At 49.7% G+C, this 141,171-nt stretch overlaps 4 protein-coding genes across 8 annotated transcripts; 2 read left to right on the top strand and 2 right to left on the bottom strand.

Annotated features, from left to right (window-relative positions):
• Positions 1-35,690: 35,690 nt before the first annotated feature.
• On the top strand, positions 35,691-45,716 carry Vtcn1 (V-set domain containing T cell activation inhibitor 1). The gene is made up of 5 exons (XM_070006439.1): positions 35,691-35,790; positions 37,572-37,919; positions 40,250-40,528; positions 41,385-41,542; positions 44,336-45,716. Exons 1-4 carry the CDS (start codon positions 35,691-35,693, stop codon positions 41,495-41,497), a joined length of 840 nt encoding a protein of 279 aa, XP_069862540.1. The 3' UTR covers positions 41,498-41,542; positions 44,336-45,716.
• Positions 45,717-54,621: 8,905 nt separating this feature from the next.
• Positions 54,622-63,065, top strand: Trim45 (tripartite motif containing 45). 4 transcript variants are annotated; one of them, XM_070006435.1, is made up of 6 exons: positions 54,622-55,212; positions 57,699-58,417; positions 59,605-59,734; positions 60,676-60,790; positions 61,940-62,066; positions 62,799-63,065. In XM_070006435.1, exons 1-6 carry the CDS (start codon positions 54,719-54,721, stop codon positions 62,945-62,947), a joined length of 1,734 nt encoding a protein of 577 aa, XP_069862536.1. In that variant the 5' UTR covers positions 54,622-54,718; the 3' UTR covers positions 62,948-63,065. The 4 variants fall into 4 exon arrangements, with proteins under 4 accessions (XP_069862536.1, XP_069862537.1, XP_069862539.1 ...); XM_070006436.1 differs by lacking the exon at positions 61,940-62,066; XM_070006438.1 differs by lacking the exons at positions 61,940-62,066; positions 62,799-63,065 and adding an exon at positions 61,173-61,926.
• A 2,677-nt stretch (positions 63,066-65,742) lies between these two features.
• On the bottom strand, positions 65,743-97,583 carry Ttf2 (transcription termination factor 2). Its single transcript, XM_070006434.1, has 23 exons — positions 97,556-97,583; positions 97,366-97,468; positions 94,854-94,940; positions 93,536-93,602; positions 91,621-92,517; positions 90,564-90,678; positions 89,645-89,803; positions 88,735-88,862; positions 84,718-84,799; positions 82,812-82,931; positions 81,978-82,128; positions 79,764-79,869; positions 77,615-77,796; positions 76,308-76,461; positions 75,975-76,066; positions 74,228-74,310; positions 73,784-73,917; positions 72,739-72,909; positions 71,537-71,595; positions 70,232-70,382; positions 69,017-69,099; positions 67,533-67,607; positions 65,743-67,018 (listed from the first exon to the last, which is right to left on the bottom strand). The coding sequence occupies exons 1-23, from the start codon at positions 97,581-97,583 to the stop codon at positions 66,874-66,876; spliced, it is 3,372 nt and encodes a 1,123-aa protein (XP_069862535.1). The 3' UTR covers positions 65,743-66,873.
• A 7,328-nt stretch (positions 97,584-104,911) lies between these two features.
• Cd101 (CD101 molecule) lies at positions 104,912-132,422 on the bottom strand. Of its 2 annotated transcripts, none has more exons than XM_070006433.1 (8): positions 132,339-132,422; positions 128,310-128,687; positions 127,099-127,485; positions 122,378-122,755; positions 121,094-121,489; positions 116,892-117,302; positions 112,192-112,590; positions 104,912-107,675 (listed from the first exon to the last, which is right to left on the bottom strand). In XM_070006433.1, the coding sequence occupies exons 1-8, from the start codon at positions 132,379-132,381 to the stop codon at positions 107,452-107,454; spliced, it is 2,616 nt and encodes an 871-aa protein (XP_069862534.1). In that variant the 5' UTR covers positions 132,382-132,422; the 3' UTR covers positions 104,912-107,451. The 2 variants fall into 2 exon arrangements, with proteins under 2 accessions (XP_069862534.1, XP_069862533.1); XM_070006432.1 differs by having other exon boundaries at positions 128,310-128,690; positions 132,339-132,410.
• Between the last annotated feature and the right edge of the window lie 8,749 nt (positions 132,423-141,171).

The raw sequence follows: 141,171 nt of genomic DNA, 5'->3' as shown, positions 1-141,171 counted from the left end.
ATCCACTGCAGCAAGTACCCTCCTACCTCCTCCAAGATGCCGCTCCATGCTTCTCCTCCTCCATCTCTGCAAGGCGCCCGCAGACAGGCATCCTGACCGTGAGGCCCCATGCCAGGGCCTTGGTTTACGGCCACTCCCTGCCCAGCCCTCTCTCCTCTGCCCGCTGTAACTTCTGCCGCCTGTGCCAGCCCAGAATTTAGTGCTGCTTTCACAGACTGTGGCCTCCAGCAGATACTCTGGCCCTGCTCCCGCCTGGCCCCAGACGTGACCCATTCCGCTCATTGTCTGTGTCCCACCCTTAGTTACCGACCAGCCAGATGCTCAGGAGTGAGTCTCTAGCTTTGGCTGGAGGCTCCTTTCCCTATGTAAGTGTTCTCCCCAGCAAACCTGAGCTGGTCTCGAGCTGTCAATTTGTTGTCCCCGGCTAAATGTGCCGAGAGGTAACTATCCTAGTTAGTCTTCACAACAATCCCGTCCAATGCTATCGTGACATCCCACTCAACAGATAAGAAAATGAAAACCTTCTTCTGTAGTGCTGGAGGTGGAAGCCCGAGCCCTGCTCACGCCAGGCATGCGCCAAGCCATGCGCCACATCATCAGCCCAGGAATATGAAAACCTAGCTGACCATTGCGTGATGAGGTAACAAAAATGGCAAAAGTAGGATTCAGATCTTGATTGTGTCACTGTGCCTTCTTAGAATGCCTTTTGGGTCATTTTCTTACAAAGTGTCTCAGAGATGACTGCCTTTAACTTTTTCTGACAAACATTCTTCCAGGGATGTCTTTCTCTTTCTAAAGATAAAAATAGATGACCCCGAGTTCCTAATATAGACAGAAGATAGATTTTTCAGCCAGGCATGGTAGTGCATAACTATAATCCTAGCACGAGGGTGGCTGTGGTCGGCCTGGACTACGTAGATCATATCCCAGCCTGGTACCAGCGGCTCACACCTGTAATGCCAGCTATTCAGGAGGCTGAGATCTGAGGATCCCAGTTTGAAGCCAGGCCAGACAGGAAAGTCTGAGAGACTTTATCTCCAATGAGCCAGCATAAAACCAGAAGTAGAGCTATGGCTCAAGTGGTAGAACACCAGCCTTGAATGAAAAAGCTAAGGGACAGTGTCCAGGCTCTGAGTTCAAGCCCTAGTACTGGCAACCTCCCCCCCATAAGAAATCAAAAAATCACATCCAGACCCCAGCTCGAGGGGTGGGTTGGGATGAAGAGAACCATAGATCAAGACGCATTGTACTCATAAACTGACATGTTGAATTGAAATCCCTTTGTACAACTATTTGAAGATAATAAAACAAAAAATAAAAAAGATTATATCTCAAAGAACTAACAAGAAAGAATGCGCAGACATCGTCTATAAAGCCTGCACATAAGCACTTGATGCTTAAAGTCATAGCAAAAGAACCAGGAGCTGTCCCGTCTGCTTTTGCCTTCTGCCTAGATTTGAAATTCCTTTGCTCCTGGATGCCTTCCCCCACAATTCACACAGTGCTCAGCAGGTGCCTCATAACCGCTCCCTGATAGAGAAGAGGTAACCTGGAAAAGGCTGACTTGCGGGTGGGGTTACTATAGATTGTCACCAAGACGGGGCGGGGTGGGGGAATGTCCACTGTGGGGTCCTATCCCAGCCAGCCATAGGGGACCCGTTATGCTCACCACCCCCTCTGGCTGCTTAGAGTTTCCTGCAGGAGCCAGGGCAGGGGTACCCTAGATTACTGGGGTAAGGACTGTCAGGAATGGGGGGGTGCAGACCTCTGCTCACCAGCGATGGGGGAGGTAGTCCTTTGCTCACCAGCGATGGGGGGGGGGGGCAGTCCTTTGCTCCTCGGGAGGGATGTGAGCATTTCAGCCGGCTTCTTTTTATAGCCTCGATCACTCATGGCAATGAAGAGTCTGCAATTAGAACTCAGCTGGCAGTGGGGTCAGGGCTGTGGCAGCACCACGTCCAGGCGGTTTGTCAGGAAACCTGAAGGCACCCTGGGAAGGGAGCTCGAGGACCGGAGCTGTTTACAAACCCTTTCCCTGCTGGCATCATACTTTAAATAAGTTCTGCTCCGGTGTCACAGACTACGCGTTTTATGCAGATCATCACATAAGAGAAAGCAGCAAGGCCTTGAGGCCTCGCTCATTGGGGCCACCTCTATATGAGAATGCCACCAAGACCCTGAACAGCAGCCCTGGCTCCAGCTCCCCATGGTGGACTTCTCTCTAAGAGAACGGGCCTTTTGAGGACTCCTCCAGATTTGAACTCCCATTTAAGCATCCCATGGCCAGTGGCCCAGTGGGCTGAGGTGGGCTGAATCATGCGTGGCTCTGCTTCCAAAACTCCTAACGTGAGAAATTGAAGAAGTTAACCACAGCACCCTTCCTTCTTCCTGAAGATTCAATCCACCGATAGGAAAACAATCTGCATAGCAATGACCGCACCCCTCCACGTGATTCCCGGGGCCCGGTGGAAAAGGGCACGGGAGCTACATCTGGAATGAAATTCAGACCCGTCCACCTCCATATCACTTAAAGGTTTGTTCTGGCTCTGAGTCACCATCAGACTCGGCAGGGTGTCCCTTTTGCTCTGGCCACTGCGACAGCTCACATTTTTCTTCTCAACCGTGGAATCAACAGGAAGTCAGCTGTCACCCAGACAGGGCTGGTGTTGGTGCTGGGACTCCATGGGGGGGGGGCGCAGGGCATGTGCCATCTCCCTGCTCTGACTCATGCATCTGAGCATGATTCTGAATCTCTACGATCCAAACAGAAAATGTACAGACGACGCGTCTTTGTCCTAAATCCCTGAGTCAAATGTTTTGAGGACTGACAGTGCGGCCGCGTGGTGCTGGAGTCCCGCTTAGATGTCACCCCAGGCTCTTGCTGTCTTGAACAAAGATTTGAGGGAAACACGTGAGTTACAAGAGAACCGCAGACTGACTGAAGGGAAAGTTAAGTAAGAGGGAAGTGGGAATGCGCGCCAAAGCCCGGATGCCCACTGGCTTGAGTTGGAGGCTCCAAGGCTCCAGCTTGGGCTGAGGGGAACCTTCCACGAAGAGCAAGGGGCGGTGAAGTAAGTTTTTTAACTGCCATACCATTCCCACAATGCATTTCTGCTATCAGGAGATTAGCGATTCGCAGAACAAAATCGTGAAGCTTAATGGCGGGGCTTTGAAGCCCCGGGTGGTACTGAGCACATGCATGTTGGGGAACTTTGCTTTGCTGAGCGAGCTCCTTGTTTTCAGCATGTGACGCTCATTTCTCTGGGCCACAGGTGATGTGCTCAGGACCTCTGGTGGTTGGGAGACAAGACGTAGATCTCAGACTGAGGCAAACTGATCAAATTACAGTGTACACACGCGGGTGTATCATAAGAAAACCCCTTTGTACAATCCATTTATGCTAAATTTTCAGAACTGCTTCTCGATATTTCCTCTTTCGTTATGCAGACACAGTGGGCATTTCCTAAACTCTTCTTTTATTGAATCAAACCTTCCCTGAAATATGGCCCAAAGCTACGTTTGTGCGAATGCATTGTCGGTACCTAACGCCCCATTTGCCAATCAATCAGGAGGAAAGATGGCAGCATGAGGTAATGTTAGGTCCTGCCTGAGGCTTTGTCCACGGTCTGGATTAGCACATTGCTTCCTGGAGCCAGTTCCAAGAAGGAAACACAAAAAGGAGGTAACCAAGCAAAAGAAATGGGCAAAAGCAGTTGGGGGATGTTTATCCTCTTGCTCAGGAGGCGGAGTTGAGGGAACCAACTCCCAGATCCCTCATTGACACACCTCTGCTCACCCAGAAGTATGGTGAACCAGAAATCCCAGGGGCCCAGGAACCTCTGAGACTGATGGCCGCAGGTGGCAGGAGCAATCGGTCCTTTGGGCAGGTGGGCTTCTTCTCAATGTGAATTCCAGTTCTCTCTTTCCTGGCAGCTTCTATATCTTCATGCTTTCTCTGTGTGATGGACATATTCTCCAGCCAGCCAACGTACCCTAGTCTCCCCACAGAAGGATGAACTGGTGACATTAGGAGATGACAACAAAGAGGAGTCTGAAGTTGGGAGCTGGAGCGAGAAGTGCTTAGACTCAGAAGACTGACACTAAGGACTATGTGGGGTTCCTGGGTGATGTGAGCAGGGAAAGCAAGCAGACAGAAGATGATAATCATTCAGATGTGACAGTCTAGCCAAGTGGGGGGGGGGTGGAGGACTGGGTTGTCTGTTTGAAATAGGATTAAAAGACTTCCTTGATATATATGTATGTATATATATGTATATATGTGTATATATATATATATATATATATATATATATATGACTCAGCCTCACTGTGCAATGAGGAGGTGAAGGAAGAAAGCAAGTGAAGGAATGAAGGCAATCTAGAACTTGAGGTTCTGTATAAGGAGGAGGGAGTGGATGGGGAAGGGCACACAAGGTGACCTTGGTAGTTGAGGGGTCGGCTAGACCTGGGCCACATGGCACACCAAGGATGTGTGAGGCTTTCTATACTGTACTATGTGGCCAGATTAATTTTTCTCTTCAACATATCAGTAAAGATAGAGGATGCACAGGTTGATGGTACTAATAATTACACATAAATCAACAAACATGAAAACTCAGGAGCAGAGCTAGCTTTCCATGCTAGTGAGTTACATTTGGAAATAGGTCAACATTGATGTATTGGGAGAAGATGCATTATTACACACAGGCAGTAAGTTATTGTGCATTGCCAGGCACTGGTGGCTCACGTCTGTTGTTCAAGCTACTCAGGAGGCTGAGTTCTGAGAATGGAGGTTCAAAGCCAGCTCAGGCAGGAAAGTCCATAAGACTCTTACCTCCAGTGAACTACCAGAAAACCAGCAGTAGAGATGTGTCTCAAGGATACAGCAGCAGCCAAATTACAGCTCAAGGCCCTGATTTCAAGCCCCTGTAACAGCAAAAAGGAAGAAAAAAATTAAAAGTCCATGAGCTAAACAAACATCATGGAGGAAAGTTCAGTGTGTGTGTTTTGTTTCAACTGGCCTGGCACTGTGACCCTCTTATTTGCAGTTTCCTGAACAGGAGTGTTACAGGAGCAAATTACCATGCTGGACTTATTTCTTTAGGTGAAGAGTCTTGCTACATTTTTGTGGGGGCTGGCCTCAAACCATGCTCCTCCTGAGGCCTTGGGATGATGGTTGTGAGCCACCTTGTGGGTTGTGGGTTTATGACAAGAATGTCGCTCCTGCTGGCCCAGGTCAAGGAAACCCACTGGGCAAACTTCCCGGCAGCGGCAGCGTGAAGATGGTGGGAAGACAGGAAGGACACAGGATGTGGGGGGGGGGGATGGGGTAGAGTCAAGTGACTGTGGCTCTTCGTGGACCCCACTGTCCCCCCGTCCCTGAGGCGGCTGCTGGGAGGCCTCTCAGCCTTGATGGGGTAATGGCTGCCGTACGTTTTCTGCGTCACTACGTCCCTTTCTGTACGTTCTGCCGGAAGAACATGGGATGCCGGCGATGGAGTCCCCACTTGGTCTCATTTCACACAGGTCAGTCAGCGCTTGTTCTAGGATAGTGACCACCCTTCCAGCGTAAAGGGCTCTGCCACCTTGAACTTGAGCAATCCCACTCTATCTGCCAGTGCTCACTTAGCCTGTGCCCCTGGCAGGACTTGTGTGTGTGTGTGTGTGTGTGTGTGTGTGTGTGTGTGTGTGTGTGTGTGTGTGTGTGTGTGTGTGTGTGTGTGTGTGTGTGTGTGTGTGTGAAAGTTAATGCACACACAGAATATACAGAAACAAAATGAATGTGCATGAGTATAGAGTTAACTATTCGTGAAACAAACCCCTGTGTCAAGACAGAGCACCTCTGACACTTAAAAAAATCCCCTCCGTACCTGAACCCCACCTTCCCCCTCTTGGTTTTTGTCCTTGTATTTCTTCTTCAGTCTTCTTTATCATTTTAGTCCCCAAAAGCTAGTGTTTAAATATAAATTACATCATACTGTCCCTGTCAATGCTGTTGGACTCTCTTCATTTGTCAGTGTGTCTTTTAAGATTCATTTTCTGTTTGGATCCCAGAACTGCAAATAATAACTCATTTTTATGCATCATACAGCTTACCTTCCCCCTATTTCTCATAGTATGAAAATAAAACACTGTGGGCGGGGGGGGGGTGCCTCTGTGTGTGTGTGTGTGTGTGTGTGTGTGTGTGTGTGTGTGTGTGTGTATGCTGGCACTGGGGCTTGAATTCAGGGCCTTGTGCTGTCCCTCAGCTTTTTTATTTTTTTTTGCAAAAGTATGGTGCTTTGCCACTTGAGCCACATCTCTACTTCCTGCATTTTTTGCTGTTTAGTTGGACATTGTTCTGCCCGGAGCTAGCTTCAAACCGCAATCCATAGCTCTCAGCATCCTGAGCAGCTAGGATGACAGGCGTGAGCCACCACACCCAGCTTTCACCCACTTCTTGGGTACAGTTTTTGTGGACTGGGACATGTGTGTGTGGAGATTGGCCTCTGGATCTGTGACCAGCATTTTGCCCTGGCCCTGAACTCTACACTGCTCTGAGGATTCCTTTTGGTTGACCAGAAGAGGGAAGCAGAGGACCTGGGATGGCTCCTTGGGAACAAATCTAGGATGAGGCAGAAGGAATTCTGGCTGCCTGGCTGGAGAGGTGGGGGTATACGCGGGGTTAGGAGGCGGGGGGGGGGGGGGCGGTCTTCTGACCAGGCAAACGCCGTGGCTTCAGAACCTGAGGTCCCATGGCTGGAAGCCCTCCTGTCCTGCCACCTGCTGTCCAGGCAGGCCACGGAGAAGGGGTTTCCAGGAGATCTACATGGGAGGGCCTGATGGAGACCTCAGGAAGCGGCCCCCACGGCCCCCAAAGGTCAGACCACCAGGCCACAGCTCCCAAGAGCAGGGCAGGGACTCCTCCCGCAGGCCTAATTGAACCTTCCATCTCCAGGGACACTGCTCAGGAGACTCTGGGCAAGGAGCTCCTGGCCAGCTGCCAGAGAACGGTGTCCCCAGTTTGGGGTGACCATGTATTTCCAGGAGATAACATTGGGCTTGGGACAAAAGATTAGAAAACAAATCTTGTGCTGCCCTTGTTCTTGGAGCCCTCAAAGACATCAGATTCAGAGACCGAGACAGGCAACCACATGTGTTTTCTCACAATGTCTCCAACACTGCACTAAGGTGGGGCTGGAGGTAACCACTGAAGTTTTGTTTGTGCCAGTCCTAGGGCTTAAACTCAGGGCCTGGGCGCTGTCCCTGAGCCTGTGCACTCAAGGCCAGCTCTCTGCCACTTTGAGCTACAACACCCCTTCCTGTTTCCTGGTAGTTAATTAGAGATAAGAGATTCACAGAATTGAAGATAAAAGTCTCACAGACTTTCCTGCCCAGGCAGCTTTGAACTGTGATCCTCAGATCTCAGCTAGGATGACAGGCATGAGCCACCAGTGCCCAGACATTCTGCTTTACTTTTATTAAAGGTGATCAATAAAGATTTATTGCACAAATGCATGAAACATGTTCTTATCTCAATATTGTAAAAGTAAACTCTGTAATTTTTATCTATTTTGAATGACTGAGAGTTTACCCTCTATCTTAAAGCAAATGGTGTATTTTCTTGTTTAATTTTCAGTTTTATTACTTTATGACATGATAAAATGACTCATGAATTTTATGTTTTGAAACTTATTGCGTTTGTTGCAGATATTTAGTTGTATTTGGGTTCTAATTTTTTTTTTTTTTTTTTTGGTAAATGTTCCACAAAAACTTGAAGGGATGGGGCTGGGAAGGTGGCTCAGCGGTAGAGTGCTTGCCTTGCATGCATGAGGCCCTGGGTTCGATTCCTCAGCACCACATAAGCAAGAAAAAAGCTGGAAGTGGCGCTGTGACTCAAGTGGTAGAGCTCTAGCCTTGAGCTGAAGAGCTGAGGGACAACACCCAGGCCCAGAGTTCAGACCCCACGACCAGACCCCCCAAAAAAAAGAAAACTTAAAGGGATGGGATATTTCCTCTTTCTAGTGAAAAAAAATCTATGGCTTAGACTTTTCAATATTTTCTATCATCTTCCTTTCTTTGTGATGTCAACGGCTGAGCTATGTCGATTTAAAAGTCTTCCACAGATGGTGAGGTTCAGGTATCTTTCTTCGGTTATTATCAGGCATCTTTCTTTGTTATTGTCATAGAAAGGTTCCAGCTGGTAGATATTCATTGTAGACTATAGCTTTGTTCTGTATAAAATGTTTTTCTTTGACCCATTGACAGCGTTCTGCCAAGAATTCTGTCTGAAAAGAGCCAGCCCAGCTTTCTCTGTGCATGCTCAGAGACAGTGGTAACCTTTGACCTGGAGCTGGGCTAGTTCCGGGCTCCCCTCTGGAGGTGCAGAGCAGCAGAAAATGCCCCCCAGAGGCGCCTGGGTTCCCAGGGAGTTACCGCACTGGGGGTATCAAAGCCTTTCTCCTCTTGTAGGAGAAAAAGGGGAGCTTACATTAGTGTGCCCCGGAAGTGCTCAAACAAGGACTTGATCAGAACCGGAAATCATGGAACTGTTGGCAGCTTAGACAGGCCCCACAGCGTCGAGACACCAAGAATTTCTCCGAAGCGGCTGCCTTAGGGGCTCACCTGTGCTGCACAACTGACCCCTTGGAGCAGATGCTCCTGCTGCAGGCTATGGTTGAGACAGCCTGAGAGGGGCCTCAGTATCCCTACAGGGAAGGGTGAGGGAGAGGTGAGGTACAGGAAGGCTGTGGCGCCCTGCCTCAGTTGGGTTGGCAGTGGGGTTTGAGGCATCTGTGAAAGGTCTGTGTGGCAACTTGACTGGACTAGGGGATTCCCAGATAGCTGGTGAGGACACTATTTCTGGGTGTCTGTGAAGATGTTCCTGGAAGAGAATGGGGTTTGAGTCAATAGACCCAGGAATCCAAATCCCTGGGAGTGCTGTCATCTAATCCACCGAGAGCCTGCCCTGAACAAAAGGAGCAGCAGAGGCCTAGATTGGCCCTCTCCACACTTGAGCCAGGACATCTACTTCCTGTCCTTGGACATAAGGATGTCTGGTTCTTCCATCTTCAGATTGCACTGGGAGTTACATTCCCATACCACCAGCTCTCCCATACACACCATCACACCATCACCACAGACACATCTTGGTCCTTGGACCTTTGGGCATGCCCTGGGTCACTAGGAACAAAAAAGCCTCTGAAACTGTGAGCCACATAAACCTTTGCTGCTTCAAGCTGGTTTTCTCTGGCATTTTGTCATAGCAGTGGAAATCCCACTAATGCATTCCCTTGGTTTACACAGTTGGTGTTAAGCAAAATAACTTCTAATATATCTCTCTTTAAAACTCCTTTAAAAGAGAGCTATTTTGCTAGGTGTTGGGTGCTCATGCCTAAGATCTAAAAACAGAGGTTCGAAGCCAGCATAGGCAGTAAAGTTCATGAGATACTTATCCCCAATTAACCACCAAAAAGCCAGTAGTGGAGGTATGACTCAAGCAGTAGAGTCCTAGTAGCTCAGGATCCACGCCCAAGCCCTAGGTTCAAGCCCTAGGACTGGCTCTGTGGCCTCTTGTGGAGACCTGTTTGTCTCCGCTGCTGTTGAACTCACTAAAGAAATGTGCTCTCGGCCCTTTGGCAAGAGGAAGCAAATTTGGCTGTACTTCCACCAGAGCACCAATGATGTCCCTCCCTCCGGAGCTCCCTGGTCTTCTTGATTGGTTTTTCATTTCTTTCCATCCCTGCTGAGAATTCAAGTACCACCCCAACAGCACACTTGTTGGACAGCATTCCAGAATTTTCTCCCACATTTCACCCCTGGGCCTAATCTCCATCTCCGTCCCACGTGCCAGCAGGCCTGACTGGCTGAGGAAGAGCAGAGCTGCCTTGGGTCACAGGCTACATTCTTGGATCTGACCATCAGAGCTGTTCCTGGAAGGGTGTCTGTTGTCTTCGGTCCAAACGATGCAGGCCTCTCAGGGCTGGGCGGACAGCGGGGCGGGGGCCTGGCCACTCCCACAGCTGAGCACTGTGAGCAGCTGGCAGGACCTGTGCCTCTTCCCCTACCCAGCCCACAGAGGAAGGCCGCAGGGAACTCACCTGGACCCTGACTATCCATCAGGGGCCACGGAGCCAGCAGGGACCCTGGTCCAGAAACTAGCTAAGTGGAGATGCACGCTGGCTTTGTGTCAGATCATTTTCTGGGTGGCACTATGAGTGAGGACATTCAAGGCTTCATGGTTCTGTGCTTTGTTACAGCAGTTCTAAGGCTTGAACTCAGGGCCTGGGGTGCTGTCCCTGAGCTCTTCTGCTTACAGCTGACACTCTACTACTGGAATCCCAGCTCCACTTCCTGCTTTTGAGGGGTTAATAGAACATAAGGACCTCATTGACTTTTCTGCCCAGGCTGGCTGGAGACAGATCTCAACCCCCTGAGTAGATTACAGGAATGAGCCACCATTCCCAGCTCTAAGACTTGTGTAGGTTAAATCTGATTCCACAAGAGAGAACCTTCTAGAGGTGGATAGTGTGGGGGAGGGCAGGAGAAGAGCAGGTAAGTAGCAAAGAACTCTGGCTGGTTCCGATTCCTAGCAGCTGGAGCCTATTTGCCCTGTCCAGGGAGATCAGCTGGCTCAGGTCACCACAGCCAATTTGAATGCCAGAACTTTCTTTTATATTAGCTCCCCTGCCAGGTCAAGAATTGACTCTTAATTAGAAACTGTAGTGAGAACTACCGAATGTATTCTTTGCTAAAGCAAATGCCTCAGGCCAAACAAGATATTGAGGACTTGGGGAGAGAGAGAGTCAGCATCATTTGATCTTGCCACTGGAGCTCACAGGAAAGGGGTGTCTGCTGCTTTCACACTCCTTTAAAGTGCAAACTTTACCAACGCAAAACTTGTCAGTTTAGCCAATCATGAAAATACATAGACATCAGATGGCTCTACATGAAACGAACGTAACAGACCAGATGATGAAACTGAAGTGTTCACCCCAACCTAGGAGTCTCATGTGTCAGTCCCAGCCACTCACCCCCACAGGCCAATGAAGAGACAGGAAGGGTGTCTGTGAAGATTTGTTAGCCGGCAGCCACAGAAAGATGGCACTCAGCGCTTCTTCAGCGATTTTCAACTGTCTCCAAGGTACTGATGTGTGTCTTAAGTTAAATACAGAGAAGTGGGGGGCAGGGGGGCAGGACACGAGGTCTGGCTAAAGACTAAATCTTTCCGGTCACAGGCATGCCCGGGCTGTTATCTCAGTTTTGTCTCCCGAGGGTTCTGGAGGACTGTGATCCTGTCATCACACGGGGGAGGGGGAGGGTTAGGGGAGGAGATGGGGGGGACACGTGAGCCAGCTAGTCCCTGGTGCAGATGGTTTCAGCTTTTGCTACAAGATGATAAGAAGATGGCTCCACTCCGCTTTGCTCCCAAGATGCTTAGCTGCTTTCTGGAGGTATAGCAAGGTTGGACAGGACGCAGGTGCAAAGCCGAGGGTCTGGGGCCTCCACCCTGCTTTTAGTGAATTCATGCATCCAGCAAAAGCAGCTCTGACATGGCCTCTCACAACCAGGCCAGCACCCAAGCGGAGACCCCTATACTCCCTGTTTCCTGTTGCAACTCCTGCTACATCCTGGCCTCATCTCCCAGCATGCATGTGTGTGTGTGTGTGTGTGTGCACATGCGTGTGCATGCGTGCATGCGTGTGTGTGTGTGTGTGCATGCACGTGTCCCCAATTGTCTTTCCTCTTTAGCAACACGGAGCGTGCAGTTGACCTTCAGCCACTTGTCTGCGACCTTGCGCTTGCGCCTGTCTTCCCGGGATCTCCCCCAGTGGGGGAGGTTTGGGAATAGATGAAGAACCAGTGGAGGCTCTTTGAGGTATAATGGTGAAGACCACTTCAGATTGGGCCTACTGGTTTGACTTCCTAGAGCGTGGCAGCTCTCGTGGGGCAGGCTCATGCGGGCACAAGCTCCTAGAGCAAGGCTGCAGTCTTACTTGTGCGTGCCCACCCCATTGTAGTGCAGATTCGGTTTGGTGGCTGGGCGGGGCTTCCCTGTCTCCCTGGCGGCAGTGATGTTGCTGGCATGGATGTACATCTCGAATGACCCTACACTAGTGTTTTCCCAGTGTGCTGCTGCCAAGACCAGCAGCACTGGGGAACTTACACAGCATGCAAATGTTAGCCCCCTGGAAATCAGAAACTCCGGATATGCAGTCTGTGTTTTTAACAAATCTTCCAGGGGGATTCTGAGATAAGCTGGAGTTACCACCTGTTGTGATGGTGTGTCACCCACCACAAAAGAGAGACTGACTCCTAGCCTTCGGCTTGTGACTATGACTTGATTTGAAAGTGGGATTATCTATCTATCTATCTATTTATTTATTTATTTATTTGTCAGTCATCTGGTCTGAACTCTGCCTGGGCGCTGTCCCTCACCTCTTCAGCTCAAACTAGCACTCTACTGCTTGAGCCACAGTGCCACTTTTGGCTTTTTCTGCTTATGTGGTGCTGAGGAATCAAACCTAGGGCTTCATGCATGCGAGGCAAGCGCTCTACCACTAAGCCACCTTCCCAGCCCTGAAAGTAAGATTTGAAGGCTTTGTAAAGTTAAGACGAAGCCATGCCATGTGCCGGTGGCTGATGCCACCAATAGAATAGAATAGAATAGAAAAGTGGAATGGAATAGAGCAGAACAGGAGAAGACAAGAGAAGGAACAGAATTGAAGGAAATAGAGTGATAGAATGGAAGACGGCTGGACATGCCGGGTGGTGTGCATGAGCGACGAGTAACTGACTGCAGCCACTGCCTTCCTCTCTCACCAGACGAGAGCCGCAGGGGCCTGAGGAACTCTGCCATGACCTGCTGCCTTTGCCTTTTCCAGAAGCCTGGTCTGGCAGCCTGTGAGATCATCTCTGGGCCAACACCTGGGGACTTGGAAATCTAGGCAAGAATTCTGCCATCTTGAAACAGGTCAGCCTCAAGGGGCTGATGGGCCCTGGCTTTCACAAAGGGTAAAGAAGTAGGCCGAACTCCTTCCATGGAAGAGCCAGAGTGAAGGCAGGCAGGGTATCTGGTACCTCATAAAAGCGATATATAGAGTCGGCTCTGCCAACTCCCAGGTTAGCAGGGTAGACGGAGCTGGGATTGAACACGGGGCCTTGTGCGTGCTACACACATGGTCTATAGCACAGCTATACTTCCGGACTATAGATACTTTGATTTCACCGGGCACTGGCGGCCTGGCCTATCATCCTAGATACTCAAGAGACTGAGATCTCTGGATCACGGTTTGAAGCTAGCCTGGGCAGGAAAGTACATGAAGCTCTCATGTCCAATTAACCATCAAAAACGCTGGGGTTGAAGCAGGGCTCAAGCGGTAGAGTGCCAGTGTTGAGTGTAAAAAGCTGAACAAGAGCACAGACTCTGAGTTCAAGCCTCAGTATTGGCACAAATTAAAGAAAGGAATGTTACTTATATCTTTCTGCAACATGCTTTGTGCTTAAGACTCCAGCCTATTGGCTCATACAGAGCTAAGTTCAAATTCAGTTTCTTCTAACTTTACAAACACCTGTGTTGTGTTGTTGTTGTTATGGTGGTGGTGGTGGTGGTGGTAGTGGTGGTGGTGGTGGTGGTGGTGGTGGTGGTGGTGGTGGTGGTGGTGTGTGTGTGTGTGTGTGTGTGTGTGTGTGTGTGTGTTGGTAATGGGGCTTGGATGAGCACTGTCCCTTAGCTGTTTTGCTCAAGGTTAGTGCTCTACCACTTGAGTCAAACCTCCACTACTGGCTTTTTGAGATGAGAGTCTCACAGACTTTCCTGCCCAGGCTGGCTTCAAACTGAGATTCTCAGATCTCAGCCTCTTGAGTAGCTAGGGTTTCAGGCCTGAGCTACAAGGACCCAACTAATGGGTCATTTTCTTATGACCCTGTGGGAGCTTTCAAAATATTAAGGATGTTAAACATTTTCTATGAAATACGTTGCAAACAATTTGCTCCCAATTTGCCATTCTCTTTTGACTTTGTGCTTTTAGTTCTGCCAAGAAAAAGATTATTAATGGAATTTAATTTTAAGCCTCTTTTTAAATGCCATCTAGATTTTGCAGAAACTTTCCTTTTAGGACCTATTTTTTTAATCTAATATTTGACTCATTTGGAATGGATCCTGGTATAACGCATGAGGAACGAGTCCAAGTCTATTTTATTTTCTTTCTAAGTGGGCCCAAACTTGTCCCAGAACAATTTATTGAAGAGTGTATCATTTTCCCCAATGTATCACATGCCAAACCCTGTATATATATCTGAGTCTACTTCTAACTTCTCCATTGCGCTCTATGGATCTGTCACCAGCAGCAAATTGTAAACTGTGTAAATCCCTGAGTTCTAGCAGTCAGAGAGAGAGAGAGAGAGAGAAATTGAAAGATGACACTGAATCACACATGCTCTACGGGGACAGCACAGTTCCCACATGAGCATGAAAAGTAGGGCACAAAGGGAGGTCAGATGCCCCACACATCCTCAAGGCTGGAATCAAATACACCAAGGACAGCCAGCGACTGGTAGATCACTGTAATCGCCTATAATCCTAGCTAAATCAGGAGGCTTGAGATCTGAGGATCATGGCCTGAAGCCATGGGCAGGAAAGTCTATGAGTCTCTTTTTTTTTTTTTTTTTTTTTTGGGTCCGGTCGTGGGGCTTGAACTCTGGGCCTGGGCGCTGTCCCTCAGCTCTTCAGCTCAAGGCTAGCACTCTACCACTTGAGCCACAGCGCCACTTCCGGCTTTTTTCTTTTTGCTTATGTGGTGCTGAGGAATCGGACCCAGGGCCTCAGGCATGCAAGGCAAGCGCTCTACCACTGAGCCACCTTCCCAGCCCTATGAGTTCTCTTATCTCCAATTAACCAGCAAAAAGTTGGGAGTGGATCTGTGGCTCAAGTAGTAGAGAGCCAGCCTTGAGTGAGAAAGCTAAGAGAGAAGGCTCTGAGTTCAAGCCTGAATTGCAGGAGGAAGAGGAGGAGGAGGAGAAGGAGGAAGAGCAGGAGGAAGGGAGGAAGAGGAGGGGGAGGACGAGGAGGGGGAGAAAGAGGAGGGGGAGGAAGATAGTTCTGTGTCTGTACCACACTCTTCCTATGGCCCTGCCGATCCTACCCCAGCCCTTTGGCTCAGGAGTATCTGACGGAGGATACAGCCAATCCAAGCTCTTCTTAGGAATGTCTGAACTTGACACAAAAAGGGAATCAAGTAGTTCTTGGTGAGGTGACACCACAACGTGAACTCCGAACTCCTCCGGGCCTGGCTCCCGCCTGTGAGAGATAGCCAAGCTGTGCTAATCCTGAACACACCAAGATGATGAAGAATCACGTAGCCATGTTGAGAAATGGATTACAGACACAGCAACATCATCAATCATACATACTAGATAGTTCCATTTTTATAAAACTCCTGAGCACGCACTAACTTAGAGTAATGAAAATACATGAGGCTGAGAGCTAGTGGCTCACACCTGCCATCCTAGCTACTCAGGAGGCTGAGATCTGAGGACCCCAGTTCGAAGCCAGCCTGGACAGACAAATCCAGGAGACTCTTATCTTCAATGAACCAGCAAAAAGCCAGATGTGGAGGTATGGCTCAAGTGGTAGAACACCAGCCTTGAGAAAAAAGCCACACAAAAGCACAATGTCCTGAGACCAGTACTGGAATGAAAGATGGAGAGGGGTGGGGGAGAGGGGGAAAACAGGGGGGAGATCTTCAATTTGATTTTTGTTTGTTTTTTTGTCAGTTGTGGGGCTTGAACTTAGGGCCTGGGCGCTGTCCCTCAGCTCTTCAGCTCAAGGCTAGCGCTCTACTTGAGCCACAGCTCCACTTCTGGTCTTTTCTGCTTAGGAATCGAACCCAGGGCTTCATACATATAAGGCAAGCACTCTACCACTGAGCCAACTTCCCAGCCCTCCAATTTGATTTCTTAACCCAAAGTTGAGTTCTCAGAGTAATACATTTATTGTTTAGCCCAAGTTTGTGACCTTTGCAGACAGAATACTAGGACCAGTCCCCACTGTACCAAGGAAAATCTCAAGGACTTCAAGCTTTGGCTCCAATTCTTGTCTCTCACACTCAGGTTATCATCAGATAAAAAAATCAACTCCACTTCTAACATTTCTCTGTGGTCACATTTGCTCTTTTCGGCCCAGATCTGCTGAGACCAGGCTCTTGATTTCTTTCCCCTGCACTACAGGATTGAGCTCAGGGCCTCATGCCTACTAAGCAGGTGTTCGACCACCTAAGTTACTCTACTCCGTCCATGTTCCCCAGCCCTGATGCTTTTAATTTATTTTTCAGACAGGGTCTCATGCTTTTGCCCAGGCTGCCCTCCAACACCCGCCCCCCCGTGGCCTGGGCAGGGGCCCACTCCCAGCCAGGAGGTCAGGACAGACCCTCAGTGTTGTCCTCCCAGGGACACAGACGGCAGATGGCCGTAGCCAACTTCTTCTGTAATGAAGGATCCTACCCAAGTGCCACCTTTTCTAGTGCTCTGTGGGTCTCCCAGCTAAATGAACTGCTCCTTCCACTGGGCTCTGGGCTCTCTCCATCCTCTCTACCGTGATTCATGCAAGATAGTAAACTTTTGAAAGAACATCTCTGTGGTCTTTTATTCTCTGATTTATAAAGTTGTCCAAAGGGGCTTCAATAGGACAGCTCTTGCTGCTTTAGAATCAGAACTGGCTGAATGAGCAGCTCTGCCGCTGCATGTAGAACCCCCGGGATGTGTTCAGAGTGTTTGCAGCACACGGGATTTATGACAAAGATGAAACTGAGGTGATTTCATTGTGTGGGTAGGCAAAATGAGGGCACCAAATCACATCATCTCCAGTGGCTCCAACCCTGAGTCTTTATAGTTTCTAAGCAGGTGAATTGTAGGACAAGTATATTTGTTTTGTTATGTTTGTTGCTTTGCACAGAAAAATAGAACACAATAGCAACACATTTCAGAAAGCAAAACCTTGAAAATTATGGCTGTTTTATTATATCTTATCATACTGTGGTATTATTTTTCTCATTTTCTAAGATTTGCTACTGATGTGTCCACTTGTGACTTTATGTGTACTCGTAGGCAGAGCACACATTTGCACACTCAAGAGGACCCGTTCCAGCCACAGCAAGACTGTCCAGTGTGAGGGTGTTTAAAATATTCAAGTCCACTGGACAGATGGTGGCTCATACCTGTAATCCCAGCTACTCAGGAGGCTGAAATCTAGAGACTTGTGGTCCATAGCTAGGCAGAAAAGTTCAGAAAACTCCACCTTTAAAATAACCAGTCAAAACACAGGCTAGAGGAGTGACTCATGAGATAGAGCACCAGCAGAGCAAGCAAGCTGAGGAAGTGCTAGGCCCTGAGTTCCAACTCCCAAACTGAAAAAAATAAATCAGATTCAAAATTATATTTGTTCAAACCATTGGGTTACATGTTTAGGTCCAGACTAAAACCTCAGAGCCTGTCTAACCCTAAAGATAAAGGATCATTCATTTTGTTATATTTATATATTCGGTCTCATGTATTAACATAATTTTTTTCTTTGGAAAAAAAATCTAAAGGGCTGGGCACCAGAGGCTCACGCCTATAGCCCTATAACTCAGGAGGCTGAGATCTGAGCTAGAAGTCAGCCCAGGCCAGAGACATCAAACAGACTCTTTTTTTGGTTGTTGGGGTTTGAACTCTGGGCCTGGGCACTGTCCCTCAGCTCTTCAGCTCAAGGCTAGCTCTCTACCACTTAAGCCACAGCACCACTTCTGGTTTTCTGGTGTTTTACTGGAGATAGGAGTCTCACGGCCTTTTTGCCTGGTCTGGCTTTGAACCATGATCCTCAGATCTCAGCCTCCTGAGTAGCTAGGATGACAGGCGTGAGCCACCAGCGCCTGGCTAGCTAACAATATTAATATTAATATTCAATATTAACCAGCAAAAAGTTGTGAAAATGGAGCTGTGACGCAAGTGGTAGAGTGCCAGGCCCCAAGTTCAAGCCCTGGTACTGACTCAAAAACAAACCCAAATAACAACAGCAAAGATTTGTTTCCGCCGTGCCACTGTGGGGTCTGTCATCAGCAATGGGCGCAGACATGACAGGGAGCTCGTAGTCAGGGATCAAGGGAGGTGCCCCCAGCCACACACAGTACACCCAGATTTTACATCTGCCTTAAAGAAGGGAAAACCTCACCAGCGCGTCCGTCCACACCCACAGCCTGAGTGCTTGTAGTGGACAGCCCGTCTTGGCATGCAGTTAGCATCTGACCCCGTGATCCCGACGGACGGCTCCAAGGTGTTTTTGTTCTGTTATAATTAGCAAAGCGTTCTATGTTCCTTGATGACAAGAAATTTGTTTTTGAAATTCATTACAACGTCTGAACTGATCGTTGTTACACATGGGTTGGGCACTTGGCTGCTGGTGTTTTGATTTTAGCTGAAATGAATGAACTAAACTTTCTTTTCTTTTTTAAAATAATATCTTGTGGGCTTCTTTTTTAACAACTGGAAGAGGGAAAAGAAAGAAAAAAAAACAGGATGATGAAGTGTATTTGGAACCAAACATGAACTCCATCATTCATCCAACGAACATGTATGGAGTACCAACTGTGCGGCTGATCGCTTTGCCACCCAGGGTAATGAATAAATCAGTCTTCCCACACTCACGGGACTGATGGCTTTGAGGAAACAAGGCAGGTAAGTAAATACTCCATTCAAATGAATCAAATAAAAGCCTTAGGAGAGGTGAGAGCTCTTTGGACATCCAGGTGAGAGGACCAAATTCAACAGAGACAAGAGAAGTTTCCAGAGAAATTGGTGCAAGGCCTGTCTGTCTTCTGATCGTTGTGGGAAAGCCAGGATCTGGGCAATGGTGGAGGCCCTCAGAGGGAAGGCCCTGTGGTTTGAGAAAGAAGTGGCTGCGGCCTGACCTGGGAGCTGCTGCAGTTCCACAAAGTGGGCAGGACCGGCTCAGGCCCTGGGCAGGGCCTCGACATGACTGTGAAGTCACCATTTGATCCTGCAGACAGCACAGCAGGTGAGGAGCACAGAGATCTGGGAGATGCGAGGAGATCAGAATTATCCAGCCCTGGGACATCTTTGAACATGCGGAGTAGAAACACAGACTTGGAAATCAGTTTAAAAATAATCATTGTTAACACCAAAGAATAGTGGTTGGCAGGCTTGTCGGCTAGCAGTCCCCTGAGGGCATGTTTCGATGTGGGTTTCGGGGTCCCTGCGTGGAAAGCATGCTCTGTCAGGTTCCGTGATGGACCTGTGCTGGGTTTTGTTTCTTTTCCCACAGATCTTCCTGCCTCAGCTTCCAGAGTTCTGGGATTATAGACATGCATCACCACACCGGACCAGCAATCTGAGCAGATTAAGTAGTACCAAAATACGGTGGCCCACTGGTCACACTTTGTGAAGCCTTGTTGTGGAAAGAGAGGTTCCTACGAGGGTACAGAAAAGTGGGAAGATGAGGAGCGTCTGTGTCCCGGAGCCCCTATTTTGAACCATGATTAGCTCTGCACACCAAGGCCTTGCCCCATTGGAGCCTGCATTTTACTATAAAACTATGTACACAGTTGAAAAACACATACTATGTGGAAGCGGGCAGTTTTGGTTACGTGTGTCTGTGTGTATGAGTGTATAGGTACAGGGGCTTGAACTCAGGGCCTCAAGCTCTCACTTGGCTTTTTCTCTCAGAACTAGCACGCTACCAGTAGAGCCACACTTCCACTCCAGCTTTTTGCTGATTAATTGGAAACAAGAGTCTGACACAATGTTTTCTGCCTAGTCTGGCTTTGAACCTCAGGATCCTCAGCTCTCAGCCTCCTAGTATTACAAGTTAGCTGTAGTTGTAGCCAGCCCTATGGCTACAATATTGATTTTAATAGTGCGCTGGGAAAAGGCTAGAGCAATGAGGTGGAGGGAAGAGGAGAATGCAGAAGGGAGGTATGAGGAGAGGAGAGGCCCTGGGATCTGACAGGCAGAAGGAGGAAACTGAGTGGAGGAAGGTCTGGAGGACCAGAGCTCTGGGTAGGCCCGAGCAGGGGGGGAGCTGCAGGGAAGGTGGGAAGCAGGCAGACAGCAGGGTGGAAGAAGGCCTCTTGTGCCGATGCTGGTAGAATGGGGAGCCTTGTTCTATATGCTTCAGCTTCTGCACCATAAGCTACATCGAGACTCTATCAGCCAGGGCCCGGGCGGCCGGCCCGCGGGCCTGCTATGTGCTAAAATCACTGCATTCCATAACCTACATGGCCGCGGCATTTTTGGCAATCTTGCAAAAGTATCACAAGAGTTTTTTCTTTTTTCTTTTTTTTTAAATTAAATTGCTTCAACAAAGCTTTACTTAATGAGTCGTGGGACAAAATGTTGAATTAACACCAAGAAGTTCCTCATGGCGTGGAACAAGGGGGAGGTGCTTCTCGGTAACTGGGATTGCCAGTCCAAGGTGTCTGCAGCACTCCTGGGAGGCCCTTTTGTCTGAGTCAGCACACATAAGCCAATGCCAGAAAGGGCTGACTTTGCCAGGAGACCAAATCAGTGAGAGAAAATCAGAAAGAGCCACACAAGGCCTTGCTTGCTTGCTAAGGAGCTTAGAGTCTGGCTGGGGAGGTGAGAAATGGAAACACCGGAACATGATAAATGCAGAGTGAAACCAGGTACTGGCAGCTCATGCTGATAGTCCTAGTTACTCAGGAGGCTGAGATCTGAAGACTGAGGTTCAAAGCCAGCGCCTGGGCAGAAAAGTCTGTGAGACTGATACCTCCAAGGAACCAGGAGGAAAAAAAGCCAGAAGTGGAGGGCTTAAGTGGTAGAACACCAGCCTTGACAGAAAAAGTGAAAATGTGTAAGGCCCTGAGTTCAAGCCCTAGTTCCAGCTTGCATGCGCCCACGCGCGTGGGCACGCATGCACACACACACACACACACACACACACACACAAATGGACTATAAGAAAGATAAAATAGTATAAACAATGAAATTAGGAGGGCTGAAGGGTAAAGAAATCATGCACAGGGCTGGGAATGTGGCTTAGTGGTAGAGTGCTAGCTTAACATGCATGAAGCCCTGGGTTCAATTCCTCAGTACCACATACACAGAAAAAGCTAGAAGTGGCACTGTAGCCTTGAGCACAGCGAGAGGCTCAGGGACAGTGCTCAGGCCCTGAGTTCAAGCTCCAGGACTGGCAAAAAAAAAAAAAAAGCAAGCAAGCAGACACTACATGGTTGGCAGGAGGCAGAGATGCTACCAAGTGGTCCCTTGAGCTCCGGGCATGTACATTAAGATAGGTAGTATGATGCTCACAGCGCTTACATCCTGCACAGGCAGGATGCTTAGGAGGGGAAAATCGGGCGTCCAAGAATGGCATAGGCAAGGCAGGAATCCAACTGAGAAGAGCATAGCCCGTAAGTTTAGATCTTATGCTGTCAGGAGTGAGAAGCCACAGGGGCTCCTGAGCTGAGGAGTGAGTGGCATGTTGATGGCTGTGTTTGTGGAAAAGGAATCCAACCAGGAATTGTTGATTGGCTGCAAAGGAAGATTAGAGAGCAACCTGAATGAGCAAGACCGGAAAGCGTTCACGCGAGACTGTAGGGACAGCAAGTACATAACAGAAGGAGGCGAGCTTCGTCGATAAATGTGGGAGGCTGAGGTGCAGCACTTTCCTGGGGAGAGTTCATCCCCAGTGCCACAAAAACAGCCAGCCACTCAACCAACCAATTAACTAACAAGTAAGTTGGGTTTTCTTTGGTTTCAGGTGTACCTATTCTTGTTTTGACTTAACGCAATTCTCCCTTATGTTCTTCAGACACTGCTCTGCTAGACATCAGTATATTATTTAATTGATTTGTTTGCTTATTATTGATTTATTTTTGAGTATATGCCAGTCAGTACTGAGACTTGAACTTACAACCTTGTACTCTCGCTTCACTTTTTCTTTTCAAGGCTGGTGCTCTACTACTTGAGCCATGGCTCCACTTCTGGCTTTTTGCTAGTTAATTGGCAATGAGTCTCATGGACTTTTCTAACCGGCCTGGCTTGAAACTGTGATCCTCAGATCTCAGAGCCTCCTGCGTGGCTAGGATGACAGGTGTGAGCCACCAGTGCCCGGCTTGCATGTAACTTGTGCATCGTCTGTCCCCTCAATAGACTGACTGCCCTGGGAGAGTGCCCAGCTTTGCTCCCCACTCCACCTCCAGGACCTGGACTAGAACCGTGTACATAGAAGACACTCGCTGCAGACACGGTTCTCTGGGAGGCGGCCTGTGGACGGAACTTGGTGCACATGACCCTCTTGGGACAGAATCAGCTATCAAAAGGAAGAGAAGGAAAGGAGACCAGGCAGGGGGAGTCGGCAGCCTAGGGACACATCTGATGGAGACCCACCAAGCCACCACAGCTGTGATCACAGCCGGGATTGTACAGTGACAGGTCTAGGCTGAACAGGGACAGGTGCGGGTCTTTGGAAACAGTTCATCAGTTGCCTGAGGAGGGGGCAGGACCTGGAAGAACGGCTGGCTGTAGGCAATTGTCCTTCCAGTAGCATGCCAGATGTGATGCCTCTTTCGAGAGGCATAAAACGGATCCCAAATCACCTTATAGAGGAGACACTGAGGGATAGTACAGTGAAAGGGTTTCTTCCGGGTCACACAGAACACCACGTGAGAGGTTGGAACCTAGCAATGCACACACAGCCCCCCCCCCGTCCCCCAGAGCCCCCCTTGCATCCCAGGTCATGGTTCTCTCTGTGTCTGTTTTCCTCTCTTCCTTTAATTAATAGCAATGAGAGCCCCCAGCACCAGGTTTGCTGGGTCACACGGCATGGCTCATCTAATTAGAGTCACTCTGAAAAGGAACTACAGTCGTGGCTGAGCTCACTGGAATCTGTTTTGTGTTTTCCTGTGACTCCTGAACAGCCGGTGAGCTGAGAAATCAACCCCGCACCTCATTGTTGAGGTAAGGGAATGATTTACAAGGTCCTGCCCAAAGTCAACCAGCCTAGGCTCTGGGGGAATAAAGAACCTAACTCCAAGGGTGTAATTTAAGAGAGTGACAAATACAATCGTCACTTGAAACCGAGGTTTCAGATTGAGGTTCCAACCCGCCATCCAGTTTTCCCACCAGTTAATTTAATTTGTTTGTCTAACCTAAATCAAACCGAAGAGCAACTTCCTGATAGGCTTCAAAAACAGCCTTTCCCCACCCCACTGCTAAAAGCGATTGTGGCATTTCCTGAGGCCCGGGTCCCTTCGACGGCTCAATGGCCACCTCGGACTTCGGAACGTGTGGGTGTCCTTGGTTTGGAAGGGAACAGGATGAGGACTGTTTACCACCATGTGGGACTAGCCTGGACTCAGAGCTGTGACAGAGACTGCCCTTGTTAGAAGTTAGGCCTGAAACAGACAAGCCAGCCCTCACAGCAAAGCTCCTGAGACTCTTTTTTTTTTTTTTTTGTCAGTTGTGGGGCTTGAACTGGGCCTGGGCCCTGTCTCAGTCCTTCAGCTCAAGGCAAGTACTCTACCACTTGAGCCACAGCATCACTTCCAATTTTCTGGTGGTTCACTGGAGATAAGAATCTTACGGACTTTCCTGCCCTGGCTGGCTTTGAACCATGATCCTCAGATCTCAGCCTCCTGAGTAGCTAGGATTATAGGAGTGAGCCACTGGTGCCTGGCCCTGAGACTCTTATCGCCAATGAACCAACCAAAAGCTGGAAGTGGAGCTGTAAATTAAGTGGTAGAGCACCAGCCTTGACAGCAAACACATACAGGGAATGTGCACTGCCCTGCTTCATCCGCAAAGCAACCGTGCTCACTTGGGTAGCTCCAAGCCAGGAGGAGACGCTGCCCGGCAGTGACTCAAAGGTGGGATAGAGTCCAAACTCGGTCACCACCGTGGCACAGCTGCATTGGAAAAGTGTGACTGGATGTGACCTGCTTTGTGCTTTCCCCTTGCAAGTGCAAGGGCTCTAGAGGAGCGCAGGGGTCCTGTGGGGAGAGGCCCCTCCTGCCCTTGCCCCCTCCTAGCCCAGGAGCCTCTGCTCCAGCCTGGGCACTGCTGCAAGATGCTGGCTCTCCTGCCCCTTTCCTCCCCTAGGTCAGGTCTGAGCTCGGGAGTGTGGTGATTGAAAGCAGACTCCACAGGACCAGGTCCCTGGGGTGGACCTGGATAATGATGGCCTTTGTGAGAAGCTCAGATCCCAGAATGTGCTAGAGGATGAGATGTTAGATAGCAGCGTTTGTGTGCGCTTTGGCTTGGGGGAAGGGAGAGTCTGGGCCATGGGCAGCTCATGGAGAAAGGCACGAGAAGAAGCAAACATAGTGTCTGGGGATATTTGACCTTAAGGGAATGCCTCCACTGCCCCTGCCCACCCAGGAGAGACTCTCTAGGATTCCCAACATGCATCCAGAGAATCTGGGGCACCCTCCCCCCAGCACCTGGAACCCCAGAGCTGTCGGGGAGAGACAGCAGGAATGCAGCCCGCTGCTGGGCCTCCCCCACCAGATAGCATCTTTCTGAGGACACATTCACATTCCACTGGAAGCCTCCACTCCCAATAACTGGCCACGAGCCCCCAGAATGTCTCCCACAGGGTCTCCAGTGGAGCTAGAGATAGAGAGATGGCAGGTGCTGTTTTCTGCTTCTGGGATCCTTGGAGGAAGGACAGGAGAGCACAGGTGTCCACTAGGCCAGGCCCCTGTAAGGCTGAGACACAGTAGCAGATGTTGGGGTCCCTGGATCCGAGGGCTGCTCCACCAGTCAGGGTTGAGGTCCTCCAAGGGGCATGCATACATTCAGAATGAAGAGAGGTCGGGGACGGGCCCACAGAGGGAAGGGCAGGGAAGATGAGCTGGGCACCGCGCAGGAGTGGGGAGGGCCACGGAGGGCAGTGTGGACAGAGGACAGAGTCTCTGGAGGACTGGAGACTCATACGTGTGCACATGCACACATACTGCACATACTTGCTTCCCATCAACTTTCTCTGTTACTTAACACATGTGACCACTCAGACTTTGGAGTCAGAGCCAGAGTGATGTCTGCTTTTCCAGCAGTGGCAGAACGCCTCTCAGCCCCACTCAGGAGGAGTGCAGAGGCTGCCCCTGGGTGTGATCTCTCTCTCTCTCTCTCTCTCTCTCTCTCTCTCTCTCTCTCTCTCTCTCACACACACACACACACACACACACACACACACATGGCTGGGAGCGATGTATGATCAAAGGATCTGGCAGCATTTCTGCGCCTTTGGTCAGAGTACATAGGAAAGAGGAGGATGGCTGTTGGTTGGACCAGGGAAGGCTGCATCTTCACTGTGCGTCAGAGGATCTGGGCACTGCTCTTCCTGATTCTGGGGAAGGAAGGCCCATGAACCCCCTCTCAAACAACCAGCCCACCCAGGGACAGACGCCTTGAAGAAAGGCAGACCCTTTCCCTCAAGCCACCCAGGGGCTGTGGGGCTATAAGTCTCTTTCCACTGATACTGATCTCTGTTCTGCTGTCCTTCCCCCTCTAGCCAGACTCTATGGTGGCCTCAAGTCTGAAGATTGCCATTCCAAGCCAGCCTGAGCAGGAAAGTCTGTGTGGCTCTGATCTCCAATTAAACATCAAAAAACCCAAGAGTGGAGCTGTGGCTCAAGTAGCAGAGTGCTGGTATTGAGCAAAATCAATAAGGGGCAGCACCCAGACACCAAGTTCAAGCCCGCGCACACCAAAAAGTGTCCCGGAGTGCAGTGCTGGGCTGCTGTGGGGCCTGGCATGCCTGCCTATGACGTCACCCAGCTGCTGTGCACATTCCCGCCCAAGCAGGGAGGAAACCAGGCCAAGAGCCAGCCTGGTCCTGAGCACGCATTCTGTGCGCATGAGATCTGAACGCAGGGGAAACATCCCAGGTCTTCCTGTGGCTAGTTCGCTTTTGACAGGGAGGGACAGCTGTCTGCCAGGTGCTCCAGTGGTTCTCTGGAATTAAAAAAAATGGGGGGGGGCAGGTACCAGTGTAAGCCTATCTACTCGGGAGGCTGAGATCTGAGGCTCCTGGTTCCAAGTCAGCCTAGGCAGAGTCCATGAGGCTCCTTTCTCCAGTTAACCAGCAAAAAAGCCAAAAGAGGAGCTGTGGCTTAAATGGTAGAGCACCAGCCTTGGGCAAAAAAAAACTAAGCATGAACTAAGTATGAAGCACTGGGTTCAAGCCCCAGTACCAGTACAAAAGGAGGAGGTGGAGGAGGAGGAGAAAGAGGAAGGAAGGAAGGAAGGAAGGAAGGAAGGAAGGAAGGAAGGAAGGAAGGAAGGAAGAAGGAAGGAAGGAAGAAAGAAAAGAAAGGAGGGAGGGACGGAGGGAGGGAGGGGGAAAGGGAAGGGGAAGGGGGAGGGGGAGGGGGAGGGAACCCCTGCAAGGTGGACATGCAGGCCCTTTCCCAGTCTCCTTGGAATGAAACCAGAAGAGCCGTTGTCCTGGGCCCATGGCTCCAGTCGAGTGACACCTTGGTATTCCCATCACTGCTCCCCTCCTGGCCTCTTGGGGGGCTGCCCTCAGGGGTCACCCTGCCTCTGTCTGGGTGACAGGAAGGATGGGATTCCCAGCCTCAGCCTCAAGGCACCACCTTTCCAGACCTTTCTCCTTGTGAGATGCAATCTCCTTCCTTCTCCATCCTCAGGAGAGAAAGTCCTGGGATGCAGAGGCCGTGTGGGGTGGGGGCTGGGAATCTCCCCCTCCCCCACGTCCCCTCCCCCTTCTCTCCCACAGGCAGTTCTGCGCGGGGCAGTTTCCTCATACCTGAGCCTGCTCCTTGCAGGCGCCCCGCCCACTGGGCTATTTCAGACCAGCACTCCTGGGCTGCCGTGAGTCTGGGCACCCAGCAGGGCCGCACCTGCTCCTCACCGCAGCCCGCCTCTCCCATCAGCATGGCGTCCGCTGGGCAGATCATCGTCTGGAGGTACTGTGCTCTCCTTTTACCCTCACAGGTTTAGAGCGATGGATGAAGTCTTTTGGGGGTGCTGTCTCGTAGCCCCCCCATACCCAGCATGGGCTCAAGAGCACAATTGGATTCCACACTGCACCCCACTTCTCTGGGCACCTCCTCCGGATTAGGGAGTGGTGGGGTTGGTGGCGGGTCACAGGGGCGGCCACCTGCCGGGGAAACTAGGACACCTCAGGGTGGTCTACAGGGTGGGTGTCTGGCAATGTGTGGGGTGCAGGGGACTCTTCTAGGCAGCCCTCAGAATGGAGGGATGACTTTTTTTGTTGTTATTGCCAGTCATGGGGCTTGAACTCTGGGCCTAGGCACTGTCCCTCAGCTCTTCAGCTCAAGGCGAGCGGTCTACCACGTGAGCCACAGCGCCACTTCCAGTTTTCTGGCTTTGAACCAGGATCTCAGTCTCCTGAGTAGCTGGGATTACAGGCATGAGCCACCAGATCTGGGCTTGACTTTTCTCTATGAGTGATATTTCTGTGTGTTACTGAGCGATTCATGCCAGCACTCCTCCCCTGCTCCTCCCTCCCCTGCTCCCCCCCCTGCTCCCCTTCCCATGCTCCTGCTGTAGGATGAGGGTCCCTCGTTTCCTGGGAGCTTTGTGGAGAGAAAGCCTGGCAGCCGCTGCTGTTTCCCCAGAAACAGAAAAGAAGCTATCCCCTCTTCTGCCTTCCACTTCCCTGACAACTATCTTCTACTTGATTTCCCCTTGGGGCGTTATTTACCTTTCTGGAAAGAAGGAGATTGGAACATGAAGGGACTTCACTCTTTTTTTTTCCCCCTGAAATTGTTGGTGATTGGATACCAGGCACAACTCACTCTGGCCTTCAGAGTGACAGACAGAGAGAGACAGAGAGACAGTGCCGTCTATGTAATCCTCAGCGCCCTCCGGTTCAGCAGCACCCCAGAGAAATGAAGTCATTCACTCAAGGCCTCAGGGCTCTGGGGAAAGGGCAGGGCAGCAAGATGTACTCACCTGACACCCCAAGCTCTCCACCTCAGGCTGCGCTTGTCTGTACTACGACCACCCCAGATCCCTGGCCCCACTCCTCTAGCGTAGGTCTCCCGGATAGGAGACACGGAACAAGCGGGCCTGTGTGCCATGGACAGGCGTGTGGGCTTTCTAATAACACACCACAACCTGCCTGACTGGCTTCACTATAGAGTTAGCAAGAGGTGGGTGTGCACCCTGGTCCCAGTCCACAGGCCTCTCTTGTTGCCTTGTTGCCGCTGGGGAGCTCTTTGGTAGTTGCAAAGGCAGGGACGGGGGGGGGGGGCAGCGCAGATCTTTCTGCACATAAGCTGACTTTGGGAAAAGAGACCATGAGCAGCCTTGGTGGGAAGACATGGGGGGCGGGGGTTGAGGGCAGGGGGCAGGGCTTGGAAACCTTCAGGGTCTCTGCTGGCCCTGACAGCACGCCTTTCACTGCTATAATTCATTGACTCCATAATAGAACCTCTTACCCCGGCTGTCAGGACCACAGAGTTATGGCAGAGCTCATGAGAAACACCTGCTATCCTCTGAAGACCCGCAGAGCCGGGCTACGCCTGTCATCCCAGCTACTCAGGAAGCTGAGATCTGAGGATCATGGTTCAAAACCTGCCCTGGTAGGAAAGACTGTGAGAGTCTTATCTCTACTGAACCAGCAAAAACTTGGAAGTGGAAGTGTGGCTCAAGTGGTAGAGTAACAGCCTTGAATGAAAGTGCCCAGGCCTCAAGTTCAAGCCCCAGTAGCAGAAGAAAACTGAAAAGTGAGTGGAGCTTAATCCAAGTTCACAAAACTCTTGGCAGTCTATTCAGTAGCTGTAACATAGTATGTTGATGTAACTAGTGTTTTGTACTATTTCTTTCCCACTGATAAATACATAGTTCTGAAACACTGAGATTCAGGGTGCTTTAGAGGCCTTGCTGAGAAAGCTAATTATCATTGATAAATAGCATTTCAATGTGTGAATCCTATTCAAAACTTCAAAAAAAACTCCAGAAAGGAGCCATGGGGCATGGGGGGGGGGCTGGGAGCCATGGGGCACGGGGTGGGGGGGAGAGGTCTGGGAGGGGCTTGTGGTGTAGATGGGCTATGTAGGTACACTTGAGGTCTCAAGTCATGACATACAGATGGATGATGGATGAGCTGATGGATGGTAGATTATATAGATGGATGGATGATAGATAATAGATGATAGATGATGGATGGATGGATGATGGATGGTAGATTATATAGATGGATAGATGATGAATGGATTATAGATGGATGATAGATGACTGATGATGGATGGATGGAGAATGCATAGATAAGATGGATGATGGGTAGGTGGAAGATGGATGGAAAATGGATGGATAGATGAGGGATGATGGGTAGATAGAGAATGAATAGATGGACAGATGGATGGGGGGATGAGGGTTGATGGGTAGATAAGAGAACAGATGGACAGATGGACAGATGGACAGATGGTTCTTGGCTGGTGTTATTGAGAATATTCTTCTCTCTGGAGAGGATGAGGAAAAGGTTCCTGGGATTTCCCTAGAGGACATACATTTTTATAGACTCAAAGATCTTTCTTTGTTAGTATAAAATAGTAATAATAATATCACTTGAGACTACTGGAAAGACAAAACCTAGGGTCACCCATGGTTTTGCCATTATTGTGACTATTTCCTTTTTATGAACCTTTTCAAACCCAGCAACCTGCAGATAATTTTTAAATAGTTATGAATGCAGTGGTTACCCTTTATAATCTACCGTTACCACAGAATCTCTATGTAGTACAATTTTAATGTAATTTTACACTTAAAAAAAAAACCAAACCTTCGCTCTGCTGGGTGCTAGTCACAGTTGCCCAGGCCCTGAGTTCAAGCCCCACAATGGACAGAAATAAAAATAAAAATCTTCTGCTTGGTGCAGCTGTGGTGCTGTCCCTCTCATAGGTCATGCACGCTTGAGTGCCCTCATCTCCCTGGACTTGCCGCGTGGGGCCAGCCCAAGGAACCCAGCCCAAGGGTGCCACCTGGTGGGATTCCCCCGCTGCCCACTGGAGGTCTTCCCCTTGCTGGCAGCCCAGTACCTGGGTGGACAGGAGGGCGTGGTGAGGGCTGAGGGTGCGGACATTGTAACCGGGTCAGAGCTGCCGGGCTCTATGACATTGCCAATATTCAACTGTGTGTTTTGGGTTGTGTTGTTTTGAGGCGGGATCTCACTACACAGCCCAGGCTGGCCTCCAGCTCATGTGTCTCTTGTCTCAGCCTGGAACTACAAGGGTGCTGGAATTACAAGGGTGGCCGCTGGGCTCCCTGCTCAATTGATTATGACCTGCAAGATATGGTCAATTCAAATGGTCCCATCTGGTGTGTCTGTACACATGTATGTGTACATAATATATATAATACTATGTATGTGTATTACATGTATATACATATGTATATTACATGGGACCACTTGAAATTACCATGTTTGATTTGAGGGTTATATACTTTATATTATATGTAATATATTAATTCTGAATATTAGCACACCAAAGTCATTGAAAAGTTCTATGTAGACAAAGAAATCTATTTGGCTGTAATTGACCTTATATCAAGAAACTGTAATCCTTTAAAAACAATGCTTATTGCTGGGTGCCAGTGGCTCATGCCTGACACCCTAGCTACCAGGAGGCTGAGATCTGAGGATCGCAGTTTGAAGCCCGCTGGGGCAGGGAAGTCTGGGAGACTCTTATCCCCAATAAACCACTCAGAACAAGCTGGAAGTGGCGCTGTGGCTCAAGTGGAAGAGCTCTAGCCTTGAGCGAAAGAAGCTCACAGATAGCACCCAGGCCCCAAGGCTGGCAAAAGATAAAGTAATGATAATAATACTTATTAAAATACATCTGGACACCTGAGGGCTTAGGATAATTGGAAAATAATAGAAGCCATGCGGGGGGGGGGGGTGTGTGGAGGTGTCCAGCATTGGGATGACACAGGTGTGTCGGCCAAGCAGGTGTGTGGAGGCAGAGGGTGGATGTAGGTCCCGTCCAGGGGTGGCCATTTTTCTTCCTGCCCAAAGGTTTCTTGTTTCCCAGACTTTCCCCGCTAGCGTTGTTCTTTTGTATTTACGTGATGTTTGGTAAGTGGCACGTGTCCTTTCCGCTCTGGGGATGTGGGAGGGAGGACATTATTGGCTCACTCATTGTCACTGCATACTCAGCAAACACGGAACCGCTTCCCTGAGCTCTTGTTATTATGGATTGCTTCCCCTACTCAGGATGCTGCGGTGGCCCTGGGTTCTGATCACTCGTGTGGAGGACCCACAGAAGACAGTGTCGGCCGCCAGGCAGACACAAGGACATACCTAGCCAGAACTTGAGTGTATGTTTCTGCAGCCAGATGGCCAGACATCCGAGGAAAGGAAGGGGGTAGATTCAGAGTACGGTGAGACAGGAGCCTGGACAGGACTAAGTCAGTGCTTCTAGAACATTCTTTTCCTTGCTCTTCCTTCCTCTCATTGTCATCATTGCACTAGAGATGGAACTCAGAGGCTGTGTTCGCTGGGCTGCAGCTCTGCCACGGAGCCCCGGCCCAGCCCGCGACGCTGCCCACATGTGCATTTGCATTTGGTTGCTAATGGGAATTTTTGTGAAGTGCAAACAAAGTATCATTTAAGGAGATACAACCTGAAGTAGAGACACACGGAGTACTGTGTTGGTTGATCGCCAAGTCTGAACCCCTGGTGAAGGTGTAAACCTCGCTGCTAAGTATTCACACAGCACCTCGTCACCATCCTAATGGATGTGAAGTCTTAGTGTGGGCACTGTGATTTCTAAAGTCCCAAACCTCACTGGACATCACATCTCTCATTTCCTGTCAGCACCTGGAAGACAGCAGTACCATTGTTTTTTGGCTTCCTGGGTTCCCTTGGAAAGTACACCATCTTTTGCATTGCCCTTCCTTTCTCAGAGACTCGTCTCCTCCCATGTTTAGGATCTTCATGGTCTTTCTTGTTTCACTGAGAAGTGAAGATAGATAGATAGATAGATAGATAGATAGATAGATAGATAGATAGATAGATAGATAGATAGATAGATAGAGATAGATAGATAGATAGATAGATAGATATAGATAGATAGATGACAGACACAGATTTTTTTTTCCTGATTCATTGAGCTTCCTCAATCTCATCAGTACTGGGAAAGATTGTCTTTTTTTTTTTTTATGTCTTGGAATTTTTTCTCCTTCTCTGCACTGTCCTAAGCTTCTTTTGCTCAAGGCTAGCACTCTACCACTTGAACCACAGCACTTGTGGCTTTTTCTATGTATGTGATACTGAGGAATGGAACCCAGGGCCTCATGCATGCTAGGCAAGCACTCTGCCACTGAGCCACATTCCCAGCTTATTTTTTATTTCTACATGTCCGTTCAGTTCTTCTTCACGTCCATCTGGTCAGCTTTGTAATCTGTTGTTCCATATTTGGGCTATCCATTTCCAGATTGATTTATTTGGATGAAAAAGGCTTATTTTATACTCTATCTAAAGTTTCTGCATCTGAAGTCTTTCTGTTTCCAAATCTGTCCATAATTTATATCAACTCCCTCTCATAGTAGTGTTTTCCTTGTTGATTTTGTATGTATGTGTGTGTATGTGTGTGTGTGTGTGTGTGTGTGTACATATACCAGTCCTGGTACTTGAACTCAGGGCTTGGGCACTGTCTCTGAGCTTTTTTGCTCAAGTTTAGCACTTTACCACTTGAGCCATGCTCCACTTCTGCTTTTTGGTGGTTAATTGGAAATAAAGACTCTCATGGACTTTCATGCCCCAGCTAGCTTCTAATAGTGATCCCCAGATCTCAGCCTCCTGATTAACTGGGATTATAAGCATGAGCCACCATCCTGGCTTGATATTTTTATGAATTTTTATTTGGGGGATTTTTATCACCTGAGGTTCTTTGAAGTCTGGGCCAAACAGTACATTTCCTCAGCAAATATTTGCTCTTGCTTCTGTTAAGCATTGGAACCTCACCAACAGGGAACCATTTGAAGTTATTTCTTGGTTTAGGGTTGTATGGGACTAGTGGCATTGTGGATGCGTGCCTAACACTTGCATAATTGTCACCTATATATACATAGTCTCTGGGAAGGGTTTTTGTTTTGTTTTCTCGGTCATGGGCTTGACCTGGGCACTGTCCCTGAGCTTTTTTGCTCAAGGCTAGCACTCTACCACTTTGAGCCACAGTGCCATTTCTGGTTTTCTGGTGGTTTGTTGAAGATAAGAGTCTCATGGATTTTCATGCCTGGGCTAGATTTGAACCTCAATCCTCAGATCTCAGCCTCCTGAGTAGTAGGGTTGCAGGCTCTGTGCCTCATTGGGCCACACCTTGTGTGTCTGAGCATGTCCCAGGAGGGCCAGCAAAAGCCTAAAGGTGCTTGTTGTTTTATTAAACACAATGGGGTCAGTTATACCGCTGAAGGAATCTTCTGGAACTCTCTTTTTTCTCTGCAGTGAGAATAAAGAGCAACAGGAAATACAGGTCTGAGTGGGACGGGGCAGGGAAGGGAGACCCGGGTGTCCTGGCCTGGCCTGGCCTTGTTCCTGCTAGTGCATTGTCCCCAAGTCAGGAGAAGAAGGAGCCTGCTTCGTGGCTCCCACACAGTGATAAATAGTAGATTTTCCATGAAAAGGGATGGTTGTGCTGCCAACTCAAATACTGTTAAAGCACAGGTATCTGTTTATCAGTGTTCTGGAATTTTCCACCTCATCTTCCCCCCATCAGTATTCCTCCTGAATCAGTCTTCAATGAAAGGTACCTGCTAAGAAGATAGTTTTTTGTTGTTGTTGTTTTCAATCTGTGTAACATGGTACATAGTTCTTCCTGTGGCAGTAACTGTATAAACCTCAGCTGATTCGTAGCCTGAGACAGAGAACACATTGGGTTTCTGTAAAATGCAACAGGATAATTAAGACAGTCAGCTGCCCCGTGGCTCATACCTGTCATCTTAGCACCTCAGGTGGCTGAGATCTGAGGATCACAGTTCAAAGCCAGACCGGACGGACGAGTCTGTAAGTGTCCTCAATTCACCAGTTAAAAAAAAAAAATCAGAAGTTGAGCTGTGGGCCAAGTGGTAGCGTACCAGCCTTGAGCAAAGAAGCTGAGAGAGGGTTCCCAGGCTGAGTTCAAGCCTCAGTATGTGGGCCCTGGAGCTGCTCTCTGACCCACCTGTCAGTGAGAGCCTCGCGGGGCCAGCACTGCATGTCCACACCCCAGCGCCCCGCTGCTGCCCCCAGTACCCCTGTACCCCGAGATCTGCAAGAACACTGAGAGGGAAAGGGGTCAGAGACTGAGCAGAAGCCCTGGGTTAGTTTTGGGGCTTTGTTTTGTTGCCAGTACTAAGGTTTGAACTCAGGGCCTGGGTGCTGTGCCTCAGCTTTTTTACTCATGGCTGGTGCTTTACCACTTGAGCCACAGCAACACAGACTCACAGACTTTTTTTTTTTCTGGCGGGGCTGACTTCTAACCATGATTCTCAGATTGCAGCCTCCCAAGTAGCTGGGATTACAGGTGTGAGCCACGAGTACTGGAACAGAGGTCCTGCTTTTAAGAGCCGCCAGTGCTGCTCCAAGGTCTGACCTCGGGAAATGGGGACCTGTGGCTGAAGGCCTGTGGAAGGGAGGAGAACTTCTTCCCCAGCTGGTCCCCTCCCGTGAGCCCCTCTTGGAGCAGAGGGAGGGAGCACAATGCACTCTACAGGACCCAGAGTAAAATGCCGCACACTCCCCTGCTCTCTGTGCCTTTCCTTTGTCTGGACTGTCCTGTGGTGGCCTGTTGTGTGGGTTTGTTTTCAGCGGTGTGAGATCTGAGACCACAGCCGCCCCAGGGCCCGCTTCCCACAATACCCTCTTTGACGCCCCCCTCCCCTGCCTCTGGCTCCTTCCTCCCAGCCTCAGCTAGGGAGGATAGAAGGGACCCTGGGAGTACTGCCAGGAGGAGCTGGGAGAGGTTGAGGATGGATTTTAACCTCAGCTCTGCTGTGTGCTTCAGGGAGATGAATTCTTGTGTCATTTCTTCATCTAGAAAAGGAAGCCAGTGGATGGGGTTACCTGTCTTTGTGTGGGTACGTGACAGACGCTGTAAGGCTGCTCAGAACAGCGGGTCTGCCGTGCAACCCACATGTACATGGGGAAATGTTAAGCTCTACTCTTTCCCATTTGTTAGTCCATTCATTAGAAACCGTTGGGAGATGGATGCTAGTGGCTCACGCCTATAATCCCAGCTACTCGGGAGGTTGAGGGCTAAGGATCACAGCTTGGAGCCCATCCCAGGCAGGAAAGTCTATAGACTCTTTATCTCCAAATAATCACTAAAAAGCTGGAAATGGAGCTGTGGTTCAAGTGGTAGAGCACTAGCCTTGAGCAAAAAAAAAATAAATAAAGCTCAGGAACAGCGCCCAGACCTTGAGTTCAAGCCCCAGGACTGGTGGAAAAAAATTAAAAAGACAACAAATGGCAGCCAAGGGTAGGCCGTAGTCCTCAGGGTGGGCCTCGAGATGCAGGGGAGCTAGCAGCATCCCGTCCCCGGGCACCTGTCTTCTCAGGTCTGGAAATCAGGAAGAAAGACAGCAGTGGGATAAAGGCTCACCCACCCATCCCAGGGCCAGAGCGTGGGGCCCCTTCCTATGTCTTCGAAGCTGCTCCTGTGGAAGAAAGGCTGATGTGCTCTGTGTAGTACATCTTACCCAGGACTGCCGTGGCTGGGCCCCGTGGAATGATGAGGTCACTTCCTGTCTCTGTCTCTTTCTACAGCATCATCAACGCCATCATCATCCTGGCTGGGGCGATCGCACTCATCATTGGCTTTGGTATTTCAGGTATGGGAGTTCTGCCTTGGCAACAATCCCTTCCCTTTGCTGTGAACACACCAATCACATCTGCCACCCAGGGCTTACACCTGCCATCCTGGCTACTCAGAAGGCTGAGATCTGAGGATCACGGTTCAAAGCCAGCCTCAGACAGACAAATCCAAGAGACTCGTATCTGTAATTAACCAATAACACTCTCTCTCTCTCTCTCTCTCTCTCTCTCTAAGTGGAGGTGTGGCTCAAGTGGTAGAATGACAGCCTAGAGTAGAAAAAAGAATTAGGGACAGCATCCATTCCCTGACTTCAAGCCCCAGTACAGGTACACACACACACACACACACACACACACACACACACACACACACACACACACACACTCTCTCTCTCTCTCTCTCACACACATTTGCACACTTAATTTTATTGATTTTTATGGGTGCAAAGCAATGGCTACGTGCTCCTTGGCTTGTATTCTCTTCTATTTGATGGGAAGGGGGATTTCATCAACATTACATATCTTTATCGACCACATCATTAATACAGCCTTAGATGCCTAAAACCTGCCTGTGGCAACTTCAAACTTCACATCAGCAACTTCTCTAGGAGAGATTTCTGTATATTCCCACCCGTGGCTCAAAGCCTACACGTTTGAATTAACTCAGCTTACACAAGTACCAGCTTAGTCGCGTCATGGTTTTATTTCCTCCATGAAATGATGCTAAGTAATTTTTCAAATCACCTTGAACGGCGCTTTAAAAAGCACAATGTTAACCTCGCTCTAACATAGTTGGTCCATCTTTTATTGAGGAACTTTTTGGTGAGGGGTAAATTCAGGCTAAGCTGGCTGGCACTCTGCCACTTGAGTCACACCTCTAGTTTGGGGGTTTGCTGACTAACTGGAGAAAAGAGTCTCATAGACTTTTCTGCCCACGTTGACTTTGAACCACAAACCTCACATCTCAGCCTCCTGAGTAGCTAGAATTACAGCCATGAGATACTGCCACCTGGATTCTTCGTGTGTTTTTGTGACCTTTATTCAGTGGCTCATATTTCCCCCCAAATTTTAGATGTGGTAGCTTTGCCCATCATTTCTTAATAGCAGTGAGTTGGTTGTCTCCAATGCTTCTGTGTGTGTGTGTGTGTGTGTGTGTGTGTGTGTGTGTGTGTGTGTGTGTATGTGTGTGAGTCATGGAGCTTGAACTCTGGGCCTGCGTGCTGTCCCTCAGCTCTTCAGCTCAAGGTGAGCGCTCTACCACTTGAGCCACAGCACCACTTCCAGTTTTCTGAGTGGTTCATTGGAGATAAGAGTCTCACAGACTTTTCTACCTGGACTGGTTTTGAACTTTGATCCTCAGATCTCAGCCTCCTGAGTAGCTAGGATGACAGGCGTGAGCCATTGGTGCCCAGAAACACTGCTTTTTTTTGTGTGCTGGTGCTAGGACTTAAATTGAGGGTCAGGATAATCTTGGTTAGCTTTTTCACTCAGGGCTGGTACTCTACCAGTTGAGTCACAGCACAACTTTTAGCTTTTTGGTAGTTAATTGGAGATAAGAGTCTTACAGACTTATCTGCCCATCCTCAGATCTCAGCCTCCTGAGTAACTTAACATTAAAGGTAGGAGTCATGAGTGCCAAAACATTTAAAGGATTCTGTTTTCAAAATGCTTTTACGTGCCCTATTTCTAGTCGACCACAGAAGTCCATGTGGCCTTAGTGGATATGGGGCGTGGCCACCGGCGCCCAGCATTGCCCTGCATTGACCCAGTGACCCTTGCTGTACTCTCTCACCCCCAGGGCGACACTCCATCACGGTGACCACGTTTACGTCAGCAGGCAACCTGGGAGAGGACAGCATCCTGAGCTGCACGTTTGAACCTGACATCAAGCTCAATGGCATCATCATCCAGTGGCAGAAGGAGGGCACAGCAGGCTCCGTCCACGAGTTCCGCGGTGGCCGGGACGACCTCTCGCAGCAGCACGAGGCATTCCGAGGCCGCACGGCACTGTTCTCCGATCAGGTCATTGTCGGTAACGCCTCTCTAAGGCTCAAAAGCGTGCAGCTGACAGACGCTGGGACTTACCAGTGTCTCATCGTCACCTCCAAAGGCAAGGGGAGCGCACACCTGGAGTACAAGACTGGAGGTGAGCCCATTCTGGAGCGGGTGTAAGCCCCCATGAAATGCCTGTGCCAGTTCCACCTCAGTTCTGCCAGCAGCCACCTCCACTCCAACCCCACTGCAACAGGACGACTTCCCACCCCCAGCTAGACACCTCTCCCTCGCTCTAACCATGTCCCTGAGAGGCTGCACCATCTCTTCGGGTTCAGAGGAGGCAAAGATGGCCTCTCAGGTCATCATGAAACCATTACAGCTCAGCCTGCAGTGGCTGCGGACGAGTGACAGCTGACAACAGCCCCGCCAGTGCTAATAAGAGAAGCGTGGTGGTGCATACCTAGAAACACTTGGGAGTGGAGGCAGGAAGACCGTGAGTTCAAGGCTAGCCTGGGCTATGTACTGAGACCCTGCCTCCAAAAACAACAGGGAATGGAGGCTGGGGGGTGGGGGAAAGAGGTAGCACCTATGCCTGGAATCTGGCCTGCGAGATCTCTGTGCCCACATCTGCAACGCGGTCTCCAGACACTCACGAGCCTGGAATCTATTTTAGAGAGGAATTCTATATGCAGTATAGAAATGTCACCGATACTATAGAAAGAAAAAATTCAGAAATTAACATACAGACTCAGAGGGAAGCACAGAGACAGCGCTGTCTCATGAGGACTCTTTCCTCTCTTACTGACCAAGTCTGACACAGCTTCTCTGAAGGTGTCAAGGCACTGCAGTGGACGCAGCGAAGAATGCAGAGAGGAGTGAAAAGGCAAAGCAGTTTTCCCTGCTGGGACAGACTTTAGAGCGTTAAAGGGCAAGGCAGCTGGGTGCTGGAGGCTCATACCTCTCATCCTAGCTACTCAGGAGGCTGAGATCTGAGGATCGAGGTTCAAAGCCAGCCCAGGCAGGAATGTCCATGAGACTCTTACCTCCATTAAACCACTCAGAAAACCAGAAGCGGTGCTGTGGCTCAAGTGGTATAGCGCTCACCTTGATCTGAAGAGCTGAGGGACAGCGTTCAGGCTCAGAGTTCAAGCCCCACGACCAACAGAAAAAAAAAAGAGGGGGCAGGACAGACAGGGGGGAGAGTGTCCAATGCCCCAGGGGAACAGGAGAGGTCCTGAGCAAGCTCTTCCAGATGGGCAAGGCCGCGCTGGCCAATCCACACCCAGATGGTGATGTGAGAGGTGCCTTGAAGGATGGGCAGGGAGTGCTGCACAGGTTCTCAGGAGCGCATCACAGCACATACGAGGAAGGATTGAGGCACAGATCCAGAGCCATACCTGGGCAAACACCGAGGTTCTGGTAAAATCACCTTCTGAGCCTCAGTTCCTTTAATTTAAGATGAGAGCCAGGCATCCGGGGCTCACGCCTGTAATCCAAACCACTCAGGAGGCTGAGATCTGAGGATCATGGTTCAAAGCCAGCTTTGACAGAAATATTCACATCACTAGCTACAACTAACCAGCAAAAAGCTGGACAGGAGGCATGGCTCAAGGAGTATAGCACTAGTCATGAGCCAGAAAGCTGAGTCAGAGCACAAGGCCCTGAGTTTAAGCCCCAATAACGGTGGAAAAGAAAGATAGGGATTTATGTGATCGTGTCAAGTGGCTACCAGAGACCAGTGGAGGAAGCTTCCAGCAATAAGGCTGAAACAAAGCAATGAAATAATCCAGTATTGAATTATGATGCAAAGTATAAAATAAGTGTGCAAATAATAAATCAGAGGAAAAAAAAACAAATCTCCCTTACAAATACATTCCAAGTAAATTGTCCTAAAGACCAGGTTCATTTGTAATCTCTGGACAACTTGGACTGAAGAAATCACCTGCTTTTTTCAACAATGTACTTAGAATTTAGATCCTTAGAACTGGTGATATTGGCCAAAAGCTTGTGATGTCCAGCAACACAAGGAGAAAGTCGTTATTTGTGTCTACAATACAGCACACCCCATGGGAAAGAGCCCTGTGTGTGGCTGAGGCACTTCGGTGTTAGAAATAACCCTTGGCGCTGGGCACCAGTGGCTCACGTCTATAATCCCAGCTACTCAGGAGGCTAAGATCTGAGGACTGAGGTTTGAAGCCAGCCTGGACGGGAAAGTGTGTGAGACTCTTATCTCCAATTAGCCAACAAAAAGCCAGGAGTGGAAGTGGTAGGTGCTCTACCAGCTTTGAACATAAAAGCTAAAGGACAGTGCCCAAGCCCTGAAGTAAAGAGAAAGAGAGTATGAGAAAGAGAGAGAACGAGAGAGAGAGAGAGGGGGGGAAGGGAGGGAGAACCCTTTCTGTTTCTAAGACCTAGCACTTCAAAGCTATGCTGTCTGACCTGTGTGACCTTGACATTTGCCCTTCCGACCTTGGCCCCCAGCCTTCAGCATGCCAGAGATGAACGTGGACTTCAACGCCAGCTCCGAGAGCCTGCGCTGTGAGGCCCCCAGGTGGCTCCCCCGGCCCACGGTGGCCTGGACATCCCAGGTGGACCAGGGGGCCGACTTTTCCCAAGTGTCCAACACCAGCTTCGAGCTGAACTCGGAGAATGTGACCCTGAAGGTGGTGTCGGTGCTCTACAATGCCACAGTCAACCACACCTACTCCTGCGTCATCGAGAACGACATTGCCAAGGCCACAGGGGATATCAAAGTGACAGGTGTGCTTCCTGGTGGGGCGGGCGCTGTGGGACCGGGGCCTGGTGTGGGCCTGGCAAGCTCTCTCCCACAGAGCTACGCCTGCACGCCTCCACCTGCTCTCTGTGTGGGCTCATGGGGGAAAAATAGTACAATGAAAGCCTAATGTCTTACATATATATTGTGTGCCAGGGCACAGATCCGCTCATCTTAGTCCTCCAGTGTTCTTGATCACAACTTCAGCCACAGCTGTGTTCACAGTGTGCACAGCATGGAGGTTAGGGCAGTCTTAGGAGAGCTGTGCTTAGGGCCTCAGGGCACTGTGTTGTAACTCGGTACTGCTTTGTTGCAGTCATACGTAGGATGATCATCTAACCTCTTTGCTCCTTCTAGCAGGGAACTGTAGCCTGAGTTCTTCCAAACCCACTCTGCCCTGCCCTGCCCTGCCCTGCCCTGCCCTGCCCTGCCCTGCCCTGCCCTGCCCTGAGAAGGCTCTGAATGGGAAGGTGAAAGGCCTAGCCTCTGACTTGCTCTGAATAATCCCTACTGAGACTTCCCAACAATCTCACTGATCCTGGGCAAGGGAAGCCTGGCCTTGCCTCCTGCACGCTGGCTGATAACTGGGCAAGAAGGCCTTGTCCCACTGTTTCCTCAAGGACTGAGGAAGCGGAGCTGTGGCTCAGGTGGTAGAGATCCAGCCTGGAATGAGAAAGCCAAGGGAGACTGTGGGGCCCAGAGGTCAACCCCGTTCCGAGCTCATAGAGACAAAACCGGCTGTATGAGGAAGCACCTGCTGTGTTTGTCCTCACCGGCTGGCCACGTGACACGGACACAGGGCACCTCCCAGGAGACCCTAGAGCGTCTTTTTCTCCTTTCCAGACTCAGAGATCAAGCGGCAGAGTCGACTGCAGCTGCTGAACTCCAAGGCCTCCCCAGGCGCAGCTGCCTTCTGTCCCCTCGGCTGGACGCTCCTCCCTCTGATGCTCAAATAATCGGTCCTGGCCTCACCAGCATGTGAAACGTGACTTATTCAACAGGTGAGATGGATCCCCAGGGGTCTGGTAGATTGCACGGCCAGCAGGCATCATTTGTGTTGGTGATGGACAGAGGAGAGAGCTCATCCAAGGATTTAGAGTCCTGGTGTGGACCCACACCTCTCTTTGCCTATACTACGTCATTAATGAAGGCAAAGTTTTCTTTTTTTTTTTTCTTTTCTTTTTTTTTGGGGTCTGGTCGTGGGGCCTGAACTCTGGACCTGGGCGCTGTCCCTCAGCTCTTCAGCTCAAGGCTAGCGCTCTACCACTTGAGCCACAGCGCCACTTCTGGCTTTTTTTCTTTTTGCTTATGTGGTGCTGGGGAATCGAACCCAGGGCCTCAGGCATGCAAGGCAAGCGCTCTACCACTGAGCCACCTTCCCAGCCCCGGCAAAGTTTTCTTATTCCAGGGTAAGAGGTGTTTGGCTTTGATGAATGACCCTGGATTCCTCTGTGATGGACAAAGCACAGAACCACTCACGCGCGTGGGGCCTCGGGAGGTTGAGGTTTCTGGCTCAGAGAGTGGGATGGTGCTGCAGCACGCCCCTCCACCTTCCCCCAAATCACCCTTGCTCACCTCTCAGTTCTTGGGTGGATGGCTGTTAGGATGTTTCCTCCTCCCTCCGTCATCTCCTGCATGTGACCTTTGTGGGAAGCCCAGCTCCTGGAGCTCTGGGCCACACAGCACCTGATTCGGAGTCATGGGCAGCACGCCCCAGGCTCACAGCCCTGGCCCGGCTGCATCTCCCTTCCTCCACGTGCGTCCCCAGCGCTCTCAGATCTGCCTTGTGCCAGGCTGGCCGTGCAGCGTGAGCCTGGCCATGTGGGAGGCAGACGTCTGCAGGAGGTCACTGGGTGGAGAAGAAAAACGCAGTGAGACCCAAGCTGCAAGGGGTGGTTCGTGTCTGTAATCCCAGTCGTTTGGGAGGCAGAAGGAAGGACTGCTGTCCAAGACTGGCCTGAGGCAAAAACGAAGACCCCCCGCAGGATAAATAAGGAAAGCAAAGGGGACTGGGGGAAGCTGCACCCACAGGCGTCCAGCAAGCACCGGTCCCAGGGTTTGAACCGCGCAGTACCACCACATGATGAACCATGGTTCCTGGTATTTGCTCTCCTCTTGCTTGCTCGCTTGCTCTCTCCTGCTCTCCCCCTCTGTTTGAAGTGACCGGAAACAAGGGACCAGAACAAAAGCATATTCAAACACTCTTTCCCAGCATTTCTTCCCTCTGGACCCTGGACTGGCGGTGTGGGCACTGCTGCATCAGGATGGACGCCTTGGCTGTGCCCCGGCGTCCGGGCATCTCCTCCCATGAGCTCCCTGTGTGCTCCTCTCCACTATTAGCCTTGTCTCTCACCCTCTGCCCCTCCCTAGAGGTCTGCCCTACTCCAGGGCAATTCTCAACCTTGGCTTCCTTCCCCACCTTGAGGACGAGGCTTCCTGGCTGAGCTCCCACCCCACCCCCATTTCACGAGGCCCCCACAGCCTCCTGGCTTTCATGCATTTTCCATCTTATACTCCTTGTCTAGATCACTAGGCCCTCCGGTTCAAAGCTAGCCCAGGCCAAGGTTGGTGAGCCTGCTTCCTTTCCTCCTTCCTCTTCCTCTGCAAGCACTGTGGTCCTACACCAGGGAGACCACCAGGAACTCGCTGGCTCCGCCTCCCGTCCTCCACGGTGGGCCTTGGGAGACTCCCCCAGCAAGGCTGCAAGAGCTCTCACTCCTTTCCTTCTATCCCTTTACCATGGTAGTTTTCTTGAGTGCTTGTTTGGAGGTTCTAGCAGGGGAGCGCAGCTACTCGTATACCCTTGACGGAAGACCGGTCCTCCTCTATCGGGGATGGTCGTCCTCTTCGACCGAGCGCGCAGCTTCGGGAGGGACACACATGGAGCGGTGAGGGAGGAAGGGGACACTGCCTAGCCAGCCAGATCAGCCGAATCAACCCTGGAGATCAATGGGGTGACAGATGTCGCAGCCAGATCGCCCTCACATCCGTGGTCGTTTTCTTTTACTCTGATAGCACTAGGGCTTGAACTCAGGGCCTCTAGTTCACTTGGTTGGTGCTCTACTACTTGAGTCATGCCTCCAATCTGGCTTTTTAATCAGTTATTTTGGAGATGGAGTCTCTGGGACTTTACTTTCTAGGCTAGCTTCACACTTCAGATATCAGCCTCTGAGGAACCAAGTGCTCAACAGCAGTGTGGGGTTTTTGTTATTAGTTTTGGTGTGTGTGTGTGTGTGTGTGTGTGTGTGTGTGTGTGTGTGTGTGTGTGTGTGTGTCTGTGTCTGTGTGTCTGTGTGTGTAGAGCAGTACTGGAGCTTCAGCTCAAGGTCTGGGCACTGTCTCTGAGTTTTTCTGCTCAAGGCTGGAGCTCTACCACTTTGAGCCACAGCCACTTGCAGTTTTCTGATGGTTCACTGGAGATAAAAGTCTTACGGACTCTCCTTCCTAGTCTGGCTTTGAATCATAGTCCTCAGATTTTAGCCTCCTGAGTAGCTAGGATTAAGTAAAAGGACAGGCCAGCTACCTCTGGGGGTAACATTTCCAGTCACACAATCCCTGGCTGAGAACCCCAGGAAACGGTGCACTCCGTGTCCCTTGGGGTCTCTTCCGAGACATCACTGGATGGCATCCTTTAAGATGAGAAGATATCTTAAGATGAGCCCCCTCTCTCACACCCAGGGACCATGTGGAAATCCATTTTTACCAAGCAGTATGCTCACATTGGCAGAGACACTTGGTTTTCAGTACACCATGGCTGAATGGCTGTAATACTGTCTTCTTGCTGTATTTTCTAGAATCCCAGAGATCTACAGACCTATTTTGCCACATTACGACCTAGTTTTATATGTCTGGGGAGAAATGAATCATGTCTAGAAGTCTGGAGAGAGGAAGAAGACACAAGAATCCAACCAAAGCAACCCACACAAGACTTCAATAGGAACAAGACACAGGGTGGAAGCTGGGAGGAAAGTTCAGTGCTAAGTAAAACGCCCATGGAGATGGCTGCCTAGGAGAGACAAATCTCACGTCAGAGGGTCCTGCCTTTATCCACAAACTCAGGGGAGGGAGGGGCCTGGGTGCTGTGGAAGGTCCGAGGCCGCCAGCAGCTGCCACTGCCCTGCTCAGAGGGGCCATGTTTGCCTGAAGACAAAGATGACCGCTGCGGCTCCTGACGGACAGCGCCAGCCATGGGAGAAATCATCCCCATTTCAGCCTCCACAAAGTAGTCGTCGAGTAGCACTGATTTTCTAAATGATCGGAGCATCTTCTTGTTTTTGAGCAAATGCCATTTTTCTTCTCAGATGACAACGACCGTGTGTGTGTGTGTGTGTGTGTGTGTGTGTGTGTGTACTGGAGCTTGAACCCAGAGCCTGAACACTCGTCCTGGAGCTCTACCATGTGAGCCAGACCTCCACTTGCAGCTTTTCAGTGGCTCACTGGACTTGGCAGCCACAGGTGGCACTGTGGGCCCAGGTGGGTGGAGCTCAGGGAGGCTGCTCACTGCCCTCTTGCGCATGTGCCCACAGCTCCTCCCCACTGCATGGAATTCTCCAGCCCTGGATGTCAGCTGTGCCAAGTGCAAGAAACTGATGCGGCGTTGATAGGTCTGGGAACGAACCGATCTGCTTGCTTCCTAGAAACGGGCCTCGGCTTCTGTCTCTTTGACTCCTGCCTGGGCACAGAGTAGGTAAAACAGGGTGATATCTTTCAATGAACAGAATGGACAAGCCATATGGAAATATCAGGCTGGGATTATGTTCAGCAACTTGTGCCTCAAAATTCCTCTCCCTTGTTCTCACCCAGAAGCTCAACAAGCGCCCCAAATTCTGTCTCAAACTCTGTTACTCTGAATGTTAGGTCTCAGGACCCTGCCACTCTGAAACTGAAATTCAGGTACCAAATATGTTCCTTGAAACGCAGAGACTTCTAGAGATCAAAGCTTGTGCATGCTGGGCAAGCCCTCCAACGCTGAGCTGTACCCTGGACCTCACAGAGACTTCTGGAAGAAAGTGGGTAATGACCCTGTGGAGCAAAGAAGCTGGGATGGAAGTAAGTTCACTTCCAGCCCTCTCCACACTTCCCGTCGGTGACCATTGCCTGCCTAGCACCATCGTTCCTGCCACACCCCATTACATTGCATTGTAGAAAACCTGAATTTTAGAGTTCTAACCATTCAAGAGGATGATTAAATATTCATTTCCTAAACTCTTGTCTTCTTTGTCTGTCAAAGTAAGTGGAAGGGAAGCTAGATTAAAAACCATAGAACTGCTGAGTGCTGGTGGCTCACGCCTGTCATCCTAGCTACTCAGGAGGCTGAGATCTGAGGATCATGGTTCAAAGCCAGCCTGGGCAGCAAAGTCCGTGAGACTCTTGTCTCTAATTAACCATCAGAAAACTGGAGGTGGAGCTGTGGCTCAAGTGGCAGAGCGCTTACCTTGAGCTGAAGAACTGAAGGACAACGCCCAGGCCCAGAGTTTATGACGCACAACCGACCAAGAAAAAAAAAAAAAAGGTACTATTAAGCACGTAAGTTGAACAGATCAAAAGAATAGCAAGGAGCTAGTTAACAGGGAAGATATAAACAACTTTGCTTTTTTGTTTCATTCCATCTGATAGAACAGATGAAGGAGAAATGAACAGTTTGGATACAACAGAAAAACTTCTCCAAGTAGTTACCAGTTAAGGTAACTGGTACAGGCCCCTGGAGGACTGGCAGAACACAACAGCTCAGCAGGTAGATGCTATAGAGAGAACTGAATGGGCTAATGGCCTCCCCAAACCACGGGCTACCACTTTAAATGTTACAAAAGACAGCAGAGCATGGAAAGATGAAAGATAAAAGCTGCGGGCCCAGCTCCAAAGAAGGGCAACTTGTGATTGAACAAAATCACCGAAAACTAGGTTTGCTTTGGGTTACAGGGACATTCCAAGCCTTTCTGTCCTGGGCCTCTCAGAAAAGCAGCTGGTGTTTTTTTTGTTGTTGTTCTCAGTAAAACTCACTAAAAGTCCTGAGGACCTCGGTGCTCAATCAAAAGGACAGATGCACTTAAATCTAGGGCCACAAAGTGAAAGCATGATTGTAGCTTAAACTGGTTGTGTATGGCTCACACCTGCAATCCTAGCTACTCGGGGGCTGAGATCTGAGGATCAGTCTGACAGCTAGAGCAGGAAAATCTGCGAGACTCTTATTTCCAATTAGCTGGAAATGGAGCCATGGCTGAAGTGGTAGAACACCAGCTTTGAGTGAAAAGGCTAAAGGACATGAGTTCGAGCCCCAGTCCTATCACACAAACACACACACATTCTCTTCTAAGTCTACCTCCCTAACAAGGACATGACCACTTTCACAGCCTTTCCTTTGGGTAAATATATAGAACTGTGCACTTAAATTTACTAAGTTCAAAAACATACCTAGCCCCACTTGATTTTACTTAATTCTGCTCATTTCATTTGAGAATTTACCAATCTGGAGTATATCATTCATTAGACATTAGTTCCTATTGGTGAAAGGTAAAGTTGAAGCCTGGACTATAACTAGATAATTTCATAAAGGGGTCAAATTTCATTAGAAGCTGTACATTTAAAACTTGCTTGGCCTTAGGTGTATGTGTGAGGGGGTTTGCTGAGCATCTAGGAAACAGAAGAGAAACTCTTACTTTAAAAGCACATTTGGGCTTATAGTAACAACCTCCTTAGAACGGGGTGATATGGATATGGTTGGGGTGATATGGTTGTAGTATCTTCCCCTTCCCCCACAAAGCCCAGATTCTACATGGTTGGCCCCAATCCTCAGCTCTCCGAGGAGGTGAACCTCCAGGAAGCGTGGCCTGGTGGAAGGAAGGCAGGCCATTGGCCCCACCCCTTTACCATGTTTTGCTGTCTGGCTGTCGCACACTCCTGCAGGACATACTGTGCCACCACAGGCCAAAGTGACACAGCCAAGTGGCCATGAGGCAAAAGAAATCTTTCCTCCTCATCACAGTAAAGGAGAGCTGGCCAGCACGTGGGTATAACGCTCCCGCTCCACAGAGCTTTCTGTGCGAAACAAAGTGATTTGTATTATAAACTTCACAACAACAACAAAAAAAGAAGATTCAAAGGTCAGGACGACTATGGATGTCGCTCATGTGTCTGTCACTCAGCTCCAAAATCCTGGAGAACAAATCCCACAGCGCCATGTTCCTTTCCCACGCCCTGTGGCCCCCCTCCCCCCAGCCTCCCAGCTCCAGCATGCTGTCACACAGGAGAAACCACAGAAAACCCCAGGACACCCACCATGCATCTCACGAGGGCAATGATAAAGAACCGGGAGCTATTTTTCATATCTTATAAAAGTTTAATCTGAAATACTGTCGGCAGCAGTAAAACTTGACAAGCCAAATAAAACTGTTTCCTTTTTAGTCGTACTGTTCTTTTCAATGGAGTTATCTAAATTATAGAACACAATTGTGTGTTGCCATAGAAAACTAGTTCTTGCTTTATACAAAAAATAATGAGAAAGGCGCTGTGGTGGCCGCAGGGGACAAAGAGAAGACGAAGCCGCCATCCTGGTGGCCTCCGGAGGACTGGGCCGCCCAGCGACGACAGCCAGGTGCACTGCGCCAGCCCGCAGCTGTGCCGCACAGACAGCAATGAAGCTGACAACAGTAAAGGGCCGTGTGCTGTCTCCGTCCGCCTATCTCCCTAGCTCTCTACCACAGGGGACAATGGCACTAAAAACACCCAGGAGTTATCTAGGAAGAGGCTGTGCAAGGAGAAAGCGGGAGGCTAGAGAAAGTCTGCCCAAATGCACAACAAACACCAAGGGCTGGGGGGCGGGGGAAGGGAGGGGACAGACACTGTGCTTGCAGCTGGGCCGAGGTAAAGCTGGGGTTCGAGGGCAGAGTTAGAGCATGGAGAAGGAAGGCGGATGGCATTGGACCCCAACTGTAATGCAGAAATGTTCACATCTACATACCCTTCATCAAGATGGCATCTACCCACGCGCGCCACGCCACAGCCAGGGGAGGGAGAGACAGACAACACGGATTTGCAAATTGTTAACAATTGGAGGGTAATGGATATTTTTTTTAACACTGCCAACTGCTCATTCTCTCCTTACCTGTGTCTTCTACATTTTTATTCTGCGTATCTTACAAAATCAAAACAGTAAGGGGTTACATACAGCATACATACATACACACATATGTGACTATATATACATGCACACATCCATGTTTTATGCAGAGAGAACAAAAATTTCTTTTCACATTCAAAGAACCAATTTTTGCCCATCCAGAGAAAAGATTGTTCCCACAGAGAATGTGTGAGATAAACACATCTACACAAAAGAGTAATAAATCAAATTATAATGGAATAAACGATTCCAATTAGGTTTTAGAAACAATGTTACTATATTAGCCACTCATTGTAAGATACAATCCTAAGTGATCTAACAAAAAAAGTTTTTAACTCTTAATGCTCTGTCTCAGCTCTCTCCAGAAAACCTTTCTGTTGTACTGTGGTAATCAACCACCGGGCACCGGTTACTGGGCACATGTCTATGTGCCCTGGGGAAGCCAGGACCAGGGCAGACACCAAATTAGTCCTCCATCACCTTGGTCTTAAAGTCCCCCTGGGAGGTGGGGCTAGGGAAGCAGAGGAAACAAAGCCAGCTGGCGAGTCCTTAGGAAGAATGCCCTTAGTAGGGGCAGGTGTTAGAATGGAAGGGTTGTTTTGAAGATAAATTCTTCTGATAATACTGTTTTGCCAAGATCTAGAGTGGAACTGCCCCATGGAGACTCACGGTGAGTCATTCCTATCACTTTAAAAGGTAACAGGAAGAGTGGGAACAATGAATGGATCTGTGTGTGCTGGTAGAGAATTAGGCCTAGGAGCATCTCTGAGCTTTTCGGCCCAAGATTAGCACTCTACCTACTACTCTGGCTACAGCTCCACTTCTGGCTTTTTTTTTTTTTTAGTGGCTAATCGGAGAGAAGTCTCAGGGACTTTCCTGCCTGGGCTGGCTCCAAACTTCAGTCCTCAGATCTCAGCCTCCTTAGCAGCTAGGATTACAAGTGTGAGCCTCCAGTGCCCTGCTCCAAATATTTTCTTGATGAGATGCTAATATGGAATGTTGGGAGAATAGATGAGCCTCATCACACCAGAACTTCCTGAAAACACCAAGTGCTGCTCATCAATAAAAGGAGAAAGTGCTTTCAGGTCCCACGCACTGTAAATAATAGGATTTTATTAAAAATCCACCGCAGATGTAAACGCTACCTTGAAAATAGGCACTTGAAACAACTGCTGTCAATCTAGAAATATGTAAGTAGGCGTTGCCTTGGTGGGTAAGAAGATTTCTATTTCCTTGAGATGTTATACAGCCTGGCCGGTATACAGCCTTCCTCAAGCCATGATGTATCACAGCCTACCCACACACGAAAGGCTGTCACCAAGGTGTGGTGCACTTTTGCTCAGAACATCAGCTGCCATTTGAATTAGAAAATGCATTAAGTTACACTGCCATTTTAAATTTATCTTGTTCAGGTTTTATCACTCTGACAAATGAGAAACAAAAGGCTTTTGTTTGCTAACCATTTTTAAAAAAAACTCTTCCAAAAGAGAATGGGTGGGGGAGGTAACCCAATGCTGGTGGCTCACAGCTGTAATCCTAGCCACTCAATAGTTCAAAGCCAGTCTGGGCAGAAAAGTCGGTGAGACTGATTTCCAATTTGTGACCTCCCCTCCCACCCCCCCAAAAAAGAACAACTATGGCTCAACTGGTAGAGCATCAGTCTTTAGCGGAAAAAGCAAGAGCTTGGGGCCCTTGGTTCAAGCCCGAATACTGGTAATGTTAGAAAAATAAAGTAGCAAATGGTAACCCCTCTCTACATCACCCTATTAACAAAAACAAGAGTGCTTCCGAGTTTTCATCATAAATACCCTATCTACACTCTCATGGCATTTATCACAAAATACCACTTATAACTTACCATTCTTAGATCTCACATTTAGGATCAGCTCAGAATGCAGTGACTTTCTCATTACAAACAAAATGCTTAGATAGCAGGCCCTGAATCGTGGAGCCTAGGCAAGCCCTTTTCTATCTGATTTGGTACAAGACTTTTTTTTTTTTTAAAGCAACCCTTGTCCAAACTCCTCAGTATATCTTGTTTTATTACACCTACTTCCTCTAGATGGCACTAAAGATTGTGTTTTAGCAATCAGGCCTTGCTGGTGAAGAGCAAAAAAGATTTCTTCGAAATAAGCTATACATTTCTCTGGTTCTTTGTCCTGTCAGGACCAGAAAGGAAACCATGGGGTGCCGGTGGCTCATGTCTGTAATTCTAGCTACTCAAGTGGCTGAGATGCAGAGGCCAGCCTGAGCAGAAAAGTTTGTTGGGCAAAAAGCCAGGCTCAAGAGGCATAGCTCAAGTGGTAGAATACCAGTCTGAGTTCAATCCCTGGTACCACCACACACAAAAAAGATGTCTCATTCATTTATGCACTCACTGCTTCAGATACCATGCCCTGAATTAGTGATGCAAATAAGACAGGTTCCCCTAACATTACGAGCTCCCAGTGTGGGAGGGGAGGCTGTAGCGAGAACTGAACCAGATACGAAGACAGAAAGTTGAAACCTGGAATGCCAGTCACTAGTGAGTCCCGGCCCCAGAGGGACACTTCAGACTTTGTGAACTGATGGACAGAGAAGCTGATGTCTGATCTCTGAAGAAATGAAGCTGGCTGGGCTGCAAGGGTAGGGCTGTGCTTCTTTAACATGTGTGGGGTTTTGTCCTGGGCCTCTCCCCTTCTCCCCGGCCCATGCTGCCCCTAGCAACCCGCCCTGTAGCTGTCGCTGGGCTGAGCAGACAAGCCCCCACCCGAGCTCCCCGGGCTCCTCGCTTGCTGCTTTCTCCCCGCTCATCCGCGTGGACTGGCCTTCCCTTTCGAGTCTAGGCAGTGGAACCACCTTCTTCCTCAGGGACACCTCCACGTGGCCGGCCACACCTCCACGTGAGCCAGGGACACCCAATCCCGCTCTTTGCTCCGCTTCACATCCCTGCAGCAGTTTCCCACAGGCCAGGGCCTGTGTAGTTTATGCTGTGTGTGGTTAATGGTGCGGTCCCCACTGGAGGACAGGCTCCAGGAGAGCTGGGACACTTACAATGTGGTGTGCCTGGCACGCCATATGTCCATGTTTCCGTGGAACACCACGGAACCTGCAGTGAAGACAGCTGAGGACTCATTGCAGGTTTAGACGGATCAATGACTGTACTGAAGAGTGAGCCAGGCAGCCTGGACTTTGGAAACAGCACCATGGGGTTAGAAAGAACAGATTCAAAACATGGACCCCATGAGTCCATAGGAGCCCCAGCTCCCATGTAACAAGAAGACTGGCATGTTAACATTCCTTACTTCAACTACTGCTCCACAGTGGTATTTGAGAAGAAGAGGAAGAGCATTAAAGAAACAATAAGTAAAAGAGAGCCAAGAACCCTGGGAAGAAACAGTGTTGCAGAGAAGAGGGAAGGACAGAGGACGAGAGGTGGAAGGAAATCAGGAAGCCAACCAAGGGAAAGAGCCAGCTTCAAGAAGGAGCTTGAGCTGGGCACAGGTGGCTCACACTTGTCATCCTAGCTACTCAGGAGGCTGAGATCTGAGGCTTGCAGTTCAAAGTCAGCCCAGCAGTGAACCCCAATGAACCACCAGAAACCTGGAAATGGCGCAGTGGCTCAAGTGGTAGAGCACTCACCTTGAGCACAAAGAGGCTCAGGGACAGTGCCCAGGCCCTGAGTTCAAGTCCCAGAAACATCAAAGAAAAAAAAAAGGGGAACTTGTGTCAAAAGCGATCATAGATTCACTTACACAAGAAAGAATAGGGATGTGGCTCAGGTGGTAGAGCCATGAATTCAAACACCAGTGCTGCACAAATGGAACCAATCCAAGCCAAAGCCAAAGGAATGAACAAAACTGAGCAGGAGCACCCTCCCTACCCAGCTTTCTTGCCATCGATGTTGGATCAAACGCGGTTTCAGAGGAGTAGAGACAGCACGAGTCAGGAAGAATCCCCAGGGTGAACATGGAGGAAACCAAGAACAGACGAGCCCAGAATCTTGGTGACTAGGAGACTGCCTGAGCTAACACACGTGTACTTAACATGCATTTCCTAACCGGAGAAGCTGGACTTGCGGCCATGGGCAGTGAGATCCTGCAGGAGGGAGGGCTGGCCTGGGGTCGGGGCTGGGAGCAGAGGCCGGCCAACTGGCCGCCTCAGAGTCCCCCCAGCCCAGCAGAAGGCCAATTTGCCCCGGTCAGAGTGTGTGTGGATAGCGGAGCACTTAGGAAAGCACCCCTGTGTGGATGGAGAAGCACCTAAGAAAGCACCCGTTTGTGGACGGGAGGAACACCTAGGAAAGCACCCCTGTGTGGAGTAGCACTTAGGAAAGCAGCCCTGTGTGTGGATGGAGGAGCACCTAGCAAAGCACTCTGTATGTGGATGGGAGGAGCACCTAGGAAAGCACCTGTGTGTGGCTGGAACACCTAGGAAAGCACCCCTGTGTAGATGGAGAAACACTTAGGAAAGCACCCCTGTGTGGATAGAGGAGCACCTAGGAAAGGACCTCTCTGTGTGTACGGGCAGAGCACCTAGGAAAGCACCTCTCTGTGTGTACGGGCAGAGCACCTAGGAAAGCACTCTGTGTGTGGACAGAGGAGCACCTAGGAAAGCACTCTGTGTGGATGGGAGGAGCACTTAGGAAAGGACCTCTGTGTGTGGATGGAGGCGCACCTCGGAAAGCACATGTGTGTGGACGGAGGAGCACCTAGGAAAGCACCTCGCAGCATGCGGCTCAGAGCCAGGTGTCAGCCCCCGCCCCCCCCCCCCCCCCAGGCGGAAGGCCTAACCAGAACTGACAGCCTGCCAACCTAGAGAGGCCCAGAGCCCAGCCCGCTGGGTGAGCAGTGCTCTGCTCCTGAGCGCCGAGGCCCGTGCCCGCGCGCGCATGCGCCAGCCCGCCAGGCCCGGCACCCCGCAGTCGGGCTCCCTGCAGCCGGCGCTCGCCCGCTGCCGTCACGCCTTCGGCTTTTTGGTGGCTAGCTGGAGCCGAGGCTCACGGACTTTCCTGCCCAGGCTGGTTTCGAGCCGCGATCCTCGGCTCTCAGCCTCCCGGGCGGCGAGGACGGCAGCCACCGCCCGGGCGCCCAGGGTCCGGTCGCGGCCGGGCCGTCCCCCGCGGCGCCATTGTGACCGGCCGCGGTCCGCCTCCCGGGCGCAGCCCGCGGGGTCCCGTGACGCGCGGTGAACCCCGAGCCCTCACTCCCGCCGTGCCTTGCCCTCTCCGCCCCCCCCGGGGGGCCTCCGATTCCACACCTCGGCCCACCGGCCTCCGAAACTCCCCAGACGCCCACGGACCGCGGGAGCCCAGTGACCGCCGGCCAGGCCCCGGCTCCGAGCGCGGCGGCGGCCTCGCCGCCTACAACTCCCAGCATGCTCCGGGCCACGCCTCGGGACTGACGGCTCCATTCGCCAATAGGAGAGCCCGGCCAGAGTCCGTGGGGCAACTGGAGGGCGCGAAGGTGGCCGTCCCGGCGGCACCTCAGCGCGGCCTTTCCTGTAGGAGAGAAAGAGTCAGTCTTCGTAAAATGGTGACCTGACTACACTAAGTCGCTCAGTCCAAGCCTTACTTTTTTCGCCCTTGGGTTTCGCCTTTGGCCTTCAGCTTGGTCCCCACTGCGCGGGAGGGGGACTGGCGAGGAGGTGGAACTTCTCCAAATCTTACTGGGTGGTGGTGGTGGTGTCCCGGAGAGGGCGGGAAGGGCCGCCCCTGGAAGGCGATTGGTCGGCCCGGAGCCAGCCTGGGCTGTGATTGGCGCGAGCAGTCGGGCCTGGGCCGCCACGCCGGGAGGCCGTGCGCCACCCCCCCCGCCCGCCTACCGCGGGAGAGTGCGGCGCTTGTCGCGTGTGCGGGGCCGGCTGCGGGCCGGAGCGGGCGCAGGGGGGCGGGTGGCGGGCCAGCCGCAGCTCGAGGCCTGGCAGCCGAGTCGGGAAGGACGGGGACGCGCCCGGTTATGGGCTGCGCAGGCGAGGGCGGGGCGCGACGTCGGATCCCCGGTAGATCTGCGGGCGGGTCCTCGGGGCCGCCCTCCCCCGCTTCGCGCGCGCCGCTCCGCTGCGCCCCGGGAGAAGAGCCCCCATGGTCCCCGCTCTCCGGGGCGCTCTCCGGGCCGGGCCGGACCCCCGCGAGCCCGCCCTGGCGCCCCTGTCCCCGCCCCCCCGGGGGCCCACGCCGGTGGACGCGGCCAAGACGCACTGCCCGTCGTGCCTGGGGCTGTTCCGGATGCCGCGGCTGCTGCCGTGCCTGCACACGGTGTGCACCGCGTGTCTGGAGAAACTGGAGCCCTTCTCGGTCGGGGACGCGGACGCCGGCTCGGACGGCCTGGCGCCGCTGCCGCTCGGGCCGCGCGTCGGCATCCTCTGCCCGGTGTGCGAGGCGCAGGTGGACCTGCCGGCCGGCGGCGTGCAGGCCCTCACCATCGACCACCTGGCCCTGAGCGACGTCCTGCTGGAGAGCCGCAGCGGGGACGACCCGGGCCCGGCGGCCTGCGACCTGTGCGGCGCCGCGGGCGCGGACAAGCGGTGCCAGACCTGCGGGGTCAGCCTCTGCCCCTTCTGCTGCCAGGCCCACCGGTAACCACGGGGCCCCGCCTCCGGGTCCGAGCGGGGAGGAGGGCGGCAGGAGAGGGTTCCGAACAGGGGGAGGGAACGGCTCACGCACCTGTCATCTCATCCCAGCCTCCCAAGAGGCCCAGATCTGAAGATCGTGATCCAAACCCCGGGCTGGGAAAGCTGCGGAGGTCTCACCTCCTCCCATCGGCCACCAAAAAGCCAGAAACAGAGCTGTGGCTCACGTGGTAGAGCCTTGAGCGAAAAGCTCAGGGTCAGGGCCCAGTCCCCGGATTCAAAGCCCAGGCAGGACCAGCCACCAGCACAAAGAAAGAAAAGGAAGGAAGGAAGGAAGGATACCAAGAGCTAAAGAACAGGACTGGGAAGGTGGCTCAGTGATACAGTGCTCGCCGCTCATGCATGAGGCCCTGGGTTCGATTCCTCAGCACCACATAAGCAGAAAAAAAGCCGGAAGTGGCACTGTGGCTCAAGTGATAGAGCACTAGCCTTGAGCTGAAGAGCTGAGGGACAGCACCCATGCCCAGTGTTCAAGCCCCACAACCAACAACAAAAAAGAGCTAAAGAAAAAGAGCTAAAGAACAATATTCAAGGAATTTCCCTGAATAACAACCTGATAGAATAGTAATAATAGAATAGTAATAATAGCAGTAAAGATTTGCATAGTCTATTCATGTGCTGGTACGGGGGTTTGAACTCTGGGCCTGCGTGCTGTTTCTTAGCTTTTTCTTGGCTTTTTCACTCAAGGTTAGTATTCTACCACTCTATGTCCAGCTTTTTGCTGGTAAATTGGAGTTAAGAGTCAGCCCAGGCTGACTCTGAACCGTGATCCTAAGATCTCAGCCTCCTGAGTAGCTACAGTTACAGGTACAAGCCACCTGTACCCAGCCTTCACGTGGTTTTTTCAACTTGCAGCTTCCTTCCATCACTTGGTTGGTAAACAATTGTAGTGGGTAGTGGAGAAACAGGAAGATGAAGCATCGCAGAGACCCTGCCCTTGGCCTTGTTTGATCCTGCTTGCAACCCTTACAGGAAGGCACCCACTCTCTTTGTCTTGGGGAGACTGAGGCTCAGAAATTTGAAATCTGCCAAGGAGCCACAACTGGTGAGAAGTGAATCAGTCTAGATGTTCTACTCTGATCTGTGCTCTTTGCGGTTACACATGGTGCTGTCTCGGTGTAGGTGCCAGCTTGATTGGCAGAGGCTCTGCCTTGGCTGTGTGCCTTACAGCTGGTGAATGGAGGGACTGCAGATACTAATTGCAGTGTAGATGTTGACAGTTTTTGGTCAGATGGATCACTCTTGTCCCTTCTTCCCACCACACTCTAGAACTTCAGTATATAAAATCACCAAGGTTTTAGGATTAATCCAGAATAGTTTTTCCATCCTGGCTTGCATTTGTCATCTGGCCTCACCAACAGGCCAAGCCTCTCGTTTTCACTCTATTTTTAACTTGTGTGATGGTTGCTAAGACTGCCAAACAGCTGTTTTCTCAGGAGCCTCTTTTCTGGTGCCAGGAGAGGTCCTAAGGTTGAGCTGACAGATTGGCTCAGGGAACTCTAGATAGCCCTGGTGGCTTCGTGGGGATTTCCTTGAGTCTTTACAAGAAAAGAATGACAGCGGAGCTCTGCTTGAGCATTGATTTCATGTTCAAGTTATGCTGACCACACTTGGAAAGTCCGGCTGCTGATGGAGTGGTGTAGATGCTGGTAGAGGGACTGCTTTAATAAAATCTTAGGGAAGAGGGGCGGGGGGCACACACGACACTTTTCCCAGGCAGGCTACCTGCTTCAGTTGGTGCTCGGTCAGCTGTGGTTTGTATCGCTTGGTTTGTTTGCATCAGGCTCTCAGCTAGGTTTGGGATGCGGGCTGTGCTATGCCACTCCCCCCCCCATCTAAATGTGGCCAAATAACTCTTGGGGACAGTTTCAGGGTGTGTATGTATACACACACGTGTGTTTGCTGGCCCTGGGCCTTGAACTCAGGGCCCCATCCTCTTGCTTGGCTTTCTTTATCCTACTTGAACCATGGCTCTACTTCTGCTTTTTTTGGTGGTTAACTGCAGATAAGAGTTTGCGGGCTTTACCCCCTGCCTCTGCTGGCCTCGAACCTCAATCCTCAGATCACAGCCTCCAGCCACCACCCTGGGCAGCGTTACAACCCGAGCCGAACCCCGGTCCACCTCGAACCTCGGCCCACCTCTGAACCCCGGCCCACCTCCGAACCCCGACCCACCTCTGAACCCGAACCACCTCGAACCCCGGCCCACCTCTGAAACCCGAACCACCTCGAACCCCGGCCCACCTCTGAACCCCGAACCACCTCGAACCCCGGCCCACCTCGAATTCCGGCCCACCTTAGGACCAGGCCCGCCTCCGTTGGGCAGGTGTTGTCCCAGGGGCCCGGGAGGCCCGCAGCCGAGGCTCAGGCCTGGCGCGCGGGCCCGGCCCCGTCTCCGGCCCCCCTGACGTCCTGCTCGGGTTGCTTCGCAGGCGGCAGAAGCGGACCGCTGACCACACCGTGGTGGACCTGGACGCGCGCGCGGGGAAGCCCGAGCCCTGCCCCACGCACCCGGCCGAGGAGCTGCGGCTGTTCTGCGAGCTGTGCGAGCGGCCAGTGTGCGGCACGTGCGCGGCCGGGGAGCACCTGGGCCATCCGTGCGAGGACGCGGGCCGCGCGGCACAGCGCCACGGGGAGGTGCTGCGCGCGCTGCTGCGGGGCGCGCGCCCGCGCCTGCGCGCCCTGGACGAGGCGCTGGCGCGCGTGCGCGGCCGGGACGCGGCACTGCGCGAGCGCGTGCGCGCCGTGGCCGCCGACGTGCGCGCCTCCGCCGAGGGCCACATCGCCGCGGTGGAGGAGCACCGGGATCAGCTGCTGCGGCAGCTGGCGGCCCTGAGCACCCGCCGTGAGCGCGCGCTGCGCATGCAGGGCACGCAGTTGGAGCGGTTGCGCGCGGACGTGCGCGCGGGCGTGGACTTCGCCGAGCACCTGCTGGCGCGCGGCTCAGACCTGGCCGTGCTGGTCTCCCAGGGCGTGGTAGTGGCGCGGCTGCGCGCGCTGAGCCAGGCCGGCCGCGGCACGCGCCCCGCCGGGCACCCCCACATCCGCTTCTGCCCCCAGGAGGCGGCCGGCCAGTGCCGCGGCTTCCCGGTCTATGGCGCCCTGGACACCCAGGAGGTCGACCCGGCCCGGTGCACCCTGCAGGGAGAAGGTACGGGGCGCGGGCGGCCCGTGGAGGACGCGCCGAGGCGCACACCTGCAACCCCAGCCCGCCCGGCCTCCAAACGCCGTGCGGGGGCCAGAAGGGGCTCAGTGCTGAGTGCTCACCTGGCACGCAGGAAGCCCCGGGTTCGAGTCTTCAGTGCCACACACAAAAAGCTGGAAGTGGCGCTGTGGCTCAAGTGGCAGAGCACCAGCCTTGAGCTGAGGGGCAGCGCCCAGGCCCTGGGTTCAAGCCCCAGGACTGGCACAAACCAAACACAAACCCACTGACGCCTGTGGGGCTCCCCACGGCCTCCCCGCCCGCCTGCCTGGTCCGTGCAGTTGGTGTCCAGTGTCTGGGCGCGGTCCGGCCCCGCCCACCTCAGGACAGGCCTGCCAACCACCACCAACCACACAGCCCTGCTGGGGGCCAGGCCGGCGCTGCCGACCCCTCCTGCTCCCGGAAGGAGGCGCACCCGGCTCTGGGCTCCTCTAATCCGTGCCCGGCCCCTTCACAGGAGCCTTCTCGCCCCGTCTGTCTGTTTTTATTTTTGTGTGTGTACAGGTCCTGGGGTCTGCACTCGGGGCTTGGCCACTGTCCTTAGCTTTTTCCAGCGAAGTGGGTGCTCTACCCTCTGAGCCACACCTCTACTTCCGGCTTTTTGCTGGTTGGTTGGAGATGAGAGTCTCACAGCTTTTCCTGCCTCACACCTCTGTCCTCAGATCCCAGCCTCCCCAGTGCGGGCAGGAGCCACCTGCTCCTGGTTTATTGAAGGGGAAGAAATTCCTCTGTCCCCAGACAGGGCCATCCCTGGGTCATAGTGCCAGCATGTAAGGCCCTGCACCAGGGTGAGGGCCTCCAAGTCCAGAGGGTCACACAGCACAGGCCCAGCCCAGCGGGTCCACCACACCCCTGCCCCGGCTCTGATCATCGAGGTCAATGCTGCATATTTCCTGAGATTCTCTAGGGTGGAAGTTAAGGTCCAGACCCCTGTGATCACAGAGTGGCCAGGTTGGCCCCAGAGCTCTGCACAGGCTGACGTGGGGAAAGGAGAGAACAGGAAGGGCGCTGATAGCTGTAATAAGCAGGAAGCACAGCCTCTGGTTTGAAGCGGGAAGGCAAGAGGGAGTCCATGTTGGGGGTATTGTTTTGGCGGCTCGCCCTAGCTGTGGTGCTGCTGGGTTTGTCACCCGCAGATCTGCACAGAGCTCGGGAGAAGCAGACGGCCTCTTTCACCCTGCTCTGCAAGGATGCGGCAGGAGAGAGCCTGAGCAGAGGAGGGGACCACATCAGTGTCGCCGTTGTCCCTAAAGACAAGAAAGACAGGTGTGTAGGACACACACGGCCGGGACATAGAGAACTCAAGGGTCTTTGGGTTCTTGAGCACAACTCAGTGGTCGTCTTCTTGGAGTTCATTTTCCCTCTCCAAGAGGTGATGAAAAAATGTGATTTCTCATGGTTGAATCAAATGATCAGATCCAAGTTTGTTTTTGTGCCAGTACTGGGGCTTGAACTCAGGGCTTCAAGCTCTTGCTTAGCTTTTTCACTCAAGGCTGGCTCTCTACCACTTGACCCACATCTCCACTTCCATTTATTTGCTGGTTTATTTGACATGAGATTATGTCCATAAGATATTTGTTTTTCCAGGCTACCTTTGAACCTCAATTCTCAGATCTCAGCCTCTTGAATAGCTTGGAACGCAGGCACATAGCACTGGTGCCTACATCCAAATGTGTTGTATGTGTTTCAGTCCTTTATGCAATTCTCTTTCAAAGATGTACCTTGTCTAATTGATTAAATTCATTCCAGGATTTGGCATGGACTGAAAAATCTTCCATGTTAAATGGATTGGTACCTTTCCTGAGTTTTGCCAGGAGCAGGTTTATAGTTCTGTTTCTTTGGAGTTGATGTGCTGACAGGAATATGAGTTCAACAGGGGACTGAGGAGTAATCCCATACACCGGCAGCTGAAACCGGAGCCAGCCCAGGCAGAGAAGTCTGTGAGACTCTTATTTCCCATTAACCACCAAAAAGCTGGAAGTGGATGTGTGGCTCAAGTGGTAGAGCACCAGCCTCGATCAAAAAGCGAGTACTGGCATGCACACACACACACACACACACACACACACACACACACACACACACACACACACACACACACACACACACACACACACACACACACACACACAATATTGAGCAGAATAGACTTTTCAGTCTAGAATAGGCAGCTGAGAGAGGATTTTTTTTCACCTTTTTTCCTTTAGTCCAGTCAGAACAGTGGTCCAGGATAACAAGGACGGGACATACAACGTGTCCTATACCCCCAAGGAACCCGGCATCTACACCGTGTGGGTTTGCGTGGAAGAACAGCATGTGCAGGTCAGTGTGGCCCAGGGCCCGCACCGAGGGCCTCCACCATCTTCTGATCAGCTCCACGGAAAGTGGAGCGAGTTCTCTTCTTTCTTCCCTGTAGAAATAGCCCAAATTCTGCTTTTCTCTCTCTTGTGCTGGTCCTAGGCCTTGAACTCAAGGCCTCACACTCTCACTGAGCTTTTTCAGCTCAAAGCTGGCACTCTATCACTTGAGCCACAGCTCCACTTCCAGCTTTTTGCTGGTTAGAGATAGGAGTCCCATGGAGTTTTCTGCCCAGGCTAGCTCTGAACCTTGATCTCAGATCTCAGCCTCCTGAGTAGCTAGGGTTACAGATGTGAGCTACTAGCACCCAGCGATCTTGCTATTCTGTCCTGTGTTCACCTCTTAGTGACTTGATGGAACTCTTAATTTGGAGAAGATGACTTGGCCCTTAGGGCTGTCCACCTGCAGACAAGCACACTTGGGGAACACAGTGTTGCTGAGAAGTCCCAGCCTTGTTCAGATTGAGACTGGGGCATAATTGGCAGAGTGAGGCCCCTTCCTCTCCATGGACGGCCATTTATCTGCCTGTATGTCTCCATTTCACTTGTATGCATCTATATTATCATGGTTATGGCACCGTCTCCACACCTCCTGAAGGAAAAAATAGAATTTAACATCAGGAAGGCTTCTAAGTAGGCTTTCTGCGCTTTCTCTGACTGCATGGCTCTCAAGCAGGGAGAGGCAAATTGCACTTAGTAAATCTTTTTGGCAGTTGGGAGAATTGCTGATTGGAGAATCACTAGCCGCAGCCACTTCACCTTTCTCCCTTGTGTCTTCCCAGGGAGGACAGGGGAGTGGGTAAAGGTGCGCTGTCCAGGGTGGAGGCTGAGAGGCAGGAGGCTTGGCCTGTCGGTGGCGCAGAGGCACGAGGCTGATGGCTGGATGAAGGACTGCAGGCCACACACCCTGGTGGGTGTAGCCTGAGATTCCTCAGGAATTGCTTAGGTGACTCAGGCACCTGAGAGCATGGGTGAAGAGCAGGAGTGGGTGCAGTGTAGACTTCTACCCCACACAAGGCTGACGGTGGGAGGCTTCTGCTCTGGCTAAATGGCTTAGCTTGGCTCAGCTGTTGGTTCACAATGCTGTCCTGTGCTTTTGCTGTCCACTCGGCAGGGCTCGCCCTTCACTGTGACAGTGAAGAAGAGGCACCACGCACACTCGGGTGTCTTTCACTGCTGTACCTTCTGCTCCAGTGGTGGCCAGAAAGCCGTGCGCTGTGCCTGTGGGGGCACCATGCCAGGTAAGGGGCACGGCTTCCCAGCAAGGCAGCGTCGTGTCGGGTAACCACACAGCCACTCAGGAGCGTGCTTAGGGACTGTGTGTGTGTGTGTGTGTAAGTGTAAGTGTAAACAGGGAAATGTGGGGCCCGCATCAACCTCTTTGTTCAGCATGGAGGTGAAAGGCTTCCAGATTGTGAGTTCTTAGGTTTTGACAGTTCACCAGCTGTAAACTGCACGTCTCCCTGGGGATTCTGGCTCAGTCTACATGGTCCGTGCAGTTAAAGAAATTCCAAATGAGTCAGGTTACAGGTGCACACCGGTAACCCTAGCTACTCAGGAGGCTGAAATCTGAGGATCACAGTTCAAAGCCAAACCTGGCAGGAAAGTTTGAGACTCTTATCTCCATGTAACCACTGAAAGGCGAAAGGTGGAGCTGTGGCTCAAGTAGTAAAGCACCATCTTTGAGTATAAAGCTAAGAGATAACACCTAGGCTCTCAGTTCATGCCCCACGACCAGCACATACCAAAGAAAGAGCAGTTCCCAGTGTGGCAGAGTCAGGAGTGGACGGCAGAACCAGGCACAGGACCAGGCACCTTGAGGTTGGCTTTGGTTTTTCCTGAGCCTTGTGGCTCATTAGGCTTTCTCTAGGGGTTTTCCCTGGCTGGGTTGGAGGAGGGCTCCAGTGCCAGGACAGCCCTTGGGCTCTGTTCCCAGGGTTGTTTTTCCTTCCCATCCTCTTTGTGCCGTGCAGGTGGGTACCTGGGCTGCGGTCACGGACACAAGGGCCATCCGGGCCGTCCCCACTGGTCCTGCTGTGGAAAGTTTGCAGAGAAGTCGGAGTGCACATACGTGGTGGGGCCGGGCACCCCGGGGAACCTGCTGAGGACCGTCGCACTCTGATGATGCCAGTGCCTCCCCCATACCCATAAAGCTTCCACCAGTGGATGTCAGATTTTCCCAAAGCCTGAGAAATACCAAAGAAATGATGGAATTAATTAAAACAGTGCCTTCAAGCGCCTGCTCCGAGTCTCCCTTATACTTGCACCATGGAGCCAGGTCTGTTTCTCTTATAGGTAGATTGGTGATGATCGTACTTTACCACGGAGCGCCTTTCTGTGTGGCACACGGATGGCAGTACTTATGCCAGTGGAATCTGGAGGTCACAGGAGATGATCAGTTTCTTCCTTTCCAGTGCATTACCACCTGTACGTTCTGCTCTGTATTTTCACATCATTACTCGGCAGCAGTTTGACATGTGCCAGCTTCTAGACCTTTCCCACGCAGGATGGTTCTGGGCACACAGGACTTCACATGAAGATCTGACTGATAGAATTTTTAGTTCGGCCCTACTTAAGTGTCTGTTTTCCTAGAACTCCCTCCTTCTAAAGACCAGCATATCTCACTTAACCAAAGTCCACTTGGGAAAAACTCTGCCTCCTCTCAGACTTGGGTAAATTACACGCACCTAGGGGTGAGTTTGGGGTTTTCCATTTACCTCACACTTCTGGGGATTTTATTTATTTTTGCTATGAAGAAGCCTGTTGGATTTCATCACCCATTCCCATGGGTCTTTGTGAGTCAGATGGCAGAATGGTGGATAAAAAGTTTACCATTTATTTCAGTTGGAAAAAGTTCCAGTTAATTGGTCAATTTACCAGAGATGAAATTATATTGTAATAGAAAATTCCTCCACTCATGTTGCTCTGACACTTAAGCCACACCTTCAGTAACAGCCTTTTGTGGGTTAATTGTAAACAAATTTCATACACTTTCTTGCCTGAGCTGACTTTGAACTTCAATCCTGTCTCCAGTGTAGCTAGGATTACTACAGATGTGAGCCAGGACAGACAATTTCCCTGAGAAATCTGTGATGGGTGTGATGGGGTAAGGCGTGGCTCTCAAGCATTCTAATGGAAACAGTTCTGTTACAAACACTTGACGTTGGTGGCGGGGGCAGTGGTGGGGGCTCTTGGCCTGGCCTAGTAATGGACTCTTCACCCAGCTTAACCCAGCTGCTCCACCGGCAGAAAGGCCTGGAGAGGGCATGGTGCACAGGGCCCAGGACTACAGGGAAGGATTTGGGAACCATCACAGCGTGAGGAAGTGATTCAGAAATCATCTGTGGGCTGGACGCTGTGGCACCAACATGGTACAGTATGGAGATGAAGCTCTGCTGCATCACAGGTAAGGAAGTAAATCTCAGGCTAAATCTAATCTAATCCCCTGGGGTGGTGCAACAGGATAAACACCTGGGCTGCCACGGGAAATAAACATCCATCTACTCTCATCTCTTAAATGCACTCATCACTGAGTTTTACTCGAGAGATGGATCCCTGGGTGTTAGTTTGGCTCAAAGAGATGGTATGCATCCTTTGATTATTTCTTAAATTTAAAACATTTTTAAATAAAATGAACTTGGATTAGACAGCACTATGCCATTAACACTAATTCAGAATGAGACCTCCCAGTCTGGGGACTAGAACCTAAGAATGCGTGTCACATGTACTGTCAGGGCCTGGTTGGGCAGTTCCAACTTTTCCTACGTCCACAACACATCAAGAGCATCTCTACTGTAGACACTGGCTAAGGAATAATTAGGTGGCTTTGACAGGACAGTTAGTCTGAATACGTCCAGAGAAACGTTTATCTTACAGATTAATCAGATTATAAATTGTAATGCCCACTCCCTTTTCCACACAAGACAGGAAGTCTGACCCCCCCCAGGACCATGACTCTGTGACCTCTAAGCACCTTCTTGAGTGGCATTACTGATCACCAGGTCAAACAAGTGATTGCAAACAAGTACACACCAGTAAATCCCCAGTGGGGTACAGACAGGTGCTAACCCCACACCTCCGAAGAGCTGAGAGGCCCCAGGGGTAACAGCCAGTCCTGTGGCAGATGCTGGGCTGCTAAGTCTTCACTGTCCTGAGCCATTCCTTCTCAAATGATATGGCTTTTATAACTTCATAAAGGTAATTTTACCATCTTTATCTCTGGTTTTCAGGGCCTTATTGTAGCAGCTAAGGTCCAAAAGCAATGCTTCCCTTACAAACGAGGATAGCCAAAGGGGATTTTTTTTGGAAAAAGTCACCCAGACTTGGGGCTGGTTGAGGTTCCAGAACAAAAGGCTCCTCACTGCGCTGCATGGTCCTCACCCTTGCCCAGCTCACGAGGTACGCTTCTTTCTAGGGAGAACTATGTTTTGTTTTGTTTTCCTAGTAGAAATGAACAAGGCTTGGGGAATCATTGCTGAGGGAAGAGGAAGTTTGAAGTTTTCTAAAGAATCAAAGGCTCCAGTGTTCATGTTAGTCAGGAATCTGCCATAGAAATGACCCCAGAAATCCGTGGCTCAACAATAATTTCTTGGTCACAGCGTAGCCCAGTGCCTGCGAATGGAGTATGGAAGGAGGTGCACAGGGCTCTGTGTGCTCACTCAGGGTGAGGGCCCAAAGCACGTTAGGAACCCCCAACCTAGTGGGCTCACCATTCTTAGGTCTCCCCTCAGTAAAGCACAGGGGAAGAAAGTTTGAAGATGGCAACCTAGAAATGCCTTCCCACTTTTGTCCATGTTCCCTGGACAAGGCAGTGCCCTGTGCCCTGTCCAGCTGTGGGAAAGACTGGAAGTGGAGTCCCTGGGCAGCCAGAAGCAAGAGAAACAGAAATGGTGAGCATTTAGTGTTATGTTTGCTGTGGTCAGATACATTTATTACATTGTGCCAATGATAATAACACAACTGCTGATGATATGAACACTAAATGACAATAGTCCTAAATGCTAAAATAACCAAAAATTACACAAGCAAGCCGGGCGCCAGTGGCTCACACCTGTCAGCTACTCAGGAGGCTGAGATCTGAGGATCTCGGTTCAAAGCCAGCCCAGGCAGGAAAGTCTGTGAGACTCTAATCTCCAGTTAACCACTAGAAAACCAGAAGTGGCACTGTGGCTCAAGTGGTAGAGCACTCGTCTTGAGCTGAAGAGCTGAGTGACAAAGCCCAGGCCCAGAGTTAAAGCCGTTTGACCGACCAAAAAAAAAAAAATTACAGAAGCATTACATATACAAAGAAAACACGATATGCTCAGAACACTGCAGGCAAATAAAAGTAATAAAATGGAATAACACAATCTCCCCGATACCAAGTGATCCATGAAATGAAATGATGAAATATCTGGGGACTACCCACACTAAGCAGTGGCGCACAGCACCAGGGTGTGCTCAGCAGCTCCTTAACCCGAGGTTGAGAAGCAATGCCAGGTGGAGGGGTGATGGGGCAGCAGGGAGGGGTCTGCTCTGCTCAGTCTAGAAACGCCAATGGGGCAAGCCTCAGTGAGATGGGATTTACCCAGGTTCCACAGGGTGGTAATGCTTCCTCTGCCTCCCAGGTACTGCAACTACAGGTGTGCACCACCACATCCAGCAACACGGGGCCTTTTAAGCTTTATTGAAATAAGTACACTTCCAACAGAGTTGCCTTCCAAAACCAAGTAACTCCAAAGCTTTGTGTGCTGGTCATGGGCTTGGACTTGGACTGGCGCTATCCCTTACCTTTTGTGCTCACGGTAGACACTGTACCATATGAGCCACACCTCCACTTCCAGCTTTTTGGTGGCTAACTGGAGATAAGAGTCTCACAGATTTTTCTGTTGGAGTTGGCTTCGAAGCATTTTTTAAACCTGAAATCATTGCAGTCTCGGCCACTCATTAAAGAAGCTGACTAACTGAAACATGGGGGAACACTGCGCCCGTCCTCAGTTCTGGCGACAGGGTTCTCTGCCACTCCCAGATCCCAACACAAAACAGCAGTGGCCCTATTCTACAGATAGGTTAGATGCCAAAAAGGACTTTGAGGTCGGCCAGGGTGAGCTTGGTGACGGACTCTGCAGACCCAGAGAGAACCTGCTTGGCCAAATCTTTCTTCTTTTCTTGGAGCGCCAAGATCTTTTCTTCCACTGTTCCAGCACAAACAAATCTAAACATAAGCAAGCCATCAGAACATGCACAGCAGCCCACTTCATAACATACCCAAACCACCACTATGCTGCTGGGCTTCTGTGTTTGTGTCTCTAAACTTGGTTACCAACAGGAGCAGGGAAATATACACAGCCTTTATACCCACGTAAAGTGATGTGTCTCAGGCTCAACTTTTACTTCATCCTAAAGCAAGGGTGTCTGAGAGAGCCTCAATTAAGCAAAGGATATCCTATCCCAAAGTAGCACTGAGCGAGGGACCAGTGGCTCATGCTGGTTACCCTAGCTCCTGAGGAGGAGGCCTGGGAACTGTAATTTGAAGCCAGTTACAGAAGTCCAGGAAACTTATCTCCAGTGGAAATGGAGCTGTGGTGGAGTGCCAGCCTTGTGTAAAAAAAACCTAAGGGACAGCACTCAGGCCCTGAGTTGGTGCCCATTTACTGGTATAAAACAAATCAGAAATCACCAAAGGTTTTTACAAGAGTAGACTCTGGGAAGGCCAGTGGCCTGGTTACCTGTGGATGACAACATCCTTTTGCTGTCCCACTCGGTAAATCCGGTCACAAGCTTGATCTTCCAGCGACGGATTCCTGTTAGAGAGGTGCAGCTCAGAGATACACCCCAGACCAGGTGTCAAGCTAAGGACCACAGGCCAAATCTAGCCTACAGCCTTCATATGTTTACTTCTGCTAAAAATGGCTGTTCTATTTTCAAGGGGGTTAAGAAAGCCCAACAAAGCACAAAGGATATGCAACAGAGAAACCATTTAGCCTGAAAAATATGGATTCTTTCCAGAAGTCTGTCACCCTATTCTAGGCTCTATGGCCTAAGGAAAGCTGCTGTCAGATACCCCCTGACTCTATTGAGACCGGGCCAGGCAGCTATGATAATGCAGCTCCACCATTAACGCCTATGGAGGGGAGGGGAGGGGAGATCAACAGTCCTAGCCAGCCTGGATCACTTCCCAGTGTCAGAATGCAGCCCTCCGGGTTTCACTCCTGCTTGCCAATGTAATCACCGGCTAACATTCTCAAATATTTAGCTGCTTGGCCTTAGTCCTCCATGAGTCAACCGCGGAGGAAAGCCTTGTACTTCTTTCTTTGCGGACTTTCACGACCAAGTCCAAATTCCTGTCTTATTGAACCTCTTTAGAATCTCAGATAACAATTTGCTATCTGAGGCAAACAAATCTCCAACAAGGCCCGAGTCCGGGTATGGTCCCCTGGCCCCCACAGCGCACAGCTGAGCACACGATTCCGAAGGCAGAGCATGGGGGTCCGTTTCCACCAGGACAGGCCACCCGGAGGACTAAACCAGCCCAGCCAGCCCAGTGCCCATCACACCCCTGGAAACAGAAACCGTCTTTGGATTTCACCAGTAACATTCATTACCCAGAAGGCACTGCCGAGCCAGCACTGGTAGCACACATATTTCTAGCATGGCTATGCACTCTTCTGCCATCTCAAGAGGGGATCTAGGATGGAGACCTCCCTGAGCTGCTCTCTACAGCTCCGCCTGGGACAGGTGAGCCTGCCAGCTCTCAGCACTGGGAGAGAGCTCTGCCCCTACTTTCTACCTTACATGGTCAGGAGCGAAAACAAATGTTTCCAGGGCTGAGGGGGTGGGGGAGGGCATTGGGGGTGGCTTCCTGCTCTGTTTCACATTCAGCTGGCTCTATACCGCCCACCTACTTGTGTTTTTTTACTAGTTATTTTGGAGGTGGAGTCTTCTCTGCCTAGCTGGTTCAAACCTCAGTCCTATAATTACAGGTGTGAGCTACAGGTGCTCTGTGTGTGAATAAACTATGTTAAGGAGACCTCTAGAACCCATGTAGGAACTGAGGAACGTTGCCTGCACTCCCACCTGTTCACAGCTGGCACCTGTGGACACATACGTACAGACACACTGTGCTCCACATCAGAGATCAGGCCCCACTGGGCCACCAACCCCCCTTCTCCCTGTGACACTGACATAACAGGAGGGAGATCCAGATCATTACCAGTGCATGTCCAGAAGAAAAAGATGGTTTCCTCCAGTCAGGTTTAGACCAACACCTCCAGCCAAGAGAGAGATCAGCATAACCTTCCAAAGGAAACACACCAGGGAGTTGATTCAGGGGATGCAGGTTGGATCTTTGGGGTCCCCAAAAGGTCCACATGGTAATGGCTTGGTCCCTCTCATAGTGCTATTCATGGGTGGTGGAACCTTCCATGAGGTCTTTAGGACATGGGAGGAGGAGTAAGCGGAAGGAGACCCTGGCCTTTGGCCCTTTCCTCGGGCTCTTTCTCACTTTCCAGCCATGAACTGTGCTCTGCTGCACACTTGCCACAGGCCCCAAAGCAACAGGGCCAATGGGTGATGGATGAGCTCTTAACAGCAGGAGTCCGAACATGCTCTTCCTCCTCTGCATAAGTAGACTATTGCAGATACTTGTTTCAGTGATAGAAAGATGGTAACAATAACTCAGGTTCAAGCCCAAGACCAAAACATGAGCCACAGGTCCAGATCAGATACCCTACTATGACGTACTAGAACCTTCAGAGGCTACCTCCTGCCTCAGCTTGGCAACCTCCCCTCCTCCCTATGAATCTCAAAACACTGAAATATACGGGTACTGTAACTTAGAGCCCAGTTAACATTCTATAATTCAATTATCTTAATTCTATCCATCCCGCCCCTCCAGTGCTGCAGTAACTTTCCTACCACCAGCCACTAGCCAACTAAAGCTTCCTATTCTTCTTGTCTACAACCTGATGCATTCTCTTCCATGCTTGCCCACAGCAAAGACCTGCCTCCCTGACAAATGTTCCCAATCGTAGCCAACCGTCTGAATCTCTTTCTAGGTTAGTCCTCATATCTTACTCTCTTTAGAGAACTTGTGCCCGCTGACAAGTCAATGTCTAATAAGCTCTAAAGATCTCGAGATTGAAGGTATGAATATTTTAAAGTTATGTTGCTCTATTATCTCTAGAACAACAAGAATAATTTCATGCTGCTGATGTTTTTCTTTTCAGTTCCAGTGCTCAAACTTAAGGGCCTCACACTCAGCTTTTTGCCTATGGCTGGTGCTCTACCTCTTAAGCCATTCCTCCTGCCCAACTTTTTGCTGATTAATTAGAGGTGGAGTCTCTCCTGGCTTTGAACCATAGTTCTCCAGCTCTCTGCTATCTAAGTAGCTGAGAGCCTGGCCAAGAGGCGGCAGCACCCGCCGTACCTGGGGCCTTCTGGAGTGGTTAAAGGCCTCCACCAGGTCCATCCTCTGTTTGGGGTTGACAGAGCCGTCGATGGTGGCATGCGTCAGTCCGCGCTTCTTCAGGTGCAAGGCTACCACTTTCAGCATACTGGTCCACTGCGAGACGATGACGCTGGGAAGGACAAAGTTCAAAGCAGTAAGCAGGCTCACCTGCATACTTCGTGTCTCTGTTAACCTTCAGCTTACTGACAAAAGCCTTCGTTGACCTTGGGGGAAGGCACCACACAGTCACGTGCAGAGGCTGGAGCTCTGGGGGCCAGCACTGGGAAATGCTGCCCACCCCAGGGGTGGAGGGAGGCCCTTGGGGATGGGGGACTCCATCTCTTCCCCAGCACCCTCTGCTTCTAGGCTCGACATGGGAGTACATGTATTGCATTGCCTTCTACCACCCTCACCAAAGGCCTAGGCCAACATCATCTCCCAATCTCAGACCTGACTCTCCAAACTCAGGAGCCAGCTAAAGCCTGTCTGTGCTTCTGAAGTAGTGACGTGAACCTAATGCAGGCACACATTTAAGGTCACACAGTGGGCCTGAACTCAGGACCTCCACCTCTCAAGACTGGTGCTCTACCACTTGAGCCACACCTCCACTTCCAGCTTTCGGCTGGTTCATTTGAGATAAAGTCTCCTGGATGTCTGTCTGAAGTGGCTTTGAACCTCAGCCTCTTGAGTAACTAGGACTACAGAAATGTGTCACTGGCCTTGTGCTAATAAACAAAGTCAGAAAACATGGTGGCTAGACTCAAGTAACAACTCCAGCCTATTTTTCCTTGGGGGCTTAGTGTTCATGCAAGGTTCTATGGTCCTGCTTTAAAGGAACACATCCTGTGACAGCAGCCCAACAACCAGCCCGAGGGCTCCCACAGAGAACTAAAAATTCACTCAAGTATTTCCTAATATATAAATGTAAATACCCCCCCCCCACACACAAGCATAACAAATGACAAAACACTGTCTCCCCTTGTCTCCAGCTCAAGGAGACCACCAGCAGCTCTGTGTTAGCTCTGTTTGATGCTTCCTCCTCGGCTTCTCTGATTTTAGAGACTGTTTCACATGCCCAGCTCATTGTGCCTCTCTAGGCATATCTTTTCAGTGAGTGCCAGGAATATGTCAGTTAGAAATCATAGAGGATTTGTTCTATGACCTCAGTACGTAGTGCAGAGCCTGGCTCAAGGTTCTTGACAGAAAAACTCCTTTATGACAATCAGCAGCAAACCTTCTTGTGTAATTCTAACCAAAACTTGGATAAGGAAGTAACACTCTTACCTCTTCTGAGTCCCTGAATTTCCTTGGATTGCCTCCAGTTCTGCCAGCAGCGATGACACCTGGAAAAGAGTTGCACTGGTGGTGTGGCTTCCACCACTGGCTTTCCTCCATTGCCTCTCCCTGCATGACTGCAGTCTCCTCCTGCCGGCCTCTGGGCTCCTGCCTGGATCTGTCCTTATGCCATTCTCCCCTCTATAGCCAGAAGGCTTCCCTGAAATGCAAGCTGGATGGGGCCCCATCCTGACTTCCCCACTAAGGACTAGGCCCAAGGCACTTCAAGTGACCCGCGCACTCACGCTGTTGTAGCTCTCGCTGACTTACCCAGGCTCAGTTCTTAGTGCGCCATGTTTAAATGACACTTCAGTCACACTAGAATTCTTGCCCAAATGAGCCTCCCCTTTATGTATTCTGTTCTCTTGGCCTTAAACACCATTCCCTGTCAGCCTAATATGACTTTTCGGCAGTTCTCCCCAAGCCCAAAAAGTATGAGTTGGGTAATGACTGCCAACAGACCCACAATTGCTCGTAGGGCCCATGTCTCTATCTCACAGTCCTAATCTGGAAATAGGTGCGCCTCATGACACCTCGTCACTGCTTACTGATCCTGTCCTCCCAGGACTGAGATGCTCTAGGTGAAGGCAGCACATGTCTGGCTCATTTCTGTTCTTCTAGCCCCTAGGACATTATTTACCACCAGGTACTATCCTAAGAGTCTTCAGAAGATAATAGGGGAGCTATATGCACTTTGACTGGTCTAATTTCACTGGAGAAGACCTGTCCAGCTTCCATGCAGGCTCTCCAGGCATTTACCCAGAGGCCCTAGGGCCCACTCACTGCAAACAGGCAGTTAGACATGTGGGCAAGCCTCTGGAGCAGAACTGCCTTCATTCTTCTGACCTCTCAGAAGACCCTAGAAAGCTGGGCACTGGTGGCTCATTCTTGTAATCCTAGATACTCTGAGGCTGAGATCACAGTATGAAGCTAGCTGGGGCAGGAAAGTCTATGAGACTCTTATCTCCAATGAACTGCAAAAAGCTGGAAGTAGAGCTGTGGCTCAAGTGGTAGAGTGTTAGTTTTGAGCAAATAAGGCCAAAGGACAATACCTAGGACCTGAGTTTCAGGCCCAGTATCAGCAGTATCTCTCCCCCCCACCAAAAAACTCCAAGTTCTCTTAGTAGAGAAGAGAGGAGGGATGGAAGCACCTTGGTGCTCTCTCGCGTGTCTTCAAAGAGCTCCCCCTTGAAGTGTGCGCCATTGAGGGACACGGTGGGAGCTGAGTCAGAGTCTCGGAGCTCAGACAAGGTGAGAGCGCCAAGCTGCTCTTCCAGGGACAGAACAAGGCCTTCACTCTTCAGCTCTGTTGGATCCAGGGCCTAGAACAGGAAGAAGGGGTTAAGCAGGGAAGGCAGCAAGGCATATATTACTTGTGGATAAGGTTTCTTGATTCAGGAAACAATGCTTTGAAATTTATCTTTCCTAACTCTTCAGAAAACCTTACTCAAGAAGCAGAGGTGTGGCTCAAGTGGTAGACTGCCAGCCTTGAGTCAAAAAGCCAAGCAAAAGCAAGACAGTTTGAATTTAAGCCCCAGTACAGGCACGTGCACATGTGCACACGTGCTCACACATGCACAAATGCATGCATGGAGACACACACACACACACACACACACACACACACACACACACACACACACACACACACACACGAGACCCATGTAAAGTGTGATCTTGAAAGTTTCTAATCAGATCAAAGATAAATGATTTTTTTTCAGACTTGCCAGGCAGATGACGCATTTTTCCCAGCTAGAATAATTCAGGTAAGTGAGGGACTACATCACCACAGCCTGAGGCAGCACGTGCTCCTAGAGTTTAGATGGGCTTTTACCCAATATAAAAGCAATGCTGCAATTTGTTTTAGCCACTTGAATTTTCCTATCAAACCTAAAAGCCTCAATTCTGAACAATGCTAGCAAAATCAGCATTATTCTAGCATTATTCTGAAACAGCAAAGCCTTCACAAGTGAGGTCCTTTTTAACCAAGTACCATTTTCCATTCCTAAACAATCCAATACTCTGTAATAAAAACGTACTCTCTCCAATGCCACAGGATCATCAAGATTAACATAACCTGAACTGACCCAAATAAGTTGTCTCTTCCCTGTCCCACCTCGAAGGGAACCAGAACTGACCCCAAGCCCGGAGGTGATAGCCAGAGATGAGGCCCACCCAGCCATAGCTGCTTCTCACCGACTTCAGTAAGGAAAGATGGCAGCAGCACTGGCGGAGTCTCAGCAGCTGGGAGAGGATGTGCACAGTACTGGGGGTCCCGGAGCTAGCAGTCGAGTGGTGCCCAGGCCCATGGGAGCCAAACTCCTGAGCCACTGCCAAGAGAGAAGATGAACCCAGGAGATGGTGGTTTAGAAAAGACATCTGGAGGAGGAACTAAATCCTATTTGGTCTGCAATCCGGCAATTTAGGAATAATGCATATCTGTAACATTTAAAAGCCAAATGACTCTTCTTCGTGAGTAAAGCAAATTTCCTAAGCAATGTCAGGAAGCGGAAGTTGCCAGGTCTTATGTATGTGATGAAAGCACCTGGCTCTGGTGGGAAGGCCTTGGCCTCACTCTGCTCCCTCAAGGGATGGAGCCCCACTTTTGCTGGTGGACACACCTGGAGCGCCCTGGCTCACCTCGAAGGAATGGGTTATTGGGGTTCCTTTCAGGTAGGCTGCCTCTGTTCTCTTGTCTCTTCAGATAGGACTGCAGCGCTGACCTGTCTCAAATCAAACAGAAAATGCCCACATGCCATCACTAAACAGAACAGGCTGGCGAGGGTCACTGCTGAACCGTGCTTAGAATGCGCAGGGCAGATGCAGTCCTGGGCATCAGCAAAGATGCCATGCTTGCAGCAAACATCCGTCAAAAGTAGTAATTAATCAAAAACACAGGAAAAAAAATCTCACCAGGTTACTGGTGGCTCACACCTGTAATCCTAGTGACTCATAAGGCTGATCTCTAAGGATTATGGTTTCAAGCCAGCCAAGGCAGACAAATTCAAAAGAGTCTTGTCTCCATTTAACCAGCAAAACAAAAAGCCGGAAGTGGAGATGTGGCACAAGTGGTCAAACAGCAAGCAGCTTTGAGTAAAAACGCTAAGTAAGCCAGGCACTGGTGGCTCATGCCTGTAATCCTAGCTGAGATCTGAGGATTGCAGTTCAAAGCCAGTTCAGGCAGAAAAGTCCCTGTGAGACTCTTATCTCCAATTAACTCCCAGAAAAACAGAAGTGGTGCTGTGGCTCAAGTGGTAAGAATGCTAGCCTTGAGCACAAAGAGGCTCCTGGACAGCAACCAAACTCTGAGTTCAAGCCCCACAACTGACCAGAAGAAAAGCTAAGCAATAACATGAGGCTCAGAATTGAAGCCCCAGTACTAGAATACATATGCCCACACAAGCATGCACACACATGTACACACACATCTCCACTACATGTTGATTAGCATACATTGGCAGGACAAAGGGTTCACTGTGGTTATTCCACAGATCTGTAGAACAAGTTCACCTCCTTTATATTCCCTCCCCACTCCCCTTTTCAGTAAATGTTCGGCTTCAATATGATCTCTTTGTGTGTGCATGTATGCATACCCCCTCATCTGCCCTCTTCCATTTTTACAAGAACCAGCTAGCGTGTGAGGTGTATGAGCGCTGCAGCGCAGTGAGAGGGAGTCTGGAATCCAGGGAAGGGAAATAGGCAAGAGTGTAAAGAACCAACACCATGAAGGATGATTACAACACCAGCTTTTGTTTCATTTTCCAATTCAGGTGACATGCTAGCTGACAGGCTAATAGTCAAAGAGATATGTTTTCCTAATGGACTCTCAAGAGGACAGACAGATCCCCATACCCTAAATTTAGTTTTCCTTTTTTGGCAATGCTGGGGTTTGAACTCAGGGCTGTGTTCTAGGCAAGTGCTACATCACCCAAGCCATTTTTGCTTTAGCTATTTTCTAGGTAGTTCTTGCTTTTTCTTGTCCAAGCTAGCCTAGACTTTAGCTGAAATGGCAAATGCGCACCACACCCAGCTTTCTTCACTGAGATGGGGTCTTGAAAACGTTTGCTTGGATTGACCTCAAACCAGGATCCTCCTAGTCTCTGCTTTTAAGTAACTAGGACTGCAGGTATGCGCCATGGCACCCAGCCCCTCCATACCCTTTGTTTCCTATGAAAGGAAGGCAGTGAAGAATAGGCTCAAAACTCGCCTTCAATGTACATCAGGCAGAGGTGAGGTAGGGAAGAGAGGGGAAAAGGGAGATTAAAAGGGAACAGAGGCAAGTGACGCATCTACGCCATCAGCACAGTTAAGGAAATGCGGCCCTGCTCTCACTCCCAAGCAGACAGGAATGAGACAACGCAATTTCAGAAGGAACGTCCTCTCATACCGGGATCTTGCAAAAAAGACATTGTACACGGTCTGTTCATCTTCAGAAAGCTTTAGCTGGTGCAGCTGAAACTCCCGCTGGGGAAGCATCACCTGGAAGAGAAAGAGGAAGATGGTGTGAGCTGAGTGCCACAGAGCAAATTGCCAGGAAGTCTGGCCCACCCTGGAAAGCAGCGCCAGTGTGGCTGAGACTGGAGAGCCAAGACAGCTGTCTGGGGCCTCCCTGGGCGGAACTGGGGGGCTCAGGCCGTAAATCCTGGCAAGTAGTTAGCCCCCCCCCCCCCCCCCGGACCTCCTTCCCTGGCCTCAGCAGAGATGGTGTAAATGTAATTACCAAGGGTTTACCCATGGCATCCAGCTGGTCTTTCGTTCTCCTCAGCAGGAGGCTCCTGGTTAGGATGCTCAACCGTTCTCCTCCCTTCTTAGATCCATTGTCCACCTGACTTTTCCACACACTGAACTCATCAAATGGAGAGCAGCGCAGAAATCTTTTTTTTTTTTTTTAAAGTGGTGAGGAGGGGAAACAAAGTAGGGGAAGGACAAACATGAGAGAATGGGGTCAGTGTGCACAGTAAAACATCAGAAACAGATCATCACAATTCGGGTTACACTTTCATTGTGCCATTTTAAACAGTATTCATAGAAAAATCTCAGCTAGGCAGATCAAAAGATCCAGATCAATAATGAAAAACACTGTAGAAATGTGAACAACATCTTAACAGTATCTACAGGGTCACAACAGGACAGAGAAGAATAGCTAGAAATTATTCCTAAAGTTTCAAAGGCAATCAAAGAAATTCCATAGCCTCTTATGATCTGCCTTAACAAAGTATTTACTTACTTTTGTGTAGGTCTTTGGATTTGAACTCAGACCTTGTGCTCTCTTGGCTTTTTCATTATATATCTCCAGTTAAGGGGCTTAGCACTCTACCACTTGAGCCACAGCGTCACTTCTAGCCTTTTCTCTTTCTGTGGTACTGAGGAATCAAACCCAGGGTCTCATGCATGCTAGGCAAGCAGTCTACCACTAAGCTACATTCCCAGCCCAGAAGTTAAGTATTTTAAACTTAGCATTGTAGCCGGATGCTGGTGGCTCACGCCTGTAATCATAGCTACTCAGGAGGCTGAGATCTGAGGATCGAGGTTCAAAGCCAGCCCGGGCAGGAAATTCTGTGAGACTCTTATGTCCAATAAACCACTAGAAAACTGGGAGTAGCACTGTGGCTCAAGCGATAGAGCACTTGCTTTGAGCTGAAGAGCACAGGGACAGAGTTCAAGCCCCACGACCGATCCCCCCCCCCAAAAAAAAATCAAGTCAGCATTCTTTCCTGTTTGCCTCAAATAACATTTGTAAGGCTGACCCTAGTCTGTGTTTAAGGCAGAAATAACCCTAACCCAAACCATTTACCATACTGAAGACACCTTTTGCTTCCCCTGATTCAACATGCCTTACCGTTTTGCATATGCAAGGGCTGGATGTAACCACAGCCAGCCAATCAGTAATTCTTGATCATATGTATTCATTCTTTAGCCCTTAAAGGTTGCACAGTGGCTATCTGCTACAGAACAGATAATGTGGCACACGCTGGAGGCCACTGAGAGACAAGCACTGACGAAGACTGGAGGCCGGCGGTCACTCACTTGAGCAGCGAGTACATATCCAGCAGGTTATTCTGAATGGGGGTGCCGGTAACGGCCCAGCGGGCCTGGGCTTGAAGCTTGCACACGGCAATGGATGCCTGCACTCGGGGGTTCTTCACACTGTGAGCCTCATCCAGTATGACCCTGGCCCACATCACCTGGAACAGAGGCGCTGGAACACCCTGGAAGGAGCAAGGGTGAGAGGAACATGGAATGCTGGGGGCTAGGAGAGGAAGGAGGGGAAAGGGAGAAGTGAGGAGGAGCCCTCTCCCGTGCCCCACTCTCCTCCCAGTCACTGGGGATGCACTCTAATCCCTAGGTGGCTTGGACAATCTCAGTAAACTCAGTTACAAGCCAGGGGAGCCTGAGCCGTTCAAATGCCTAGGTCCCTTCAGTCTGTCCCAGAGCTAAAGATGCCCAAAAATGTTTTCTAATTTGAAGGTCTGGGTGTTTCTCTTGATGCCAGTACTGGGACTTAGACTCGGGGTCTTGTGCTTTTGCTCAGCTCTTTTGCTCAAGGCTGGTGCTCTACCATTTGAGCCACAGCACCATTTTTGGATTTTTGCCTGGTTCATTGATGATTAGAGTCCCTTGGATTAGTCTGCCTAGTTTGGCTTTGAACCACAATCCTCAGGTCTCAAGCCTCCTGAGTAGCTAGGCTTACAGGTGTTGAGACACAGGTCCTTGGCCTTAACTTGTGTGGAGCACATGGGCAGCAAAGATGGCGCTGGGAGAGAGTAGAGTGGGCAGAGACCAATTGATCTTCCGATCAGTGCCTAACCAGCCCGTGAAGGCTCAGGTGCATGATAGGGTGTGACCTTGACAGTGATTGGTTCCTCTTCCTCCCTTGCCATGCCACCCGCCCTTTTTGTCTTTAAAAGGGGCTGCTCTCTGTTTTCTACCTGCTGGATTTGGCTCCCCGCTGTGTCTGATTGTCTCCTGGGCTGAGGGAGGCTGGGGAACGGGTGAGCGCCGCACTTACCTTTCCTCGGACCCCGTCCGTCTTTCGTGGGACGGACGAAGACCCAACAAACTTGAATTTTATTCTTTCAACCACATTTCAGCAATGGCTCTAAACGAGGATTTCTCCGGGTATTAAATCTTTACTAAAAAATCTACTTTAAAGTGTAAGGTACTAAACCAGATGCAAAGGGCAGTTCCAACTCAAGGAATTCAGATTCCAGCTGGAAGCTAAAGGTGAAGACCATACTGCACATATACAGGTCACAGGAGATAACATGGGACAGGAACAGTAGGGCTGAGCCATGAGCACCTGCCACACCAGTCCTGAGGCAGCAGCGTAGCCACACAGGAGACCCGGCCTCACAGCCTACACACAAGGCTACGCCATTGGTGAGCACTGGGCAGCAGGAGGCACTCAGCCAGATGGTGGCAACTGAGTGGGTCCTGCCTCAAGGATTCCTGAAGCAGGTGGAAACAGACAGCCTGAGGAGAGGATTGGAGCACAGTGCTGCATTCAAGGGGCAGAGTAGGACAGGGCGTGGCAGCCTGAGTTCAGGGGAGGGGTGAGGAGGGACATCTCGGGTAGGCCAAGGTCACAGAGTGCCAACATGTCATGTAAAGGAATTTGGGATTTTTCCTGAAAGCAGTGGAGAGCACGGGAGGCTGGTTATCTGTAAGACAGCAGGCTGCCCAGGGGGTGCAACAGCATTCTAGAGAGTCCCCAATTCAGAAACCTTTGAATATCCTATAAAGTCATATACTCTTAGTAAAGATCAGTTCTCACACTAGGCACTGGTGGCTCACAACCATAATACTAACTACTCAGGAGGCTGAGATCTGAGGACTGTGATTCACAAACAGCCAGGCAGGAAAGTCTGGAGCTCTTATCTCCAATTAGCCACCAAATAGTCAGAAGTGGAGCTGCGACTCAAGTGGTAGAGCACCAGCCTTGGGCAGAAAGTTTAAGGGACAGTGCCCAACCCTTGAGTTCAAACCCCAGTACCAGAATATACATATATACATACATATATACATATACATACATAAGCAAATAAGTAAATAATGAAAACAAGTAAGCAAGTAAATAAATAGCCAGACACAATACCAAGTATCAACACTGAAGCTGTGGATACCCCATCAGGTGCCACGTGGCCCCACCCCCACATCCCGGCCTCCCGAGCCTCACCTGCACACTGAGGGCCGCACCTAGGACCTCCCCCTCCTGCTTCTCTTCCGGAATCTCCTTGGCTAGGAGACTGTACGTAGTTATCACGATGTCATATGTAGACAGGCTGTAGAGACAAGACACAAAGAGAACAGTACATGATCCGTCTGTGGACAAGAGAGGCAGACCTGAGTGGGCTAAAAGAACAGAGAGCAGAACAGACTAATTTGGGTCTTTCTCCCCTGCCCCTACACCTCGCCCCCTCCCCCACATCTACACACAAGTCTGGAGAAGCAAATTTTACTACTTGGCCTTTTCTACCTCTTAGCTCTGATTGTTTCACTCTAGCTAAAAAAGCCTCCTCTCCTTTTCCAGTGAGCCACAGAGGTGAAACTGTAGCTGGGGTCATGTTAAGCCTGGTGAGAACTGGCCAGGACAGAAAGCAAGGCAGGGCTGGGAACTGATTTCAATGACGACTCAGGATGGACGATGCCAAAATCCCAGAAAAGAAGAGGAAACCCTCCCAGCGCAGCCCCCTCACAGCGAAGGTGCAGTCTCCCCTCTCCTCCACTCTGTAATGGACTGTGAAGACCCAGCAATCAGATCACACGCTCAAAGTTTTGAGTTCACCTTGCCAACACCATGCAGAGATTCCCATTAGAGGCACAAATCTTATTCCATTGAAGCTTACCGATGACCACATGGACCCATGTGACATGCCTTCTGCAGAGGCAGCGATGGCTACATGCTGCCCTAGCATCCCTCATGGAAGGCAGAATGGAGAACCAGTCCAGAGCCAGCTTCACGCAAGGGGACAACCAAATGAGAGCCACCTTATTCTAAGGAAAGACTCCGAACAAAGGCACCTTACAGCACTCTGCCAAAGGCCATGTGCCAGCTGGTGCTGCCGATACCCTGTGCCTGTCAAAGCGAGGGCTGGCACAAGCCTCAGCTCAGCAGTCTGGCAGCGTACTCCTGAGAGACCACTGCCCAGTTCTTTCTGAGATTAAACATCCAATATAAAGGTTGGAGAAACTTCTTAGAAGTAGAAACAACTTTGCTCCTATCTTTCATTAGAGCAGCAAGTATTTATCTCAGAGTATTATGTCATAATTAGAAGATATTTCTTTGAAACCAAACCAAATATTCCTTTGAAACCGGAACAGCTAAGCCACCGAGAGCTTGTCTAGCAAGGACAAAGCCCTGGATCCAAACTGCAGTGCTGCCAACAACCCCTCCAAAACCTTGATAACATAGGTAAAACTAAGATTAGCAGCTGGGGTGCCTACCCTTCCTTCCTAGTACCCCTTAAAGAATTTGAAGTTAGGTCTCAACATCTGACACTTCTTTTTCTTTTCTCTTTTTTTCTTTTTTTTGTTGGTCATGGGGTTTGAACTCTGGGCCTGAGTGCTATCCCTCAGTTCTTCAGCTCAAGGTTAGCACTCTACCACTTGAGCCACAGTGCCACTTCTGTTTTTCTGGTGGTTTATTGGCGATAAGAGTCTTACAGCCTTGCCTGCCTGGCCTGGCTTTGAACTGCAATCCTTAGATCTCAGCCTCCTGACTAGTGAGGATTACAGGTATGAGCCACCAGTGCTTGTCTTCTCTATTGTTTTCTTTTGTCTCTTTCCCCCACCCCCTCTCGCTTTTCTCTTCTCTGTTTGTGTCTTGAATTTTTTTATTTGCAGTTTTGGGAATCAAACTTGGGGCCTTGTACATGCTAGGCAAGGGCTCTTCCACTGAGCTATGCCTCCAGCCAGACTCAAGTTTAAAAGTTCTTGGATGGTTTATATATGAAAAACAGAGTCACGAGTATACATAAAAACACAGCCTACAGAATCTAAACATTTGATTTAATCATGAACTCTGCAAGACTGAGATGGTTCCATTTCCATTTACAGAAGGAACAGAACAAGAGTTCTAGAACCAGAACTTCAGCAACCAAGGGATTCTGTGACATTTCCTCATTTACCAGGGTATGCTGCTGCCATCTGGTGGATGACGCTTGGCACTGCAGCTATTGTTGGTGACCCTTACAAGGACATAGCAAGGTTACCACCACTGGATCTCCAGATTTCTCAGGAGAGGCAAAGGTTTGGTGAATGGGAGCAAAATTCCATCTGCCCTTGGTCTGCACACACCACCAGTGGTGACTAAGTGCAGAGCTGGGAAACAAGAGGGTCCCCAGGACTAGGCCAAGCCGCTGGGCCCTCCGATGGCTGTGTGCATACTTACACTTTGGCGTGTCGATTCCGGTTCGGCCCATGGTAAAGATAGACTCTCAGTCGGCTACTGTTCACCCGTTTCTCTACCTCGCTTCTCCAGTGATGGATCAGGGAAGCTGGACAGACAATCAGTGTTCCATGGGAAGTGAAGCTGGCAGAGTCTGGGAAAAGAAAACCAGGAATCAGCCACAGCTGCTTCTCTCCACTGGCTTTGCACCTTCTGTCAATCCTTCTTCTACACAGAACTGACAGCAGAACGGGAGATGGAAGAAATGATCTTTTAAACCAAAACACTTCACCATTTTCTCCTATAAGAGGGCAAGGCAGCAGCTTGAGCTACAAGTGAAAATCCCTCAAAAAGAAAAAGAACCAGGCACCAGTGGCTCATGCCTATAATTCCAGCTACTTAGGAGGCTGAGATCTGATCACAGTTCAAAGCTAGCCAAAGCAAAAAGTCCATGAGACTCTTCTCTCCAGTTAGCCAGCAAAAGGCCAGAAGTGGAGCTATGGCTCAAGCAGTGGAGCATCAGCCAGCCTTGAGTGAAATAGCTAAGGGACAGCACTCCAAGTTCAAGTTCCAGTATTGGTACAAAAAAAAGAATTACTATGAGTAATCTAAGTCTTCTAAAGCCCTGGCTCTCTCCTTAATTTTCTTCTGTCACAGATTAAAGCTAAGTTTATAATAAAAGGAAACACAGTCACTATAACAACACATACAGCCTCAGAGAAGACACCATAGGAAAGCGCTCCAGTACTGCTTGTCTAGAATAGGATCCTCTGTATTGAGATGCATCGTCTGGGGGCTTGGAGTCTGTAGAAAGTGGCACTAGACACTTGTATATACCGTCTTTGGAGAGACACGTCAAAGCCACCTTTTTGTCCTTTTCTTTCTTCTTTTCTTGATTCTTCTGGGTGAGAATGAGTGCAATCATGGTCAGGGTTTTCCCTAAACCCATATCATCAGCTGCAAAATGAAGCATATTAAATGAGTGAATGGCTGAGTAAAACAATCAACATATAGGCAAGAGAAGCCGCCCAAGGCAGGCAGTGACCCACCTGCTTCAGTGCCATCTACCAACTATGCTTGCTGACCTAAATGGGTTCTCATTTTCCTTGTTAAAAATGAACTCTTGCAGGTGCTGGTGGCTCACACCTGTAATCCTAGCAATTCAGGAGGCTGAACTGTGAGGCTCACAGTTTCAGAGGCAATCTGGGCAGGGAAGTCTATGAGACTCTTACCTCCAGTTACCCACCAGAAAACTGGACGTGGAGCTGTGGCTTAAAGTGGCATAGCACCACTGGCAAAAAGAGCAAAAGAGCTCAGGGACAGTGTCCAGGACCTGAGTTCAAGCCCTAAAACAAAAAAAAAAAGAGAGAGAACTCTTGCCATTTATATGGAGACAGATCAGGGAGCAGACACGCAAGGCTGGCCTGTAATCCCAGTGAGTTCTAGGACAGCCTAAGCAGAAATGTCCATGACACTCCATCTCCAAAATTCCCAGCAAAACTGAGGGCTAAAGGCATGCTTCAAGTGATAAAAAGTGCCAGTCAAGCAAAAGCCAACTGAGGCCTTGAGTTCAAGCCTCAACAAAATCAATAATAATCGGGATCATACTTGAGTTCCATGTGAATGGACTGATATCTATTCCAGTTTGACATGCTGCCTAGACTTTGCATAAAAAAAAGACCCACAGAGGCACCCTGCCTCAGACTTCACTGGCGCTTGCCATACTGCAGGAGCATTAACAATCCTCCATGCATAACTGACACTTCCTGGGCACCTGTCATATGCCAGTCAGTAGCTTATCTAATTTATTCCTCATATTCTATCCATCCTATTTCCTCATCTTATAACCGATACTGACCCTTGGTTATCAACCTTTATCTTCATCCAAAATAATCATCCGACAGAGCTGAAGTAAGATGACAGTGCAGCTGTGCTTCAAATCCTGACTCTGCAGGAAGAGCAAACACAGCAGGCCTGCATGCTAACATGTGAGAAGCATGCTCACGGGGCTGCCCCAGGACTGCTGTCCAGAGACGCAGATTTAGCCAGGCTCTCAGCTCCAGAACCAAGGAGGACTACTCACTGCCTCAACCATTGGTGCAAACAGCACAGTCTATGTTGCACACCTGCTCTGCCTCTAGGAGCAGGCAGGTGCTCACCCTCCTAGGAGAGAACTGCCATAGCTGGCATGATGGACACCTGGGCATCAAACCTCTAATGACTCACTGAAACATTCTACAACTCCCTGGTGGGAACGAAGCGTGATCTGTGCAATCCCAGGACAGAGGACTGTTTTCCTCTGCATGCCTTTTCCCTTTTGCCGACCTTGATCTTCATCCATCTGCTGTTAGTCCTACTGAGAATCACTGAGCCTGGGTCAGCCACATCTGAGTTGGGGTGGCACTGCTCTCCCCCAGTGCTTGCAGCAAAGAAGCCAGGGCCAGTTTGTGACGTGGCCACATAGCCAGAGCTCCTGGAATGTGGGCTCCAGCCAGCCACTCAGCATCTGCCAGGAATTCTGGAAGCCATTGAGTAAAACCCTCTGCCTCACCAGCCAGACTCAGCTAGCCCTCTTTTGCTACAGCTGCGTACTCATGAGCAAGAGGCAACACATTTCTACTGTTTAGCATCCTCATCTGCAAAATGGGGGAATCATAGCACCTGCACCACCAAAGCAATTCAGTACAGATACCACCATGCCTAAGCCTCCAATCATGGTTGGCTGTGACAATACCATGCTTACCCAGAATCCCTCCTCGTGGCTTCTGCCGTTCCCGCCATAGTAGCCAGGCCAATGCCTGCTTCTGGTGCAGTAACAAAGGTACCTGACAAAGGAAATGGCCAGAGGGTACATGTAAATTGTAGAGAGCTGCGAGAGGCCGCACCTGGAAGATGGTGCCAGCTTCCGCCCTCCGCCTTCTCGATGGCGAGTGCTCTCGTGGTAAACAACTCCTGATATGGCTAAGGCAAAGAATCTGGCTTGCTTCCGCGCACCTGAACCTAATGGTGGTTCCCACGTGGCGTATCAGGGTTGGCTACCCAGCGGGTACTTAAGGCTGTGGGGAATTCTCCCCGGGGTTGGGGTCACAAGATTAACAAAAGGTCCTGAATAAACGGCAGAGAGAAGAGTCCGGTGTCGCGTCTCCTTGCTGGTCGAGGCGGTAGCGACACGTGGCGGCCCGTACGGGAACTCAGCCATAACCCCAACGAGGACTCAGAACTCTCTGCGGTCAGGGTGGTGCACCGGTAAGTCCCCAGGTAAAAGGGGAATCCGCAACAAAAGCGGGGGTAAGTCCCCAGGTAAAAGGGGAATCCGCCACAAGAGCGGGGAGTAAGTTCCCAGGTAAAAGGGGAATCCGCCACAAGAGCGGGGAGTAAGTTCCCAGGTAAAAGGGGAATCCGCCACAAGAGCGGGGGGGGGGGGGGGGGGGGGATTTTTGCTCTTCTCGGTAGATAAAGAGAGAGTGAGAACCCGGGGCTAGTCAATAGAGTAGCCAAAAGTGAAAGTAAAAGTTTGTTTACCAGCTTTAAATGTTTAAAACATGGGCGCTTCTTTTTCGCACCCAATTTTTTTGGCTCTCAATGAGCTACTGCACTCAAAAAAGTTAAAAATAAAAAAGAGTACTTTAGAGAGATTTTTGAATGAATGTGACACCGTTGCCCCATGGTTCGCTGTCTCTGGAAGCCTCACGGTGGCCTCTTGGGAGAAACTAGGGAGGGACCTAGATTTTGCCTCTGAACAAGGAACGCTTAAGAGCGGAGTGAGACCAATATGGAAACTGATAAGAGGCTGTCTCGAGGACCAGCGTTGCAGTGAGGCAGTAGAGAATGGTCAGGCCGCTTTAGAAATGCTGCAGGAAGAAAGATCAGAAAGGGCAGACAGCGAAAAGGAGGAGAGCAGGGGGGGGTTATACCCCGATTTTGCTGAACTAGAGACCTCTGAGTCTACAGACTTAGAGGAACTACAATCACTCATAGAACAAATAGAAAAAACAAAGATAAGAAAGAAGAGGAAAGGGAAGGAGAGAGAGGACCCAGATAAAGACGAATGCACACCCTCTGTGCACCGCCCCACACCTTCGGCCCCTCCGCTCTATGCGGAGGACCCTGGAAGTGGCAGCCCCGGCTGTTCTTTCAGCCCAGGCGTGTGGAAAGCGGTCAGAACCGAGTTACATCTAGCCTGTCCAATATTTCAGGATCCACAGGGACAGCGGTATCATGAACTCTTAGATTTTAAGGTGATAAAATCTTTAGCTGAGTCTGTGCGGACATACGGAATCACAGCCTCCTTTACTGTAGCCCAGGTGGAGGCCCTAAACAGACATTGCATGACACCTGGTGATTGGAGTGGGCTCGCACGAGCTTGTTTGAGCCCAGGTCAGTATTTAGATTGGAAGGCCTTTTTGATTGAATTTGCTAGTGAAGAGGCTGCGGCCAATCAGGCTGGGGGAAACCCAGCTTGGGACAGAGATATGCTGCTTGGACAGGGGAGATTCGCCAATCAGCAGATAGGCTACCCGGTCCAAGTTTATGAACAAATCAATAAAATTGGCATAAAGGCATGGAAGGCCTTACCAAATAAAGGCGAGGTGAGTGGCAATCTCACCAAAATCCTGCAGGGCTCTACGGAGCCGTTTTCGGACTTTGTTGCTCGTATGGTCGAGGCCGCTGGCAGAATTTTTGGTGACCCAGACGCAGCCATGCCATTAATTAAACAGCTTGTTTACGAGCAGTGCACTAAGGAATGCAGAGCCGCCATAACCCCATATAAGAACAGGGGACTAGAAGCATGGATGAAAGTTTGCAGAGAGCTGGGCGGACCACTAACTAATGCTGGATTAGCTGCTGCTGTGGTGCAATTAACCCAGAAGAATGGGGGCTGGGAAAGTGGCTCAGTGGTAGAGTGCTTGCTTTGCATGCCTGAGGCCCTGGGTTCAATTCCTCAGTACCACATAAGCAAAATGAAAAAAGCCGGACGTGACACTGTGACTCAAGTGGTAGAGTGCTGGCCTTGAGCTGAAGAGCTGAGGGACAGCGCCCAGGCCCAGAGTTCAGGCCCAGGAAAAAACCTATTTAAAAAACGCTGCAAATTTGTCTAAACAGTTGTCTAGTTATCTTTTAGGTAATTGAACTGGGGAGTTCGACAGCCTGATGGAACAGCTCAGGGTTGCCATCGTCATGGTGAACTCGACCCGAGTGGATGCCGGATTGGCGGAGGGGTTATCTTCATGGATCTCCGCTGCTATGATTCATCTCAAGGAGGGGGCGGGTTTGGGAGCCCTGATAGGCCTCCTGGTGTTAGCCTCCTTGGTATGTCTGTGGTGCATTTGCCAAATTAGAGGTTCTCAGCGTCGCAGTGCAGCCATGATTATCCAAGCCTTTACAGTCATTGGAGCAGGTCAGTCCCCCTAAGCGTGGCTTGCCACCCTAAAACAATGAACACAGATTGCAAAGCCAAAGTACTGCAGTCGAGAGGCATGAGTTTTGCCCTCGAGGAGAGCATGTTTGATTGCACACGGGTTCGATTCGCCTTTTCCCGTCCTTGTGAAAAACGAATCAATGGACAGGCTGAGTCATCCCTAGAGAAGGCGCCCTCTGGGAGAAGGCTTGTATGCAGTCCTTGCAATTGCACAACAGGGATCAGACCTCTGTTCTCATCTGTGTTCTTTAAACAAAAAAGGGGGAACTGTAGAGAGCTGCGAGAGGCCGCACCTGGAAGATGGTGTCAGCTTCCGCCCTCCGCCTTCTCGATGGCGAGTGCTCTCGTGGTAAACAACTCCTGATATGGCTAAGGCAAAGAATCTGGCTTGCTTCCGCGCACCTGAACCTAATGGTGGTTCCCACGTGGCGTATCAGGGTTGGCTACCCAGCGGGTACTTAAGGCTGTGGGGAATTCTCCCCGGGGTTGGGGTCACAAGATTAACAAAAGGTCCTGAATAAACGGCAGAGAGAAGAGTCCGGTGTCGCGTCTCCTTGCTGGTCGAGGCGGTAGCGACAGTAAATCCCCACAGAGAGGATAACCAGGTCCTAACTTCAGCTTTTATATTTGGAGTCCCTACCCCCACCTACACACAGACACACAGACACACGAGACCTGGTTTGTCTACCTCATTAACTTGTCAGTTTCTGCTGCTGCACTAGCCAGTCTGTCGGCTTTTCCTAACTTGTCTCTTAAATCTGACTCTTCTCTAACCAGCAACCCATGGATGGTCAGGCATTTCAGGTTTTTAACAGGACATTCCTAGAACTTTTGTTTTTTGTACCAGTACTGGGGCTTGAATGCAGGGTCTGGGTGCTACCCCTTAAATTTTTTCGCTCAAGGCTGGTACTCTGCCCCTTGAAGCACAGCTCCCCTTCTGGCTTTTTGCTGACACTCTTGTCCAGCTGGCTTTGAAATGGGACCCTCAGATCTCAGCCTCCTGAGTAGCTAGGATTACAGGCACAAGCCACTGACAACTGACTTGCAATTTCTTTTAAGCACAAGCAGTGAGATAACAATAATTATTGTGCTGTGTCCCTAGAATTCCTTCCGTGCTTCCTGTGCAGTTGGCACTGCAAGGCCACTGACCCCCTCTCACAGGGCCGTACGCCACTTAAGCACTGTCACCCAACGAATGCCCTACAGAAAAACTCCTCTGCATCCAAAGCATGGACTCAACCACAACAAATGCAAATTCATAACTCTGACTTGTCACAAAGATTTTGCTACTGGACACCAGTAGGACTTACCGGTAACCCTTAGCTATCTTCCCTAGCTTACCTTCAAGCCAGGTGGGTCTTCTGCTACTGCTGTCTCCCCAGGACAAGACTCCAATGAGCGATGCAGTTCATCAATGGCTTCACTTGTGATTTTCCACATGGAGTGAAGGCAATCTTGGTTTGTACGTCCTGCACACAAACAAGAATTACCCAGAGGCACCGCACTACTGCCATGCCAAAGGTCATTATTTGCCCAGTGCTAGGTCTGTACTCACTAAAAATTCTGGTCTTCTAAGCCAGGTGCTGGTGGCTCATGCCTGTAATCCTAACTACTCAGGAGGCTGAGATCTGAGGACCGTAGTTTGAAGCCAGCCCAAACAGGAAAGTCCATGAAACGCTAATCTCCAAATAACCATTAGAAAATAAGAAGTATAGCTATGGCTCAAAGTGGTAGAGGGCTAGCCTTTGAGCAAAAGAGCTCAGGGACATTGCTGAGGCCCTGAGTTCAAGCCCCACACCAAAAACAAAATAACAGCAAAAATTCTGGTCTCCAGGTTGTCCTGGCCTTTCGGGCCCTCTCTCTATCCCAGGCGGCCTGGCTCTCCACATCTTGTGACATTTTGGAGGCCACAATAGAAAAATTCTCCAGCCTGGGTTGGCATCTCCTAACCCCAGCCACACCTTTCCCACACCCAAGCACGCCAAACAAATGGTGTACCAAATAACAATTACAATGTGGAACACAATGATAGCATGATGAAAAGCCCTAAATTCAAGCCCTAGTATGGGATAAAAAAAAGAAAACAAGAAAACAAGCTTTACTAAGGCAGGAACCCACGATCCGGAATAGATGTACAACTTTCAATTCAAGATTGGCCTTTCCCACCCTCCTCATGGGCACAAAGACATCTGCTAGGTCTCAACTGACTTGGGGCAGCCCTTCACCGCAAGGCTGGGCCCTAGGATCCTACCTCCAGCGGTCACCTGGCAGGCTGCCTTCAGTCCTAGAGAGCCCACAGGCTGGGCGTCAGGCCACCGAAGGGGCTGGGGAGGCACCAGGTGGAGGGGCTTAGTAGTTTTGGTGAAGTTACTCTGCTGTGGTGATTGAGAGCTGCTGTTCTCATGAATTCCTGCTGGAGAAACAGAAGCAGAACGCATTGGAGAAAAGCGAGTGAGGAAGTGTATGTGTGGTGTGTGGTGTGTGGTGTGAGGTCATGGGTCAAGGGCATGTTCATCCTCAAAAGCTGAGAAAGGCCTCCTAGGGAACAGAGGTCTTAGACCTAAAGAGGTTAGTCTACAGGGGCAAGTTTTTTTGTTTTTTGTTTTATTTTTTGTCAGTGCTGGGACTTAAACTCAGGGCCCGGCCACTGTCCCTGAGCTTCTTTTTGCTCAAGGCTAGTACTCTACCACTTGAGCCACAGAACCACTTCCAGCTTCTTCTGAGTATGTGGTACAGGGCTTCATGCGTGCTAGGCAAGCACTCCACCACTAAGAACATTCCCAGCCAGCAAGAACATTACAAGTCATAGGGATAATCTAGAAATGTTCACAAGCAGGGGCTGGGAAGGTGGCTCAGTGGCAGAGCGCTTGCCTTGCATGCCTGAGGCCCTGGGTACCACCTAAGCACCTCAGCACCACCTAAGCAAAAAGAAAAAAGCCGGAAGTGGCACTGTGGCTCCAGTGGTAGAGCGCTAGCCTTGAGCTGAAGAGCTGAGGGACAGCGCCCAGGCCCAGAGTTCAGGCCCCACGACCGTACCCCCCCCCCAAAAAAAAAGAAATGTTCACAAGCAGAAGACTGAATGGAAAGGTGAACCAATCAACACATTCTTCATCAGAATGCCTCTAGTCAGAACCTGAAAACCCCAGGTTCCTGGGCTTCACCCTTTTTACCTTGCTCTGGAGAGAGGGCAAGAGCACCAAGGGACTCCTCTAGCACCTGGATTTGCTTGAGCAACTTCTCCCCCTTGTCTGGAAGAGCCTGGATATTCACTGATGCCAGTAAGCTCTGGAAAAAAGATCCCACCAAACGAATTCCTCGTTTGCAATTTAAGTAACTTAAACATGCTCAGTTTCGGTGACACACACCTGTAATCTCAGCTACTCAAGAGGCTGAGATCTAGGATTGTGGCTCAAAGCCAGTCCTGACAGACAAATCTTGAGCTGTGGGGCTGGGAAGGTGGCTCAGTGGTAGAGTGCTTGCCTTGTATGCATGAGGCCCTGGGTTCAATTCCTTAGCACCACATAAGCAAAAAGAAAAAAGCCGGAAGTAGTGCTGTGGCTCAAGTGGTAGAGCACTAGCCTTGAGCTGAAGAGCTGAGGGACAGTGCCCAGGCCCAGAGTTCAGGCCCACGACTGGACCCAAAAAAAAAAAAAAATCTTGAGCTGTGGCTCAAGTGGTAGAGTACCAGCTTTGAGTAAAAAAGCTAAGGACAAACTCTAGGGCCAGAGTTCAAGCCCAAGTACTAGCATAAAAGAATGAGAAAAAAAAAAAACTAACATAGTCTAACATACCAAATTTCTGAAGTTATGGCCATTTAATTGTATGTGTAAAAGCCAGGACTTTTTTTTTTTACCCTTTAAATCAGCTGAAAATCATCCTGAAAATATAACCATAAAAAAAAACACAAAGTCAGGCACCAGTGGCTCACACCTGTAATCCTAGCTACTCAGGAGGCTGAGATCCGAGGATCGCAGTTAAGCCAGCCTGAGCAGGAAAGGCTGTGAAACTCCCATCTCCAATAAACCACCAGAAAACCAGAAGTGGCTGTGGCCCAAGTGGTAGAGCACTCGCCTTGAGCTAAAGAGCTGAGACAGCAACCAGGCTAAGTTCAAGCACAACCAATTAAAAAAAAAAAAAAAAAAAGACACTGAGCACAGGGCTGTAAACCTTCTGCACTTGCTCCCCTGGGGCCCACAGGCAGCAGTGGGCGCTCATCTCAGCAGTTACCTTCTTCTGCTTCAGTTGGGTGGCCAGGTGCGCACCCTTGGCGGTGGAGGCTGAGGGCTGCGCCTTACTGGAGAGTGCTGTGGCTCTAGATTCTTCTCTTTGTCCCCTTTGACCAGGGAGCGGAAGCGTCTCCTCCTCCTCTGAGTGGTTGGTCAAGTCAAAGAGAAGAGGGCTCCCTGGCTTGGAGGAAGCAGCTTCCTCCTCCTCACTATCTTCGCTGCTAGAGGCAGCTTGGTGTGCCCCTCCCTGGGCATGCCTGGTGGGAGCAGGCCCATGGGCCTCTGAAGACCCCCGAGGGAGCCCTTCTTTCCCAAAGGTCTTTGTGCCTGGGCTCTGCTCTGCCTTTGTTTCCTTTACCCCCCAGTTCTTAAGCTGCTCCTGCCCATGGTGCCCCCCTTTATGGGGCTGGTTTTCTGGGTTCCAATGAGGGTAAGATGGGGTTTCCTTTTCTCTCGGAGGCTCTACTCTGTTTAGGGCATCCTGGTTCTCTTGGTGTGACTCCTCCCCAGGGGCAGCGCGTGGTCCCCGTGCCTTGTTCCCACGGCGCTGCCAGGATGTACCGCCTCCATCTCCCGTCGCCTCGGTGCTCTCATTCTGCGACACCTCAACTCCAGATTGTGTCCTCTTTGCCCCCAAGTCAGATGCTAGGCCTTTCTCCATCCAGCGGTAACACTCCGGCTTCTGTTCTGGGCGGTCCACCAGCTGCCTTCCCTTTTCCTTTGGCTTCTGGTCAGCCATCTTTTCCATACCTTCCCCAGCAATTATGTGTTTGAAGAGAGCTGGTTTCTTATTCTTGTCCAACACCTTGAATGGGTTTCTCTGCTGGCCAGAGGGGTGAGAGGTCTCATTCGCAGGCTGACTCTTACTGGTGACAGGGGGATCTTCCGAATTAGGATCCTAAGGGAATGAAAATGAGTAATCATAATATATAATTTTGTAGCCTTCCTATCTGGAAGGAAGACACACACAATACAAGTAGCTCCAGGATTTCTACACTTTCTTGGTATAGCTCCTACATCTGAGAAAGTTTAGAAGCCAAACACAAAGAGTAAGTTTCCTAACTTTTTTTTTGCCAGTACTGGGGCTTGAACTCACGGCTTTACTCCCTCACTTGGCTTTTCTGCTTAAGGCTGGTGATCTACCACCACAGCTCCCATCCTATTCCCCACATCCTGGCCATATGCAGGACGTCTCCTGGCCCTACCATTACTGGGCCTTATCAATTACACTTAGCATATACCCTTGACAAGTACATATTGATCTGTAAAACCATGGGGAAATTAGCAAAATCTCATTTTTTTCTTACATTTAAGACCTTAAAAAGTACTTAAATACAACAGAAGGCAAATAATAAAAACACATTTTTTAATTTAAAAAATTTTTGGTATGTTGGAGATTCAACTCAGGCCTATATATGCTGGACAAGCAGTCTGCCACTGAGCTCTAGTGCTAGAACATTAAATACTGAATTCAATAAATGGTCCTTTGAATTAATAGTCCCACTTGAGTCCATCTGCTTAAAGAAAACTCTTTCAGACACAGTTTGAAGACCAACCAGTTTACCGGGCTTCAAGGTCTTTCCCATTAAAGCCACATATTAAATGTGTAATAAAGTCAGGCCACAGGCTTGTCTAGCTCTACCCCTTGAGCCAGGTGCCACACCTTTTAGTTACTTTTATAGATGGGGTCTCTTACTTTTGCCGCAACCGGACTCAGCCTGAGACCCTACTTATGCCTCCAGTATACCTCGGACAGTAACTGAACAACTGTGTCTGACTGTTGTCCAGCCTGTGCTGGAATGAATCACAATCAGATCTCTTGAGCACCAAGAATGACAGGCATCCATGCCATGCCATCCAGTGCTCAGCCTCAAGTCTTAACATAGTAGACTTGAAAACAGACAAAGAATCCCTACCTTCCATGGAACATTACCACACCAGCGTTTCCCCTCTGCCTTACTTCTAGCACATCTGAAGAACAACCTAATGAAATATAAAGTACAAATAACTGAGGCAACAAAAATCCATTAAAACAAGAAATGAGTTTATTTTTAATCCAAGAACACATCTGTAACTAACTGACCCTGGCTTTGAGAGGTCACTTGAAACCAATCACTCTTAGTATAGATAAAAAAAAAAAATTACAGCACATTGGGACTTGAATTCCACACCTTGTATCTGTCAGACAGGCAACTCTTTCAATTGAGCCATGCCCCATAATTCTATAGAAGAATGGTTTTAAGGTCTAAGAAGTGAAGCAAAGATGACATGGTAACACACTATGCACAGGTTTATTCTTTTTACTCTGTAAAGAGCAAATAAAGCAAAAACATCATCAGCAACAGCTGCTAAAATCAGAAAAATGACCAGACAGGATATCACATTACTGCCTAAAAATGAACCTGAACCTGGCCCAACTTCAAGATCCATTCTAGAAGTTTTCCCAGGGAAAAACGCAAAAGAACAAGGAAAACTAGAACATGGGGAGAATAATAGGTAGAATTTTAACACTGGAAAAGACTACAATAGGAACAACCTGATCCCGTCAGCAAGTAATTCACAATATATTCTCTTTATTCCCAGCTATCCTTGTCTGTTGTCCATACTTATTAAATAGCGGTGAATAAAATAGAACCAACTGATTTTTTTTAATTACATAAAAGGATTCCTAAAACTTTAAATCAGTTAAATAGGAACTTTTAAAACTTTTAAGCGGGTAATGTACTCAATCAAAAAATATTTTTTAAAAAGCTGCTGGGTTTCAGTGCCTCTCATCTACAATCCTAGCTACTCACAAAGTTGATACCCAGAGGATCTAGCCTGCCTGAGTAAAAATGTTCAGAAGACTTTATCTCCAAATAGCAAAAAGCCTGCTGAAAGCATGGCTCAATTTGTCATATAAGAAGGGAAGTTGTAATTTACTGAAGACTTAGCATACATTTAGATTTTTTTTTCACTCATTTTCTTATAAGAATTAAAAGTTGGCAAGTCATGAGATAGCTACCAGAGTCAGACAGGGGTGATCACTGACCTATCCATCCAGAACTTAAATAGGTTAGACTTCTCAGACAATCCAGTTGCTCAGCAATGGTTAGGGAGTGACAGTCCGGACAATACTCAATACGTATAAAAATACAATTCGTTTTTTAATAATGACTTTAAACTTATCCAACTGCAACTCTCTTAGGAAAAACAGGGGAAGCATTCACCTACATGTTTCTTTTACACACTTACCTGTGTTCTTTCTTACCCTGGGGTAGAAATAAACCCTGAAGTTCTACCACAGAGTCCTCATGCAATAAACAATGGGAAACAGGAATGCTAGAGAAAAAGAAAATGAAAACATTTCAGTAGATAAGGAACAGAAGTTGACACCCATAAATCAAATCTTGTACACATACTGTACTGTGAGGAATGTGGTCTGAGCCTCCACCTTTTCCCACTTCCGCAAAATAAAGCATGAGCAAGTGTGTGTGTGTGTACTCCCACCAATACTAGGGCTCACACACTAGCTTGCCTTCTTTGCTCAGGACTGGATCCCAGCTTTCAGGCTGTAAAACCTAAACACTCACACCTGACCGACCCTAGCATCTCTTTACCCTTTCCATCACACAGGCCCAGCAAGGGGGCAGGAGGCCTGAGTCCCCAGATTCTGAGGGGTGGGGGGGATCAGGAGTTCAGGGTTTCAGGGATTCCAGAGGGTCTGAGACAGGGGTTCTGGGGTTCTGAGGCGGGGGTTCCAGGGTTCTGAGGTGGGGTCCCGGGGTTCTGAGGTGGGGTCCTGGGGTTCTAAGGGGGAGTCTGGGTGTTCTGAGGCAGGGTTCTGAGGAGGGGTCCGGGGTTTCTGAGGGGGGTTCGGGGTTCTGATGCGGGGTTCTGAGAGGGGGTCTGGGTGTTCTGAGGCAAGGGTCAGGGATTCTAAGGCGGGGGTAGGGGATTCTGAGGCGGGGTTCTCAAGGGGGGGGTCCGGGGTTCTGAGGGGGGGTCCCTGGGGTTCTGATGCAGGGGTCCGGGGTTCTGAGGAGAGTCCAGGGTTCTGAGGGAGGGGTCCGGGTGTGTTCTGAAGTGGGGTCCGGGGTTCTGAGGTGGGGTTCTGAGGGGGGTCCGGGGTTCTGAGGTGGGGCCCGGGGTTCTGAGGTAGGGTCCAGGGTTCTGAGGCGGGGTCTGGGATTCTGAGGTGGGGTGTGGGGTTCTGAGGTGGGGTCCAGGGGTTCTGATGTGGGGTTCTGGGGTTCTGAGGCGGGGGTCCAGGGTTCAGAGGTGGGGTCCGGGCTTCTGAAGGGGGTTCTGAAGGGCTTCTCCAGGGGTTCTGATGTGGGGCTCTGAGGGGGGTCCAAGGGTTCTGAGGCGGGGGTCCAGGGTTCAGAGGTGGGGTCCCGGGTTCTGAGGGGGGTCCAGGTGTTCTGATGCAGGGTTCTGAGGGGGAGGTCCAGGGGTTCTGATGCAGGGTCCCTGGGGTTCTGATGCAGGGGTCCGGGGTCCTGAGGGGAAGTCCGCGGGTTCTGAGGGGGGGTCCCTCGGATTCTGATGAGGGAGTCCGGGGTTCTGAGGGGGGCCCAGGAGTTCTGAAGGGAGGTCTGGGGGGTCTGAGGCGGGGTTCTGAGGGGAGGTCCGGGGTTCTGAGGTGGGGGTCCCTGGGGTTCTGAGGCAGGGGTTCTGAGGGGATGTGTGGGGGTTCTGAGGGGATGTGCGGGGGTTCTGAGGGGGGAGTCCGGGGTTCTGAGGCGGGGGTTCCTGTCCCTGGGGTTCTGAGGCAGGAGTCCAATGATCTGAGGGGGAGTGCGGGGGTTCTGAGTAGAGGTGGGGGGGGAGTCTGAGGTGGGATTCTGAGGTAGGTCCGGGGGCTCTGAGGGGAGCCCGGGGGTTCTGAGGGGGGTGGGGTCCCTGGGGTTCTGATGGGGGGGTCGGGGGTTCTGAGGGGGGGCCTGGGGGTTCTGAGAGGGGGGTCCGGGGGTTCTAAGGTGGGGGTCCCTGGGGTTCTGAGGCGGGGGTTCCTGTCCCTGGGGTTCTGAGGCGGGGGTCCGGGGTTCTGAGGGAGGGTCCCTGGGTTCTGATGCGGGGGTTCGGGGGTTCTGAGGGGGGTCCAGGGTTCTGATGCAGAGGGGTGGGGTCCAGGGTTGACAGGGGGCCGGGTTTTCTGAGACGGGGGTCTAGGGTTCTGAGGCGAGGATCTGGGGGGTTCTGAGGGGGGTCTGGAGCTCTGAGGGGGATCCGGGGGCTCTGAGGGGGTTCGGGGCTCTGAGGGGGGTCCGGGGTTCTGAGGGGGGATCCGGGGCTCTGAGGGGGGTCCGGGGTTCTGAGGGGTGTCTGGAGCTCTGAGGGGGGTCGGGGGGGTCTGAGGGGGGTCCGGGGTTCTGAGGCGGGGATCCGGGGGTTCTGAAGGGGGTCCGGGGTTCTGAGGGGGGTCCGGGGTTCTGAGGGGGGATCCGGGGTTCTGAGGCGGGGATCCGGGGGTTCTGAAGGGGGTCCGGGGTTCTGAGGGGGGTCCGGGGGTTCTGAAGGGGGTCCGGGGCTCTGAGGGGGGTCCGGGGTTCTGAGGGGGGTCCGGGGTTCTGAGGGGGGTCCGGGGTTCTGAGGGGGGTCCGGGGTTCTGAGGGGGGGTCCGGGGTTCTGAGGGGGTCCGGGGCTCTGAGGCGGGGATCCGGGGCTCTGAGGCGGGGATCCGGGGATTCTGAGGGGCGTCCGGGCTCTGAGGGGGGGTCTGGGGTCCCGGCGCGCCGGCCCGGAACTCCACCCGCAAACTTACTCTGTGGGCCGGACGAAGCCGCAGGTGTCCGTCCGGCACACGTAGAAGCTCTTCCCTCGATTCGGGCCATCGCGGACGCCGGTCTTCAAGAAGCAGGAGGTCCCTGAGGAGACAAGAGGGTCACCAGAGCGGCGCCCCGCCAGCCCCGCCAGCCCCACCGGCCCCGGGGCCCCGGAGCCTCCGGCCTCACCATGCGCCGGACACCGGACAGCGTCCATGACACCCGGCTCCGCTCCTGTAGGAAGCCCCGCCCCCGCCTGCGCTCTTCCCCTCACCCCGCCCCTCTCCGTGCTGGAGCCAATCACCACCCAGCCCTTGAAGTCTCACCCCGCCCTACAATTCTCCGCCCCTAGCCTTACCCCGCCTCCGTCGATTATCAGCTAATCAGAGGCGAGATTCATTCATCTTCAACCAATCATAGCGGCTCTTAGGCTTCATAGGCGCGAAATCAAACTTGGGGTAAGGGGGTGTGGCGGCCTGCCGCCTGGGCCGGCTCCTCGCGGGAACCGGGCCGGACCCGCAGATCTCGGGAGCGGCGGGTGGGAGGCCCTGGGCTGGTTGGCCAGGTCAGCTCCTGAGATCGACAACTCCAAAACGGCGCCGGTGGCTGAGGCTGAGACCTGAGATCAGGGTGTGAAGCCAGCCCAGGCAGGAAAGTCCGCGAGACTCTTATCTCCAGTTAACCAGCAAAAATCAGGAAGTGTGGCTCAAGTGGTAGAGCCCCAGGCTGCTGCAAAAACTCAAGGGCAGCGTCCAGGCCCTGACCTCAAGCCCTAATTCTCTCTCTCTCTCTCTCTCTCTCTCTCTCTCTCTCTCACACACACACACACACACACACACACACACACACATACACACACACACAAACACACACACTCTCTCTCACACACGAGCCAGGCCCTCCAGCCAGGCTTTTTTTCTAGGTTATTTTAGAGTTGGGCTGGCTTTGAACGATCCTCTGGATCTTGGTTTCCTGAGAAGCTAGGATTCCAGGTGAGAGCCACAGGGCCTGACTGTATCTTGTGTTTTTGGTCTGGGACCTGCCCTGGAATGAACATCTCCCCCCCCCATCTTTTGGATATAATGGTCCCCCAAGTTCACCCAAGGATCTGTCCAGAGTGGACCATCTGTCCAGACGGATGCTGGGTCTCCTTTCCAGCCTCAGCACCTCTGTCCTGAGCACCTGATGTCTAAACCCTCTTCTTGAGAAGCCATGGATAACGTATCTTTCTTTTAGTGAAGGCTAATTTTGCTTTTCTCTGTATCGTCAAACTTTCTGTGCTGGCAGACTCTCCCAGTTTTAAAAATGAAAGATGAGGTTGGAGGAAATGAAAATGTATGTGAGGTTGTCATCGGTTCCGTCAGTGAACCAAAAGGGAGGATTTGTTGATGGAGAGGGGCTTCGTATGCCAGACATGGAGGACCATATGTCTCAGACATACGGAGTGACACATGTACTTGTAGGGACGGGACAGGAGGACTGTGATGACTGGGGAATCTGGGCTGTGATGAACACAAATGTTACAGGGGCCCAGAGAGTGGAGACAAACCTGAGGTATCATTTGTTAATTAAACAATACTTGTTAAATAGCATTGTGTGTTCCCAAATGTGGAGAAGATGTTCTAGGAGGCAATAAATGAATAATTTCCTTTATTGACACTTGAAGTATAAAACAACTGTTCTTATCACAGGAAATTTACTGAATAGAGGAGGGTGAAACCTTAAATGGCCAATATAAAATAGCAAATGTCAAGATGAATAGAAGGCTGGAAAAAGATGTGACTGGAATTCCCAAGTAGAATGAATATCGACGGCACTTCTTATCTGAAATACATAGAGACACACTAACATAAGACAAAGACAAAGATAAATAGGTGGACTGTTTCTCTCTCTGTGTGTGTGTGTGTTAGTACTGAGCTTTGAACTCAAGGCTTTGCACTCTTGCTTAGCTTCTTCCTTCAAGGCTGATGTTCTACCATTTGAACCACAGCTCCATTTCTGGCTTTTTGCTGGTTAATTGGAGATAAGAGTTGTAAGGTCCATTCCTGGATGGCGAACAGACCTCGCCCAGTACCTGTGTTACCTAGCCAACTGGGACACCTGGAAGAGGTCACATCTGCATCTGCTGAGGTCACATCTTAATCTGATGTGGCCACACCTTTCTCCCACCTGGTCCCACCTCTTACCTGGTCCCACTTCCCTTTACCTGGACACACCTTTCCCTGTCCCTACCCTATATAAGGCATAACCCAGAGCCAGACACTCTCTTTTGCCAGCTGCGTGGAGTGCCAATCTTGCCTGGTCCCAGCAGGTCTACTGAATAAACCTACCCCTTACCTGAATACCACATGCGTGGTGCTGTTCTTAATTGGCTACCTCTTTTTAAAAACCTAACAAGAGTCTCATAGATTTTACTACTCAGGGTTGGCTTTGAACCATGATCCTTAAGATCTTAGATTCCAGCTGGGCGCCGGTGGCTCACGCCTGTAATCCTAGCTACTCAGGAGGCTGAGATCTGAGGATCGTGGTTCAAAGCCTGCCCGGGCAGGAAAGTCCATGAAACTCTTATCTCCAATAAACCACCAGAAAACCGGAAGTGTAGCTCAAGTGGTAGAGCGCTAGCCTTGAGCTGAAGAGCTGAGGGACAGCACTTAGGCCCAGAGTTCAAGGCCCACGACCGACAAAAAAAAAAAAAAAGAAAAGAAAAGAAAAAAAAGATCTTAGATTCCTTAGTAGTGAGGATTACAAGTATGAGCCACTGGCACCAAGCTAAGTGGGAGTATTTTCATTATTCCCAGATTGTAATTCTTGCAACATAGAGATCTTTGTGTATGTGATTAATAGATGCTATATGGAAAGGTATAGATTATAAATATCTGATTTGTAGGAAAATGAACACGATAATTATTGTTTTGCATAATACCAATTTGAAACAAATAAGACAAAATCAAGTCCTTAAGTAGACATTAATGAAAAGGTTTTTTCCTCTGCAAGTACCAAGCCTCGGGTCTCACATCCTGTCTTCTTCCGGCATGTGATCTGATGAGGGCTTTGACAGATATTATTGTATTCTGTGTTCACAACCACCCTGGCACTGGGTATGCTTGCACGCGCATTTTAAAGATGAAGGCATTGGACTGAAATGGAGAGCACTTACAGAACTGGCTGGGGGCCACACTCCTCATTGACTCACCCACCTCTCCTACAACGCTGAAAACCAGTTCTGTCCTGGCTCAGAGTCCCAAAGCTGATGCCAACAGATCAGACACTGGAGCCATGCCTTGAGACTCCCCATCCAACTCTCGCTACGACAGTGTTTTTGTAAAGCATCACTTATTCAGTGATTCATTCAGATGCGTAACTTCCATATCACCAAGTGTTTAGTGTTTGTGGTGGTATGCTGATATGCTCCAGAAATCCAAGACTAGAGACAGATACAATTTTGTAGATGCAATTCTCTAAATGTCCACGAGAGGACAGCGTATTTACATAAAATCCACACAGAAGGCCCATCCTCTTCTTCCATTCTTTGTGCTTCAAGATGTGTAATGGTAATTCAATTTTACTTCATTTTGTGTCTTTCAAATACATGACTATTTTACACCTCCCCTTTTACACAGACACTGTCTGGATGATAAGAATGAAAAACCAATCTGACAAGTGAAGGGGTGAGGGAGGGCAGATGGGAAGGGATGGGAAGGGGAAACAAAGGAGGAGACAACAATGCTTGATAAGAAATGCACTCATTATCTTGCCCATGTCATTGTAATCCCTCTATATGGTATTTTCACACACACAAAAAAAAATCTGACAAGTCAAGAGGCTTGACACATTTGTGTGTGTGTGTGTGTGTGTGTGTGTGTGTGTGTGTGTGTGTATTTGGGCTTGAATTCAGGGCCTCAGGATCTTGCTCCGCTTTCTAGCTTATGGCTGGAGCTCTACCACTTGAACCACGACTCCAGTCTGTCTTTTTGCTTGTTAAATGGAGATAAGAGTCTCAGATTATCTGCCCAGGCTAGCTTTGAATCATGATTCTCAGATCTCTGCCTCCCAAGTAGCTAGGATGAAAAATATGAGCCGAGTATGCCTGGCTCTTTATACACCTCCTCCAAATGACAGGAGACAGAGGTTGTCACTGTGCCCTCTGCTTTGCATGGAGCTTGCTGTCTCTCCCAGGGTCTCGCTGCAGGCCTGCTTCTGCCAGTTACCTTCCCCAGCCGGGCAGTTCTATCCAAGCTACCCACACAGCGGAGTCCAGTACCAGAGCCCCTTGAGGAGCGAGGAAAGGGTGGTTTTCCTCTTTGCGGTTGATGGGCTTTGATTTCTGCTTTCTCTCTCCCTCTTAGGTGTTAATGACTTTCATTGCTAATCTCCCATTCTTGTTTTGTCCCCGGCATATTTTCACCGCTAACCTGCAGCCCTGAGGTGGTGGAGACAGACACCACCAGGGCCTTTTGTGTTTGCACCAGAACACCACACCCACGTTGGAGAAACCCCTTTCACCCAAGAGAGGCACCATTCCTACCATTTCCATAATTGCGTATTTGGGACAGAGGAGCCTGAGCACGGCTAAGTGACAGGTAAGAAATTTTCCTCAGTTCGTTCCACTGGTTTTGCTTTTAGATTGTACGTGCCACCCATGCATGTGTGTGTGTGTGTGTGTATGTGCATGTGCACACATGTGCACACACACACACATGTGCTCACAATAAAAAATAGCAACCCTATAGCACTCAAAGATCTTACACCGTCCAGAACACACCATAAGACATAAAGAATGCACATCTGCGGTCAGTACAAACTGGGTTTGCTTGGTTTAGCTCGCTAGTTATTGTTGTCAGTTCTGTTGTGGTCAATACACAACTTACAGCATGCATTTGTGATGTTGCATCCCTACTGTTGTGATGTTTGGTTTTAGTGCCATTGCTGGAACTTGAAGCTCAGGCCCAGGGCCCTGTCGCTTAGCTTTTACCTTCAAGGCTGGCGCTCTACACTTGAGCCACTTCAGGCTTTTTTTTTTTTCTGGTTAACTGGAGATAAGAGTCTCATAGACTTTTCTGCCCAGACCGGCTTTGAACTGCAACCCTCAGGTCTCGGCCTCCTGAGTAGCTAAGTTTACAAGAGTGAGCCAGCAGTGCCAGGCTTTTTTTCTGGCCTTTAAAGATGGGGCTTTGCAGAGATAATGAGTTTCAACAAGGTCATGAGGGCAAGGACTTCATGAGGGTGTTAACGCCCTCAAAAGAAAGATGCCAGACAGTTCACCTTCCACCTCCAGAGCTGAGAGAAACTCCGGTGGCCACCGCCACCCAGCCTAGGGCATTTGTGATGGCTGACTGAGCAGACCAGAACCAACTCCCAAGCTAATTATTTGCCCTCCTCCATAACATTTGTTTTCCAAATGTGCCTGTTGCACTTCAATCTATGTGTAAATTGAATTAGCTAATTAATACAGGTAGAAAGTCTCTCAGTAAGGAGTCCCCAGTGATTCTGTTTCTGGTTCATTTCCATATACGTGAGTGTATATCTCTAAGTGTATATATATATATATATATATATATATATATATATATATATATATACCTATCTCTCTCTATATGTATATATATATATATATATATATATATATGTCTTCATTTAGGACTAGGCTGAAATTTCTCTATCTTCTCATTTAACTGCAAAACACATGATTTTATCCAAATGTTCCTCTGTCTACACTGCTTCTATATCTTGATTATTCCTGAAACCTTCCACTTTCCTTAAATTAGTCTCTAGGGCTGAGAACCCAAACAGTGACCTCATTTTGTGTTCGAGAAAGAATTAGGACCAGCATGTTAAGAATTAGTAAGTAAGTCAGGTGCTGGTGACTCATGCCTATAATCCTAGCTACTCAGGAGGCTAGGGGGAGAAAATTAAAAAATAAAATGCAGTTGGTCTGGCTTCCTTTTTAGAAGTAGAAAGGACTTGATAAGGATAATGTATATTTGTGTTTACATACACATACACACAGTGCTGATACTGGAGCTTGAATCCAGAGCCTGGCATGCTATCTAATCCTTAGGTTTTTTGCTATGAGTTGAACCACAGCTCCACCTCTGGCTTTTTGCTGGTTCATTGGAGGTAAGAGCCTCACAGACTTTTCTACCTGGTCTGGCTTTGAACCTAGATCCTCAAATCTCAGCCTCCTGAGTAGCTGGGAGTACCAGTGTGAGCCCAGAGCCTGACCACATGATGCATATGTAACACTGCTTGGGACCCTTCCTCAGTAAAGCAAGGGATTCCAGTGTGCATGTGTAGATGTGTATGGATGGGAGCAGTGGCTGCTGAGCAGAGCTGGGAACTCTTATTCAATATGGAAGCCGAGTCCACCTCCAGAGCTCTGCCATGTCACGCTGTGTGTTGCTTCAGATCTGCACTCTCACACACCGTCATCTCTTGTCGGTCGTGGGGCTGAGAGGCATTTGGGCCGCCCTTGAGGGATGCAGGCCGGTGTGCTGTCAGCATCTCTCTGCCGGGCTGGCGGCACCCTGGGTGTGGAGAGCAGAAGGGCTTCTCCGCTTCCTGCTGCCAGCAGGGTGGCATGAACAGCCGGCGTCAGACAGACCATTAAGCCATACAGAGATTCCCCGAAGACATCCCTGAGGACTTGTGGCATCTGCCTGGGCGATGGGAGATAGCACCACACACTCTCGTGTGGCTCTTTAAAGGCCTCTGTAAGGCAGCACAGAGCAGCCATTCAATCACCCCGCCCAGGGTGGATGGGCCTCTGCAGGTACGGGGCGAGGCTGTGGTGCTCACTCCTGTCTGCTTTTCAGAGCAGGCCGGCACTTAGCGCTGTCACGCCGGATGCACCTGTCACTGTGTAAATCCCACAGCCCCGCACTTCTTTGCTCCTGATGATCACAGGGGACGGAATCCTGTCCTCACAAATGTGTTAATTACCTTGCTCTTGCCTTCCATCCTACGTCTAATCTGAGCGCCTTGAAATAGAAATGCGTGCTCCGGTAGTTCCAGTCCTCATTGTTCCCCGAGGATGCAGCCTCAGCCCAATTGTTTTTCCTGTCCTCTCTACCTGTTCAGATCCTAAAGCACCAGGCACAGGATCCCCGGTGAATAATTGGGTCTGTGCACACACCACCATGACCCATGATGCACTTTCACAAGGAGCTCTGTCACTGTGGATCCCCGTGAGAGCGTGCTATCCATCCACGATGACTCCACATTGTGTTCCTCAGATCTCAGCCCTCTGAGTAGCTAGGATTACAGGTGTGAACCATTGTGCCCAGCTAAATTGTGAGAGATTATCAGGCTACATGTCCATTGCATTCATCTCCTACCATAAGCCACCCACTCCTAGACGTGTCTCAAAAGGTAAAGAACAATAAAAGGAACCCTCTGCCTCCCCTATCTCGGTGGCAGAGAGAAGGTTCTTGATTCAATGGAGTGGAATGCTACCAGGATGCTGAGCTCCTATTCTAGCAGGAGCCTGGACAGAAATGGAGGAGTTGGCTGAGTGTAGACTAATCATGACAGCCCAAGCTTATTTATTAACACAATTGGATTAATAACAGATTCAGATATCATAGGCCAAAACAACTTCCTTGAGAACGTAACTCATGGCCAAGATGGGCAGATATTAATCATTAGGAAGGGGTAGGAGCTGGAAGTTTCCCCCCATTAGGGTCAGAGAAGAAGCACTTTAGCTTCTGCAGGTCAGATGATCTCTTTGGCAGCCTCTCAATTCTGCCATTTCACTGGAGAAGCAGCCAGATGTGGAGCGTATGGGATGGAGAGGGAGCAAATCTCAATCATTTGAATTGAATGAACTGGTGTCAAGGTGCCCTGGACCCTTGGGCCGGGGTTTGCCCTGGGATAAAGGCTGCCCAGGTGCCAGCAAGGCTTTTGACCAGAGAGGAGAGTGAAGCTGTGTGTGTGTGTGTATGTGAGTGTGTGTGTGTGTGTGTGTGTGTGTGTGAGTGATTGGGCAGTGATAGCGATGCCGTCCTAGGACTTTTAGACGGTAGTGAATGCTGAACTGGAGAAGAGTTTCACATCAAATGTCTGCTGCATGGGATCAAAGCAAACTTGATTCTCCATGTTCAAAAGTGAAAAGAAGAAAAAAGAAAGAAAGAGAGAGAGAGTGAGAGAGAGAGAGAGAGAAGAGAGGAAGGAAGGAAGGAAGGAAGGAAGGAAGGAAGGAAGGAAGGAAGGAAGGCAGGAAGGAAGGAAGTGAGTTTGGCATCTCAGTTGCCTGAAAACTAATGAGGAGACAGATGGCACAAGGTTACTTGTAAGGAAATCGAATGTGCTAGGTGGTCCTTCTGTGTCCACTCCAGCTTGAGTGGGTCACCATAGAGCCCCTGCTTGGCAGGGGGAGGAGAAGGGAGGCAGGGAGGCCAAAGCTCAAGGCTGATCTATGATTCTCTGTCTCTTCTCTCTTTGTTTTCAAAAGTCCCAATTATAATGCAGGTTTCCGGAAGTTGGTGGGAGGGACATCGTACTTTCTAAGAAGTCTTAATTGCAGCTTGTTCTCAAATAAAGAACAAGCGCCCTTACCTGGGAGAGAAGTCAATGTGTTGACATGTATATGAAAATATTTGGACTATTTCAAATGAGACTATAAAGAAAGACGGATTTAAGGAGCCAGTAGGTCTACAAGCAAGCATGCTCATAACCACCGATAATCTGCTTTCAAAGGCACCAAGGAGCTAATTATATTTGGAGAGGACTATGTGCCTGGTAAAAATAATTGAAAATAAATTGCTCTCCTTGGAAATGCAAATTACAGAGTGCTAAAGCAACTCTGTTGGTCACATCAACCCGAAATAGATATGCTTTCTCACCTCAGTTAGTTGGCATTGATTGATGCCCCATTCTGGCTGTGATGGGGCCTGGAGCAGCTTTGCCAACAGAGGTACAGGGGCTCCAGGCAGAGGGAGGGCACTTGCTGAAAGGCTCCGGAGATGAGGCCCCACCCTTGGAATTTTCTAGGCTGACCAGAAGGGACCCTTGAGTCCGCTGAAGGGTCACTGGGTTGCACGCCACCCAGGCCATCAGTCCAAAGAGAACGAGGCACTGATGGCTCTTGTGGTGGAGGGAAGGAGAGACGAGAGGCCTCAGAGGGGAAGCTGGAGCTTTGTTTGTGGCAGGAAACATAAGAGGATGTCCTCTCCACAATACCTAAATAAGTCTTTTGTGTGTGCAGATATGGGGGCTTGAACCCAAGGCTTCAAACTCTTGCTTAGCTTTTTTTTTCTTGCTCAAGATTGGCACTCTCCCACTTGAACCACAGTTCTGTTGCTGGCATTTTTGCTAGTTCACTGGAGACAAGAGTCTCATAGACTTGACTGTCCCAGCCAGCCTCAAACTGCAATCCTCAGATCTCAGCCTCCTAAGCAGCTAGGATGACAGGCATGAGCCCCCAGTGCTTGGCAACCTTGATAAGTCTCAGTGCACAAAACCAAACCAAACTCCTGCAAAAATGTTTTATGCGTGTATTGCATGTGTGTGTGTGTGTGTATATATATATATATATATATATATATATATTTTTTTTTTTTTTTTTTACTCAAAGAAGTAACATTGCTTAGACATCTTCTCTTAAGCTCTCAATGGATAAGGGAAGAAAACTGGATTTCCAGCTGGAAAGCGGGTACATCCTGCCAGGGTAGGCAGGTCCAAGTTGAGCAAGCTAGAAGGTGATTCCATTGACCCTAAAGACAGTAAGTAGGCTCTTCCTCAAGCCTCTAAGCTGAAGAAGAAAGATGGGGGGGCAGTGTGGGGTGTTTCGGGGGGGGGTGTCCCAAGGGGGCATGTGGGCACCTGAGGCCATGAAAGGCAGACCCCTCTCTCCCTCTGGGTGGGGTCCCTGTTGCTGCAGGGGGCTGGGGGATGTAACACACGAAGAATTGCTTAGCAGGGCCTAGTCCCATCCAAGGGCCCCGCTACATGCCCTCAGCTCCCTGGGGAGCATGTCCACAGCCACAGTCAGTGAAGAGCAGAAGTGGGATCCGTTCTCACCCTGGCCAGTCCACCCCCAAAGGCCCACCATACTCCTTCCAGGCAGTTGCGGGGCCTTGGCTCAGGTCTCAGTGGCCGTCCTGGTCCTCAGCAGGGCAGCTGTCCACCCCTCCCGGGCCCACAAGCACAGCTTTGGCTTTCTGTGTGCCGGGGCGCAGCCTGGAGCGTTTCCTGGCCTGGCTGAGCATGCAGAGGAGGGAAAGGAGCAGAAGGACGAGCAATACCAACGGGCAGACCACCAGAAAGTGGACCAACAGTGGCTGTGAGCAGATTCTGGAAGGGAATGTCAACTCTGCAACCAAAAGGTGAAAAAATAGAATCATCAGAGTGGCTTCCCCGGCCTGTCAATCACCCCCCCCCGCCCCCCTGCCACGTGCTGTTCTGGGCAAATAGATGGGAAATCACATGGCCACTTGGCACAGGCTGCTCCCCACTCCCACCCCGCCCCACAGGAGATCCCAGGACAGAGGCAGACCAGGGCCCGCCCTCCTGCCACCAACACACACTCCCCCACTCCCCTTCCCAGCCATTCCCCACCAATGACCTACATAAAACCGCCAACCCCCAAGCAAAACAAAACCAAAGAAGAAACCTTGCCTTTAATCTTCTCCCCTTAGAGCCGCTATCTATAATTCAGCCCTCCTTCTCCACTGCGTGGCGGCTGCTGAATTTTTAACAGAGCTATTCCCACAGCTGCTGCTGGCGCACACAGCACACACACAGCCCTCACACACACAACCTGCACACATACACACACACACTGCCACGATTCTCAGCCTCACCCTCCCTTGCCCCCCAGCCCTGTCGCCCCTAAGCCAGTCACAAATCCCCCAGACACCCTCCCCTTGCCTGAGTGCCTGTCCTGACCTTCTGGGCTGTTACCTCCCTCTCTTATTCCTCTAAGCCACCCAGGCCATCCTGACCACCCTGTGCCCAGTCCTGCCTCCCTTTCCTGGGACACAGCGCACCTGGCTCCCTTTTCAAAGCCCTCCCGTCATGCGGGCCTTTCCTTCCCTTTTAGCCTCTTTTGTTTGACTAGAAGTGGTTAAGGATGCCTGATGGTGTCATGTGTTTCCCAATAACTTCTGTGGATCTGAATCAAATCGCCTGGCTTGTAACCCCAAGGCTGAAGACTCCATATAGAAGCATGTGGACGCCTCTGACCCTTGGTAGCTGGGCCCTCTGGGAAGAACAATCCTCCCACAGATGTGGGGAGTGTGCACAGCTGCCCATTTGGCCAGGGAAGCAGAGAGGACAGGACTGTAAACATCATAGGTCCCCAGGGCTGCTGGTCAAAGGACCACATTTACAAACCCTTGAAGCAGAAAGGCAGACACTTAAAGAAGATATTAGCAGGGCTGGGATGTAACTCAGTGGCCAAGCACTCCTCTAGGGAAAAAAAAAAAAGAGAGAGAGAGAGAGACAAAAAAAAATACAGCTAGGAAGTGGTGCTGTGGCTCAAGTGGTAGATGGCTTGCCTTGAGCTGAAGAGCTCAGGGATAGCACCCAGACCCAGAGTTCAAGTCCCATAACCAACCAAAAAAAAAAAAAGCCATATTAAAAAAAATGCAGCTAAACAAGAGAAACTAGCAAATAAATGTGGCCTGCATTTACCTAGAACAAATGTTCTAATGACTAGATAAAAATGCTATTTTAAGGTGGGTACCATGGCTCATGCCTATAATCCTAGCTACTCAAGAGGCTGTGATCTGAGGTGAGGATCATGGTACAAAGCCAGCCGGGACAGGAAAGTCTGTGAGACTCTTATTTCCAGTTAACCAGCAAAAAGCTAGAAGTAGAGGTGTGGCTTAAGTGACAGAGTACTAGCCTTAAGTGGAAAAAGTTAAGCTAGAGTGCCCAAGCCCTGAATTCAAGCCCCAGTACCTGCAATAAAACCAAAAGAAATGAAATAAAACAGAATAATAAAATTAAAATAAAAATCTTCCCCCTGAGGGTCTTTCCTGACCCTAGATCATGGCCCTGAGCACTGACAAGGAGCCCAGGTGTGGTTTCCTCCAGACTCCTTGAAGCTTTTTAGTGACTGGAAACCACACTGGCCATAGCCCAGGTTTCTGGGCTTTTTCAGTGATGGAGGACATAAAGACTACTCAATTTTTAATGTTGCCTTTGTGGAATTCATCTTAAAAATCTTACACCTGTCTTACAAGGATTCTACAGGGAGCAGCAATATAGATACAGAGCCAGGATCAAGGGTCTCCGAGGAGCTGTGCCTTCTAGTCCCAGAATCGGTGCTTTTAGTAAGTAGCTATTTATTCCTCTGAAAAAAAAAGTCTGCCAGCTTTGCAGAGCCTAGGAACTCCAGGGGAAAACACGTGCGGAATGTGCTCAGGGTGTGGGACTTCCTATAGTTGTTGGAATGAAAGGCTGGCAAGATAATATGTTCTGTCTGAACACTTAGGAGAAAAAAAATAGTTGACCAATAGACAAGGGAAGAGGACGGTGGAGCCCTGGGGAAGAAATCAGAGATGGTGTTGGCTTCCTGCCTACAAGGCTGGCTGTCCTGTCTCCCGGGGAATGCAGTGTCCTCAAAAGCACTCCTGCCCCAAGATGGGAGTCACTAGCACTAGCTGAGGTCTTGGCTGGCCTGTCCCTGAGGTCAGCTTAGCTTCTTCCTCCCCATCCCATGAGCTTCCCCACAAAGAGAATGATCTGAGTGAGTGCCTGCACTGGTGGCTCACTCTACAATCCCAGCTGAGATCCAAGGATCACAGTTCAAAGCCATCTGGGCAAGAAAGTCTATGAGACTCTTATTTCCAACTAATCAGCAAAAAAAGCCAGGAGTGACTCAAGTGGTAGAGTACCAGCCTTGAGCATAAAAATAAAAAATAAATAAGGCACAGTGCCCAGACCCTGACTGAGTTCAAGCTTCAGTCCCGGCACAAATTAAAAACTAAACAAATGAATGTGAATCATCTGGGAGATGTTGTAGACAGCCATCAATCAGCGGGAAGACTTACTAGTGTAGCTAAAGAAGTTTTGTTTTTATTGTAAAACTTCTAATAATCCCTACACATGCCAGGCTGTGCCACCCGGGAATGGCTTTTAGTAACGGGCAAGGGCCTGCACGTAAGTTCTCCAGGGCACCTTCCCTCCATTCTTGATGTCTTCAAGGTACAATGGGAAGAGGAACCAATGACCATGGCCATGGTGTGACTCTTAAGCATCGCCCAATGGTCCATATATTACAAATATGGTCCCTGGCCAGACGCGGTAGCTCACACCTGTCATCCTAGCTACTCATCCTAGCTGAGATCTGAGGATTGTGGTTTGAAGCCAGCCTGGGCAGGAAAGTCTGTGAGACTCTTATCTCTAACGAACCACCAAAACATTGGAAGTGGTGCTCAAAGTGGTAGAGTGCTAGCCTGAGCCAAAGAGCTCAAGGACAGTGCCCAGGCCCTGAGTTCAAGCCCAAGACTTAAAAAAAAAAAAAAAAAAGGTCCCCAGGCAATTCATCTTTGAAGAAACGGGGCCTCATAGGAGGACTTGAAGTCATTGGGGACATGATCCAAAAGGTGACAGTAGGACCCCAGTCTCTTCCTCTGTCTCCTGCTTCCATGATGGTGCCCCACCACACATTGCATCAGGTCCTGTGTGGAGGGCCTGGCCAGGGACTAAAAGCTCTGAAGTTATCCGTCGCAAGAAATCTTTTTTCTCTAGGCATTGAGTGCCTTGGGCAGATGTTGCGGTATGGAAATGTTCTAACATGACTCTCACAACCAAAGTCCCGGTCGTGGTGTGGTGGTGTGTGTGTGTGTGTGTGTGTGTGTGTGTGTGTGTGTGTGTGTGTGTGTGTGTGTGTGTGTGTGTGTGTGTGTTGAATACATAGAGGTAAAAAGTAAGCACTTGATATTTGGGAAAGGTGATTGGGATTTGTTGTTGTTGTTATTTTTTGTGATGGTTGTCTTGCTTTTTCTGCCTGATTCAGTTGGTACTTAGCAGTAGCTGACTTTGGTTCAATCAGGTTAAAATGCAAAGTGGTGCTCTCATTTCCCCTGCATTCCGAGGTTGGGGGATCAGCCAAGAGGAAAAGCAAAGCATCTGCCTTACCTTTTCATCCATTATTTGAATGTTTAAAGACATACAATGTGGACAACTCCTTGATTTTTGGGGGGGGGCGGGGAGCAGAGCATGTTAGATGAGAAAACCTCATGTAAACTTTGTTCAAATGAATTAGTACAGAAAGAAGTAATAATGCTCTTCTCTTCCCCTCTCCTATTTTTTTTTGGGGGGGGCCGGTAGTGGGGACTGAACTCTGGGCCTGGGCGCTGTCCCTCAGCTCTTCAGCTCAAGGTTAGCGCTCTACCACTTGAGCCACAGCTCCACTTCCGGCTTTTTTCTTTCTGCTTATGTGGTGCTGAGGAATCGAACCCAGGGCCTCAGGCATGCAAGGCAAGCGCTCTACCACTGAGCCACCTTCCCAGCCCTCCTATTTTTTTTAATGCCAGTATTGGGACTTGAACTCAGGGCCTTGCACTGTTGCTGAACTTTTTTGCACAAGACTGGCAGTCTACCACTTGAGCTATACCTCTACTTCTGGCATTTTGTTCTTTAACTGGAGCTAGGAGTCTCTGGGATATGTTGTCTAGCCTGGCTTTGAACACCTGTGATCCTCAGATCTCAGCCTCCTGAGTGGCCAGGATGATAGGTGTGAGCCACTGGCATCCAACGAATCAGGTCATCATTAATGAATCAAAGACTTATGCTAATGATGGAGAAGGGCGTAGCTTTGTCAGCAGGTGTGCTGACTCTGCGTGTGGTGGTCATGGGTGGCACAGGGCCCCAGTTACCTGCAGGCAGCACCCTGAGCTCCATGTGCTGGGAGCCGTCAGAGGCCTGGCTGACCCACTTGCCCGGGGAGCCATGGAGCCGCCACTCGGCCACGACGCACCAGTATAGGCCTGCATCCTCCATCTGCACGGGCCGCAGCTTCAGGACGAAGTCGGTGGGGGTGACGCGGAGGCCGAGTATGCGTGCCCCACGCCCAGCTGCGTCCTTGCCTGGCTCCTGCAGGCCGTCATACTGCAGACTCAGCAGCTGCACCGGGCCACCAGGGCCGCCCCGGTACCAGGTCACCGAGTACAGGGAGCCCATGGTGCCCAGGGCCTGCAGTCCGCAGGGGATGTCCACCTCTTCGTGCTCCGTGGCGTTTCCTGTCCAGTGGGCTTTAGAGACCCTCACCCGACTTCCTGGAAGATGGAAGAGAGAGGAGGCGACGTGACGGACTGAACGTTTTGAGACAACGGTGATGTCACCATGCCTGGCCTGTCATCCCAGCTACTCAGGAGGCTGAGGTCTGAGGATCCAGGTTCAAAGCCAGCCTGGACAGGAAAGCCTGTGATTCTTATCCCCGATTGACTATCCAAAAGGCAGAAGAAGTAGATCTGTGGCTCAAGAGGTAGAGTGCTAGCCTTGAGCAAAAATCCTCAGGGTTTAGTGCCCAGACCCTGAGCTCAAGCCTCAGGACCGGGGGAAGAGGGAATGTTATATCACCAGCCAAGGGAACCATCTAAATGAGTGGATTAGGCCAGACTTTAAATTGATTTTGACCTCTATATACTCCTCCCTCCCTCCACTAATCAGCAGGTGAATGAATACTTGGAACAAATATGCAGAGTAGTTATTTTAAAAAGGAAGGGAAAAAATCATATTGTGCGCCACATTTTCAACCCTACTACAACTATATTCATCTATTTTAAAAATAAGCTCTGTCTGATCTTGAACTGTTGTTACTCTCTCCCGTCCTTCCTGGAGAAGCTTATAAAATATTAGTTTACATGAAGCCATCTGTTTCCTTCCTCATCTCCAGTGACGCTGCTTGCACTGTAGTCTAGCTCATGATCTCACCACTGCGACTGGCCAAGGCCCATATCAAGACAACCCAGGGTTCATGTGTCTTCTCCAGGGTTTTGTGACTGATGTCTATTTTCTTCTCAAAATTCTTTCTGCTTTTGACCTCACAGAGAATCCCCCATTCTGCACTGACCAGCCCATCTCAGCATCTTTTCCTGGAGCCTTTCCTTTTATCCCTTGCCTGAACTGGGGTGGGCATCTGACAACCCCCACCGCACAAAAACTTGCAGTGAAGTTTGTTCAGCACCCTCAATATTTCAGAAGACCCTGAGTAGTGGTAAACACTCTCTCATTAAGAGATGTCATTATTTGGTTAGTTTTTCATGGCTTTGGGGAAAAAAATCATAATAACCCGAATAAAACCATTCAAGGGAGCAATGACTTATTTTGGTTCATGGTTTCAGACCCTGTGACGCTATAATGCTAGGGTGCTGCAGGCCTGGAAACCAGCATCATGTGATGGCACCCAGGCTGCCAGCTCGTGCAGTGACCACACTCCTGGACCCCAAGAGCCTGCTCTGCTGAACACAGTGAAATCCGCGCCACTGAACCCACGTCTTCCTCAGCCTTGTGCGAACAGCACCCAGCCACGCTCTTCTCAAGGAGACATCTTCTAAATGTGCTTACTCTTTACCTCCTTCAGTCTTTATTAAAGGGCGGGGCCTAGCCAATTCCCAGGATGCCCTCATGGTACCTTTTGTTCTTTCCTGGTGCCAGGGATTTGGCTTCTTCTTCATGGAGGTGATCTCTTTCTAATATCTTTTTTTTTTTTTGTTGGTCATGGGGCTTGAACTCTGGGCCTGGGCACTGTCCCTCAGCTCTTCAGCTCGAAGTAAGAGCTCTACCACTTAAGCCACAGCGCCACTTCCAGTTTTCTCATGGTTCATTGGAGATAGGAGTCTCACAGACTTTCCTGCCCGTCCTAGCTTTGAACCACGATCCTCAGATCTCAGCCTCCTGAGTAGCTAGGATGACAGGTATGAGCCACCAGGGTCTGGCTCTAATATCTTTGATACTTCCCTGTCACCAACTTTACTAGACAGATTGGACAGACTGCAGGCTTTTTATCTTTCTGCTCTGATTTTTGTTCCCAGTTCTCACTGTAAATCTGGTAAGGAGTGGCCTCAACAACCATGCCCCAAAAGCCACGTCACAGACGGAAACCTTCGTTCACTGTCTTGACAGTTCCTTTCTTGGACTAATTATTCATCTGAAATGAAGCCTCACTCGAAGCCTCAGGGCATGGACAAAATGTAGACCAATTAGTTTGCCAGAATGTAAGCTACATGGCCTGTAGCCCAACAGAGCCCTTGTTCTCATCTGAAATCTCATGCACACAGTCTGCATTCCTGTCAGGATTCTGGTCTTCTGAGCTCTCACTGAAGCCGCTGTTAAGCTCTGCCTGCGGCATTCTTGGGCTTCACTAGTCTGCTTTGCCACACATGCAAATCCTTCCCACAAGCTGGTTTCAAAGGCTCAAGAGCCACTTGGGCAGGCTTGGGCTCCGCAGTGATCCCACTGCTCTGGTACCAATTGTCTGCATTCACTTTGGTGCTGCTGTGGTGGCAAATACCGGAGAGAAAGTTTAAAGAAGGAAAGATCAATTTTGTCTCATGGTCTCAGAAGAAGTTTCTGTCTCATGGTTTAGACCGGAAGCAAGGCAGAATATCATGGCCGATGGAGTGTGTGGCAGAGGCTGCAACCTCTTGGAAACTAGGATGGGGAGGAGGGGGAGAAATGAGAGAGAGAGAGAAAGAGAGAGAGAGAGAGAGAGAGAGAGAGAGAGAGAGAGAGAGAGAGAGAGAGAGAGAGAGAGAGAGAGAGCGCTGCATTTCCTTGGGCCTCTAGCCTGTTGGATGATGCCACTCAATTCCCCAGAAAAGATGCAGAAATGTCCTTTATGAATCTCTTCAGTGTTTCCCAACCAACCAAACTGCCCATCAAGATTAACTACTGCAGTCATTAACAAAAGACAAACCAGCATTTCTGGATGTATTCAAAGATCTGACAGCATGGAGTCCACATTTCTACCTGGAAGCCAGGAAGTGGCCGCCCTCCTCCTTCAGAGGGTTCCTCACACACTGTAGGATTTTGGCTGGGACAGCTGAGAGACAGGATGCCAAACACGCAGATGCAGGAATGTGAGCAGGTCTGGAGGGTTGGCACAGGGGATAAATGTGATTTAGGACAGGGTAAGGGTAGGGGTCCCGGGGGTATCCAAGTAGAAATATGTAGCCAGCAGATGGATCTTGAGGCCTAGGGCTTGGGAGATATCAACAGAAAGACAGAGTTGTCATCCTGATAGCAGCAATCAGAGCCTGGGGAGCATTTTAGAAGTTCTGAGGAAAGCAAAGAAAAAGGAAGCAAAAGGGTCCAGGATTTGTCCTTGAGACACATCCATGTTTAACAGGGAGAGAACACTGAAGAAAACAGAGGAGGAAAAGGAGGAGGAGGAGGAGGAAGAGGAAGAGGAGGAAGAGGAGAAGGAGGAGGAGGAAGAGGAGGAGGAGGAGGAGGAAGAGGAGGAGGAAGAAGAGGAGGAAGAGAAGGAGGAGGAGGAGGAGGAGGTCCTGCTTTGCCCCTGCCCCCACAGGATGTGTTCCCTAAGAGCAAACGCTGTGCCCCACTTGTCCTTGTATTCCCAGTGCCCAATACACAGTAACACACAATGGTTATCCTCCTGTTTGAAAGCAGTGTTTTATTACTTGCATTATGCTATTGGACCTTACCCAGTTCCCAAACCTTCTCTGTGACTTTCACTCTCTGTTAATCGACAGTGGAGGTGACCTACTGAAGTCTGAGACTTAATCAAGCCGTTCACCTTTCACAGCAAGTGGCGCTCTTGGCCGGGGGCGGACGGATGGAACTTCCATTACATTTTTAAAGACCTCCCGAGGAGGAGGCCTTCCCCTCAGCCAGCCATTCCAACAGTTAACTACTGTTGCTTGCCTTATGTTTAGGCAGCCAAATGTGGAAACGCAATTTCTCCACACGTCCCTGTAGACTTGTACAGTTTCTGCTCACAGTGGGAGAAATATGCTTCGTATTACTCTTTGTGGGCCAAATTACAGCAGAGCCCCGCTGGATTGACACAGCTTGTGATTACAGAGGCCCGGGGACACCGTACCATGGGTAGCTGCACAAACCAGACTGCGGAGCTGGTAAGAGAAGCAGCCAAAGGGATCTTCTTCCACCTGAGCTCCATAAGCCCCAGACTGACTCACCTGAGTGCCTTCCCCATTTCGGGTGGCCTTCCAGGGCCTGCAGACATGTGCAGGCAGACGCGATTCTTGACTCCAGATCACATATTTAAACTATTGTGTCTATACTGTTACTGGGGCCTGCTACTCAAGGCCTCATGCTCTTACTTAGCTTTTTTTCCCCCCTCAATGCTGATGCTCTACTACTGGAGCCACAGCTCCACTTCCAGCTTTTTGCTGGTTAGAGATCAGAGTCTCACAGACTTTCCTGCCTGGGCTGGCTTCAAACTGCGATCCTCAGATCTTAGCCTCCTGACTGGTTAGGATGATAGGCGTGAGCTACCGGTGCTTGGATTTCCAGATCACAGTTTTTGCTTCCCCAAGGAAAGGCGGCAAATCTCCAGCAAAACATGTGACAGTCCCCTTACAAGGCTTACCTGTGGGCCTGAGTCTGAGCTCTGTGAGTCCGGACTTCTGTTCTCCAAGCTTCTTCCATGTGCCGTTTGTGGACGAGAGCCACTCCCCGACCTCGCAGCGGTACCTGCCCTGGTTGCTGTCTTCCATTCCCACGACATGCAGCCGAAACAAGGCAGGGGAAACCCTTTCTATGTAAAACTTTTCCTTTCTCTGCGGGGTACGAAATTCATCCCCATATATTACGATATTGCTTTGGTCTATTTCCAGAATCTTCACCCAGGATGCCTCAGCGGAGATGGGAGAAAAGTACCAAATAATGGTAAATGGAAGGTTTCCGGTGGACCGGGACTCGATGCTGCAATCGATGTGTGCGGTGGAGCTGATGGCGATCTCTTGGGCTTGACTAGCAGAGCTCACTTTCAGCTTGCTCTCTGAATGGAGGGAATGAGAAGAGTTACTTTGCTAGAAGACAGACCCAGAAAATGGAAGAGCTCTAGCGGCCAGTGAGAGAGATCTTGAGTGTCCTAAGCCAGGGAGGGCATGACTGCCTCTCCCTCAGCCCCTCAACCAGAAAGGAACACATCCTATCTCTCCCACACAAACATTCTACAGCATCTAGGCGACAGGCCGCTCTTCTGGAGACTCTCGTGTACCACACCAAGGGAAAAGTGACACTATTAATGCTCTGTCTGCATGCTCAATATCCAGGGCACTTCTGCATTCGCCATTGATCAACGTCTCATTGGAAGCATTTTCAAACAGGAGCAAACAAAAGGAAATTGTGTGTGGGCTGATTAGAATGGCGTCCCTGCAGCCAGTCCTCTGTGGGGAGGTCAGAAGGACCGGGAGTCAACTGTCATTTAGCCCCAGTGGCTTTGCTGCTGGGTCAGAAAGAGGCACAATGGAGCCAATAAATCTTGCTTCTAAATCTCCCTCTGCCTCCCTGCTGGCGTCGCCGACTACACTTTCAAGCAGCTTCTCAGTTTGCCATTGGGAGCCTGTAGTCTGCCTTCCACTAACGTTTATTGAGCACACACCGTTGCACAGGCCAGCCTCTCCCATCCCCGGTGAGAGGGGCCCGAGGTCTGGGGACAGAGATGGACAGATTACATCTACCATGCCGCTCGCATGGGACAGGTACTAAAGTTTTATCAGAGCACTCAAAGGGCTGCGTAGCCCAAATACAGGAGCAAGGAAAGACTTCCTGGAGGAGGCAGCTCTGAGCTGCAGTAAGGGTTCATAACAATGATTTTGATGAAGGATGGGCTTACAGAATTTCACAGAAAAGGAGCAACCTGAACAACTCTGAAAGTGAGAGAGAGACCATGGATTACTTAGGAACTCAACGTGATCGTGGGTTGGCTGTAGTTCAGATCAAGGCTAGAGAGCGAAGGGAGGGATGCTGCAAAGACATCAATGCACCATATTATTTAAAAAACAAAACACCCTTGCATGTCCTGCTGCAGGAGCTTGGACAGGGGGTGAAGAGAGGAGTTCCTAACCTGGGGCATGGGTAGGTGATGTTGGGGACAATCGGAGAGGACTAGCTTTAGATCGCAGCAGTGAGTGTGTGCTCTGACACCAGGAGTAGAGACATGTCTTAGAGGAGGGTGCAGATGAACCTGGAGCTCAGAAGAGAACTCTTTCAGCAAGGTGAAGGCGGCAGTTGCCACATTCGACCTCAGGAGACTGTGTACAACCAGAAGAGAGGGAGTTGAGGGTGAATTCAAAGGAATCTTTAAAGCAGGAATCAACGCTCGGTATGTCAGCACCTGCCTGTAATTCCAACACGAGGACATTGGGAGAGTAGTATCACAAGGCCAACTTGAGCTGCATAATGAGATCCCATGTCAATAGACCAAAATCTAATTTTAAACCCACAAGAGGGCTGGGAAGGTGGCTCAGGGATAGAGTGCTTGCCTAGCATACATGAAGCCCTGGGTTCAATTCTTCAGCACCACATACACAGAAAAAACCAGAAGTGGTGCTGTGGCTCAAGTAGTAGAGCTCTAACCTTGAGCATAGAAAGGCTCAGAAACAGAGCCCAGACCCTGAGTTCAAGACCCAGGACTGGCAAAAACAAAAGAAAACAAAACCCTCAAGAAAAGAATAGATCCATGAGAGAGGGGCTTCTGAAAAGAATCAGAAGAGTTGGAGGCATGGGTCAGGTGGTAGAGTACCAGCCAATAAGTGAAAGCATGAGAAACCAAGTTCGAGTCCAGGTTTTAGGAAGGAAATAAGAAAAAGAAAAAAGAATGAGAGGGAGCAGTCAATGTTAGGAAAGGAATTTTAAAACCTGGTGTTGCCGGGCACTGGTGGCTCACGCCTGTAATCCTAGCTACTCAGGAGGCTGAGATCTGAGGATCACGGTTCAAAGCCAGCCTGGGCAGGAAAGACCAGGAGACTCCTATCTCCAATAAACCACCAGAAAACCGGAAGTGGCACTGTGGCTCAAGTGGTAGAGCACTTACCTTGAGCTGAAGAGCTGAGAGACAGCGCCCAGGCCCAGTTCAAGCCCGATGACCAACAAAAAGCAAAAACAAACAAACAAACAAAACCTGGTGTTATGGAGCGAAAAAAGCTAAGACTCAGGGCAGCCATTTTAAATACCACAGAAAGGACAAGTACACAAAGGCATTCATTCAAAGCCAGACTGGGCAGGAAAGTCTATGAGACTCTTATCCTCAATTACTTCTACTTCCAGAAAAGCTGGAAGTAGAACTATGGCTCACGTGGTGGAGTGCTAGCCTTGAATACAAAAGCTCAGGAACAATACTCAGACTCTGAGTTCAAAACTCATAAATGAATGAATTAATAAACAAGGAGATTATTGCTATTACTACAAACATAGCTGAAAGCACAGAGACTGGGCAGCAATCACACTGAGCTATGTATTGGGTACTGTGTGAGGCGCACTGAATAGTTAACACATTGAAGTTGCAAACAAATCGGCAATTTACAGAAGAGGTCTCAGATGAAGCGACTTGTCTAAAAATATACTGCTATCCGAGGCTGGCCCATGAAAAGGAATTCAGTTTGGCAAACATTCTCCCAAGAGAATGCAAGTTAAGAGAGACAAGACACTGCACAACCTCACATAGGGTGGTGTTTACCTCGAACCTCTCTGTTCTGTTTCCCATTGGTGAGACACATGACATTTCACCATAGTCCTGAATTCACTGACTTAGACGTGAACACAGTACAGAGGTGTAGACAGGTGTATTCTAACAGAATTGCCATTATTGATGCCACTCCAGATAGGCGTCTAAGTGACCTACTTTACTTGTAAGCTTGTCTTTGCATTGGAGATGGCTCAGCTGTGCCCGGAAGTGCACTGCTCTGCCAGGCAGTGCCCTAGTGAGGCTCATGCGCAAAGGAAGAAATAGCACAGAGCAGTGGAGACTAGCTGGCATGGAAAGTGTTTGATTTCTTTGAACCAATACTGGCACTTGAACTCAGAGCCTCAGCCTCTTGCTTGGCTTTTTTGCTCAGGCTGGCACTCTACCACTTGAGCCATACCTCCACTTTCAGCCTTTTATTGGTTCATTGGTTCATTGGTTCATAGACTTTCCTGCCTTGGCTGACTTTGAACTATGATCCTCAGAGCTCAGCCTCCTGGGGAACTAGGATTATAGGTGTGAGCTGCCAGTGCTCAGCTAGCTCGTCAATGTTTTCACAACAGTATGGTCCTTCTGCTCATAGTAAGTTAATGTTGGCCTGTATGAAATTCACTGCAGGGTGCTGACGTATATAGTACCAAGGGGAGGGGTACTTTATGCTTATTTCTATAACATACCCAAGGTGAGAAGAATTTTTTTTTGTTGGTTGTGGGGCTTGAACTCTGGGCCTGGGTGCTGTCCCTGTGCTCTTCAGCTCAAGGTGAGTGCTGTACCACTTGAGCCACAGTGCCACTTCCGGTTTTCTAGTGGTTTATTGGAGATAAGAGTCTCATGAACTTTCCTGTCCGGGCTGACTTTGAACTGTGATCCTCAGATCTCAGCCACCTGAGTAGCTAGGATTACAGACGTGAGCCACTGGTGCCTGGCAAGAAGAATTTGCTTTAAGACATGGTCTTACTGTGTGACCTAGGCTAGCCTTGAACTTGCAATCCTTCTGCCTCAGCCTCCCAAGTGCTTGGATTATAGGCACGGGCCACAGCACGTGGCAAGATAGGATCTTTTCTTTTCCCCCCAAGCTGAGATTAATTCCAAGTGGGTCTTACCAGGTAAGGAAACGACTATTCTTAATGGGTAAGAGGAGGCGGAAGCCCTGGGAGAAGACTGGGCATTTCTGTCGTAGACGTCCACCTCGCACCGATACATTCCCGAGTCTTCCTCAGTGGCCTCGTGGATTAGGAGCTGAGACCTCAGCCCCGTGCGGGAGACCTTGGTCCTCTCATGGAACTGAGGCAGGAGAGTCCCCCATTCGACAGAGCCATCATGGGCCGTGTGAACCAACTGATGGAAGGCTCGAGACCCTGCCGGCTGGAACCGCCACACCACAGACAGGGGCAGCTTGAGGGCAGAGAAGTTGGCGGCCACTACACAGGACAGGGTGAAGGTGTTGGCTAACATCACGTGGGGCTGGCGGCTCATCAGGTGCACTTGTAAGCTCGATTCTGCAGATGGAAAAATAATGAGACACAGTTCTGAATGTGTCTACCCACATCAACGTGGCACCGCATGCATGGGCCCTTGCCACGGTGTGGGACCGTGTCCCGGGACTGCTAGGTCTGCATGGTCCATTCCCAGGAGAGTCTGGCCTGAATTTTGACCCCTGTGCTCCCAAGTTGACCCCCTCATCATGCACCACTGTTCTCGGCACGGCTAACAAATACACAGTGTTTCTCCAGCGCGCGGCCAAGACAGCTGCTGTGGAGTGGGTGGAGACTGGGCGCTGTGGTCTGGCCTCCTTCCTTCCTGCCTTCCTTCCTCCCTTCCCTCCCCCACTCTGGGCTCAGTGTCAGACTGTCTTGCCCAAGCCCTGCAGGGCTGAGCTGCAAGGTCAGCTGACAGAATGCAAAAGGCTTGGCTGTCTTCTCTAGAAGTCAACTCTGGTTCATAGGATTTAGTTTTTATCCTTGAATGACAAGTTCCACACTAAAGATGATCATGAGAGATTTGCGCGTGCATGAGTATTGGGGCTTGAACTTTGAGCTTTGTGCTTTTACTTGGTTAGCACTCTACCACTTGTGCCACACCTCCACTTCTGGCTTTTGGGTGGTTAACTGGAGATGAGACTCTCATGGATTTGTTGCCCTGGGCTGCCTTTGAACCACAGTTCTCAGGTCTCAGCCTCCCAAGTAGCTAGGATTCCAGACATGAGGCACTAACACCTGGCCTAAGGTGGGTCTTCTATAGACAATTTCAGGGTTAACTGGCAGAGCCGATAGTCAGACTCTGCTGGAGTACACACACCACTGCTGGAGATTCAGGTGACACTCAAACTGCCCTGCAGAATAAAATGACTGATGTCCAAGTTCCCAAGAGGATCGCTCTGCACTTACTCAGAGATTTTACAGTGACAGAAACGTTGTGCATCCAGGGCTGGTCAGGGGCTGTGTGCCGGAGCCTCTCAGATACTTTGCACTGGTAGGTTCCGCCATCTGTGACTGTGGTCGAGGGAATCTCTAGCCAGAAGGTGGCCCAATCCACTTTCTTCAATCTCATGTTGCCATGGTAATGAGGGCTCCCTGGAGAGGCGCCCAACTGCACGCTGCCATCCGGCTCCATGCCAGCTACAAGCCGGGGCTGGGGCTGGTCCTGTGGGATGTGCCACCAGCTCACCCACAGAGGACTTGGGGCCCCACCGGCCTTGCAGACGAGAGTGAGTGTCTCTCCTTCCCACACAGCTTGCTCCTTGGCCAACACGACCACACTTCTGGCTGTGAGTTACAGATTGTAGAGGAAAAGAGTACTTTGAATAAGTGGAAAACTTCCTACAATACAGGGAAATCTTATTAGTGATGACTCATCTCATGCGGACAAATCAGAACAAGCTGTTTCCTCCTGTGTTACCCAAGAAAACAAGATCTGCAAAGTACAAGAATGCACTGGCAAACAAACAAACAAACAACAACAACAAGAAAGCTGGGCACCGGTGGCTCATGCCTGTCATCCTAGCTACTCAGGAAGCTGAGATCTGAAGATCATAGTTCAAAGCCAGCCCAGTCAGGAAAGTCCATGAGACTCTTGTCGCCAATGAACCACCAGAAAACCAGAAGTGGTGCTGTGGCTCAAGTGTTAGAGCACTAGCCTTGAGCTGAAGAGTTGGCGCCCAGGCCCTGAGTTCAAACCCTGTGGCCGACAGAAACAAACAAACAAGAATGCACTTGGAATTTTCACTTAGATTGGGGGTGTGCGAGGGGGGCCTGGACTGGGACTCGAACTCAGGGCCTCACACTCTTGTTTAGTTTTTTCGCTCAATGCTGATGCTCTACCACTTCCATCTTTTTTACTTGTTAATTGCAGATAAAAGTCTCACGGAGGGCTGGGAAGTTGGCTTAGCGGTGGAGTTCTTGCCTTGCATGCATGAAGCCTGGGTTCCATTCCTCAGCACCACACACACAGAAAAAGCCAGAAGTGGATCTGTGGCTCAAGTAGTAGAGCGCTAGCCTTGAACAAAAGAAGCTCAGGGTCAGTGCCCAGGCCCTGAGTTCAAGCCCCAGGACTGGCAAAAACAAAAACAAAAACAAAAACAAAACCAGTCTCACGGACTCCTGTTTGGACTGGCTTCGAGCTGTGATCCTCAGATCTCAGCCTCTTGATTAGCTAGGATTACAGGCATGAAGCAGCATGCCTAGCTGCAAGTTAGTTTTTTTAAACCAATTTGTTTAATCAGTCCATTCTGAGGAATAATATTTAGTTGGATGAATACCTAGTAGTATTTAATTAGGAGGGTGTATGAACCTAGAAGTCAGGATACTATGCTAATTTAAGCTTCTAGCTTTTTAGAATTTAGGTTTTCAGAGTTCAGTATGAGCTTCCTCCTTCAATTTTTCTCCTATTCAGTCCTAATTAGGTTAGTAAGTGTTTTAAACAGGGAAATAGAATACTTAGATGTCTGTTGACAATATCTCCATAAAAATAATTACTATGGAGCTATAATTTGTGTATATTATGTGTATATATATATATATATATATATATATGCTCATCTATCTGTCCATCATCTGCCTATTTCTAATCATCTATCTAATTGGTAAAGAAGAGAGCCTTCTTACGTCTAAATTACAGTGTAAAACTATAACAGTGATGCTGGCTCCCAGATGGGAAATCCAAGATATGTAGAAAGAAATGCAGACATTCACCAAACAAATGCTTATTGTGCAAAGTCTGGTCCTGGTTGCTCTGTGGGTGATGCAGAGAGAGAGAGAGAGAGAGAGAGAGAGAGAGAGAGAGAGAGAGAGAGAGAGAGAGAGAGAGAGAGAGAGAGATCAAGTGCCCCCATCCTAGGCAGTTCAGCTGTGAGTGTGCGGTCAAGACCCTGGAGCCAGAATTACCCTGGGAAACACACTTGACCTCTCGAAGCCTTCGTTTTCTTTCCCATAAAAACATGGGTAATAATAGCACCCACATTTATTGCATTGTTGAGGAGACTGAACAAAGGGTCCACACAAAGGCTGAGACAGCTGGCTGGCTCTAGAGAGCTCTCAGGGAAGGTCAGCTAGTTGCTCTCGTGTTAAGAGGCAGAGGTAGCTCAACGCCAAGGAGAAAAGCAAAATAGAATTAGTGTTAGAAAGCTAAAGAGTGCTAAATGAACCTACAAATTGCTTTTCCCTGCTGGGGAAAGAATTCAGTCTTAGACTGTTTTACACATACACATACACACACACACACATACACACACACACACAAATACACACACACAAACTACAAAGGCAAAAATAAAGATTGCTTTCCATAAGTAGGTCAAAAACAGTTCCTAAGACTGCTTCCACATTGGGGTTGATGATTATGCTTCAAAATTTTTTTAATATAAAAATGACTCATAAGTGAAATTTAAGAATTAGAGAGGAAATTATCACTCGTAATTTCATCACTTTAGCATAACCATTATAGTTAGTTTCACCTAGGATCATTTAGGAATTTAAAAAAACAACATTCATTACATTTATTACTGCCCCTAGTAAGTAATAAAGTCACACTGTGTGCACTTTCTGCACTCCCAGTGAGAGTGGGCTCCCCTTCATTTAAATATTCATAGAGTGATAAAATCTGCTCAAACTTCAAACCATGGTTTGACTTTCAAAACAGAATGTTAAACAAGGTCCTTAATAAATATGCTAATACGTTTTCCTATTGCTACCTTTTAAGCCCAGTTTGGACTCCAGCCTGTGCAAAGGAATTATTTTGAGCCTTGGAAGCTATCTGTCCAAGAGGATTAGGAGCTGCATCCAGGGAGGCACACTTTTGAGGATCTCTTTGGCACAGATTCCCTCATACCAGGGTGAAGAAAGGTTGCAGGTATTTTCCACAGGGGTTCAGATGCACAAAGCAGAGACTAAGCTCTGGGAAAATATGTCAACTGCCTACATTGTCTTTCCTGAATCTAGAGAGTTAGACCAAATGTGAAAACTGACATCAACACAACTTCCTGGCTTGCCACTCTAGGCCAAAGCTCGGATCATCATCTCTAGCCAGTGGGGAGACAGAGAAAAACATGAAAGAGAAAATTGTCTCTTTGGAGATGCCTCTAATGAGCAAGTGCAATGAAGTATTTTTAATTCTAGCTCCTTTTTTTCCCCCTTAATTAAATTTTTTTCTTTGTGGGATTTTTTTCCCCCGCTTTGAGCAGTTACTCTTCCTAGACTTTGAATTTAACACTCAGCCCAGAGAATTCTACTATTAGCTGTGGAGTCGTCTGTCTTCACTCTACCTAGAAAGCACTGATTGAGCCAGGTACTGGTGGCTCATGCTGGTAATCTTAGCTACTCAGGAGGCTGAGATGTGAGGACTATGGTTCAAAGCCAGTGTGGGCAGGAAAGTCCCTGAGACTCTTATCTCCAATTAACCACCAGAAAACCAGAAGTGGTTCTGTAGCTCAAAGTGGTAGAGTGCTAGCCTTAAGCAAAAGGGTCAGGGATAGTGCCCAGGCCCTGAGTTCCAACCCCTGACCAAAAACAAAACAAAACAACAACAAAAAAACACTGATTAGTCAAACATGTGTAAGGTGTCTCAACCTGTGTAAAGTGAAAGTGAGCTGAGCAGCTTATTTTAGTTGTGTGTTGCAATAATAGAGTTCCTGAGGCTGGATATCTTCTAAAGTAAAGAGGTCTACTGGCCTCATAATTCCGCTGGTCACAGGGTCCCAGCAGCATGGTGCTAGTGTCCTGGCTACGTGAGAACATGGCGAGGAAGAAGAAAGGGAAGCAGAAGAAGCAAGGGTGGGCCCCGGGGTGGGCTCGCTTTGTGACAGTCCACTCTCCCAGAATGGCACAAATGCCATCACTGCAGGAGAGGGACCTAAGCCTCAACATCACCACTGGGGACCAAACTCACAGCCCAGGAGCCTTTGGAGGTCAAACTTCCTCCAAACCACAGCAGCGGCGTTGCTGCTTTCTGCAGAGATGCTCTGAACCACTTGCCTCACTCTGCCCCAGGGAAGGCAGGAACTGGGGCCAGCAAGGAATCTAAGGCAGCAAGAAGGATGAGCTACCCGAGAGCCTTCGTGTTGAAGATGAGGAAGGTGGGGTTTAGAGGAGTGGGGGTTGGGGCTGGGAAGGTGGCTCAGGGGTGGAGTGCCGGCCTAGCATGCGTGAAGCCCTGGGTTCGATTCCTCAGTACCACATACACAGAAAAAGCCAGAAGCAGTGCTGTGGTTCAAAGGGGTGGAGCACTAGCCTTGAGCAAAAAGACACTCAGGGACCGCACCCAGGCCCTGAGTTCCAGCCCCAAGACTGGCAAAAAAAGAAAGAAGAAAGAAAGAACGAAAGAAAGAAAGCACGAAAGAAAGAAAGAACGAAAGAAAGAAAGAAAGAAAGAAAGAAAGAAAGAAAGAAAGAAAGAAAGAAAGAAAGAAGTGAGGGTGTGTCCATGAGTCAGAAATGGGGCTCCTGAGGGCTCTGGTCCATCCTGGCACTTTCCTGACCTCCCCTGCCCCTGACTGTGAAGGAAGACCTGCTCGCCCCCCCTCGCCCCTGCAGTGTGATCCAGAGCTCTCTGGAAGGAAGACCCTTTCCTGTCCTGCTAGAGGATCAGATCCACACCCAGCCCTGGCTTCTCTGACCTGCAGGCCTCCTTGGGTGAACCTGGCTGGCTGGCGATCGCTTTCTCTGCAGCTCGTGCCAGGAGCCCTCGGGGGTCCTGGTCACCTCCACCACAGTGCAGCTATAGGTGCCTGCATCCTCCGGGCCTGCAGAGAAGATCCTCAGGGAGAAAGACTTGGGGCTTGGCTTTGAAACCTGGAGCTGTCCTTGCCTCGCTCTGTCCTCGTACTCCTTCTTCAAACCCACGACTCCATCAGCGTCGATCTGCGCAATCTCCACCCCATTGAGGAACCAGAAGCCCTGGAGCTGCGGGGCCTGGGCACTGCCCAGCACCAGGCAAACCAGGTGCAAGGGCTGGCCCTCGGCAACCGGGCCGTTGGTGGTGACACTGACCGTGAACTCCGTCGCTGGTGACAAAAACAAAACAAGCTCAGTGCATCTGGCCTTTCCGTACCAAAGACACCCTCCCCCAAGTGCAGGGTGCACAGACTGCAGATTGTATGTGGCAATTCTGTAGTAGTGTAACCTCCCTATGCCCCCCCAACCCCCCAAATCCTGAATAAATGAAACCCACAACAGGCTGTTCCTGAACTCTTCCAGAAAGGACAGCACAGGTGGCTTTCTTAAAGCAGTCCTAGTAAGGAAGAGGTATGTGCAGACACATAACATGCACCCCTAGCTACTCTTTCTTAACACATGAAATAACCGACGCTTTTTTGAGTGGCTGTAAACCATGATTTCTTGCTTGCTGTCTTTGTGTGACTCTGGTGCTGGGCTTGAACCCAGGTCCTCCCGTCTCTATCTGAATGTATTTTCCTGCTTCCTCAAGACATTTCTGTGATGATGCTAGAGACAGGATAGCTCATGCCTGTAATCCCAGCTACTACACAGGAGACTGAGATCTGACTCGGGGTTTGAAGTGAGCCTGAGGCAGAACACATCAGGAGACTCTTATTTCCAATTAATCAGCAAAATGCTGAAAGTGGAGCTATGGCTCAAATGGTAGAGCACCAGGCTTATATGAAAAAGTTCTAGGGCAGTGCCCAGGCCCTGAGTTCAAGCTCCAGGACACAGACACACACAGACACACACACACACACAGACACACACACACACACACACACACACACACTCTTAACACTTTCCCAGAATACCCTGAAGGCAGCCCCTTCTATTCCCCAAAGCAATCAGAGTGATGGAGCCAGCCTGGGGAGCAGGCTGCAGGGCTCACCAGTCAGGTTGGTTTTGGCGCTGTAACTTCCAAAGTACTTGTCGTCGGTGCTGGGGGTGTGGCACTCGTACTCGCCGGTATCCAGCATCTGCAGCTGGGTGATGTGCAGCAGGACCGAGTTACCCAGCATTCTCTCCACGTAGATGCCCTTGCTGCTCACCCGCCGTGCATACACCGCATACGGGAAGCTGGCGTCCTGTGTGCTTACGATCTGGACTTCCCTGGACGGGGCCTGGGGCAGGTAAACCGACCAGCGGAAATGCTGCTCTGAGGGCCCCTGGTAGCCGGAGACATTGCAGCTGATGCTGGTGGGGTAGCCTGCAGCCCGGAACAGCGGCCCAGCCTGGATCCTCACCTCCCTCTGGCCGGCGCTAAGCCCTGCTGGAAGGAGGATGGAGACAGGGAATGAAGACCAGTCAGTGCTGCCTTCCACCTCAGCTCTCTAGACCACAAGGGAGTTAAATGAGGTGCCAGGTTATTAGCACTGACTAACACAAGGGTACAGCAGCTCCCACAAGCAGAGCAGCCGTGAGGGGCTCCAGGAGTTCATGGTTCTGTCATAAATCTGGTAAGAATCTCCAAGGGTTAGCCGGGAGCTGATGGAGATCTCTGGGATCCTAGCGACTCCAGAAGCTGAGATCCGAGGATTACGGTTCAAAGCCAACCCAGGAAGGAAAGTCTATGAGACTCTTATCCCCAGTGAAAAACACCAGAAGCTGGAAGTGGAAGGGTGGCTCATGTGGTAGAGTGCCAGCCTTGAAAAAGCTAAGCAAATTCAAGCTCTGGTATCAGCAGACACACACACACACACACACACACACACACACACACACACACACACACACACGTGCGAGAGTACACCCAAGTAATCACTACTCAGGTCAGGAAGCAGAATGTTGTCAGGCCCCGCCCAGTTGCATGTCCATCAGATCACAGTCTCTTCCCACTCAACTGCTGCTCTTCTTCTTCTTCTTCTTCTTCTTCTTCTTCTTCTTCTTCTTCTTCTTCTTCTTCTTCTTCTTCTTCTTCTTCTTCTTCTTCTTCTTCTTCTTCTTCCTCCTCCTCCTCCTCCTCCTCCTCCTCCTCCTCCTCCTCCTCCTCCTCCTCCTCCTCCTCCTCCTCCTCCTCCTCTTCCTCTTCCTCCTCCTCCTCCTCCTCCTCCTCCTCCTCCTCCTCCTCCTCCTTCTCTTCTTCTTCTTTTTTTGGGGGGGTGTCCGGTTGTGGGGCCTGAACTCTGGGCCTGGGTGCTGGCCCTCAGCTCTTCAGCTCAAGGCCAGCGCTCTACCACTTGAGTCACAGCGCCACTTCCAGCTTTTTTCTTTTTGCTTATGTGGTGCTAAGGAATCGAACCCAGGGCTTCAAGCATGCAAGGCAAGCGCTCTACCACTGAGCCACCTTTCCAGCCCTCACCTTAACAATTCTGCATCACCAAACAATACAACGTGGGGGCAGTCACTTGTTTTAAGTTTTATCAACAGTAGAATCTTTCTGTATATAGAAAGATTCAGAAGTGTCTTGCCTTGCTGGGAAGGTGGCTCAGTGGTAGAGCACTTGCCTTGCATGCTCGAGGCCCTGGGTTCGATTCCTCAGCACCACATAAGAAAAAAAGCCGTAAGTGGCGCTGTGGCTCAAGTGTTAGAGTGCTAGCCTTGAGCTGAAGAGCTGAGGGACAGCACCCAGGCCCAGAGTTCAGGCCCCACGACTAGACCCAAAAAAAAAAAAAAAAAAGAAGTGTCTTGCCTCATTGATGAAACATAGCCATCTGTGTTACTGCAAATAACTGTAATTTATTTTTCTTTTCTTTTCTATATAATATTCCACAGCCTGGATACGCTACAACGGACCCCTTATACTGCAGACAGACAGTAATTTGCTCTTCCATGTGGCCTAGTGCAGTATTCACACCATTCTCTAAGAGAGTGGCTGAAAATGTTCTAAACTTCCTGTGTGGCATAACCTTTTGGTAAGTTACAACTTAAACTTTTCTAAGGTGTTCTAACTCCCATTTCTGGATATTCACTACAAAAAAGCATGATATTAGCTGGGCGCCAATGGCTCACGCCTATAATCCTACCTACTGAGGGGGTTGAGATCTGAGAATCATGGTTCAAAGCCAGCCCAGGCAGAAAAGTCTGTGAGACTTTTATCTCCAATTAACCACTAGAAAAATGGAAGTGGAGCTGTGGCTCAAGTGTTAGAGTACTTGCCTTGAGCTGAAGAGTTGAGGGACAGCACCCAGGCCCAGAGTTCAAGCCCCATGACAGACAAAAAAAAAAAAAAAAAAAAAAAGCACCAGGTACCAGTGGCTCATGCCTGTAATCTTAACTATTCAGGAGACTGAGATCTGAGGATCATGGTTCAAAGCCAGCCCGGGCAGGAAAGTCTGTGAAGCTCTTATCGCTAATAAACCACTAGAAATCTGGAAGTGGCATTATAGCTCAAGCGATAGAGTGCTTGCCTTGAGCTGAAGAGCTGAGGGACAGCACCCAAGCCCAGAGTTCAAGCCCCCATGACCATTCAAAAAAAAAAGCATGCTATGAATATATACTTTATTTGAAATGTATGAATAATGTTTTTATATGTGTGCAGTACTGGGTTTGAACTCAGGGCCTCACTCTTCACTTGGCTTTTCTGTTCAAGGCTAGTGTTCTACCACACCACGTAAGCTACAGCTTTGCTTCTGCCTTTTTGTGGGTAAGTGGAGATAAGAGTCTCACAGACTTTCCTGCCCAGGGTGGCTTTGAATCTTGATTCTCCCATCTCAGCCTCCTGTGTAGTAGGATAACAGGCATGCGTCACCATCTGCAAACTGTATTTTAAATCTTTACAGGAAATGTGTGTGGTTAGTTGACGGGTTGGGGGTTTACTGGTTTACTATTTTTATACTGGGCATATACATATCAAATTTTATACATATCAATTTTTAGCTGACTATTTGCGGCTTTTGCTCTTTCCCCCCATAGGCTTCCTTCTATCCCTTAGGATAGTTTCCATTTCATCCGGAATCCCCATGGCTGGCCTTTTCCTGGTCTCTGAGATGCCACTTTCCTGCCCTTCACCTCTCCTCCCACTGAGCTTTCCTTGCCCCTTTGTCTTGGGGGAGTCTCAGAATTCAGCAGATGCTCTGCCTGCTTATGAATTCTACTCGACTTCGCGTCCGGCCTGGCTCCCCTTCAGAGCCTCTGATGCCTTTCAACCCCGTCCTCCCTACCCCTCAGGCCCTGACCTAGAGAAAGCTTTGGCCCACCCCGCGTGGCACCACTGTCTCTCTTCTTTCTGAAACACAGAACATGAATCATAATAAATAAACATGTGCTCTGTGCTTTCTGGGAAAGGCTGAGCTTATTTTTATTAATTTTTTTTTCCTGCTGAAATGCTACCATTTAGCCACATTTTCTCCCCCCCCCTTTTTTTTGTGTCAGTTGTGGGGCTTGAACTCTGGGCCTGGGTGCTGGCCCAGAGCTCTTAAGACATCTCGAGGCAAGTGCTCTACCACTTGAGCCACAGCACCACTTCCAGTTTTCTGCTGGTTTATTGGAGATAAGAGTCTTATGTGCTTGCCTGCTTGGGCTGGCTTTGAACCATGATCCTCAGATCTCAGCCTCCTGAGTAGCTAGGATTATAGGCGTGAGCCATCAGTGCCCAGCTATTTTTATCACATTAACTCACAGAGGAAGACCAGAACCTTCTTTTTCCATAGCCTCAAGTAGTAAGTGCCCTTATAAACTTTCTTCCACCCAGCCACACCCAAAGACAAATCTACCCAGGCAAACCTCAACATCAGACAAACGTAAAGGCTTCCCCTCCCTGACTGGCGAGGAGACCCCCTCCTTCCCTGCTGCACCCCCACCCCCAGCCCAGAACCCAGATGTCCAGGGAATCCAAGCACTGTCATCATAAATAAAAAATGATTAACAACACCAGAAGTGGGTGGTCCCATTCCACCGCCCAGCAACCTCCAGTAGACAATGTACAGATATAGACATATAATATATAACAGAGAGAATATGTACAAGTTATGGAACTTACTCAGAAAGAGAAGGAGTGACGTCACACATAGGGCCTGCGCCATGAGGACCACCACCGACCTTTCCCAAGGTGTCACTGATGTTGCTCAGAAGCTGAGTGACAAATGTCACACTCGCATTGCGAAAGTAAAGAGGAACACTACTGTGGTTTTCAGCCCTTGAGGAAATTCAGACAGCTCACGAAAAGCAAAGCTTGGCCACAGTACAGGTCTCTTACTAAGTTCTCATATCTGAGTGTGAAATAATTTGTAATCTTGATGGATAAGTATAAACATACACGGATGAGAAATAAGATGGGGGCTCATCCTGACTATATCTGTATCATTTGCTAACAACAAGGGGATTTAAGTAAGGCCAATAAAGAACAAACCACCAGAAATGTTTGCTTGATTTTTTTCTTTTATATTTTCAATTTATGTTTTTAAAAATTATCTTTAAGTAGTTGTACCAAGGGATTTCCATTCACTATAACAACTTAGAAATGTTTGCTTGTAGCCAGGTGCTAGTGGCTCATGCCTGTCATCCTAGCTACTCAGGAGGCTAAGATCTGAGGATTGTGATTCAAAGCCAGCCAGGGCAAGAAAGTCTGTGAGACTCTTCTCTCCAATAAACCACCAGAAAACTGGAAGTGGCGCTGTGGCTCATGTGGTAGAGTGCTCGCCTTGAGCTGAAGAGCTGAAGGACAGTGCCCAGGCCCAGAGTTCAAGCCCCACGACAGAAAGAGAGAGAGAGAGAGAGAGAGAGAGAGAGAGAGAGAGAGAGAGAGAGAGAGAGAGAGAGAGAGAGAGAACTGTTTGCGTGTGAATCTTTCCTTGGGCTCCCCTTTGGAAGAGAATGGCCCTGGTCAGCAAAACCGGGCTCACATCACTCATACAGAGGCCAGGCTCTGCTGTCAGGCTGTCGGGGGTGCATGCAGATTCTACTTTTTGTAGCTTGACGTCTTGGAAAAGCTAGTTAACTTTTCACCATAGTGTCCATCATAGGCCAGATGAGCTAATTAGTCTGCAGTCCTTAGGACTCAATCTGGAACCTCATCAGGAGACATGTTGGAAAATCTTCACCTGCTCAATGTGGACCCAAGGCTAGCAGGTGCCTGGACAATTTCATCTAATGACAGTCCTACAAGACAAGCTCACACAGAGATGAACTCACTGAGGACAGCAAGTTGCTCAATTCCTAGCTGCTGGTCCAGCCTTGATCTAGAAAGGTCAGTCACAAAGTTTTCAGTTTCAGGATTCCATTACAGGCAGATTCCTCCCTGCTCCAGCCATTCTGTATCCATCCACTCCTCCATCCACCCACCCATCCACCCCTTACCCATCTATCCATCTATCCATCCATCCAATCACCCACCTACTCACCTATCCATCTATCTATTGGGCCACCCATTATCCATCCACTCATCTATTCATCCATCCATCCACTCACGCACCTATCCTCCTATTTATCCACCCCATTGGTCCACCCATTATCTATCCATCCATCCACTCACCTACCTATCCACCTATCTATCCATCCATTGGTTCACCCATTATCCACCCATCAATCGATTCATCCATCTATAAATCATCCATCCACCCACCTCTGTACCCCCTCCTCCAGCCTTTTAGTCCTTCTACATTCTTGGTGTTGTGATTTGCACATAAACTGATGGTCACAATTCTACATCTATCCTCAGGAGGCTCCCTGTACAATGTGGCAACATCCAGTGCAGCACCTATAGGCAATAGAAGAAGTTGGTGGGTGGGAAGGTCAGGATGGGGCTGGCCAGTGAGACAAACATGGAGGAAGGGGCGCAGGTGCCGCTGGGAAGAGGCAGTCAGACATGGATAGTCGGGCACAGGCTGTACCTTCCTGCTGGAGTAAGCAAAGCTGGAGGCTGCTGCAAGAAGAGAAGGGTCTTCAGGGGGCTGGGGGAGGTCTGAGCTGGCTTTTCACATCAGGCCTAAGGGAGTGGCTTTATTTCTCTTAAGGAAGCTGTCAGGAGGTTAGGATTTTGTTTTTTGTTTTTAGCATGAGAACAGCCTGGTCAGATTTTCTTTTACTTGTGTATTGTCAGCTGAGGTAGACAAAGGTAGAAACAAAAGACTAGTTGAAAGATTTTTGCATTCATTTGCATGGGGAATTTTGAGGTTCTAAATTTGGGCACTTAAATACAGGATGAAGTATTTACTGAGTACTTCTATGTAATTAGCTACCAAAGATGGATATGACGCGTTATTTTATTATCATTGTTATTTTCTAGTCTTGGGGCTTGGACTCAGGGCCTGGGAGCTCTCCTTAAGCTTTTGTGCTCAAGGCTAGTTAGCTTCTACTGGAGCTGCTGCTCCGTTTCTGGCTTTGTGATGGTTAATTGGAGATAACAGTCTTGCAGATTTTCCTGCCCAGGCTGGCTTTGAACTGTGATCCTCAGATCACAGCCTCTAGAATAGCTAGGAGTACAGGTAGTGAACCTCCAATGACACCTCGTTCAAAGGCTGGTATAAGTAGATGCTTGGAGCACTGGAATGATTTATGATTTTGCACAGGGTCAAGGGTGTGTAGGCTGTATGTGGGAAAATATGAAAGGGAAGTTTTTATGGAATGGAAATTTCAAACGAGCTCTCCCAGCTATGAATTATCCTTTCAGTGAGTCGTGAAGTACAGGGATTTGTTCACAATGTCAGTTACAGAAGTCTTGACCCACTTCCAGGCACTGATATTGAAGGCAAATGCACAGTCTTAGTTACTATGGTGCAACAACCAACAACAAGACTTCGGTGGCTTCTTAACAATAGATACTTGTTTTTCATGACAAGCCTCTGGGTCAGCTGTTTAATGTGGGCAGGTTTGTTCTTGCATCTGTGGTCAGCTGCTGGGAGTATAGCCCAGGATGGCCTTGCCTTGGATCATGTGGCTTTCCTTCCTGCCTTGTTACAGTAATGTCAGTCCCAAAGAATTAGTGGAAACACAGCAGCACTTTCTAAAGGTTGTAGTTACATCATGACTAGTGGCAACCTCAGGCAGAGCTGCTTGTATGCCCATGCTCAAAAAATACAGACACATTAATCTTCTGCTTCCTTTTTTCTCCCCCTTGAAGAAAGGAGGAGTGGCCCCAGCCCTGGAGCTTAAGCTCAGGGCCTTGCACTGCACTCTCACTTGGCTTTTTTGTTCAAGGCTGGCACTCTACCATTTGAGTCACACCTCTACTTCTGGCTTTTTAGTGGTTCATTGGACACAAGAGTCTCACACACTTTCCTGCCCAATCTGGCTTTGAACCAAGATCCTCAGATCTTGAGGATCTGAGTAACTAGGATTACAGGTGTAAGCAACAGGCACCTAGCACATTCTGCCTCTTTTCTGTGGGAGAGGGGAGGACTACAATGTGACAGCAAAAGGAAAGATTAAAAAAAACCCACAAAAAATAGAATGTCAATGCACTCAACCTGCCACATGACTTGAAAAGAGATCTTAGATACCCATTAACCATCATAGCCCATAATACCCATGTCCCCAAAATACAAACAGCACAGTAAGTGCTATGCTTCCTTATTCCTGGCTGCTGCCAAAATATATTTTTTCCCTCTTTCTATTTTAGTGGCTTCATTTCTGCCAGAATTTAACATTGACAGGGTGATGTTACCTCTTGTCTGAATGGAAAAAAAAGCTTTTTGTTGTCAAGGGGGAAAAAAAAGAAGAAAGAAAGGGAAAAAAAATAGAACTGGAGAAGAGGCAGTTATTCTATTGCCCCGGGGAATCACCACATTGCAATTGTACTGCTTGAAAGGGATGTAGAAATGTCATTTCTGATCTAGAGGGAGGGAGGAAGGTGGGCAGGCGGGAAAGGGCCACTCATGGACAAAGGAATCAGTAATGTATTAAAGGGAAATTTTGTTCTTTTCTGCAAGATTTTTAATAAAAAGAGATCTTTCACTCTAGGTTGACATGCTTCAATATAATTTGTACAGATTCATGGAAATTGTGTGTGTGCGCGCGCGCGCGTGCGCGTGTTTTTGTGTGTGTGTGTGTGTGTGTGTGTGTGTTTGTACTGGAGCTTGAACTCAAGACCTCGAGTTCTCACTCAGCTTTTTTACTCAAGGCTGGTGCTTTACACTTTGAGCCACACTTCCACACTGGCCTTTTGCTGGTCAATCAGAGTAAGAATCTCAAGGGCTTTTCTGACCAGGCTGGCTTTGAACAGGGGTCCTCAAATCTCAGTCTTCTGAATAGTTTAGGATTACAGGTGTGTGCCACTGGTGCTCACTCTCCTGCAGTTTTATAAACTTAACTCACATCACTGCTGGGTGGAGGTCTCAATTCATCAGATGAGCAAAGTGAGGCTCAGGGGTTTGGGGATAAACCGACCTCACATGGCTTAGGCAACGGAGTCTAGGGCTGCATTCTCATTTAACATGTTTTTGAGCTGGCTGCTCATGGAAGGGAAAGGGTGAGACGGTAAATAGCTGCAGAAAGAATTAAGCAAAAAAATGTAACAGATCAGCAGGAAGCTGATCATTATTTTGACTCCCCCCCCTCCCCAACTTGAGTTTTTGCATTTCAGGTTAAACTGATCTGTACTCCCCAGAGCCTGACTTTGCCCAGATAAAGAACGTCTCATTCTTTCAGGTACCAGAGATCACCCCACAAGCAGGGACCCCTGTGATCTCAGCTTCCCTGTGTGACCTGGACTTGTGGACTGAGGACAACATCCTGATCTCCACTCCAGGTCCCTTCCTCTTCTCTTGATGCCCTCGAGGGCTTGGCTTTGTTTCCTCTTCTGATGACAGGGCAGATGGAGCAGGTGTGTTTGAAAGCAAAATGGACCCCTTGTGTTAGAGCTGGGAGGTGGGCATCCAAGCACGCGCAGCCCGTGTGTATAGAAGGCCCCTTGTCTCCACCCCCTGAGATTGCGTTCTTGGTCTGATTAGTTGAAGGGAAGACATGTGCTGTGGGGAGCCTCGTGATTGGTTTCCCCACTTTAACACTCGTTTATGGACGCGCTCTCTGATTGGATCTCCATCTCCGTTCGTGGCACAGTCAGGATTTCTGATTGGATGGGAGCTAGTAAGGCCTGCAGGACACCAAGGGCGCATGTGTCCCGGATCCAGAGCATGACGGGAACAAGATGGGTGTTGGGTGCTGGAGCTGGGCCCGGCCGCCATCTCCTCTCCCTGGCCTCGATCGGGGAGGCCTCGATTCCCTTCACAGGATGTTGCTTTCAGTGGATGCTGACCACGAATCCACTAAGCAGAAGAGGTTTGTGAGGCCGGGACAGCTTCCTTTTGTCACCTCGACTTGTGGGGAGCCCGGGGGGAGGGGGAGGGGGAGGCCGGACCCGGTGGAGGCCGGGCAGGAGGGGGCCCCCCCACTCCCAGGAAGAAGGAAGCCCAGAGCAACAGAAGGCTCCGAGGCTGGGCTTGGGCGAGCGAGGGTTGGGGTTTGCACCCCTTGGGAGGGGCCGTACCCCATACTTTGTATGGGCTGCTGTGAACCAGGCAACAGGCTTCCATGGAAACGGGCTGGGAGGCGCGGGATAAGCCCCAAAGACAAGGGGGGCAAAGTCCCTTGCCACGGGCTCTAGACCCCGCTCACCCCCTCAGGGTGTGCTCAGCTTGGCGATGGTGTTCCAGCATCTTTCTTAGCTCCCCCACTTTTCCCCACTGCCCCCCTCCCCATCCTCCAAAGCTGCTTCCCTCCTCCCACCTTTGTGTGTAGTGAGGGTATTGGGGCTTCAACCCAGGAACTCATGCCCTCCCTCAGTTTTATTCACTCAAGGGAAATGCTCTGCCACTAGAATCACAACTTCACTTCTGGCTTTTTGCTGGTTAACTGGAGATGCGATTCTCATCGACTTTGATTCCCAGGCTGGCTTTGAACCAGATCTCAGGCTCCTGAGTAGTGAGGATTACAGGTGTGGCCATCAGTGCCCTGGCTAAGACTTTGCTCTGAATATGACTCTGTAAACAAGAATCTCATTTGATAGTCCCTTCCTTGTGCACACCTGAGCTGTCTCTTCTACAACTGATTGCTTTAAATTAAACTTTGATTGTTTAAAAAAAATCGTGAAGCTGTGGGCAAATGTTTCCATGTCCTTGCCCCCCCCACCTCGCCTTCCATCTCTTATTTTTTTTAAGCAATGAATCCTTATTGAATCTTTCCCAGAGAACATTTTAAAGTTCCTCCCTCTTTTTTAATTACTGTGGGAAAAGCCCACGTAATAGTAATTTCCCATCTTGGCCATTTTAACTGCACTGTTTAATAAGCGTGTTCACGTTATGCAACAGCACTCGGGAATCTTCCTGCAATCCTGAATCTGGCTGAATAAACAGGAACCCCTCCCACCCCCAGCTCTGGGTGATCACTCTTCTTCCTTCTGTTGCTGTGTTGACTACTGTATGAGAAGAAAAATACAGTATCTGTCATGGTGGCTGACTTCATCACTTAGCGCAGTGTCAGAGTTTCCTTCAGGTTGTGGCATAAATCAGGATTTTCATTTTACTAACGATGGCTTCGTATTCTATTGTGCACAGGAATGTTTCCTTTACTCTTTTGTATGCTGAGGGAAACTGGAGTGACTTCCACCTCTTGGCTATTCTGAATATACCCTGGTCATGGGGGTTCATGTGTCTCTGACATACTGCTTTAATTTCTTTTGGATATCTCCTCAGAAGTGGGGCTGCCGAATCATCTGGTAGTTCTGTTTTTAATTAACTTTTAAAAATTAACATACATTAGTTGTAGCTGAGTTTCGTTGTGTGATGTTTCCACACGTGTAAACAAGCTCACCCCATCCCACTCCTCAGAGCAGTTTCAGCAGGTTTTATTGCTCACACAGGCCAATCAGCTACATCCACCATAATCATCCTCATCCACCCTTGTCATTAGACCTTCCCCCCACCCCACCCCCACCCCCGCCCTTGCCTGGTGCTCACTCTCCCATCCCAGCTTGATTTGCTTGCCCATCATCCAGGTTTTTATTGCATCAAAGAGATTCACTGTCTTTAATTTCTCAGAGACCCTCCATACTGTTTTTCATAGCAGCTGCACCATTTCACATTGTGCTCAGCAGTGCATTCATATGCAGGAATAATAACACCTATCATTTTCTTGTCTTTTTTTTTTTTTTTTTTTGGCAGTGGTACTGTACTGGGGTTTGAACTCTGGGCTTTGTGCTTGCAGGGCAGGTAGTCTACCATTTGAGCCATACCTCTGGCCCCTTTTTGTGGTAGTTATTTTGAGATAAGGTCTCTTATTGGCTGGGGTGAACTGGACTGTAGGCATCCTATTTATACTTCCTGTGGTAGCTGGGATGGCAGGTGCATGCCACCATGCCCAGCTTTTTCTTCGAGATGCAATCTCAGGAGCTTTTTTGCCCTGATTGGTCTGGAACTACAGCCCTCCTGATCTCAGTCTCTGGAGGAGCTGGGATGACAGGTATGGCTACCAGCATCCTGGTCTTTTGATGGCGGCCATGCTAAGACTCATCTAGAGATATCGCACTGTGGTTTTGATATGCATTTCTCTTAGGATGAACAATTCTTCTCATATGTTCAGTAGCCATGAGTACATATTCTTTGGGTGTGTTTTCAAGACCCTTGCCCATGTTTTAATGGGGTTGCCTTCTGATTTACAATGAAATTCCCTTTGCAGTCTGAATATTAACTGTTTATCAGATACATGGTTTGTAAATGCTCTTGCCTGCCATCTCCTGCCCTTTCCCTCTGCCGACTTCACATGCTGCAGTTTGCAGTTTGATAAAAATCCCATTTGTCTAGGTCCCCCCCCCCTCCTTTTTTTCTTTTACTGCTTATGGTCTTGGTGTGATATTCAAGAATCACAGCCAAACCCCGTGTTCTGAAGCTTTCTCTGTTTTAGTCTAGGATTCTATCTGAAGCTTTCTCTGTTTTAGTCTAGGATTTTACAGCTTTAGTCTCACATTTGGGAGCTTACTCCATTCTGAGTTAATTTTCATATATGGTATAAGGTAAGGTCCAGCCTGTTCTATTTTTTAATTTTTAGATTTAATTTTTTTTGTTTGAACTCAGGACCTGTGTGCTGTCCCTTGGCTTTTTCACTCAAGGCTTGGCGCTCTACCACTTGAGCCACATATCCACTTCACCAGCTTTCTGCTGGTTAGAGTGTTACAGACTTTCCTGCCTGTACTGACTTTGAACCTGGATCCTCAGATCTCAGCCTCCTAAGTAGCTAGGATTACAGGTGTGAGGCACTGGACACTTGGCTTTGCTTTAAATCTCAGTTGAGGGAGGAATATGTTTAATAACAGGCCAGGGATTGACAAAGACTAGCTTTACCCACACCAGTATTTGGACGTGAGTGAGTTTTCCAGATCGTTGAGAAGCAGGTAATAACAGGTCATTCAACAGTGCGTCATTCAACTATGTTAACAAAGTCCAAGTACCTCCTACATGCCTGGAGCAGTGCCAGCCGCTCAACAGTGAGTACAACTTGAATAATTTGCAGTGCAGTGGTCCCATGGTCAAGCTGCAGGGGGTCAGTGCCTCAGGCCTATCATCCTAGCTACTCGAGATCAAGGATCATGGTTCAAAGCCAGCCTGGGCAGGAAAGTCTGTGAGACTCAATTGGTCAGTGAAATCTAGAAGTGGAGCTGTAGTCCAAGTGGCAGAGTGCCAGCCATGAGCAAAAAAGCTAAGGGACAGTGTCCCCATGTCCCGAGTTCAAGCCCTAGTACCAGCACACGTGTACGTACGTGCATACACACATACACACGTATACACAAGTCAACAGAGCGCTGGATGAGGCTGGCTGAGGGGGAGCACCTGCTGTCTGTGTTAGTCCAGGTTCTATTATGGAGCAGAGCACATGTGCTGTTTGGT

The sequence above is a fragment of the Dipodomys merriami genome, unplaced genomic scaffold, assembly GCF_024711535.1.
Source record: "Dipodomys merriami isolate MVZ:Mamm:240054 unplaced genomic scaffold, mDipMer1.0.p SCAF_7, whole genome shotgun sequence".
Classification (NCBI taxonomy): Eukaryota; Metazoa; Chordata; class Mammalia; order Rodentia; family Heteromyidae; genus Dipodomys; species Dipodomys merriami.
The sequence above is the reverse complement of the archived record's forward strand: the minus strand, read 5'-3'. Positions and strand labels throughout refer to the sequence as shown.

Bases quoted from the DNA above. Each gene is read 5' to 3' on its own strand.
- Vtcn1 (XM_070006439.1), top strand. From the start codon at position 35,691: ATGAGGTCACTTCCTGTCTCTGTCTCTTTCTACAGCATCATCAACGCC. The intron at 35,791-37,571 runs GTATGGGAGTTC...TCTCACCCCCAG, and splicing joins CATTGGCTTTGGTATTTCAG to GGCGACACTCCATCACGGTG. The intron at 40,529-41,384 runs GTGTGCTTCCTG...TCTCCTTTCCAG, and splicing joins AGGGGATATCAAAGTGACAG to ACTCAGAGATCAAGCGGCAG.
- Trim45 (XM_070006435.1), top strand. From the start codon at position 54,719: ATGGTCCCCGCTCTCCGGGGCGCTCTCCGGGCCGGGCCGGACCCCCGC. The intron at 58,418-59,604 runs GTACGGGGCGCG...TGTCACCCGCAG, and splicing joins GTGCACCCTGCAGGGAGAAG to ATCTGCACAGAGCTCGGGAG. The intron at 60,791-61,939 runs GTCAGTGTGGCC...TCCACTCGGCAG, and splicing joins TGGAAGAACAGCATGTGCAG to GGCTCGCCCTTCACTGTGAC.
- Ttf2 (XM_070006434.1), bottom strand. From the start codon at position 97,583: ATGGACGCTGTCCGGTGTCCGGCGCATG. The intron at 82,129-82,811 runs GTATATACAAGT...TTCTTTTCCCAG, and splicing joins GACGTGTCTCTCCAAAGACG to ACTCTGCCAGCTTCACTTCC. The intron at 71,596-72,738 runs GTGCTTCCATCC...ACTCTTTTCCAG, and splicing joins ACACGCGAGAGAGCACCAAG to GTGTCATCGCTGCTGGCAGA.
- Cd101 (XM_070006432.1), bottom strand. From the start codon at position 132,381: ATGGCGCAGGCCCTATGTGTGACGTCACTCCTTCTCTTTCTGA. The intron at 127,486-128,309 runs GTGAGCCCTGCA...TTTTGTCACCAG, and splicing joins CGCCAAAACCAACCTGACTG to CGACGGAGTTCACGGTCAGT. The intron at 112,591-116,891 runs GTAAGCCTTGTA...TCCATCTTCCAG, and splicing joins GCTCAGACTCAGGCCCACAG to GAAGTCGGGTGAGGGTCTCT.